General features: G+C 31.6%; 3 protein-coding genes and 1 long non-coding RNA gene across 20 annotated transcripts in view; 3 read left to right on the plus strand and 1 right to left on the minus strand.

The window, feature by feature from the left end:
* Positions 1 to 15,011: 15,011 nt before the first annotated feature.
* LOC143256414 (uncharacterized) lies at positions 15,012 to 30,805 on the plus strand. The gene is made up of 3 exons (XR_013031350.1): positions 15,012 to 15,266; positions 26,841 to 27,039; positions 30,179 to 30,805. It is a non-coding gene; the product is annotated as an uncharacterized LOC143256414 (long non-coding RNA).
* On the plus strand, positions 15,260 to 18,311 carry DNAlig3 (DNA ligase 3). The gene has a single exon (XM_076513605.1). The coding sequence runs from the start codon at positions 15,444 to 15,446 to the stop codon at positions 18,030 to 18,032; it is 2,589 nt and encodes an 862-aa protein (XP_076369720.1). The 5' UTR covers positions 15,260 to 15,443; the 3' UTR covers positions 18,033 to 18,311.
* LOC143256407 (ubiquilin-1-like) lies at positions 25,836 to 95,678 on the minus strand. 2 transcript variants are annotated; one of them, XR_013031344.1, is made up of 13 exons: positions 95,534 to 95,676; positions 90,006 to 90,108; positions 89,450 to 89,499; positions 69,886 to 69,912; positions 66,986 to 67,117; positions 59,842 to 59,967; positions 52,793 to 52,921; positions 52,301 to 52,427; positions 48,825 to 49,305; positions 48,305 to 48,506; positions 46,354 to 46,441; positions 26,906 to 27,011; positions 25,836 to 26,071 (listed from the first exon to the last, which is right to left on the minus strand). XR_013031344.1 is itself a non-coding variant. In XM_076513617.1 (12 exons), the coding sequence occupies exons 1-12, from the start codon at positions 95,633 to 95,635 to the stop codon at positions 45,160 to 45,162; spliced, it is 1,632 nt and encodes a 543-aa protein (XP_076369732.1). In that variant the 5' UTR covers positions 95,636 to 95,678; the 3' UTR covers positions 42,793 to 45,159. The 2 variants fall into 2 exon arrangements, 1 of the variants encoding a protein (XP_076369732.1); XM_076513617.1 differs by lacking the exons at positions 25,836 to 26,071; positions 26,906 to 27,011 and adding an exon at positions 42,793 to 45,224 and having other exon boundaries at positions 95,534 to 95,678.
* A 5,021-nt stretch (positions 95,679 to 100,699) lies between these two features.
* The window catches only part of LOC143256419 (3-hydroxy-3-methylglutaryl-coenzyme A reductase-like), a 51,841-nt gene continuing 8,361 nt past the window's right edge, over positions 100,700 to 144,179 (plus strand). For 4 of the 16 annotated variants that reach the window (XM_076513638.1, XM_076513670.1, XM_076513744.1 and 1 more), the window contains exons 1-19: positions 100,702 to 100,931; positions 104,643 to 104,818; positions 107,155 to 107,269; positions 108,019 to 108,106; positions 108,777 to 108,861; positions 111,419 to 111,524; positions 112,201 to 112,307; positions 115,268 to 115,384; positions 119,979 to 120,133; positions 121,333 to 121,550; positions 123,715 to 123,965; positions 127,819 to 128,013; positions 131,367 to 131,525; positions 132,756 to 132,841; positions 133,527 to 133,598; positions 137,677 to 137,782; positions 141,219 to 141,325; positions 143,494 to 143,557; positions 143,960 to 144,100. In XM_076513638.1, coding sequence (XP_076369753.1) covers positions 104,657 to 104,818; positions 107,155 to 107,269; positions 108,019 to 108,106; positions 108,777 to 108,861; positions 111,419 to 111,524; positions 112,201 to 112,307; positions 115,268 to 115,384; positions 119,979 to 120,133; positions 121,333 to 121,550; positions 123,715 to 123,965; positions 127,819 to 128,013; positions 131,367 to 131,525; positions 132,756 to 132,841; positions 133,527 to 133,598; positions 137,677 to 137,782; positions 141,219 to 141,325; positions 143,494 to 143,557; positions 143,960 to 144,100 — 2,334 coding nt within the window. In that variant the 5' untranslated portion in view covers positions 100,702 to 100,931; positions 104,643 to 104,656. Of the gene's footprint in view, positions 100,932 to 103,707; positions 103,970 to 104,642; positions 104,819 to 107,154; positions 107,270 to 108,018; positions 108,107 to 108,776; positions 108,862 to 111,418; positions 111,525 to 112,200; positions 112,308 to 115,267; positions 115,385 to 119,978; positions 120,134 to 121,332; positions 121,551 to 123,714; positions 123,966 to 127,818; positions 128,014 to 131,366; positions 131,526 to 132,755; positions 132,842 to 133,526; positions 133,599 to 137,676; positions 137,783 to 141,218; positions 141,326 to 143,493; positions 143,558 to 143,959; positions 144,101 to 144,179 lie in introns of those variants that run through there. The other 12 variants (XM_076513655.1, XM_076513687.1, XM_076513734.1 and 9 more) reach the window with 10 other exon arrangements.

Raw genomic sequence — 144,179 nt, forward strand, 5'->3', positions numbered from 1 at the left:
AATAATACCCTTGTATTAAACTTAAAAATACAGTTGAGTATATCAAATAACAAGCTCCTATTCAAGAAATATATTTATATTTTTTATATTATATACGAAAACTGTTTCCCAATTCGTAATGACGAGAAAATCCACTTGTAGAGAAAATTATATATGTAAAAACAGCTGATATACGTAGAGAAAGCACTATGTAGAGGAGCGAACATCGTTTCGACCTTCTTCAGTCATCGTCAGGTTCACAAAGAGAGAAAGAGGTAACTGACTGATAGTTGACCACATGTTTAAAGGCGGTCGTGTAATTGAATGTAGGAATGCAGAGAGTGTGCTTTGATGTTGGATATATTTATTGATATAGGTATAAAGGTGTTCCTTTATATTGGTTTATTTTGGGCTTGAGTTGCTGTATAAGTAAAGCTTCTTTAATTTTGAGTTTGTTTATGCTTGTTTTTTATTTAGTATTTGGGTGGTTTATATGGTTATGTTGTAATTACTTGATTGTTAGTGTTAAAAACGTGTGAAGGTGACTTTTTATGTTCTTTAAACCTGGTTTCCATTTTTCTACTTGTTTCTCCTCTCAAAGTACCTATTCAACAGATTGGTATGTAGATCTTTATCTTCCCGCCCACTTTGACCTTATAGTTAATAATATTGACCACCTCCTGGACCTCAAAATGTCCTTTTTCTCTGCAGGGTGAGTTTTTTGGCGATAGATAGGAAAAACAAGACCTTTTGTTTGACTTTGAAATGTCAATCCTTGAATTTCTTGTCAAAGAAGTGCTTCTGACTGCTTTGAACTGCATTTGAGCTCTGTTGAATTAGTTGACAGGTCTCCTCCAGTCAGTTTCTGAGGTCTAACATGTATTGATGTATGTTACTCAATATTTTCATGTCCACAGCTCTTTCATTATTTGCATTGGACTTCATACACTTTTTTCTGTACAGCAACTCAAAGGGTGAAAATCATGTATTTACTTGTGAAAGTTCTCAGTAAACAAATAATGCTACCTGCAGGTACCTGTCCAATTCACGTGGTCTCTCTTCACAAATCTTCTTCAGCATACTCTTTAATACTCCATTTACTCTTCACTTCTGAGATTGTGTAAATTGATAAAGAGTTGTCTGATGCTGATAAATCTGCACACTTCTTGCATCAGTTCTGAGGTAATCTGGGCTTCTCTGTCATTGAATACTTCTTTTTTTGGAAAGCCCACTCTGCAAAACACTTCCAAGAGGGCTTCTGCTACTTTGTTGGTTTTATCTTCAGCAATGCTATGACTTCTGGGTAATGTGTTACACAATCAACTACTCTCAGCACATACCAGTTGCTCTTGTCAGATACAGGTGTCAGTGGTCTGATCACGTCCACAGTTACCCTGCTGACTAGCTTTTCTATATAAGGCATATTGCCCATGATACCTTGGCTATCTTCCCTCTAGGCATTGTCCTTTTGCAGATATTCTATGATCTGCAGAATCAAGTTATTTATCCAATGATTCTCAGAATATAGAAGTTGCTGATGATTCTGTTTGCCATTCTCTATGCCCCCTACAATCAACTTGTGAGCTAGCTTCATTATTGAGTCCAGTATTCTGGTGGTACAATGATCTGTTTTACTTGACCACTAGAACTGTTTTGATAGGTTCCATACAACACGTTTTTGATCCTCGATTCTTTAAGTCCTCTTCCATTTGATATTGTGCTCCACTTTCTCTAAAATTCTCCCACATTTTCTGCAATGAAAGGTGTTTATTTTGTGCTTTCTCCAGCTTCCATAAACATACATTTGGGGTATCAGTTAGTGATACATTTGCACTTTCTCACAAAGTGCTCTATTTTATAACAAGAATAGCATCTTTTCTCCCTTCTGTCTGTTCACCTCTTGTCACTTTTGGTGGCATCCTGCTTCTGGTTTTGACTTTAACTGGTTATTATTGAATTTGGCAGTTGTACTCTCTCCATGAGCTTCCATGTACTTTTTTGCGAGATTGATCATCCCGTCCACATCTTTTTGTGGTCATTCCTTTAAAAACAGGCCTGGCATGGCCAGGTGGTTAAGGCACTCGACTAGTAATCCGAGGGTCGCGGGTTCGAATCCCCGTCACACCAAACATGCTCGTCTTTTCAGCCGTGGGAGCGTTATAATGTTACGGTCAATCCCACTATTCATATCTCTCCAGGAAAGCATTCATGCCACACTTCCATTCATCAAATTTGGGAAGTTTCAGTCAATAAGCTCTGACTTCATTGCCATTCTTGGGTCCTTCATTTTTTGTTGGGTGATCTACGCAATATCAGTTTGTGCTAATATTCTTTTTGTTTGTAGGCTCTCTTTTTTCTCATTTTCTTCTTTCTTATTTGTATTATTATTCATTTTTCATCTCTTCTTTGTTGAAACTTTTCTCTCTCTATTTATTGTTGTTTACAAACTCGTAGACTGCTGTATTTGAGCTGAAGTCACTCATCTCTTTATCCACTTAATAAAGTTAGTGAACTTTACAACATTGTCGCATTTATAGGGCTATTTCCCCATTACCTCCATTAAATCTAACAAATACCTGAACATACTAAGCCAGCAGGTTATCGAACACTATCACCGAGTTATACCTAAACTGCTAATAATCTCAGACAAGTTGGGAGCAGAGTATCTATATTGTAGTATAATGCAACAGAAAGTCATAGCGTTACAAATAGTATAAGCCACTTCCACTTTGGTGGCTCTACGAATAAAAATTCAAGCAGAAGCTGGATAGATTATTGTAGAGCAGGGGTGTGCAACAGGCGGCCCGCGGGCCACAACCCGGCCCGCCAAGCCATTTAGTGTGGCCCTAGTTGTTGTAATCTAACCATGTGGCCTGATCTGTAATCCAACGCAAATGGAATATTTTTAAAAGCATCGATCCTACGGGATTCCCAGGCTTCGACTCGACAAACTTCTAAAATTATCTTTGCTAGAGAGGAGCAGGCCGAATTCGATTGGTCGGCCTCCTTAGGGCATGAATAGGTGACGTGCACTAGCACTATTGTCTACGACTCAACGTCATGTCCTGAACCTCGCCTTCGCCCGCTGGCGACAATTTTCCCTAACCTCTGCTGTCCGTCATTCATTATTGGTGAAAATTTTATTACCTTTTACAGTTACTACAAGAGATTGAAGGTAAATTGATTATTATTTAGCATATTGTTGTGACTTTACTGAATTTATTAAAATTTTTGCTTTCAGATGCATCTGATTCTATGTACAGTGTGACCTCGTTATTCGCGGGGGTTACGTTCTTTACCCTCCCGCGAATAGCGAAAAACCGCGAATATTGGACGCAGTTTTAAAACGTATATGTATGCGATTATATACTATATGAAATGCTTCCCAAACACTAATGATACTTATACTCATTGATGCAGTAATAATGTAGCAATATTGCATACTGTTATGTATTTCACTAAATTGTACCGTGCGTTACCGGGCTGTGCTTTGCCGTTTGCGTTGTTGGGGAAGCTGAGGCAGTCAGCCAATAGCAGTCCAATCTTGTTTGGTGAAGACGACAATTGATAAAACGGCTTGATTGAGTAAATACAACAGAAATCTCCTCGAAAAGCCCTTTCAGTCTCTGTGACCTACAAAACGCAGTTCGCGCATAACCCGCGAATATGCGGGGCCGTGAATGGCGAACCGCGAATAGGCGAGGTCACACTGTATTTTGCTATTCTCAATTAATTTAAGTACCGGAAGGCTATGATCGGATGCCAATTTAGAAACATGTGTTTCTGTCCATAAGAGGTTCCATGTGTAAATAAATTCTATGTTTTTTTCTACTTTGCTATTTTCGTGAGAATAATTTTTGTTTTGATTTCAGGGCTAGTAAAATGTCAGCAGTTAAGAAACGAAAAATTGATGATGAGGAAGGTTATTCAACAGTGAATGGTGCACAAAATATCTTGTTGTCCCACATAATCAAGGTGTTGTCTGCCTCGTCTGTCAAACTACAATTGCAGTCATGAAATAGTACAATATTAAGCGACATTACGCAACTAAGCACTCCTCCCAGTTTGATGAAATTGTTGGTCAGGCACGAAAGGACAAAATTGAACATTTAAAACATCCATTGAAAAGCAACAAGGTGTTTTACCACTTTCAAGAAAAATTCAGAACTGGTGACAAAACTGAGTTTTAAGCTTTGTGAATGTATGGCAGAAAAGGAAAAGCCTTTCAGTGATGGAGAATTTATTAAAAATTGTTTAACAATATTCACAGAATATGCATGTCCAGAGAAAAAATATTTGGTGGAGCAAACTAGCCTTTCCCGCTTTACTGTCTCACGCAGGACAAAAGATCTTTAAGAGGACATCAAAGAAACTTTGAAAGAGAGATTGAATTCGTGTGAAGCTTTCAGTCTGGCTTTGGATGAAAGCACTGATATCAATGACACATCCCAACTTGTCATTTTCATCAGAGCTGTTACTGCAGGCTTTGATGTTTTCGAAGAGTTTTAGATATGGCAAGCCTTTCCTCCACAACCACAGGACAGGATATTTGTGAACAAGTGCTTAAGGTTGTAGAAAAGTTTGAACTGAATCCTTATAAATTATGTGGTGTTACAACAGATGGTGCTCCTTCCATGACAGGTAGGACAAATGGATTCACCAAGAAATTTCTAACTGCAATTGGAGCACAAGACGTAGTTGTAAGCCATTGCATTATTCACCAAGAGAGCTTGTGCACCAAAGTTCTGGATTTTGCAAAAGTCATGAAAAATGTCGTCCAATGCGTAAATTATATTCGAACACGAGGATTAAATCATCGACAATTTAAAACTTTTTTAGATGAGCTGGACAGTGAGTATTCAGATGTTTTGTACTTCTCTGCTGTACGTTGGCTTAGTAGAGCTGCTACTTTGAAGAGATTCTGGAATCTGCGAGAGGAGATTAAGTTCTTCATGGAGAGCAAACGTCAGAATGTGGACTTCTTGAGCAATGAGAACTGGCTGAATGACTTAGCATTCCTCACAGACATTACACAGCATCTGTCTGATTTAAACTTAAAACTACAAGGGAAAAGTCAACTTGTGAATAAGTTGTTTGAGCATATTTGTGCTTTTGAGAAGAAATTGGAACTTTTCCAGGTTCAGTTGAGAAGAGCCATATTGACCCATTTTACATGTCTTGCAACCAGGAAACTGGAATTTCCTAATCTGGATTGCACCAAATATGGAACCAGTGTACAAAAGCTGCGTGATGAGTTTGCAAACAGATTTCCAGATTTCAGACAAACTGAAATTAGATTGAAATTGTTCGCTCAACCTTTTGATTTGGCAGTGGAAGATAGTCCTGATGATTGTCAAATAGAACTCATTGAACTGCAGGCTGACATGGACACTAAAAGGAAATTCTCTGAAAACAGTTTGCTAGACTTTTACAAACTCTGTGTACGTGAAAAGTTTCCCAATTTGTCCCGTCATGCACAAAGAATTGCCTCCCTTTTTGGTAGCACCTACTGCTGTGAGCAATTTTTCTCCAAAATGAAGCTCATCAAAACCAAATGTAGAAGTCAGCTGACTGAAGAACATTTGACCAGTCAGTTAAGAGTGGCAGTCAAAGCTGATATTGACAAGCTCTGCAAGGACTCTAAATTTCAAGTGTCGCACTAAAATGATCACTCATGCAAAAATATAAAATATTATTGCTTGCATTTTGAGAATTTTTTTTAATTTATTGTGCATGTACACGAATAAGCTTGTTTTTTAAGTGGCCCCGCTTGATTGATGAAGTTGGTTATATGGCCCACCGACGAAAAATGTTGCACACCCCTGTTGTAGAGCAACACTAGGACTTTATTGGATTATAGGCATATTACTATCCATAATACTTCCGACTGCTTTCTGAACATTAACTCAACAGCCACATTACACAGCATTAATGCACTTGAAGTTGTATATAAACTACCTATTAAATATTATAATTTATCTTGGACAAGTGTCCTATTTATTATGTTAGGAACACTATGCTTTAAGATTTCAAATAGCCGGAAATTTTAATTTAGAAGTTAATTAAATGTCAATATGTATCAGATTTATAATATTTGCAGACAAGATTGACACACACAATTTTCTTTCATAACACAGATATATTTTGATATACAAATAACAATAAATTGATAATAACGGTTATTAAAAATAGTTATTTTAACAAAAATATGTTACAAACTCGCCTTCTATCTGGTCTGGCACTGAATATTTTATAGAAGGCCCTAGGTCCACGACGAGCGAATTAATTTTACGTTGATATACACTTAACTTGCCGAGAATGATAGTTAGCCCTATTCTTGTTTGGCTTAACGCGGTTTATAAGCTTACTTTTCACACAAGAAGATAAATCCCTAATGACCCCGTAGAAATACTAATGTTCAAAGTTAGTTCTCTAAAGTTTTAAAATCTATAAGAGTTCCTGGTAAAACATCTAAAGTTTTCCTATTAATAACCGTTTATCACAATTATAGTTTCTGAGGCTGATACTGAACTGACTGTAGCAAACTAACAATATTAAACTGTGTCTTGGCGCTCGATTTATAATTTTTTTAGGAGACGTTCTCGAAATATCACTTGGCAACAATACATTGAATTACTAGTATCACATACACACCTAATACACTATTTATTCTTACACTCGAGAATCTTCTACAAATTTAGAGAATAGGCAGGACTTTCGCAATACAAGTTACATACTGAAATCAGCAGCAAACAAATATACATTAGTAAATCCGTTTCACCACTCTCCTTAGAGAATTAAAAATTGGCGCCAAACAGTTTTTAACTGAGATAAATATATATATATACATTGAATACAATACATTACCAACTAATTATAAACATAAAACTAATAACTTTATGATCATAAAATTACATACCACGTGAACGTGCTTAAACACAAATGCTCTCTTTTTGACTTAACATAATCAATAATCACACGACTGAAATGACTGAAAGGTTCTTCGAAAGGTGAAATAGATTTAAAAGGAGCAACTATAATTTTCTTGTTAGGTCTTCTGACAAGTATGACAAGTTTTACAAAACTGAGAAACATCTTGCCTAATTTTGGGTCAAAATAACTGTCTCATAACTCTCTCACCCGTCTTGTTGACACGTAAATAGCACACAGTTGAGAGTTCATGGGCCATTTTTCAATACTTCAAAAAGATAAACGTTTGGATCAACGATTTGACAAACTACAGCCCAGTCCTCTGAAGCTGTTTCATTTGGTGGCCTTTGTTTTCTCACGAGCAAACCATTTCTAAAAAAAAAAATTAAACATTTGGAACTTTCTGCAGGTCATTCTTTGGGAGTGCATATTCAAATAATCGAGAGATCTGTTAATCATTTTGTTGTCATCGATCAATTTGCTTTTAGCAAACATAACTTCCCCAGCTAAATTAGATCTCTCATGTTCAGTATTATCACTCACCAATGAACTGTTAGTTGAACAACTATTCACATGATGGGGATCAAAAAAATGTCTGAGACAAATCTACAATATTCTCCTCTGTATATATGTCTATGATTTGTTTTTGGCTTAAAATCTCGCTTGAGCTCAAGTCGCAGTATACGAGCAAAACACGTCTGAATTCTCCTAAACAACAACTTTATCCGTGGACGAAACAGTGATCGACTTGCTAACCATTAGGCAACAACTTTTCCCTCAGCCAAATCATTTTCCAACAATAATGATACACCCTTAATTGGCAGAGTAGATCTTACTCCAACCACAGCTGGTTCCGAAATTAGTTCTCATGTTCAATAAATGTTATGAAGAGAAGTATTAACAAAACCGCCCTCAATAACCTGAGTGATAACAGATTTACTAGTGACAGAACTCGAATCTAAAGGCAATATTCCTTCTAATAACAATGACTGAGTTACTACAGTATGGGTATGGGATTAGCAATGCCATTTGTCAAAGACACAGAACCAACAAACACAAAAGGTCGTAACTACATCAGCCTTTTTATCAGTGGTCAAACCAACAACGTTAGGTGATCTAGTGAAACTACGTCCACACTGAGACGCAAACGTACTGGGTTTTTGCCTTCTTTTCTTTTTGTTTTTCAAACTCCAACATTTAGTCATAACATAACCAAGTTTTTTGGGTTTTTTTTTTATATAGAAATGGCAGACAGGCTTTGATGATTTTGGTGAAGTGTTATCCTGAATGTCAAAAGATTTTCAACTAGAGGAGATGGATATTTTACATGAATACTCAACTTTAGTGGATTGGATAAGTACCAGTTTTTGCTGAGATGCTGAATTTCTTTCTTAAAAAGGTGGTTTTATATTTTGGAGCGTAATCATCGGAAGGCGCTGCCGTTTCTGTAGTGTTTCAACTTTTTTTCCATTTAAATAAATTTGAGGTATTTACTTGTTCAATGTTTAAATTTTTTAATTAGATATAATTTCTTAATTTGGCGAAATTGTTGCCAGTATGCCATCGATTAAATTAAACCTCTTTTTCGTGGGCGAATTCTAGAAAACTTTGACTATCTTGTTTACAATAACCTCGAAACTTTTGGCGATAAGCTTGTGGTACTAGCTTTTATGCTTTGAGAACAGCTGCTTTAACCTTATAATAATCTGTACAATCTTCTAAAGACAGAGTAGCACAAGCTTCTTGTGCTTTATCAGTGTTGGCAACTTTCTCCAGATATTGAAAATGTTTATCAACGTCATTTTAATTAAATGATGGTACTTTAATATATTGATAATTTATAAAATGAACGAAATGTAAAAATTAGAAACGTATTAAATTAGACAAGAAAAATGAAAGAAATTAAAAACAAACTACATAACACAAGCACATCTCATAATTGAAACTTATAATTTTACTGAGCTTGAAGGTGACACGATGCCATGTCTACACAAAACTTCTTTTTTGTGGTGATCACAAGATTGGTTAAATCGATCAAGCCTGAAAACAGTGCTAGGGTAGAGAAAATAAGAGAAGATATAAAGGTTTATAATAAAAAACTACTTTTGATACTCATTTAAGAGGTTTTAGAAATTATGTATGTGAAATTTGAAAACTTTAAAGTAAAAATAAAGTATTTTTTGTCTTAATATGAAACTGATCTTGCTTTCGGATTTGTCAGAATATTTATGGAGACTGTTTTAATCTGAGTTTATTCAAAAATCTGGTTTTTGTGCACACAAGATTTGTAATATCTTCTAGAAGCTTGTCAATTTTTTGAAAAATACACGTACAACATGCTAGCATAAAACTTCTCTTTCTTGCATTGAAATAAGTCTCAATCATTATATCTAAAAAATAGAATGACTCCAATTTTGATGGGGTAAATGTTAACATGGGCTACAAGTCAGGAATGCAGGTTTTAGCATGTGATGATATCCCCCCACACTTGTCATCTACTTTCTAAATCACAGCTTAAAGCTTGCTACTGAAGCATATTTTGTACATTTCAGAAAACCTTTTGTTGTTTTCATCTTGACATTGCATGCAAAATTATTTATGTCTGCATTTATTTCATATTTGCCAAAATCAAACAGTTAGTTTTTCATGCATTTTATTGACATTCACAGACAATACATATATCTAATATATTTAACATTTACAAAGAGAAATACTGGTTAAAGCTCTGTTAGCCCATCAGTGGCACAGCGGTGGTCTGCAGCTTCACATCACTAAAAAACAGGTTTTGATACTCATTGATGGGCAGAGCACCAATAGCACATTGTGTAGCTTTGTGCTTATTTCAAAACAAACAAACAAGCTCTATTAATAAAGTATTAATCACTTTTTATTTTCAAAATTAGGACAAGTGTGTTCCACCTGAGGACAAGTAAAATAAAAATGTATTTGTCCTCCTTGACAAGTACTCATCTTTCAATATTTCACAACCTGATAGGGATGACATAAAAAGAAGTGTATACACTTTTACCCTAAAGTGGAAACATTCTTAAGATACACTACAATCTGTTAAAAGTAGGGTACAGATAGCCCATTGTGTAGCTTTATGGTTAATTACAAACAAACAAACTCTGCACTCAGTGGTCTTGCATTATACTTATCATCATCTTCAGACACCTGAGTTTGGTGTTTTTTACATAAAGTATTTTAAAACTGAAATAACCTCATTCAATGTTAATTTTAGATTACCAGTTATCACCTATAGTTGTTCATGCTCTACTACACTAATTATGATAAAATTACATTCAGTATTAAAATATGGCCTTTGTATTTTCTTGTGTTAACTATATCTGACATATATATGGATTCTTGCATTTAAAATTCCTGTGTGAGATGTTGAATTTCATATTTTCATGGTAATAGTGTCCATTAACATTCTGCTGTATGTTGTCATAAAGTAGGTCAGTGATTTCTACTCAGTTTGTGACAATGTCCTTTCAGATGTCAGAGAGGCCCATAAAACAACACCTTTCTACCACAGAAACAAAAGCCACCTAAGATAGGGGGAAATCCAGATTATTTTATGGATTTAACATTAAGTTTAATGAGTTGGTGCAATGAACATAAAAAATTAAATGCAATATATATATTAGCTGCATATTTTTTGTTAGGTTCCACTAAAGTATATTCTTTTACACCAGTGGTTCCTAACCTTTTTTATGCCCCACACCCCTAAAAAATTTTAATATGTTCTCGCACCCCTCACAGTGATTATTTATATAAGAATAAAGGTGAAGGTGGCCAAAATAAATATTATCTCGTACCCCCTGGAACGCTATCTCACACCCTTTGGGAGTGCGAGCACCCCTGGTTGAGAACCACTGTTTTACACAAATACACAGCTTCCTTATTGTTCCTATACAGTCATCCATTATGAAGACATCTGAACTGTGAATTATTGATGACCGTATGCTTTTGCAAGTTATCCTTAATATGTATTACTTAGTTGAAAAAACTGGTTTTGAAATGCATCAGATATAAACTTTTGGATAAACTTTGCCTTGGAAAGATCTTACATCCATGTTGGTTTAGACATTGTTGATATGCATAGTTAATATTATTATAACAAATCACAGTAAATTAGAAAATCTTGTTTATTTAACTGTTATGTAATTCAATAGTTATTAATTGATGATTGTTATATTATTGCATCATTTTACTAGATCCTTCTGAGTTTTCTCGTTGCTTTAATTAAGTATTGTTGCATCATATTATCTAGTACTGTGTGATATGTACCAGACATGTGTTAGAATATAAATACATGTTGAAAATGTATTTCGAGAGATAGACTGGTTTGGGTAGTTGTGAGTTTGCCATAAAGAGTGCCTAGTAGCTATTTTTAGACAATTTATCACAGACTGTATTCTAATAACAGGGTAAAGAAGAAATAATTTGCCTTGTTAGTTGTGTTCTAATTTAATGAACTAGTCTGTGTGGACTTTAATGAAAGAAACAGACAATAGTTTAAAGTTCTGGATATATCTGTGATAACCATTTGTTACTGTGGTATTTTAAAATGAAATTATCACAGACTGTATTGTAATAACACTGAAGGAGAAAATTCTGTCTCTTGTAATTAATGATCGATTTTGAACTAATTAGATCTTGAAGTCAAAATAACAAGCAATTCCAAATATAAAACTATGTGAAAAAGACTATTAATATTGTTATGTACAGTAGGTATATTTTTTACTATTTAGCACCTGTTTAATTAATAATATTTTAGTTTTAATAAATGTTCTGATGGTGAATAATAAAAGTCTTGCATTTTATTTAGAGAGGTTTTCCAAAACTATGCAAATATGTTTTATATCTGGCATTTTATTATAATTGTCTGTATGTTTTAAATTTGTAGAGGTTTGAACAAATTATACCCTTGCAATAGTTTCTTTAATATCATGTTGAATGATTAGAAGTTCAAAATAAATTACGTGATTTCTCTTTATAAAACGAAACTAACAGAATACTTCTTAATATGTCCAATTCTAAGTCATTTAATTTTTATCATAACTTGTTACACTTGGTAATGTAAACTTGTGTTAAATTAGAGAGCACCTTCTCATTATGTGCAATGTGTTTGCCTGAGTAATTGGTTCGAGAAATAGTTGATATAGTATTTCAGAAATTTTTTGTAATGAATGCTGTGAAGTGTCCCATGACAGAAATTTCACACCAGAAGAGTTCCGTAGATTGAAAAAGTTGGAAACTACTGAGGTAACCCTCTGTTTGCTGCATCTAAAATTTAGACCTTTATTAATCAAATCACCACATAGTGTAAATAGTGGCGGGTAGTTCTTAATCCCTTCAAATCTCAGAAAATCAATTTCTACAGAAGTATAGACAATTAATTTGAAAACTTTACAGATTCAAACTTAAAATACACTATGAAGCTGTAAAATTCTCAAAAATAATAAAATTTCTAGGGGTAACAGTTAACAGAAGCTAACCTGAACTAATCACATTACTAAAGCTTACCAACAGACCAGCAAAAGAATAAATTAACTCCAGAAAATAGGAGAAGATATTTTAGGATCCAAACTACTCAAAAGTAATAACATACATCCACTCTCCGAATATGTAAACATGATCACATACTCAATGCCCAACAAACAATTTGAAAAAGTAGAAAGTCAAGTCACCAATTTAGAGTCATTGAAATAACACAGAAACCCCATCCATATCCCAAATCAATTAACACGATCTAAACTACGAAAACCGTTTGCTCAATTTAGCTGTTAATTTTTACAATTAAATCAACCATAACGCACTAACTTATGAATTTCCAACCCTACCTGCCATACGTTTCAACTACTAACTATATATTACTTTGTATATCCAAATCACTAACAAATAACATAATATACTAACTACATGATACCTTAAAACCATGCATTCATGTCTAGTACGTACACTTTTCATCACAGATCACTCAGACGTTGGTCAAGTAGAATACTCTGCGCCTGATCGGCAAAGGTGGGGTGTTCTCGGGGCAGTCTTACTTCTTCCCACATATAAATTAATTGGATTAGATTTAATGATCCCATGTTTCTCGGTTAGCTTGGAGGACTCTTTAGCCAACAAGGAGTGTTTTGTACTTGACCGTAGAGGATTTAAACATATTGGAAGATTTAAACATAAACTTCTCAGTATTTTTGGAAGCTACTTTCTTGATTTTTGCTTGTTGCGAACCATTGATGGAACAGTGGTAACTTTTCGAATTTATTATGCTAAAATCAGGAATTCGATTTTCCTCAGAGGATACAGCAGATAGCTAGATGCGGCTTTGCTATTCCTAAAATAACACTAACACACTTAACATTCATTGCTGAGGCGGCAAATTGCAAACTTTTATATATATATATATATATTTCATACAGCATTTCATTATATACAATCATGGGCGGAATAAAAATAGATTGATATTTTTTAATATCCCACGTTATTTTCGAAATTTCAACTTCTGAATTTATTTTATATTTGAAATTTCAAGAAACATAAACCGAAATAGCTATATTTACTATGCCATGCTTAGAAGACGAAAAAAAATTTGGTTGTCAACTCTTATAAAATACCCTGTACCTCAGAGTGTGAAGTTTAAATCCTTTTTTTTTTTCTCTGCAGTAACTGGGCACAAACCACGGATGCCTAAAGAACCTATAAAAAATTTGCAATTCTGTTATTTATTCATAAGTCTTAAACCTTCACGATGAATATATTTGGTTAAAAACACAGAGTCCTACTTCTTTACTTCTTCATCTATTTCGCTACAAGTTTAATTTCGTAAGGCTTGGCAGTGGAGGAGGGGAGGAGCAGAGGCCGCAATGTTATTTGTGTTTACACACTTCACAGTTTCGACGTGTGAATCTACATTCTCAATTTCTTCTGCATTAAAGAAGAAAAAAATGATGAAAGGCTAGACAATGAAGCTAATCTTCCTTGAAATGGTTAAAAATAATGTCAGATATTATTTCGTTGTGTCAGAAGGAGATAAAAATCACATCCTTCCCAATAATGGGTTTGTGTTCAATTTAAAGGTTTTAGTTTCGCCATTAATAATAAAGTTTATGAAACAATTACAATATACACAGAAAATTACAGTCACGGATACTCTAGCTCAAATATATCAATATTATATCCCTAGCCAACATTAGTAAGAAGCAATAATGAGATGAAATTTCTCACAATATAATAACTCTAAATAAAATAAAACTGACATAATGGTTATAACAACTTGACTTAAAATTCCTAGAATATGTAACATTGAATTTCAACCATACATAGTTCTATATTTTTAATTCATAACTTAGTTATATACTAACACGGAATTAAAATCTTACGCCGGAGAATAATAAGACTTTTATGATGCTTATTGTTTAAGGCGTGCGACTCGTAATCTGAGGGTTGCAGGTGCGCATCCCGTCGCGCCAAACATGCTCGCCCTTTCAGCCGTGGGGGCGTTATAATGTGACGGTCAATCCGTCAATTCGTTGGTAAAAGAGTATCCCAAGAGTTGGCGGTGGGTGGTGATGACTGGCTGCCTTCCCTCTAGTCTTACACTGCTAAATTAGAGACGGCTAGCACAGATAGCCCTCGAATAGCTTTGTGCGAAATTCAAAAAACAAACAAACAAACAAGCTTATTGTTTTTGTGCGCTTCTTTCGTCTTTCTTCCTCGTCTTTTCTTATATAATTATCATAAAGTAGGCCCGGCATGGTAAAGTGGTTAAGGCACTCGACTCGTAATTGGAGGGTTTCGGATTCGAATCCCTGTCACACCAAACATGGGGGCATTATGTTACGGTCAAACCCACTATTCATTGGTAAAATAGTAGCCCAAGAGTTGGTGATGGGTGGTGATGACTAGCTGCCTTTCTTCTAATCTTACATTGCTAAATTAGGGAAGTCTAGCGCAAATAGCCCTCGAGTAGCTTAGCGCGAAATTCAAAATAATCATAAAGTAAAATTTATTTTTGAGGGGAATATGTATTTTTTAAACTTACAAAATTGCTTAATAATTTGAACAATGAAATTAGCTCTTTTTTTTCTCTCCCATCATTTAAGCATAGTCATAATTTGTTTTGAACAGAGAAAATATTTATATTTTATTCTTGTTATTGATTTTGTGACCTACAGTGTGTCAGCAATAAGTTTCTCGGTCTACTGCCTTGAAATTCGTGTTTCCTTATTATTATTTATTCTAAATCAGATGTGTTAGGTTGTAGAGATGAATGCTTATGTAAGATACAACACATGGAATAACCGGAAGTAGGCTTAACTGATTATTTTAAATTTTTGACGAAGGTGAATGATTAATAATATTATTTAGGCCTAATAATAGTAATATTACAACTACAAATTTGCTAATTACTTTGGTTTTCAATTACAAATTTGTTGCAGGGTGAAACCTGCCTAATGTGATAAAATATACGTGTTAAAGGGAATTGTCTGTAAGTTTTATATTTTTTTGAAACAAGAATTATGACAGAAAATAGGTATTGTGTAGATTATGCCAAAAGAGGAACTGCTAATTGCAGAAAGTGTAAACAAAAGATTGAAAAAGAGGTGTTAAGGATTGGAAAAATTGTACCAAATCCATTTACAGATGGAGAGGGCGAGATGAAACAGTGGTTCCACGTACCCTGTATTTTTGAACAATTTCAGCGAGCACGTGCATCTACAAAAAAAATTGAAGATCCCGAAGACTTGGAAGGTTGGATGTACTTAAAAAATGAGGATAAAGAAGTCGTTTTGAATTTCATTAAAGCTGCACCACAAAAGAACTTTCAAAAAGTAACTAAGAAATATACAGTTCAAAATAATAAAAAAGAACAATCAAAAACTGTAAATAAAGAGTTCGTTAGTCCAAGCACATCAAAAGTAAATAATTTGGAAAGGCAAAGCTCAACAAACGATGACAGCTTTAGGGAATTCTGTCGACTTTGTGCTAAACTTGCTGAAGAATCAAGTTATAATGAGAAAACAAAAATAATGGCTAATTTTTTTCGAAATGGTAGCTCAGGAAATGGATTTTCAGGTGATTTACATTTGTGGGTCAGAATGTTATTACCGGGTGTTATTAAACGAGTGTATAACCTTCAGAGTAAACAGTTAGTGAAACTTTTTTCCCAGATTTTTGGCACTAGTCAGGAAGAAATGATAACTGATTTAGAGAAAGGAGATGTTGCTGAAACCATCAAGATGTTTTTTGAACAGTCAGAAATAGATTATAATGTAAAAAAGAGCTGTTTGACCTTGCAACAGGTGGATATGTTTTTAAACAGTTTGTCATTAGAAACAAGAGAAGAGAATCAATCACATATTCTGAAGAAAATTGCTATTAGAAGTACTGGAAATGATTTAAAAATGATTATTAGACTGATCAAACGTGATCTGAGAATTAATACAGGTGCTAAACATGTATTAGATGCTCTCCATCCAACTGCATATGAAGCATTTCAAGCCTCTAGAAACCTGCAAGATGTAGTAGAGAAGATTAATGAGACAAAGAGAGCAGGAAATCTGAAAAAGTCATTGAGCATTCAAGTATCATTAATGACACCTGTGCTGCCCATGTTAGCTGAACCTTGCAATTCTGTGGAATATGCCTTCAAGAAATTTCCAAATGGAATGTATGCTGAAGTAAAGTATGATGGCGAAAGAGTACAGATTCACAAACAGGGAGACAAATTTAATTATTTTAGTCGAAGTTTGAAACCTGTGGTGTCTCACAAAATTTCACATCTGAAAGATTACATACCTAAAGCTTTTCCTCAAGCTAGTGATTTGATACTTGATAGTGAAATACTACTTGTGGACACTCAAACTGGGAAGCCACTTCCATTTGGAACATTAGGAGTTCATAAAAAAGCTGCTTTCAAGGATGCAAATGTGTGTTTGTTTGTCTTTGACTGCATTCATTATAATGGAGAAAATCTAATGGAGCGTCCTTTATCCGAGAGACGCAACATTCTTTCTCAAAACATGATAGAGATTAAAAATCACATCATATTTTCAGAAATGAAGTTTGTGACAGAAAAAGAAGTACTAAAAAATATGATTCAGTCTGCTATTAATCAGGGTTTAGAAGGGCTAGTTCTGAAAGGCACAAATAGCACATATGAACCAGGAAAGCGACATTGGCTAAAAGTTAAAAAAGACTATCTAGGAGATGGAGCAATGGCAGATTCAGCTGATCTTGTTGTTGTTGGGGCATATTTTGGAACTGGTAATAAAGGTGGGATGATGTCAGTATTTCTAATGGGATGTCATGATCCTGTCAGTAACAAATGGTGTACTGTTACAAAAGTGCATGGTGGTCATGATGATGCTACTTTTGAAAAACTCCAAATTGAGCTGGACATGAAAAAAATTAGCAAAGATCCAAGTAAAGTTCCTGCTTGGCTGAAAGTGAATAAAACTCTTATTCCTGATTTTGTTGCTAATGATCCTAAAACCTCACCAGTATGGGAAATTGTTGGGGCAGAATTCACCAAAGCAGAAATCCATACAGCCAATGGAATCTCCATTCGTTTTCCAAGAGTTGCAAAAATCCGAGATGACAAAACATGGAAAGAAGCCACAAATTTACAGGAATTAAAACAATTATTTAAAAAGTCAAAACAAGTTACTAGTGAAATTCAAGATATGTTCAAAAGCAAACATTTTTATCAAGATATATCTGATGAAGCAAAACCAAAATTATACAAAAATATCAATGAGAGTGTAACTCCTAAGAAGAGAGAGCAAGAAAAAGGAAAAGAAGATGAGCCATCTGCAAAGAGATTAAAGTGTTTATTTCCTGACGTCTTCAGTGGAGTTAAGTTATATTTACCAAAATCCATTGAAGAGTATGACTATCTTTGTCGTATCTTTATAGCTTACGATGGTGATTTAGTAGAACATTATAATATTGAAGGGGCAACACACATTGTTAGTGACAATAAAGTAATACTACCTGATATTAGTGCAGTAATTGTTAATGTTAATTGGTTATGGGATAGCATTAAATTGCAGAAACAAGTTCCTGTAAAAGCCTATGTTGGGGAAAAGAACAGTGATAAATGCTGAACTCTGTATGATACATTGTACAGTTTTATTCTTATAAAAACACTAAACTGTGTAAGCATCTGTCTCCATGATTTCAATATTGACTGAAAATGACAGAGTTACTGTAATGACTTTCTTGTTACATGCATGTTCACTTAATGTATACATGTATATATAAATGAAGAGCTGAATTGGAAAGTTCTTTGTGAAAAATTATTATAAAAATTATTTTTACAGAAAAATCTATGTAATTTAAGTCAGTGGTGCTTGCAAATAAATTAACATACTTAATCTCACAAATTTCTCACTTGTTTTTATACTGTTTATACTAGTTGGGTTTGTGAATTGAATCATACTGAATAATTTTACAATTGGTGATAGCAGTGCAAAACCTTGCATCCTTGATGTGAAGTAAATCAGTTGAACAGAAAACAGTGCTCATTCAACATTCATGAGATGTATAAAAATGGGTAAGGAATGCAATAGTAAAGTAAAATACTTTAATCCTTTCCAGAATTGGAGGGTATCACTGATATACCTTGATTGTTGCAGTGGAAAGCTGATTGTTGAATGTTTTGAATATATACATGTGAAATCTGTACTGCAAATTGGGGAAGGTTCTGACTTTAAATATGCATAATAATTTCATTTAAAAACATGGTTCTAGTGGACTTTAAAAGTAGTTCATAATATATAGAAAATTGTTTCCTTTTTATTAGCATTCAACTCTACATTTATTTTCAGATTTATGATTATGCCTATTATAGCATTAGTATAAAGGAACTGGCTAAAGAAAATTGGATGAAATCATTTGCTGTTAATGTAAAATACATAGTGATCCAGCAGTATTTTATGTGATAAGCTGCAATATTGATGAGATTTTTACAAATATTTTGTGTGTGACTCTTATCATTAAGGATCTTGTATAGTCAGTACAGTCATAAACTTACAATAAATTTAGTGCTTCAAAAGTTAGTGTATTTGAAATATGATGGGATGTATATGGACTCCATCAGCAAGATTAAAAAAAATATCTTAGTATCTAATTGACATTTCACATTATGTATTAAAGTAACATTTAGACTAATGAGATGTTTCCTTTAACTGTTGTACACATACTTCGTCTGTCAAATCCACTATTGAACAGTATGACTGGTTCTCTTAGCTCATTATATTTATGTACTTGTATATGATAATATTAAATATCAGAAAGTTTACTCTACACTCGCATGTAATTAAGAAATTATAATTTATGTGATGTTATTCTGAGATGTCACACTCAGATGTGAAGTGCTTCCTTAGCTAAAGTTATTTCCAGTTTCATTTAAGCACCTGACACATGTGGGAAATACAGCAGAATTTAAAGAGGAGCTTAAGATCTTATGTGTAAGGGATGCATCAACTAACAGTAACTTGAAGGAAAGAGTACTGTTAGAGTTAGAAGTATTGGATTTAGTTATAATCACCCTATTTTACTGAACAACAGATTCCAGCCTTTGATTTGGGTGTAGGAAAACAAAAAGGTCAGAGAAGGATGTGGATGATAAGGAGGTTATAGGTAATTTCTTAATAAAGAATGTAGATAGAATAGTGTGAGGAGTAAATAAGAGAAAGAATATTTAGATTATGCTACTTAGTGGCTCAGGTTGAGGATACAACAGACAGAACAAGAGATATATTAATGGTTGCTACCAATGATGGAGTTTTTGTTGTACAGATAGTGGCTAATGATGTAGGGAAAGGTAGGTCAGAAGAGTTAATTTGTTGGATTTTTGGTTGAAGAGGTAAAACAAATTCATTATGTGGTCAGGACTTTGCATTATTTCACCAAATGGAGAGAACCTGCCCATTAATAGCAATCAGTATAATATTACTGTGAAATAATTCTTACATATTTTCTCACCTTGAACCTTGGATTGCAATAAAGAGATTCACAATTTACTGAGAAGAGCAAAAAAAATATTTGTGTATTTATGTAGGATTAAGAAGTGCACTGTAAGTAATATAACAGTGTACAAAGTTTGTGATTTTAATGGTTTTAACAGCAGAGACACATCAGCATTGAGTAAACATAGTACTCTTTGAGGCTATTTAAAGAGAAAGAGTTCAGATATTTATGTGAAAAACTACACACTGGTTCTCAGCATGCCATCCTGAATTCTGAACTAATAGCTATAAAAAGAAAATACTCTATTGCAAAGGTGTTAATCCACAGCAAAGTCACATTCACTTACTTCATAAGAGCTTGTGATAATAAAAGTGTGTAAAATAATGTTAGGTATTTCATTTGTGAAGGAAATTACTGAAATAGTTAAATGATAAGTTAAACATTGCCAAATACCAGGAAATGTTATTTAATAATTTCTATAGTTGAAGACTGCTACAGAATATTATTGATTTTACATACATTTTACATTGGTCACTCTGAAGTTGATCATTATTACAAACTTTGCTTGTACATATAATTTCTGCTAGTGTCCTACTAGCTAGCCAAGTATTCTGACTCACCATATTTACTATCATGTCTATTAATTAATGCAGTTATTTCTGATGTGGAATTTATGGTTCAATTAAAGCTATTACATTATTTATGATTCATAGACAAAGGCTGTCCTAGATTGCTTCTGGTGTTTTTATGACAAAACAACTTGTGCTTGTAACTTCAAGTATTTACATTAGTCTCCACCGCATGTTTAATATGGTCTAAATATACTATTTCTTTAACTCTGTATTGCTTAAAATAATTAGAAATAAAAGGAACTGTTTATTCAAAATATCATTCATTCATCCTTTTGCTATTCTAACAATTGTGAATTACGCTGGTGATGTTTCAGTATTCAAAAATGTGTATTTTTAAATTTATCATCTATTCACCTTGTTTTTTAATGTTACCTGCTGCAGTAAAACTCATTTAACCAATCATTCATTCCAGTTTCTTAAATTAAAAAAATATATTTTTAAATATATTAATAATGCAGTTATTACAGTGATGAGTGAGCAAAAATAGCTGTCACTGCCATATTTCACTGTCCTCATTTCATTTCATGTTGTGGATGTATACAGTTTAAATGTAGAAGAAGTACCAGTGATAACAGGAAAATTACTTTCACCGTCATAGGATAAAAAAACCTATCCAAGATGTTATGCTTTCAATGTTAGTGCTGTCAACTGAGGACTGGAAAACTGACTACATAAATAAAAGTAAATTGGATCAACTTTAGGATTATCATGTACAGTCATCAAAATGTATACAGTCACATAAATTCTTCATGTTGAGTTAATCATCCTTTACTGCATTTCAGGGAGACTGGTATGATTATCCAAACAGAGGTTATGTTAGTTAATACATTTGAGAAAATCAACTCTTTGTCCAAATACCATCTTTGGTACAATCTATATGATGTCAGGCTTTTTGTTCAAACCAGCTATTGTATGTTTCGATAGAAGTTGATTGTTGTATTAGGCCAAAAAGCTAATGAAAAGATATAATTCAAGATCTACTAGTTGAAGGAGCTGAAGTTGTTGCCACATCAGCCAGTATAAGACTTGCATTTGCCCTCTCATCTGTGTAACAGGATACAAATAGTTCTAAATCTGGTAAGTCTCAGTTAAAAAAGAAGCTTCATCCTTCACATTTTAGGCATATTCTTAAAGGTTTCTTCTGCTACAATGGTGTTCAACCATGGAAAACTGATCTAAACAGCCCTACTGTCTAATAGGGAACCATGAGGATTGTATCACAACACCTTGTGGTTTTGGCAGCATTGTAGCTGTCATCTGCTGAATCTTGAGGTCCATCATGGAATACTGAGATTCTTTCAAAGGTGGTGGATTTATCTTTTATTCTATCAGCTACCAATAAAACTAACTCAAACCCTGTCATCACAGAAATAGATTCAGTCAGAAATAAAATGTTCCTTGAAACAATACCATGCCATAAGTATTTGTTTGGCAAACCTTTCATGTATTTATATATAATGATCTCTTTACTGTATAACCTCTTCAGATTGATTGCATAAGTATAAACTTGATAACTATTGTGTACCAGTCCATAAGTTTCTCCTCATTGAAGTGCTCTAGCATGTTGAACATTGAATAGTCCAAACTGAGCATTAAGCATTGAACAATCAAATCCAGCTATTCAGGAGTCAGGAGACAGTTTGTCTGAAACATTTAATAAAGTGGCTGACAATTCTCTTTTACCATCTCTTTATACACTGGCAGCTTAATCTGCATTACCGTTATTGTTAACAGTGAAACAGAGCAGTAGCTGTTGCTAGTGTTAATATTATTGTAAAATTGAGTAACAATCAGTGCTTCAGATAAGCCATCCATTTCATTCTGATGGACACCCTTCTGTTGTCCCTGTGTGAAGTCAACTGCAGAATTCTCTATTCATATTCTTTTTATGCTTCCCACATCCATCTTAGTTGCTGGATTTATCAGTATGCCTCATTGATCTGAAGGCTCTCAACTGAATAAAGTATCTAATCTATAAGATGGGGTCATCTTTAGGGCCAACTCCTTGTCGTTATGAGCATTTCTGATTGGACACCTGTCCCACTAAATACAAACTGGTATAAATAGAAGGTATGTTGATGATATGTTTTTATTCTGTAGAAGCTCTAATCACATCAAACAGTTTTTAGATAATTTAAATTCAAAACACCCTAACATTAATTTTACTTGTGAAACTTAAAAAAATGATAATTTGCCTTTTCTTGATATCCAAATCAATAGATTAAATAACCAAAGCATCCATTTATTGTAAAAATACACATATAGGCTTACATTCTCAATTCAACAGTTTTGTTTCTTTAAACATAACCTTATTCTCAGCCTCCTCAATAGAGCATATACCATCTGTTTCAACTACCTCACTTTTCATATAGAAATCACCATCTTAAAGAACATTTTAATAAACAACAGCTAGCCCATGTATTTTATTACTGAATATTCAGTTAAAGAAAGTTTACCTTTAAGTGAACTCCCAAATGAGAATTTTTAAAATAATGTATTGTTCAATCTTTATAGTGCTTCTTTGAGTCTAATGTGGAAGTAAAAATAAGATGAAAGCCAAAATTAGTAAAGTACTATACTTACAACTAGGACTTTTCTGTTCAATAAAGTATTTGCTCTGTATGTTTTGTGCAAAATGATTATACCATATAACTTAATGTCTCTCATGTAATTTTATACAAATAGATTCTCATAATCAAAAACTTTTTAATTCATATAGCTTGGCAAGTTACATTTTTCAGTGCAAATCCTTCATAAGTACCAGGCCACAAAATCCAAGTTGGTTCAACCAAATGTTAAGACTAATTATCATGTTACATTATTTTACCATCTTGAACAAACAATTCTTGAAATATTTTCAACACGTTACTCTTAAAATACCAGTGTTGTGTGTTTTTTTTTAAAATAAAAGTCTTAACTACATTTCAGAGAGTTGTGGAATGGAAACATCTAAGTTGAACACTCAACCTTTTATGTCACCACAAGGAAGTTTTGAGTAAAGTTTTAAATAACATACATAGGCACATTTTAAATATCTGTGGTCCAATATATTGTAAGCCATTTCTAAATAATAAAAATAATAATAAATGTTACACCTTTTATTTTTTTTAATGGAATAAATCAATTATACATTATGTTCAATCATGAAGAAGTATTTCCTCAGTTATCTTTTTTATTCAATTACAGCATATAAACACAATCACTTAACTACACTCTTATAGTATTATTTATATCAGTTATTTCTGAGTATATACAATTTTCAATGACCAAGAAAGTTGTTAATTTCATGTCATTCTAGTTGCCTTTGTTCCTTGCCATTCTATTTGGTTTGCTTATGCTCTGTCATGAGAGTATGGCTGTAATGGTGCATACCATTGCAAGAAAGTTGACAGCACTGTCCTTTAATGGTAGGTGAGGTGGTATCTCTAAGTTATAACCTCTTCTACGTTTGAATGAGAAAGAGCTAGTCACATGGGCAGTGGTAGTTACTCTGGGTAAGCCCAATGTTCACTGTAGGTAGATGATCTACATTTAATGAATTTAACAAAAGTTACCTAATTCAGTACAACTGAACATCTCATGTCCACAACAGAAAGTACATGTATTGTGTTTGTGTTTGAGTTAAGTCTGGTAAAATAAAATGTTTATTTGCATATTACAATGTTTCCAATATGTTTATTCTCACAAATTCAGGTACTCAGAGAGTTAGTACTACTTTGTAATAAATATCTTGTTGAACCATCTGCTCTTCATTAAGCAGACCTATCTTTGATCTAAGTTTATCTGAATACCAAACCTATAATTAGAGAAGTAAATGTTTTAATTAAGTAAGGCATTACTGAACATTGGCATACAGAGCTTGTTCCCTGAATCCCCAGTTAGTGATTGAAAAATTAAAACAGAAAACCATGATCAATATCATACCAAAACATAAAAAATCCCCATCCATATGGGCATGAGTTTTGAAACTTTTAAGAACCTAGCAATGTCTGTGGTTACTAGTAATATTATTTGCATATAATTAAAAACTGTATAAAGTTAAAACACTATGAAAGTAGAAATTCAATGTTATGTGCTTCTAAAAGTGATCAATTCCCATTAGAACTTTAATCCCCATATCCTTGATTACTCTAACATAAAAACTGCATATGTTTTTTTGAGCTTTCAGACATTTTTTTTTCTAGAATAACAAACTTATTCTTCATTCTAGGATCTTAGTTTCAAATTAAATTGTTAGACAGATAAATGGATGTTTTGAAGTTCAGAACAATTTCTTTGAAGTCCAATTAACACTGCATGTCATATAGAATAAATGGAAAAATAAAGAGAAGTATGTAAAACAAAAATATTTTGAAAACAAATTAGATTTTTTATGTCATTCACAAGCAGATTTGCACTAAATACTGCTACACGAAGCTTTTTAATGCAAATGTTGATTATATAGAGCTAATTTTAGCTATTTAAAACTGTAAGTTACAAGAATTAAACTTATACAGTCTTACATTGACATTCATCTCAAATTAGAATGCCATCACTATGCTACTTGCCTCTAGCAAGACAAATGTAAGCTAAAATGATTTTTGGTAACTTCAGTACAAAAAATAATCCTAATAATGATTTGTAGTACAAGAAATCCATTTTTACAGGACTGCATAATTATTGAAAATAAATATATGGTTGCTTTGATATGAATTGGATGGGAAAGCATAATACTTAAACTTACTCCACCAGTTTTGTTGTGACCTTCGTGAGATTTCGTCAGCTTATGAATCTAGAGCTAGTCCTAAATACACATTAAGCTGACAATGAAAAACAATTTCTTTAATAAATGTATAATAACAAAACTATATATATTAAAAATTTCAATTTATGGTGTCAGTGAAAGTAAGAATAGAGTATACCTTACAGAACATATAAACACTAGCTGTTTGTTTCAAATAATATAGATTTAATGTTCACTGAAAAACCTAACATCAACATAACTTGGTACAAACATTTTTCATCATCCTCCCCAAAAAATGACTTACAGCAATGAAACCCAATGAAATAAACTGCTTTGACACAGTAACTTTAGAGGAGTGTAGTATCAGATATAAATTGCTATGACACACATCACATTTCAGGTGTTCATTGAGTCAAATAGCAGGACATTACAAAGAGTGCAACCAATAACTAAGGTTTGTGAATGTACAAATTAATAAGAAATTAACTGAACACTGAAATTTTACAACAAATGGCTATAATATCATTTCTGTAATTAAAATACAATTTTAAATGTGATATAAAGGAAACAAAATGCTAAACACATGATGAGGTGTATTAATACAACTCTCACATTAATTACTCTCTGCTGTTTAATAAAACATATGAAGTAAGTAACAGGAAATAATAAATAAAATTAAATCTTCTGTTTTTTGTTTGTTATACACAAAACTGTACAAATGGCTGTCTTGTGTTCTGCCCCCCACAGATATTGAAACCTGGTTTCTAGCATTAAATCCACAAACATATCGCTGTGCCACTGGGAGGGTATAAATCATCTGAAAAAGTAAAAAAAATAAATGTTATAAGCCTTGAGAAAGTTCAATAATAATAAGACTTGGAAAGAAAAGTTATAACAATCACAAATATGGCAAATAGAATAATTAGCAAAAACTAATGTAACTTGACTATTGATACTATATAAGAAAAAAATCTGTTAACTATACATAATAAGAGCTTATACTAACAGTGGGTAAAACTAGTGATAACCAACACACAAAAACAGTTTACTGTTATCTTAAACAATATCCAGAGGTATTAAAATTCCAACTTTAAAATAAAAAAAAAAATATTCTGTAAAACCATTTAAATCCATAATCATAGCAAGAAAACTGTAGAACTGAATTAACTTTATGTTTAAAATATGGTAGGAGAAACCTCAGTTGACAAAAATATGAGTGAGTTTGAAAGTTCTGTGCTAGAAGTGTTGTAATGTTGAACAGATTATATTGTAACTAGATAAAGCTAGCAGTGTTGTAATGTTGAGCAGATTATATTGTAACTAGATAAAGCTAGAAGTGTTGTAATGTTGAGCAGATTATATTGTAACTAGATAAAGCTAGCAGTGTTGTAATGTTGAGCAGATTATATTGTAACTAGATAAAGCTAGCAGTGTAAGTTCATGGTCATGGCGCATTATTACTCATCTGAATTTATAATTTCATTCTGAGTACTTGTTGTTGATTTGTTTTCTAACAGAACATTATTGACATGTACAGTGCACAAACTTGGCCATTGCACTAATAACAATTATTGTTACTTCTCTAGTTGTAGGTTTCATATGCAGTCACTGATGCAGAAATGATGATTTGTCACTTGATAATGTGCCTTACCTGTAACAGCATCGCAGAATGAACCTTTGTGTCAGAATCCTACACATATGGGCCATGTAGAAGGTTTTTTTTTTGTGGATCCAATAATAGCCCTATCAAATTGAACCTGAAAGTTCAACCAAAATATAGAAATAGTAAGTACATCAACAATTCAGCAGATAACAAATTAGCTAAAAAAGTGAAGAAACTTTACCTGTAATGGAACTACCATTATTCATTACAATATTCCATTTGATGGCTACTGCTTTTTTTGCTTGAACAATCTAGTTAAGTTGTCCTTTCTGTTGATGTACTGTTTCTATGTAAGAAGCATCTACAAGTTTTTTGGCAGGTGAAAGAGAAACTTTGAGTACTGTGCTAAAGGGGTTTTGTTTTTCAGAACAAGTGGACAAGTACATCTGCTTACTGTATTCTAAACAGAAAATGGGTTATTTTATGGGTTTGTAAAAGTTCATTAAGTAATTACAAAATCAAACATTCTTAAGGAAGATGGTTGTGGCCTATATACTTCTGTTTTACACCCAAGTAGAAAATTCAAATAAAACAAAGATATAGTACAAAAAAATATCAAGAAAAACAAATTTGTAGCCATCAGATATAATAATGCCAACACAAACTTCAAACTATTGGCTACTAAGTGTTTGGTTCCATTTTGATTTTAAATTCAGGATTCCAAACCTCCTCTTTCTGTTATTAAATCTGAGCATACTCCATCTCTAAAAAGTTTCACCAACAGTTTTAGTATCTTATTTATAATCTAGTTTCTTCTTATTGATGCTGATTAGATTATCCCAAAACAAGTGTGTGTCTTACGTTTTTTTCCACATTTTCCGTTGTTTTTGTTGAACTGCTGGCTGCCTCTTCACATAAGCCCCTATCACTCAAGTCTTCTTTCAGTTTGGAAATATTAACTTTTAATTTTTCTCTCTTACTTGTCATACACTTGTCTCTTCCTCTTACATCTTAACTATATTTTTATGCTTCAATTTCTTTAATTGTCTTTACATCATGATTCTGTTACCTTTCTTTTTTACCACCTACATAATTTTTTGTTGTTCTTGTTCTCTCTGGGATGCTAGTCTAGGATATTTTTATCCTCTGCCTGATCTTTCGTATAATTATATCAGGTAAGTATTTCTCCAATATACAGGGTGGCCCGTAAGTCTCTACCCATCTATATGCTATTATGTTATATTCACTTACGCATGTATTATAAATTTGTTTCTTTTTTTTCAGAGAAATATGACCGATGTAAGCCCATTTACACTTGAAGGGCGTATTGTGCATAATATTATGCAGCGAGAATGAGGGACAGCACACAGATACATAAGATATATGGATGGGTAGGGACTTACGGGCTACCCTGTAGAACAGCCTAACTTATTCCCTAGCCACAGTGCACATTCTTGCCTAGCTGGCCACCTGTCTGACAAGTCTTACATCCCACAAACCTGTGCAACTTTGCACCAAACAACAGCTTCTTTAAATAATATCATTTGATACACAACATATTTTAGGTGAAGATTATTCCTGCTTGAGGTAGATAGACTCTCCCATCAAGTGATGCCCCACTAAGGTACCACTATTCTCCAACTAGTAGGTGACACGTTCCATGAATTTTCGATTTTTTATGCCATATTTTACGAGAAAGAGCAAATCTTCGGTTTGGTTTGAATTTTGCGCAAAGCTACACGAGGGCTATCTGCACTAGCCGTCCCTAATTTAGCAGTGTAAGATTGGAGGAAAAGCAGTTAATTATCACCACCCACTGCCAACTCTTGGGCTACTCTTTTACCAACGAAGAGTAGGAATGATCGTCATATTATTAGCCCCCCAACGGCTGAAAGGGCGAGAATGTTTGGTGCGACGGGGAATCGAACCCGCGACCCTCAGATTATGAGTCATGCGCCTTAACCAGCTGGTCATGCCAGGCTTTAGAAAACAACCTAGAATTATAGTAACATGATGCAATGATACAACAATATTCAATTCACAACAGTTGAAGTACACAATATTAATTCATAAAGTTACATTAATCTGCGAAATACTGCTACTTTTAAAAATAACTATGTTTAACACTTGTACTTACTTAAACTATCTAAATAATAACACTTGCATCAAACTTAAATTGAAACAGTTGTATATATGCAGTAAGAAACAAAAGAATACTCAATAATAGTATGACCCATGGCATGAAAGATCAATTACACAGCGAAACATTGTTATTGTAGAAATTAAACAACATAAACATAATAATATGTGTATACTTAAAACTAGTCGTGTTATCAGATTCATCATATTGATTTTTAATGTTATGAATTAGTTATCGAAATCTATAAATGTTCTGGCCAACATCTGAAGTTCCCATTTAATATGCGTTAATCACAGTTATAGCTTTTAAGATTTATGATATACCAGTTGTAGCAAATCAGCAATATATACTGTCTCTTAATGTGTCATGTTGATTTATAAGCGTCAGACAAGATTCTAGAAGTTTCAGCTAAAACAATACTGATGATCACTAGCGTTTACATGCACGCATAGTAAGTATACTGTTCATTCTTACACTCGAGAATGTATTACAACTTTAGTGAATAGGTGGGAATTTAGTAATATACATTTAACAGTGTAAGCTATGCTAGTGTTATTTTATACATTTCTCCGTGTTTTAGGTATGCTAGTGTTCTGTTATGTATTTTTTAGTCTTTTATACATGTTTTAGGGTTTCATACATTATAGTGTACTTTCAAATGTTTTGGTCTTCATATATATTTTAATATTTTATACATGCTGATGTTCCTTAAAATATGTCTGTTATTTTAAATACGTTCCAGTTTTACTATATATGCTAATGTTATTTTAAATATTTTCCAGTCTCTTATATATATTATAGTTTTTATATATTTTCTGTCTTTCACACATACTAGTATTACTTTAGAAAATGGTTAGTCTTCTACACATCCGTTTTTTATTTTTGTTTAAGTCTTTTCATACACGTATTTTTATATGTTTGATTATTCTAATACCGTTTTCAATATGCCTTGACCTTGTTTTATCTACGCTATTGTTTTTTACATATTAGTTGTATACACATGGGTGTTTTCTTAAGAGTTTCAGTCTTCTTTCATATACGCTGATGTTCTTTTATTTTTTTTTGTCTCTTATCAGTTTTCAGTGTTTTATATACGATACTATTTGTTTATGCATTTTGCAGTTATCCTTTATGTACATATTTCAGTCTTTAATACATGAATCAATTTCTTTTTGTTTCAGTGTTCTTCTAAACACGTTTCATTTTATTTTCTCCCACTTACATCTGCTGCCGTTCTTGCAAGTGCGCCTAGTCGTATTTTATCTATTGTAGTATCCTTTTATAAATATTTCAGAACTTTTGTGTGTTTCACTGCTTTTTAATTTCAATATATTTCAGTTTTCCTTTGTATGTTTCTCAGTATTTTATACATATTAACATTTTATATATATATATACACTTGTATCTTTGTTTCAGCGTTTTTTTATATATTGTCGTATTATTTTGTTACTCCATCTTTTATATAAGGTAACGTTCTAAATATTTCTAAGACTTAGTTCATCAATGCTAGTGTTTATTTATACATACTTCAGTTTTTTCCACATGCCAGCATTATTTCATATATTTTCGGTATTTTATAAACATTTCAGTATTTTTTTTATACACGCCACTGCTTAGATGTCTTTTTATATATGTTTTTTATATTTTTAGTGTTTTATATATTTGTGCTACTGTTCTTTGCGATAGGCTCACGTTTTCATTTATGTATGCTAGTGTTATTTATTTTATATATATTTCTCAGTCTTTTATACGTTATTACTCTTTTATATACGTTTCAGGATTTTATACTAGCTAGTGTTCTTTTTTTATATTTTACACTTTATACATGTTTCAGTATTATCTTAAAGGTTTACCAATCTTTTATATATGCTAATATTCTTTTCAATATACCTAAACCTGAATTTCTTTTTGGTAGTGTCCTCTGATATATTTTTGTACTATCTCGAAAAACAAACAAACAAACTCCACAAGTCAGAAAAGTAAAGGCCACAAAACAATTTGTATTTTTTTTTTATTAATCCTCCTCAGTCATGCCAACTGTTGACGGATCTGGTACTATATCAACTAGAACCAGTGGTCCTGTGTTGAGTAGTAGCAGTTTCAAAATGTATTCTACACTTTTTGCCACATTTTACTACCTGACAGCTCAGACAGTAAAAAAAAAAACTACTTTTTTTTTTAGTTATCAGTTATTCAATTGAATGACTATCACAATCATACACGAGATTTCATATTACTTCTGAGGACGCAGTACGGAAGGGTCGCAATGCACTTTTAGTCAGTGGTCTTTAGACTAAGTGAATGTTTAAGCTATTGCACAAATGATGACTAAACAAATTAACAAATACGTAAAGCTTTATATTATCCCTCAAGCTGGAAAGAAGGGTGACGATGCCTTTTCATTTATTAACCCTTTGACTACTTGACTATCCTAATTGTTCGTTATTAAGTTTATTGGCCAGAAGGCTGTTGGCTGTGTCTTGCGGCGCTATATATCTCATTTTTAAAGTTAGCACACGATTCCTCACCTGGCTTCCTGTAAAACCCAGACAAGGACTCTCAACTATTACCCCTTATACAAACGCTCGATTAAGTCAAAACAGTGTTCCTGTTTACCAGAATAAGGACTCAGTCAAATTACAGAATACAAGACATTATACCTTTATCTTATTACCTTCCTTGGTTCAAATTCGTTTGTATGCTTTGTTACCCTGTGCTTTTTGAATTAGGTTTGAAAACTTGTTTGTTTTTCTGTTTGACTGGTGCTACCACATTACAATTTATTCTCTGAATACATAGTTGAAACATTATGTTCTATGTGTTACTTGCACAATTCTTCATCACTGCTATCGATTTCCTGGGCTATCCGCACTTACTGCTTTTGACAAAGGATTTAGATAAATCGTCTAAACATCAGTAGGAGGTAATGTCAGCAATTTGGAATGGCTACGACGGACTTGTTCTTTATTCCTCCGACAATGGCATAAGTTTAGCTGCCACATTATTAAGCATGTTGACAAAAAGAAACAGTTATGGGCAGTTCTAACATGGAATACCCATATATTTTCCGTTATCTAGTTTTTAATTTTAGTGATTCATATTTAAGGCATACAAAGTATAGATGTTATAGCTATATATACTTTGCAAGAAGCTGGATGCACAGTGTCATACTGCAGAAAGTTCACGACTCGACAGTTTTTATAATCTAAACAGTCTGCACAAAAACTAACCACACTGGATCACGACGAGTTCTAATATTTCTTATGCACTGATCATTGATATCCTTCTAAATTTAAAGAGAATAAACTTGGTTGTTTGCTGATATTTACTAAATGTATTAGTATTAGGCCTAAGATATAGTCCAATTGTTTAACGACATAACGCATGAATTATAAAGTTGTTACGTTTACATTTGCTAAAACTTTAATCGGATGATTAAATCCAAATATTAACGTTTTTCTCAAAACAGGAAACCCGAAACATCAGCTACAGCATTCTAAATATATTTATAGTTTCCGAGCTAAAATAATTACGTGTACGTGGATATACGAGTAATCAATGCGTTAAAATGACTCAGTGACAGTTTACAGGAATAGTTATATTTTTATATTTATAAAATACTGGTCTTGTTTGGCAATTAAATGGTTAAAGCATTAGTACTTACAGCATTGCCAAATTACCAGTAGTTCACCCATTAAAAATAGGATGGAGTATTGTATTAGGTGAGCTTGCCTTGAAGTTTTGAGGTGTTGATATTAATATTCATACTTTTATTGTCTGAAAGAAAATACTTTGAACACAATGTGAATTTGTTTGTAGGTATGTCATTCACAACGACTGTCTAGTGTGTTTGGATTGCAGTTCAACTGGAGAGCCAGGTTTTGAGTGCACCTTGCACATGTATAACAAAAGTAGGAAAGTGTTGCTTCCATGCTACATGGAAACAGCAAAAAAGGATGACATATGGACATATGTCATGACCTCTATTTTGTTCAACCAACAACATAATCAAATGGCATTATTATACGATTCAGTTCTAAACATTTCAATGCTAGGCTCACCGTTATTTCACTAATTTGTTTTTATGTTCAATATGGCAGAATAAACAAAGCAGTCCCATGTGTACAAATAATTGAGTATCTACATATTATAGTAGTCTAATGTTAATATATTATTGGCTGGAAAATCCTGTTTCACCTTGTACTAAAGCTAGCTTCAAGGGGCAATGACATTATTTATACCAGAATTATAAAATTAAAACCCTATAACCCAAGAAGAAAGGTCCACCTTTCGAAAGCTCTCGGATTATAAGGTTTTTATTTCATCTCTATCATTCTTGAACCTACCTGTTAACACCATAAATAAACTAGAATTATAATGTTCTTTTTAGCTTGTGTAAAACACAGTAAAAACAACTCAAATTTTCAATACCCCTACATCCTTTTCAGTACCTTATAAAAGGTTTGGGCGTAATATACCAAGCAATTTCTCTTGTATGCTAGTAAGAAAATAATAAGAAAAATGACAAATATGCCACTTTGTGTGGATTTTCTTTTCCTTGTAAAGCCTAACATGATTTTTGGGATACTTTTTATAAGTGTTCAGTATTAGCAGTCAATAGTAAAGGCTTTAAGGTGTTGTTTGAATTAAATCTTTACTGTTCAAGGTGCTTTTTGCCTGCATGTTCTATTATTGTTTTGTGCAATTCCTTGCAATCCTCATTATGAATCACAACCGTTGTTCATGATACAAAGTCAAAAATTATAATTAATAAAAAATCCAAGAAGTCATATCAACTCAGTAATCATACAGTATAATATACAGTAATCATCAAATTAAAAACAATAACAAAACAGATGAATAACAAAGACCGTCACACAGAAAGAGTTATAAAGGTGCACTCTTGGGCTACTCTTTTACCAACGAATAGTGGAATGGACCGTCACATTATAACACTCCCACGGCTGAAAGGGCGAGCATGTTTGGTGCGACAGGGATTCGAACCCGCGACCCTCGAATTACGAGTCGAACGCCTTAATACGCTTGGCCATGCCGGGCCCAACTGAGACATCATTAACATGTATAAAGTTTTGTCAGTTGCATAAATACTCGATCGCCTTGATATCTTGAATATTAATTTAGATACTTTTTTTGTTTACAGCTACCGAAGTTGTTTTGGCAAATACGATGTTAGCTTAATGTAAAATCACAAATGATCGTTAATATAACAACTTGTACTTCCATCCAGCTATCAGAAAATTAGGCTTATGTACAAAATATGGAAGTAATGTGTGCTAAAAACTGAATTCACTAGTAAGCAGTAGGTTTTTCCCTTTAGTATTTTCCCCCTAAAAAAGTGTGCGTTGCAGAAGAATAGAATAATATCAGTGTTATAAATGCTACGAAACACTCCATAATAGCAGTTAATGTTCAAATAACTTCAGCAGTTACTTGTATCATAGAGAAATAGATCGAACACAGCGACCATTTATTTTCCTCAGCTCAAATCTACATACCAATCGCTACTTTGCATTATGAAAGAGTCCAGACATATTCACAGAGGAAGTGTTACTTTTGTTACTTAAGGTACGTTTACAAAAATGTTCTATATTCTTATAACATTTGTTTACGGTTCTCTCAAGTGTTTTCAGTCATTGAAAACTGGAAAGCTATGACCAAATTCTTCAAATTATTTTCTTTTAACAGTAACAATGTATCTATAAGGATTTGAGCTAGCTGTTTGCAGATACTGCACGATATTATTTTGAAATCATATAAGAGTTAAATATGCTTCCTGGTTAAATGCATTATCCTGCTGAAAAAAATTATAGTAATTGAAAAACACTACTACAGTTTCTTCAAGTTCATTTATGCACCTTTGAAATCAAGAGCATTTATATACGGAGATATTATATGGATTTCATTAGTAACTATAATACAATTTGACCTACAATACCTGCTTGCCAACAAACCAAATTTATTCATTACTTCAATGCTGGGTTTAAATGTTCCTCAACACTCCCAAAAGTCTCAAATATTTGTCAAGAAAAATGGTGCCAAGTAATCTTGAGGATGAGTAAATGTTCAAGTATTCTTGCCATTCCAAAATATTCTCAATAATAGAGTTTGGTATAAAATCCTCATGGCAAAAACACGATTCAGCACCTTTCCCCGGGATAACCACCGAACGTTAGAATGGTACAGAAGTACCTCGAATTCAGAGCCCATTTTATTACACAGCTCTTTGAAGATGTGGTGCTTCAGGGCACTATTTCGCACAAAGTTCACACATTCCACTACAATGTTTAATACTTCTGCCAGTTTTGAAGGCAAGGTTTTTGTTGCCAACGCATGCCTGTGCAGAACACAGTGCGTTACAATGATATGTGGTGCATCGGCTTTCACCAGCGCACCAAAACCAGAGTTTCGTCCCAGCATGACTGGAGCTCCGTCCGAACAAATTGCAGAAAACATATCCCAAGAAACATCGTTGTCTCTGAAGAAGTCACTCACAAGTTTCTTCACGTTGGCTGCCTTAGTTGTTGTTGGTAAGAGGCTTACAAAATAAAAAATCTTCTTTTATCTCGTTCTTCACATAGCGCACGAATATAAGCTGGCTTAAATTGGAAATGTCGGTGGTCTCGTTTAGTTGAAGGCTAGATTTTGCTGGGCTTGAAATCAGATCTGCAACTACTTGAGCCAAGATGTCATCACTCATGTCATCTATTCTGCTGCTGATGGTGTCATTTGAATGAGGAATTTGGGATAACTTATTTTCAATAGGTTTTCCCAGCATGATATTCGCCATCTTCAACGCAGCTGGTTTTACAAGTGCTTCACCAATGGTGTGTGGTTTGCCCTGCTTTGTGATCAAGTATGCAACTTCGTACAATGCTGCGAGGATCAGTTTGTCGATGGGTACAAAGCCGTGAACAGGCAAAGTAGCCTTTTCATCAAACCTGGCTCTTTTACGTTGAATTCAGCAAGCGTTGTGTTCTTGTATTTCCCATCTCCATGCAGCTTTAGGGAGTATTCTTTTAGTTTTGCCGGTGCTAGACTAGAATTGCTCAACTTAGCATTGCAAATCATGCATTGAGGACGCTGACTCCCATCATGTTCCGTTATACACGTGATCCATATTGTACGTATTCGTCCGACCACTTTCTGTTTTTGCTTGACGTAGTTAGTATGAAGGAATTGAAAGATTGGGAAAAAAAAATCACAAATGATGCACGATTACTACAGTCACAAGTTGATTGCTAAGTGCACAAAGTTCCCTGCAGCACAGATATTAAGGCCAAATGATGTGACGTGATCAGCCGCACCCAATGATGGCCAAGTGGAGCATGATGTCACGAATCATACGAGTGGAGTGAACGGAATGCACACACACACAGTGTGTGTGTCTTGACCTCCGCCGAATTCCTGAGACTAACTCACCAAACCCCTGGGGTTTGATTGAACCCAGGTTAAGAATCAGTGAGTTACATAAAGGCCTGCACCCAACTAAATTGTTTAATAACTTTGCTATTACTTTATTTATAAAGCATTAAATTACATGAATATTTTAAGTAATGCATCCAGTGTTTAGGGAGTTTTATAAATTAAGAAAATTGTAAGTATTTTACTCCAAATTGTGAGAAAGTTATTAATAACACAAGTTACAGGCATCCATTTTCAGCCAAAACAGGCTTGACAACATTATCCCACAGACCAAACAGCCAAAACTGAATATGTATAAGATAATGCCCATTTGTTTCAAAACTTTACAGAAATTACATTTGTGCAGTTGTCACTAATTTAAATTTGAGCTGATAGCCTAAAAGAAAGATAAATAGCACCATCCACTACCAACTCCTGTCTGATAGAATAATGAAATTTGACTAATTTATTTGACAACAGATCACAAACCATGAATTTTCAGTTTCATAGCCTAAGAATGCTAACCACAAGGCAATGCATAATACAAAGATAGTTTTATTCACAATGTAGGGATGATTCTTAAATGTTACTCTAACATTACAAATGCCCAGACAATCATAATTCAATGCCCAGTTACATGATTGGAATTGCTCTCTTTGCAATTATGCAAGTACAGATGAACTACATTATGCAAATCACAATAATACCAAAATTCTGAATTTCCAATAAGAAGTTTAAGAAAGGTAAAACTTCATATCAAACATATTTTTTTTTAGTAGTTACTCTCAGACAAAAGTAATATAAATAAAATTTCATGAATATACAAGTAAAGATTCACAAGAACTAGGTGCGATAACTATTCTTAATTTTGAGCTTTGAAGGGACACCCATTGCCAGCTCTTGGGCTACTCTGATTGAATAGAGATTTTACTATCATTTTTACATAAAACCCATGGCACCAAAGTGCTGAGCATAATTTTGAGATAAATGGATTCACACCAGGAGCCTTTTCATTCACATTTCTGTGCACTGACCACTGGACATGCCAAAGATGCTATATAATTTCCAGATATATGCATCAAACAATTATTCCAGTAACATTTATTCTTTTATTTAAAAAAAAACAACCCTCTATGTCAGTAATTAGATCATCATCTTAATGTAGTACTTTATGTAATATATACAAAAATATTATGAATATTAAATTAGCTACACTGTTTGAATGTTTTTATGTGATGTATTGTTTCATTATGATTAGAATTAGAATTCTTTGAACTAACTAATAATGCAAACATTTGACACACCAAACAACCATTTAACTAAGTTACAGATCTGCCAATTTTGCTGATTCAGTTGAAAAAATGTTAGTGTCTAATTATTTAGCTAAGAAGAGTTTTTTCAATAATTTTGTCAATGATCCAAATACATTCACTGCAATATCATCAATTAGAAAAATATCTAATTGCAAGAAAACAGATTTTTTAATAAACAGGTGTTAATTTTGTCTTTTTTTTTCTTACCAGAACATGAATTTCAGTGAAGAAGATTACTTTTTATTTCTTTAATATTAACAGAAACTAATGTCAAAATGTATACTATATCTTTTATAACCTTGTGTAGGTAGTATTATATCTTGAACTGTTTTGAACACAGCTGTAGTTTAATATACTGGTATTGCATTGGCTATTACAAAAAGTGTTGAAGTTCAGAATCATATGGATAAAATGTTCAAGACACATAGTAATGTCATGCAGCCAAAAACAAACTAAAGCTTACAATACCTAGTGTGGTTTAACAGGAATGGGTTTTCAACCATCTGTACAATCATTCCATTAAACAAAACTTGCCCACCTGTTGTATGGTAGATCTCCCATATTTCCTCACCTTACAAACCAAATTTCAAAGAAATCTCTTTAAACCCTTATCATTTTACAACAGACCAAACGTACCCTAAAATTCTTCATTTTCTTTTCACCAGTAAAAACAAAATAAACATTTCTTGTTCATTGCTTTCTTTCAAATTTGGTAAATAGCTGACATATATCTTCCTCTAGCTTGATAGCAAATTTGTAGTAGTCCAAGTATTCTCATAAACATGGGGATATATAAGGAAAAGTTACACTAAAATTTTGTAAATCTTTACATTCACCTGGAGAGAAATGAATTAACACTGAAATTTCTACCACACATTATGGGTACTTTTAAAAGTGAACCTTTAATATATAAAAAATCAGATGCAAAATCTATATGTCATAAGCCCAGAACTACAATCACATAAAAATGTTTGCATGATTTTTATATACTACCAACGAACACATTTAAAACAAATAAAAACATTTTCCTATACATGACTGTTTTCATTTCTGGAATATAGCTAGCATATTTTATCTACTCTATAAAACTATACAAAACATGATGTCTACTGAAAAACAACTTGACTGGTAAAGGTGGAGACAAAAATACAGCAGCTGAAAGATGCAAGTTATTGAAGTATTGAAGAAACTCAGATGCAATTATAGTATCTCCCAATTTAAGAGTTGCTTGATACTGATTATTCAAAATTATACCCAAGTGAAAAATTTACATCCTTTGTGGTTAATTTTTGTCTAATGTACAACAATGGTAATATCTAATTAAAACCAATACAACAGTTAAAAAAGGAGTGGCCAAAAAGCAATTAAAAAATAAAATAAAAATTACAACTAAAAGATGTAAAATCAAAGTCTGCAGCCATAATGAAAAACATTGATGATTAACACTTTAGGCAAACTATTGTGATTAAGCACTTCAAAATTTTATGAAATTTGAGAGTATGCATATCTACTACAAGAAATCACAGGAGATGCTGCTTTTTTGTCATTGGAAAATAAACAGAAGCTATCAGCCAAAGGTTTTTTTTTGCAATTCATCTCTATATTCCAATTTATTTTAGCCTCAGCATTTGTAACAGCTGATACTTGAATGTTTATTAAGTATGTTTGCATTGGATAGTTATGCAAAGTAACACAAGAGCTACCTGCATTGGTTATTCCTTATTTTAAACTAGTCTACAATACCCACTGCAAATTCTTAGGATGTTTTAATGGAACAATGAGATTTGACTCAACTTTTGTAGCATGCTTATAGCCTCAAACTGCAAAATACAGTGCATTTTTGCAACATCCAGTCCATAAAAAATGGATTTAGATTCATAGTCCAGCATATTAACCACCAGTTTATGCCCAGCTTGTATTTCAAAAATGAGAAATATATATTATAAATAAAAATATTTCATACACAAAAATGATTTAACTTATTTCTTCATGAGAAAAAGGTATTCTTTGTAATGAACTTTTGATTAACCATGTGCTAGTCTTCTGAGTGTACCCTGTCAAATAAAAATTAATTCAAAAATATTTAAATAAACTATTATTTTAGATACAAAAAACCCTAAAACTCAAAATTTTCTTCTTTATTAATCAATAAATGAACACTAAATATCACAATTTGTTTTGTTTTTTAACCACCTAAACTAAATGTACCAAATTAGCACACACTAGCCAAATACTAAAGCTACTAAGAACAATAAACATGTATGTTCTTCCAAGAGTCAACGCTGATGTTTACAAAATGCCTATGGACAATGAAGACAAATGCAGGTTAAAAATTACTGACCACAACATAATCTGCATTGTGAAAAATACAAGTAAGATTGCTCATAAGAACAAAATCCATCAAAAAATGATAAATTATATGCAAAACTACAAATAAATTGATGTAATAACAGCTTACAAAATAACAATAAAAAGAATTAAGCAAATAAGTGTGGCTGACTATTGCCCCTGAACACTCAGAAATCATGGAAGATTCTATACATTTTTTTTAAAACAAACTAAAATATTACAAACTAATATACGTTTTCATCTACTTTTAGTGAAAATATAGCTCGAGTTATTTCTAAGTTATCTAACATAAACTCCAAGAAATACAAAAGTATAATCATATGATTTCTAGGTAACAGAATAGTATTAATCACATTATTTAATGAATACATAAAAGTTTTGGGCTTTTGAAAAATAAACTACCCTTTTTTCATTTGAATCAAGGTAGATTATTTTTAATATATGAGTACATCTGAGCAGTTTGGGGGACTTCATAATTTCAAAATAAAACATAACTGAGCTGATAATAATACTTGTGAACAACATTCTATCTTAATAAATGGCCTAATATTTTTCTTAGATAAATAAAAGTAGGAAAACTAGTAAAACTTAGCATTTAGTTTTACATTATGAATTTATTTACTTCTGTGAATAACACCCCTTACTGTTAGTCTGATACAAACTATTAACTTAAAGTTAATACCTTTAACTGCTAACACTAACCACAACTGTTACTGGTAATAGCATCAATATAATTTAACTTGTTCAGATTCTCATACATACAGTGTATATGAATCTAACAATTGAAACTACTGATAGTGTGAATCTAACAACTGAAACTACTGATAGTGTGAATCTAACAACTGAAAATATTGACAATATGAATCTAACAACCGAATCTATTGATAATATGAATCTAACTAAAATTATTGATAATACTGAATATTCATGTTAAACATGTTTTTTTACTTACAATCTTGACATTTTAAAGAAATATGCATGAACATATGACATAGCCAACTCTGTGCACTGCTCAAGACAAAGATCAAACACATTTAATATTGTGACACTTAAATTAGTATAAAAAGCAACTAATATTACTATAATGGATAAAGAATGTATATATGTATCTATGAAGGTGACTGAAATAATAAATACAATATTGTACCATTTAATATATGGTACCAGAAACAAAAATCTGTAAAAAAATTCCCACTTTAGATATTCACAATTCAGACAATTCAAAAGATATGTACAGTATGTGCAACAACCATTTCTTTATCATAAAATAAATTTTTGAATAACAGTTCTCTTTTCATTACAATAACACAACTTTCACTAAGATTGTACATGAGGGTTTGATTATATGTTCATTGCTGTAATTTTTAAATGTAGTATGAAAAAAATGGAGTTCTTAAAAAACTGTTCTTTCTTTCAATAAAGAGTACCACTTTTAATATATATAAACATTAGTTTTATCAGCACAATACAAACAATTGTACTGTGCAGTTTTCACAGAAAAACCCTTGTTTAGAAAATGTTTATTTTTCCAAATGAGTTATGAATACTACAATTAGTAATTACTACTATAAATGGCTGCCCTTAAGGAAAGTGTTCCCGATAACTAGTTTAAACCTAGTTTTTAATCATAATTGACTGAAGTATCTATAATAGCATTATTATTTTGTAAAGAGTTTGACCACATTTTATTTATCATGCTGAAAATAAAATAACCTTTTTAAACAATTTTAGTAATACAAGTTACCTGTATAAAACTTCAAAACAAGAATTTTTATTAATCTACTTGTGTCATATAACAATCAAGAATTTATTACATTTCTTAATCAGCTAAGCTCTTTCTAAATTTTATTCTAGTTAATTAACACCAGAAATTACATCAAATGTCTTTCTGCATAACTTATTCTCACATTCAAGTATGTTTATTTTCTTTTTTTCTTTCAATTCAAACAAATAACTGTGAAGGTTTATTTGCTTATGAATTGTATGCTGCTCTTCTGCTGCATTTTATATTACAATTACCATTATCAGAAAACACCAAACTGCCAAATATGAACTGTTTTTCAAACTTAAAAAAATTGGCTTAAATTACCAAAAGAAGAAAAAGAAGAAGTGGCTTTCTGTGAGCTTTTGTGTTTCTTCATGAGTGTTAACAAGTATTAGGTATGCACATAAAGAATGTAAGCACTAGGCCTACACCAGGTATTATATAAGAAAAACAAGTTACAGCAAAGAGTAACATGACAGTTGAAACAAATTTGATTTTTCCTACTAACATAGACATCATTAAAAAAAGTCATTTCTTGAGTGTAGCATTTTTCAGGAAGTGGTAGATTTAAAGTATGTTTACATGGTATAGAATCAAGTTACAACAAAACTTTACTTTATAGGACAAGCACTTGACATAATTAAAGCATTTGATTGGAAATATTTAAATGAAGTATTTAATGCTGAGAAACAATTTTCTAACAGACAAGTATTTTAGTATACACAGCTCCATCAAAATATGAATTGACATTTGCAAAAATCAAAGTTTATAATGCATCAACTGGCAAAAAATGTCAACTATCATACGTGTATTGCTTTCATCATTTCCTGCTGGATTACCAGAAGTTAACAGATTTAATACAAGATGTCATTTGCAGTAGCAATATGAAATCATTATTTGCATTTTTCAACTAACATTTGTCCAGAAGTTTCAAACTAATCACAACTTATGAAAGTACACTTTTATTCCCACTTCATTACTACATACAGAAGATGCAAATATAATAGCTGTTCACTTCAAATAGTCTCAACCATAAGCAATACCAGAAAAAAAAGAAGAAAAAGAAGCAAATTCTTATAATTGAAATGTTGCAAGTTTCCTATGCAGGTTAGACATACATTAAATCAGTAAAATTATCAGTAACAGATTTTTTCATTTTGAACAACCAAAATTATCTACACTCCACTGTATAATTTATACATATTTTCACGCTACACAAATTCACAGTACTACTTATACATATATTTAATCTCTTTCTCATGATTTTTGACAAAAGCCCATGAAATTGTGCAGGTGGGGGATCTTGAATCCACAAAATATAACCTAAAAATACTTTTTGAAAGAGTTGTGAAAGTGAAAGGGGTCCAAAAGTATTAGGTAGAATAAAGGAGTTTTTCTTCTTAGATTTTGGGTAAAGCCACACAACAGCTATCTGCATTTCCTATTTTTGAAGTGACAGACTAGATAGAAGGCAGATATCCAACACCATCCTCCAACAATTCTTTGGCTACTTTTGACAAAGCAAATAGTGGGATGTAATAAACACTCTTAGAATGCACCCATAAACTCATCCAAACTATGAATTGGATTTCTCTCCCTTCCCCTGTCAGTAATGTGATGTGAACCACAAAACATCAGCTCCACAGACTGTTATGCTCACCACAACCTGCACTCTGTTCAAAGGGCTTTTTAAGTTCTCAGATTTGACTAATCTGATTTACTTAATATTAAGATGTAAATTGGTTGTTTAAAACAATAATCTAAATATTTTTGGAATTTCTTAAACTTGAGCTTGTATATGGGTTTAAATGAGTTTGAGGAAGGCTCTTAGGACTAGATCTATGAATTTACATTAGCATGGACACATAAGAGATTACTAAAAATAAGCATCTATGTTTAGAATTTTGAAACTTTTGTTCGGGAGAATGAGAAGAAAATATTTGGCTTTCAGCTGTAGCTGGAGATTTAACTGAAAATTGTGTCAAGGTATTTCTGACAGATAAAGTAGATCAATCTTTTAACAGATTGGTCCTGCCTGTTCCAGCATAATTGAAAATTAACAGAAACATGTAAGAGGTCAATCAAAATTTTTTAAACAGTTGTTATTCCTGAAAACTTTCACCATGTAAGAATAAAACATGAAACCAATTATACAAAAGAAAAACAATACAATGTAGGATGGCAGAATATTTTTGTCTTTTTCACATTTGACATAATTTAATTTACAATAATACAGCACAATTTAATTTAGACTTAAAATAGCTAAGACTTAACACATTAGTTCTCAAACTTAAGTTTTAAAAGAAAAAAATACAATTAAAAATGTACTTTGTTTCAATAATATGCTTTAGGATTACAATTAAATTTTGGAATTACAGAAATGTGTTATTGTTTATGTTAATATATCTTTTAACACAATGTCTGATGAAATACTAATTGCTAGTTTTAAGTTTTTTTTACATTCCAATTTGTATATTTTTTCTATATATATTAATCTACAAAATTTCTGGCTGTAAATGTCATATACTTTATTAACTTCATAACAATCACTCTTCATTTATAAACTTTTAAATATTTTTCTTTTATGCAGTTTTAAAGTACATAAAGAAGCCAAAAGAAGTAAATTTTCACAGAGATAACATAACTCGATATATACTTTATATTCTTAACCTCACAATAATAACTTCTTCTGCACAGTATCCTCAATGAATTTATTATTTAAAAACTTGTACAAATACTGATTTCGAGTTTTCAATGGTAAATAAATTATCCTTTATTATTGGGTTTATTAGGAATTGGCTTTGCAGTATATTATGCTTGCTCTTGGGATATAATAAAAAATCTTAGTACCAATATCAATTAGTGATGAATGGTTACAATATTAAGAAACATACAGTAGTTTTGTTTATCAACAAATTTAATCATACACTAATGGTATCAAAAAACTGTCCATAATCTTACTTATACTTTAGAAAATATTGGTTAATTCCTTCTTTATAGTTTGTTACTTAGTTGGTGATTTTAGTAACAGAATTGCAAGTAAATTGATCAAGAGCTGATGAACCTTTGATAGAAAAAATCCAGAGAAAGAGCAGTGAATAATTTTATCAGTAAAGAAAATACTAAAAGTATTCCTTACTTGCAAATAAAGAAGAATTAAAAAAATACAAAGGAAAAGAAAATTACCCAATGTTCATCTGCTTATTTCAGACAGGAGTAAATTAGTTATTATCTAGACCAATTTGTACAATATTATATTTCTGAACAAGCTATGTATTTTTTCAAGAATGTTCACTGAAGATCAGTTGTCTTGCTATTGCTGGGACTGTAGAAGCCTTTCAACTGCAGCATTGACATCACCAAAAGTAGCAATTAAAGCTAATACAAAAATATATCTTTGAAATATTTTAAATCAAAACATATATTATGAAAATGATTATAGAATTATAGTATAATTTGTACCTAGAATACTTTTAATTACTAATAACATTTATGCTATTGATATATTTCTTATAAGAATTTGAGAAACATCACACACATTACTTATGACTATAAAAACACTACTCTGGATTATCATTCTTGAAATATACAGACAGGGTGTTCAGAAAGTCACTGTGCACTTATATATTTATTAACAGAGAAAACTGCACATTGACTTTCCGAACACCCTGTAGCTTTACTTTCTATGAATGACATCTAACAATTTATGATACTTTTGAAATGTATATTTTTTGTAGAAATATTAATAAAATTAAAAAAACTATATCAATAAAAAATTGTTCATATCAAAGTACTATCTGCATTAGTCCATTATTTCAAAACTGAGGATTGGTTTATATAATAAGAATGGCAAGGATCAGAGAAAGTGTGATGAACATATTTGGTAAATATCAAAGATTTTCCAGAAAGCCAAAAGCACACCAATATACAAGCATATTTCAAAAAACTGGTAAAAGTTTACAATTAAACTGTACTGCAGGTTTTGTTCAGCTTCAGTTTAACAGTTATAAGAATCTTCTCTTTAATAACTTCATTCATATCAGTTAAATGTTGAACAAACTAAGAAATTTATAATATAAATAAGTGTTATTACTATACATAAGACAGCAGTTGCATTAGATTAAAAAGAAGTTGTATTCAATAGTATGTAATCTATCCACAGATATGGAGGTCTTAGAGCAGACATATATCACATAAAACAGAAATGATGGCTGAAAAACTTAAATATTTCACTTTCAAATTAAGAAAGAAATCAAAATTTATATTTTAAAATATGAATTATAAACAACAATTTGATGTAAAGTTTATTTACATATATCAATAATAAGTATGTTTAAATAACTTTTTAATGTAGCTGTTAAAGTAGTGACACACACATCCACATTGACTCTCACACTCAGTTTGGTGACTCTCGCACATACAGTTAAGCTAAAATTGCTACAATATTGATGAACGTTAATCATATAGTTGCTGTGAATTAAACTTTCAGAGGTTTAAAATATCTTACCTTGTAAATTTGCATCACGGTTTACAAATCCCATGGCTGTTAGTTGTTCAAGTTGTGTTCTATATCTTTCTTCTGGGGGTAGCTGTGTCTAAACATAGAAATGTGAGCTCGAAGATACATGCAATAACACAATAAATAATTATGAAAACAAATGAACAACACACATGCAGGAATTATAAACATGAAGTATTAACAATTAGATGGTAATTTTAGTGATACAAAATATTGTAACAAAAAATATGAAAAAATTGTTCACGTCAAGAGAATTTGTGCAGATCAAATATGGTTGTAAGTGTTGCACTGGCTTTCTAAGGTCAATATGTTATTTCACCATATTTGATGGGATGTTTCACTGGAAGACATATCCCAGTACAATGTGCCATGTTTGTAAAAAAAACAATTATCCTGTACTTGTCAAAAGTTAGAATGGTATTAATTTTGTGTAGAGAAGTGATACTGCTGGCTGAGATGCAGTCAGTCTTCTATTGACCCTCTCATGTTTCACTTCAGATGTGAACTGATAAAAAGATAGATCTGAAACAAAACATAAATCTAAAATGCTGTATTTACATATCTCTCTTTTTAAACTTGATATGGACAAATGAAATGGAATGTGCAAAAACACAACAAAAACAAACATATGAAGTTCACGTGATTTTACCATATGTATCTTACTATTTATAAGATAACATTCACACCTGTATTTACAACCAGAATGTTGATAAGACCTGCATTTCAAGTGTCATTTATTATAAAAAGAAAAACACACCTCAAGAGATGTAATATCACTTTTAAAGAGTAGTGGTTTCCCACTTTGACCATTGTTATCAACAAGATCAGTTTCACATACTTTAATCTTACAAATGATTTATACTGAAACATGGAGTCTTGCCAAAATTTTTCACAAATATCCCTGACTAGCCAAAACTTTAATTTGTACAAACTTATTCTGTGATATGTCAGTACTGAAAACCATGAGTAAAATCAAATTTTTTTACTGCAAGTCATAGTTTATATTTTACAGCCTTTATACTAGTGTGACATTTTTTGTCTTATTTATGACAACTAATCAGTGGAATCTATCAATACATGACTGATGTAGTTTATTCTCACATGACAGCAGTGTGGCATTACCACAGTAATTACCTTTTACATCCTTATTATCCATCATTTCCATAATTATTTCCAGTACTGTCTATATTGCTAAATGTATAAAAACTTTGAAATATTGTAAATTTATAACCAGGTATATATGCTTAAAACTGCTTTTTTCCTTTAATTAATTTTTGGAATTGTTAAAGTTTCAAAAAATGTTGTACTTCCAATGGATGGGACCAATGATGACATGCTGTGGGACAAAGCAATGATTCAGGGAAGCAAATATAATGAATCAAACGGTAGCAACAATTCTAGTGATGGTGAAGATGAATTATTAGCTAAGTGTATTACCATGCATAAACTTTTTAATGAATTTTGTAAAATTGACATGTAAAAGAAATTTCAATGAAAAGATTTCCAGAAATGTTTAATACACTGCTACTTGTTTACTGTATTTACAAATCATTCAATATATTTTGTACAAGTGTTGTATTAAAAAAAACAAGACAATGTCACCTTTCAAAATTGTTTGCAAATTATATTTGAGGAGTGCATTATAAGCAGGCAAATAAAAACGGTTTTCACATTCTAACAAAAATACAATTTAAAACACAACCTTTATGTACTTTAGTGTATGTAAGTACAATACAACTAAAACTCTTTGAACAAAACATTTTTTCTTTCTCCACTGAAATACACAAAAGTAAATTAAGACTACAGAATAGGAGCTGGGTCTGTAATATACACTGATACTCATTTTATATTCACTAACAAAGTTTCACCTTTAATGATTTGTAAATAATGAAAGAAACTGAAACTAGGCTTAGTTTAGTGCATTTCATTAAAGCCTTACATTGTTTCCACCTTGGGCCATGGCTGATACCATCTGAGACATGAACTGGCTGAATGGATCATGGCCAGTATTCCCTGTTACATTAGTTCCACTGCTACTGGTGGTACTTGTTGTGTTACTAGTGGTCACACCAGTACTGGTAGTTGTAAGATTTGGTGAAGAAATAGTGGTACTGATATTTGAAGGCTGACTTCCTGGAAAACTAAATTGTTATAAAACAAGATACATTTAATTCGAGGATTTGTGCAAAAGTAAGAGATGTTTAAAGTGAAGATATAATTGGTTATGAATAATTTATGTTTGTTTCTTTTATAACTGGTAGTAGTTCTGATTACTGTAGGGAAAAAAACAGACTGAAGATTAATTGTATTTTTGTTTTAACTGTTAACAAGTGTACAGTGAAATAGTTAAAATAAAATTAATATATTTTAACAGCAATGATAGTTTTAATAATAGTAGAACAAGAATTATGTTACTTTGTAGCATAACTATTTGTGATAACTGTAGAATGGAAGCTCACACACTGAAAGCTCCTGGGGCAACTTGTCGTAGTTGTTCCATGCCTTGTTGGATCTGCATTATAGCTCTCATGGCTTGTGGGTTAGTGATGAGTGACTGAATTTCTGGGTTCTGCATTTGCTGAAGAAATACAGGCATCATATTTCGGATCTGCTCTTGAAGCTGGGGATTGCCTGAAAGAAGGGGATTGTTGGCTACAATTTGTCGTGCCATTTCAGGATTAGCAGACAGGGCTTGGAGTGTTGATTGCATGTACGGGGCACTCATCATATTCTGCATTAGTTGTGGGTTTTCCACTAACTGTTGCATCAAACTCTGCATACCAGGAGAACCAAAGAAAGAACCTCCTGGAGTGTTCTGTCCTAAAGATGAAGTGTTTGTGCTACTAGTGGCAGTGCTGGCTGTGCTGCTTCCACTGGAACCCCAAGGATTAGGTAAAGGGTCCCTATTCTCTGTTCCTTGTTGCCCAGAATTATTTTGGTCTAAACATAAAAGGAAATTAATAAAGTACAATAAATTTATATGAAAAACCTTTTTTCTCTACAAATAAAAGCAATTTACAAACCCAGCACAGTGCTTTTCAGTTGTTGACAATTCTCTTCATAATTCATTAAAAGTAATTCAGAAATTTTCCTTTTTACAAAGAAGAACAAATACCGTCATAAGGTAATTTTAAACCATCAAGACAAAATGTACATCTTTTTAGATGTCAAAATGTTTACATTTTACTGTTCTTTAACAAAACATATAAACGTAGTTGTTAACACAAAAAAGGTTTTTTTCCTGAAAAGTACATTTAATTTTTTTTTCTATCAACACACTCAGACTATAATTAATTACTGGATTTTGATGGAAATTATGACAAACACAGATATTTTTGTTTGCTATGAATATACTTTCTTCAGTGCATACCTAAACAATATGAGCTTATTAGAAATAAGTTTGGTAATTATATTCTTAATTTGGTATACTATAAAGACAAAAACGAAAGGTCTGTAGAATCTTTTGAGATAACATTTTTAGCAATAGCATTTGGCTTAAAAAATAAGAAAATGTTACTGAGTAATTATAACTGTAGTTTATAATTAAGATTCATCTTTTTATAAAAGAAACTATAATTATAAATTATAATTACATGATTTAACAACTGAAATTTAATCTATATAGTTAAAGCTATCTAATGGTAATGGATGTTATACTGCAGGTCAGTTCATTTACTGTTACAGCAACATCTCACAGTAAGATTTCACTTCAACAGCAGGAAATGTAAGCCAATTACAACTATGAGAGAAATAGTTATTTCACAAAAAGATCTAATTAAAGCACTGCAATTGATTAGTTAGTTATTCCCAGAATCAGTTAATGCAGTGTATGATGAAAAACAGTGTAATTTCTATTAAGAAATTATTGAAATTTAAATTACTTTAGTCTTTTTTCTTCTAAAGAAAGATATCAAATTTAAATTCACTAAAGATTTCATTCTGACTTAGGAACTCAGTACCAGACCAGTACAGTAAAGAATACAGTGACAAAATCCAATTATCCCAATGCTTTCCATATTCTGATGGATTTTCAGTTTCCTTCCTATTTTCATATCGCATCTGGACCTTATCATCATGTCAGATTGGTTATATTTTGATATCGGTACTGAACAAATTTACGAATATTTTCACTTCTATAGTGGAGTAACATACCTCTACAATGTTGAAATACATGTACAATATAAAATGATACAAATATACAGATATATATGCATATCAATATTTGAATACTAGTAATCTTATAAGATAGATCTAGAAACATTTAGAGGTATTTCTAAATCTTAGGTTTACAACAAATCAAGATTTTGCAACTCAACATTCAATCTTCAAACATAGCAAATTTAAGTTGTATAGTACAGTGAAAACGTGCTCAATTTCAGTTTCTCTCTCTCTGCGTATATATATTTTCAGTTCTGAGCTCAAAGATGGAATTATGAGAAAGGATGAACTCTTTAATAAAATTGTACAACATTTTTAAGACTAAAGGTTTAGACTGGACAAAGATGCACAACTGAGTGGTAAAATAACATCAGAGGTGTACAGAAACAATATATTTTTGGGTGCTTGATTTTGATTAAAATAATTTAAACATGCAATGAAATATTTGTATACATTATGTTTTGTTTTATTATTTCATACAATTAAGTGAATATTGGCAAGTATTATAGTCTGATATAGGTACAGTTATTAGAGGATAGTTAATGTGGATGCATTAGAACATTTTAATATACATTAAACAGTTATTTCATGTTTACACAAACTTCTGTCAAGCAAATTTTATGGATGAAATTCATAGATTTATATATTTGCATATATTTTCTAACATGAAATATAACCATTTCCTACACAAACTTTGCACATTTGTATTAAATATTTAAAGCTTTGTAGTTGGTAAAAGCTAAAATACAATTAGATAACTTTTCAGTATATATGTGGGAATGGAATACTTCTGAAAACATTTAGTGAAATTATAATATATTGGTAGTACATGTAACATGTAATGATGTGTTTTAATTCCTTTTTCTACTATCTGTATCACCTATTGTTCCAAAGTTATAATTATCTTCATGATAACTAAATGTTTTTGGGTTCTTTTTAGATGTTATGTAATGAGGCTTCCCAAAGAAAAACACAAGTACAGCCAATTCTCACTGTTCTTGAAAAGTACACAGCCTACAATGATCACAATAGGAAGAAACAAGAAGTCCAATCAACATCAGGATTACAGCTAGAATCTCATGGAAAGGCACTTTGCATTCTCTATGGCTTATTTGCTTATTACTAACAGTAACCTTGCTTGGAAAATGGTCGCACAAGAGATCCAACAGCTTGCAGAACATACGGTTTCATACAAGAATCATCTGAAAAACTCCAAAACCAAATGAAAGCAAAGCTTTGAATTATCCAGCGTGAACCACTGGTATTCATACTGCACTCAAGGCACACAACTTCAAAATACTTTCCAGTACCTACTGACAGCATATATTCTATTATCTTGATTTTAACAGAATTAAATGACAATGAATTCCACTCTTGAAAGAGCACTGTGTTTGAATTATTAAATATCATCTTAATTTCATTCAGTTAATTATAAAGCTTTCCTAATGCTGTTTTACTTGGAACTTCTGTTAATAAATATTTTCAACAAATAAAAAAATTACAGATTCACCTTAAACATAAAGATAAGGATAGGTTAATATCACTACTGATCCACATAAAGTTAAAGCTATATTACAATTCTGAATCTAGGGTCACAGTGCTAGTGTTATACTGAAACAATATCTATGCATTTCTAAAAAACTATAAAGCTTCAAAAGTGGTAGAGAAATTGTTTACCAGCTGAATAATTTTCTCATATTATAATTTTATTTCATTACTGGGGATGGAAAAAAATATTGAATAAACTAAATAAAGTTATTAATGCAAGCCATTTTACTCTCAATGTTGTTATTCATCAAGGCAGCAAATGGGTTTCCTCCAAGCTGCTCTTGAGCAGCACTGAGCATTGGTTCTTGCAAATCGGTATACATCCGTCTGAGGGCATTATAGCCACCAGGTATGCTCTGCAAAATTGAGAACTTTATTAGCATTCATACATATTATTCACAGATAACATATTATAAACTGTTTTGGACTTAAGTTGCTAACTAAATTCTGCTATAAACATTAGGTCACCTTACAATTTACTTGTTATGAAATGAGTCTTTTTTTCACCCAGCAAGTACATATAGTGCCACAGACAAGTTTTCTGGATATAGTAAATTTTTAAAAGTATATTTTATTACTTCAAAAAGAGTAAATAAATGCTTGTTAATTTCAGTGTTATCATTAACTATTTAACTTAATCACAGAATATACTCTGGCAAAAAATATGAATTACAGATAAAAAAAACAAACAAACTGGCAAATGGTAAACCACTCTTTTTACCTCTATATTGCTGAGTGCTCTATCCTGACTCCTCATTAGTTCCTGTAACATAGCAGGGTTTCTCACAACTTCCATTGTCTGTCGCAGCAAATCAGGATTGTTCAGCATGTGACTAATTTCTGGGTTTCTCTTCATGAAATAATAAAAATAAGAAATTAACATGTGATTTATATGTGTATCATACATTTTCTATGAAGGAACAAGTACCAGTTTTTTAAATTTGCAACTGCTCATAAGGAGAAAACAAATGCATAAACACTGAAAATTCAGTGGTAACTTGTTGAACTAGTGATGCCATGAAGACAAACATGATTGCATCTATTACATGCATTTTTCAAATCAATCACTAAGTCACTATTAAACATTTAATAGCTTACATGAATATATGTACAAAAACAAACAAATGCCTGTTTGGGTCATTTCAGAACTGTACTTGTTTCCATAATCATAAAAATGAAAACCAGAAAGAATATCATTAAGACATGTTTTTATCTTGTACATAAATCAAAATAAGTCATTAATATCAGAAAAAACATGAGAATTATCTTATATTAGATAATATGGGAAGGTAATATTCCTATTAAATTTTTAATATGCAAGTAATTTTCTCTAAGTAAATATACATTAATAATCTTTAGAGCTATAAACTGTAAACAGGAATATCACACCAAATTTTCTATGCACATTTAACATGATTATTTAAAAATAAAATGAAACGAGCATAACTAATTATACAATTAGACATCAAGTCATTTTAGAAGCATCAGTTTCTGAAATGACTTTTTCATGTAAGCGTGAATTTTTTAAAATGAAACCTACATGTAAAACTTCTTTCATTTATAAAATCATGTAAAGTATATACAAGAATTTAAAAATAAAATGTAATCTAATAGCATTAACATTAAAAAAAAAAAAGGATGGCAACTAAGTAAAACTTATAAGTTTTAGTTCTATTCTCAAACTACATCAAACATGAAATTCTGCATTCAATGCCAAAATGTTATTTTAACATAAATGCAATTTAATAATGACATCCATTTTGCAAGGGAAGGATATTAAAAATTAATTTTTTTAAGGTTTCCTATACATACTCTAATAACCAGAAAATCATAAGTAACTACACTGATACCATAGAATCCCACTATAATTTATTATGCTTATTAACTACAATTTATTTAGATTTTAAAAAATATGAAACTTTGAGCACACTAAAAACACAACCTAACTCATTCAAATCTTGGATCAAAAGAACATTGTAGCATTTTCAAAGATTAAAATGGCAGGGAAACTGTTATGGGGAATTTCCAAGCTGTTGACTGGTTATTCACATGTCAAATATTATTGACGAAAGTGTATATATATATATATAAAGGACCATTTTAGGAAATTGAAAGTGTTGAACAGTGCCACTGTGTATGACTCAGTACACAATCCACATCTCAGCAAAATAAAAAGATACAAGGTTCTAATTATATATTCTAGCTTAAAAATATTAGTAATTTGAGTTCCTTATTTGTACAAAACTACAGACTTAGTATTCTGACATCAAAAACATCCAATTTTAAACAGCATTCCATTGACCACACCACGTGACTCATGAAAACTATATAGAATATTAGAATGTTTTTTTTAGTATTTACTTTTAAATTAAAAAAGTAACACATATATAATATTAAAGATTAAATTAGAATCTATAATTTGATTCCAAACCTAGACATGAATTCATAAAACAGCAGTTCAATAAATTTTTAATGCAAGTAAACAAACACGATGTGATGGCTTATGAAATCGGACCCATTGCAAAAGGTTTAATATTTTATGTGTCCCTTGTTTGCTTGAATAACTGCAGACATTCTTTTAGGCATTGTTGCAACATGTTTAATCAATGTCCATTGTGATTTTACTCATGTCTCTAACACACTCCCATAAAGTTTCTTTGGAAGCAACTGTTGATTTGTCAAGTTTTTGATCTATCAAATCCTAGATCTGTTTCAAGTGAGTTGAATTTAGGAACCTGTAAGGGCCATTGTAGCATTAAAATGACTCCAGCAGCTTCTTTCCTAGAAAAGTAATTTCTGCATCAGTTACATGAGCATTTGTGATTATTATCTTCTTGAAAGTAGAATCCTTTACCACTGGGTATACCATAATGGACCAGTATCTGATGGTACTTGTACTGGTCATATTCCATCAATTTTCCAAACATCTTCAGCCACCTGAATAGAAAAACGTCTCCAAACCATCACACTGCTTCATCCGTGCTTCATAATAAGTGCAAGGCATTGAGGCAAGTATCTTTCATTATTCTTCTGCCAGACATTCAACATATGCTTAGAATCAAATATTTCAAATTTAGACTCATCCATCATAACACCATTTTCTAATCATCAACAGTCCAGTTTTTTGTTCTGCTTAGGAAATTTCAGTATTTTGACAGTATCTTAAGTTACCAAATATACTCTATTCTCAATGAATATTCTTGATACTGTACATTTAGACACTTTTCTGTCATTTGGTACATAGTCATTTATTTCATGCTTGAAATAAGTGGCTATCATTCTTCTGTCCCAAAAGCTAGACAAATGAAGATCCTTAACATAAATATTATTAAGTTTAGATGTTCTGCCTCTTCCTTTCCAATTTTCAAATTTTCCTGTCTCAGTTTCATGATCTAGGGGGATACTTGACAGTATTTAAGGAGCACTTCAAGTCCACACCAATCTGTAAGAGTCCAACCAGCATTACATAATGCTTTTTACATGAACTCTTTACTCCACTGAGGAACCTCTATATTTTGGGCCCACACATAATAACAAAACTTAATATATAGTATTAAACACTGCTTGTATTAAGGTTTATTTGTGGAGTGCTGTTAAACTGATCTCTTCTAGCATATACCAATACTACATGCTAGCTCCTTTCTATAATTAATACATGTATGGAGTACCACAAATTATTTCAGATCCAACATTTGATCAATATGTGCATTCAAGCAGAATCTTGATGACATACCCTAGACATAAGTTTCTGGGAATTCTAAAGAATGAGAAGCATTTTCACCCTGGCTCATTTAGTTCTCAACAGGGATCAGTGAAGCATTACCACAGTGGTGAAGTTTACATTCCGTAATGGTGTAGAATAATAAGTCCCATAAAATAAACAGATACACAAAATATTCTCTTGTCCTAACATTTTTGCACAGTTCTGTATAAAAGAAAGAAAAAGTTTATATTGTACTCATTCTATCTGCTATTTACTTAAAATATTACTTTTTTTTTTTTATTTATTAAGTATCCATGATAGCAATAACTAATGAAGTACTCTTTTAACAGTGTTAGCAGTGAAAATATCATATAACAAAAGAGTTCCACATAAGATAGATACATGCTTTCACTCAAATCATGTATTCCTCATGTATTGAAAGTTGTTTTGAATGTATTTTGGGATTTTAGGTTTATATATATATACACGTATCAAAATTGTACAAATTATAGCTTACAAAGCGATGTAAGGAAAATTTAAGTTTGGTCAAAATGAAGAAACTGCTTATATGTACTAGTTCTACCCAATATTTATACAAAATATTAATTTGTGTTTATCAAGGCTCCAGAATACCAATAACCAGTAAAGTATTTTTCTTCTAGCGTCAACAATAAAAAACACTATTTTAGCCTTTCAACAATCACATGAAGTCGAATTAGGAAATCAAATTACCGACATCAACATGACAGAAAATACGAGAAGAACCTCCTATAGTTTCTATTTGCTGAGATATCTCTATATTTACTGAATCAAACACAGTAGTCCTGCCCATATCTTTCCATTTTTGTAAGCAAAAGTTCAGGTTGCCCCTAGATAGGCTATCTCAGCCTCTCTGAAGTACTCACGCAGCAAACTCTTTCTTTTCAGGCTTAATTTCAAGTGGTAAGATATGACTTTAGTGAGCTTGAAATTTCAATTTTTTGGTTTCATATAATTTTATTTCAAAATGTATATATAAAAACTAGAAAAAAAGTTTCACATTCTCCACATGCAAAATTTTAAAAAAGGCTTAGCAACCTACAGCAAGCAGTAAACAGGCACAAACTTCATGACCACAAGAAATAACTATCTACTAAACTTCTTTATTTACAGTTCTATGTTTTAATTAAAAATACGTTTAAAAATTTATTTTTAAATACTAATAATGTATATACATATATATAAAAAACTATAACTGAAAGATGACTATTTTACAAAACACCATTACTTGTCCACTAAAACACAGACAAGACAGGGCATTTTGTAAAGGTCAGTTTTATACTCTTGGATATGGTAATGTGAGTGCACATGTACTGCATCATTGTAACTTCTGCAATATTACCCAGTAATGGCTGACAGGTAAATATAATAAAAATAATAAATATATATAAATCTGTAACACTGAGATTGAAGCTATTTAGACAAAATACTTGTTTTTTTGTTATATTTTTTTTGTAATTATTCTAGAATGAAAGAGCATAATTTATATTTATTTCCTAACTTTTATGGTGGTTACAAGACTGATCAAACCAACTGAACCTTTTCAGAGATTTGATAGAGAAAATAACAGATAAAATATACAAAGATTTTCTTTAAAAAGTTTAAAAATTATTTGAAGGTCATAAAGATTTCACATGTAAAATTTGAAAAATTTCTGATGCATGAAAGTATTTTTAATCTTAAAATCAAAATTACCTTGTATGTTGCATAGTCAACATTCAAAAATAAAATACACAAGAAAAAAAATAAGAAATCTTAAAACATAATAAAAAGATATACTTTCCATATGAAAGTGTTGTAATTTTACTGATAATCTGCACAATTTTGTGTAGATACACTTAATAATATAAAAGCTATATCATGAAAATTATAACAAGTTCTATAGTTCAAATGGATATCATGTTTTCATATATCAACCAAATAATAACATAGTAAAATTTTCCTAGATGTCTTACAAAAAATAATATTGAGTATCTATAGCAGAAAAAGAATCTTTCTATTAATGAAGCTTTGCTGCTCTTTGCTTCATCTTCTGAAAACAAATCTTCTGCCTCTGCCCTAGAAGAAGACACAACAACAATCACCCACAAATACCATCCACAGAAACCAGTATTGCTGGGTTTACTCATAAGGAGCTTAACCTACTCACAGGTGAAGAAACCTCTCTGCATGATCAATACCAATATGGGAGAGTTGTTTCTGGCCCTCTATAAACCAGCACTGCAACCAATTCCACATTGGTCAGAAGTAAGACCCAACATTTTTGGAAATATCTCCTTTTGTACACTTATTTCTGTCTATGACATGTGAATAACTGATTTAAAGCTCATAATGTCCTCCTAGTAACTTTATTTGTTGTTTTCATGTGTCATGTAATTGTCTCTTTCTTTTGAAACAGGACTTTAAGAACATATGTTGAATTTTTAGTGTGCTCAAAATTTCATATTTTGTTCGACTAAAATACAACTTAGACATTAAATTTGATAAATTAAAGCGGAATTCTATAGTATCAATATAATTTATGGTTTTACAGGTATTTCAATATGTATATATAACCTAATAAAATTATTTTGTTTTACATCCGCCATGCACAAAATTTGACAATGTTTAGCAGCCTACGATGAGCAAAAGCAACAGAGATTGTTGTACACTATACTGGTTTATTTACTGTTCTATGTTTTATGAAAAATAATTTAAGAATTTATTTGTAATCATAATTATGTATATAATATTGTATTACACTTGAAATGTAACTATATTTTATAAAATACTATTACCAGTCCACTGAAACACAGCCAAGACAATTCACTGTAGCTTCTTGTGATGTTAGCCAGTAACAGTGTGCAGGCCAATATAACAAAAATAATAAGCATATATAAATGTATAATATTATGATATTTTAAGGTATTTAGACTAAACATTTGCACTTTTAATTTATAATCTGTGGCTATTCTATTAAATGAATATTAAATGAAAGTTGTTTGGAAATAATATAAAATTAAGTGAATCTTAATAATTCTTTTTTATATTTTCAACTTTTTGCTCTGTATCAGAGGTTTACCTTTAAAAACTATTATGACAAAATTTGTTTTTTTACACATGTATGAACAGGTTTAAAACATAGAGAAAGAAAAACTAAATGTGTGGATAATTGTAATGCAGTACATATCTCTTAAGCCATGTGATGTTGTTCTATGATAGTTTAAATCTAGCTGTTTCTTCCAAGACTAAGCTCAACTCATTTGACTTGTGCTGGAAAAACTTTGAACAAAAAGAAAAACTGCAAGTGGGTGTTTGAATGCAATGTGAACCCTATTCAAAGAAATTACTTATGACAGTAAAATCATGAGTAAACCTTAAACTGTGCTGCCACACTGTCTCTTTGTTTATTATTTAGTACAATGCTACATTATATGCTATTTGTGCTCTGTACACCACCAAGAATCAAACCCTGGAATTTAGTCTTACATAAGCCTATGACTTAGCAGTAGACCATACTGTGTCAATTCCAGCCCAAGGAATGCCATGTTAGCTTTCAGATGTTAAACTGTAAAGGTAAAAAGAACTAAAATGATCTATGACAAAATAAAATCAAACTGAGAATATAATACGTAAATATGCTGTACAAAATCTTAATCTCAATTCAACAACCTGATATTTTGTGTACACAAGCTTTATAATGTTTAACAACAACATGCAAAGTCTTGTAAACATATGCATACATTATCAAACAAATTGAATATGCAATATATACAACTATGCTGTGTATGAGTGCAATAAAAGTAATAACATAGTTAAATGCTTGGAGAAACAAAATAAAAAAATAACATTAAAAAAAAAATTGAATTGAACTTATATTATTAGTTATGTGTAGAAATTTTAACTAAATAAATAGATCACCCAATTCTTCAAATCAGAATGGATAACAGAAATAATCTTGGTATGCAATATTTTCCAAGTTTAAAACTTGGATTAATTAATATGACTAAAACAAGTATTTTCTATAATGACAACATACAAATACTAACTTCCATAAGTTGTTGCATCTGTGGATTACTTGTAATTAATTGTCTCATATACTCAGGATTATTCATCATTGATTGTACCATAGGGTTCTCCATAAGCTGACGCATCATATCAGGATTGCTAAGAAACTGAAATATAAACAAACATATGGAGTTAATCTGTTCTCAGTACTAAAACAAAAACTAATAGCACAACATCTATGAATACAGACAAAAGTGTATAGGTGTTTGTATATTCACACAAACACTTTTAGCTTCTCACATACTTTGCTTTAACACTTTCAACATTGAAAAATGTGATTACTTGAGTAGGGAAACACTTTTATAATTTTATTCACCTTATAGCATTTACATTTCATTTGTGTAACCACTGTAACCTCCTAAATGAATAACAAATTTTTTTAAAAGTATATACAAATACTAACTTCCACAAATTGTTATATCTGTGGAGTATTTGTAATTAACTGTCTCATAGTTGCAAGTTACCTAAATGAATAACAAAAGGTTTTTTTCAAAGTACATATATATACAATGCTGGCCAAAATCTTAAGGCCAATGAACATAAAGAAAAAAATATACATTTTGCATTGTTAGACTCAACCACTTATTTGAGTAGAGCTTTTAAAGATGAAAATAAGAAAAGAGAAAATAAAAATAAAAAACTTTTTTAGCATTCAACAGGGAAGATGTGAACACTATGAAATTAGCCTAAATACTAGCTGGTCAAAAGTTTAAGACCATACTGAAAAGAAGCATTAATTGGTAAACAAATAATGAAATTTAGTCATTTGTGTTCATGCATTAATGTTGTCAACATCTCCCACTAACATCTCCTGTGTTACATTGGGTAAAAAACATGGCAAAGGCTAAAAAATTGACAGAGTTTGAACGTGGCAGAATTGTCGAACTGCAAAAGCAAGGTCTCTCTCAACATGCCATCGCTGGTGAGATTGAGCATAGTAACACTACTGTTGCAAACTTCTTAAAAGACCCTGAGGGGTATGAAACAAGAATTTCAAGTGAACGGCCCAAGAAAATTTCGCCAGTGTTGAGCAGGAGGATTCAACAGGTTGTCCATCAAGACACCAGCCAATCATCAAACCAGATTTAGGCCCCTACGAATGAATAATGCAGTTCAAGAACAATAAGACGACATCTACGAGAGAAAGGCTTTGAAAATCGTAAACATCTTCAAAGACCACACCTTCCACACCACGAAACAGATCGGTTAAGCTTTGCTGAGAAGTACCAAAGATGGGATGTAGAAAAGTGGAAGAAGGTTTTATTCTCTGATGAGAAAAAAATTAACCTGGATGGTCCAGATGGCTTCCAATATTACTGGCACGATAAGGATATCCCACCCGGAGACATTTTCTACACGACACAGTGGAGGAGGTTCCATCATGATCTGGGGTGCTTTCTCCTTCCATGGAACAATGGAGCTTCAGGTTATATAGGAGCATCAAACAGCAGCATGTTGGAGAGAGCATCCTTATTGGCTGAAGCCCCTTGCTTGTGTGGAAATGACTGGATCTTTCAGCAGGACAATGCTACAATCCACAATGCCCACAGAACAAAGGACTTTTTCATGGCAAATAATGTGATTCTTTTGGACCATCCAGCATGTTTGCCCAAACTGAACCCCATTGAAAATGTTTGGGGGTGGATGGCAAGGGAAGTCTATAGAAATGGACGTCAATTCCAAACAGTGCATGATCTTCGTGAAGCCATCTTCACCACTTGGAATAACATCCAGCCAGCTTTCTGCAAACGTTTATATCAACCATGCCAAAGTGAATGTTTGAAATTATTTGCAATTACGGCCGTGCAACTCACTACTGAGACCTCTTGTTGGGCATTTCCTACCCTGTTTAGGACTTCTTTTTTGTATGGTCTTAAACTTTTGACCAGCTAGTATTTAGACTAATTTCATAGTGTTCACATTTTCCCTATTAAATGCTAAAAGGGTTTTTAATTTTTATTTTCATCTTTCGAAGCTCTATTCAAATAACTGCTCCAGTCTAACAATGCAAAATGCATATTTTTGCTTTATGTTCATAGGCCTTAAGATTTTGGCCAGAAGTGAATATGTACCTTTTTTATATTCTCTACCATATCACTGACTCTAGCTATTATCATCATCATACAATGCAATGAAATGATTAAAACTAAGAAACAGATAAAAAAAAAGTACACACCTTTTAATTTTTCTCCAAGGTGTCCTCAAGACATATTATACTGTGTCTGGGTGACATATGCAACTCTAAGACAATTTTATTCATCACACAATATTGTAAGCCTTGAAAAGATACGATATATATATCTAAACCTTTTAATTATGCATTTTAAAATATAACTAACATATCATTAACTAACAATAATAGTTAGACCTAAATATAATTTAAACTGTATCTAACTACAACATATTTAGGAAAGAAACAACATTAAGTGCTATAACTGATCAACAGCAAACAATACTACAGTCAGTTCCATGTCCTACATGATGACAAGTAGACACCAATTTCAAAATAACCATTGAGCTCTTTCTAGTGACTATGAACATGAACATGTAAGACCTACATTTATGCTGTAAAGAATAAACAAATCTTTCAAAGGTAGGCATGGCAACTGTCAGAGGAAGAAATAATTTATTATTTAACTGGATTCAGAGAACTTTAACATGAGCAAGTCAACAGATTGTGCAAGTTTCATTTGTCTAGACATATCTCTACTCAACTAACTACCATTATATTATCGAAGATTATCAGAAAGCCAAAGTAGAAAGTTTTCATAACTTATTAGTCACATGACAATACGTTTAAGGTTTTGAGTATTTTTTTAAATGTTCATTATGAAATAAAGAACTTACAACTTAGATAAAATAAAATTTCAAATTGTAACATACATATTATTAATTTCATTCACATTGTGATTTGTGCAGAAAAATGTTTAAAGGGGTAGCTGTTACAAAAGGGTTAACACATTAAGTGAATCCAGTAAGTACTGCTCAGATACCATTACAATGATGCATTTCCTTTTTGGTTTACAACTTCTATTACTGTGCATGTAATATTTAACATTTGCTCAGTTATTATTCCAAAGCCCTTAGCAATAAATAAAATGAAATTTTGTAATCATATTATCATAGCCAATCCTTTCATAATGGGCTCAGTATAATATACATGAGTTTGTATGCACATTTGCACATGTTAATTATTTGTATGATAACTTTTGATAAAGAACATATACCTTCACAAAATTTTGTACACTTTTAGTAAAGATTATGAGTTTCTTGTACACAAAAAATAGGATTTTTTATTTAATGAAGTATTTTTACTAATGATTTGTTCATGAAAATATATCAAGCTTGTTTTGTTACTAGTCCAAGTGCAAAGTGATTTTGTTATGATTACAAAACTACTCTTTGTCTTAAAAATCTTAAATATTATTTGTGTCATTTTTAAATCCTCCTAAATACATTTCAAACATTTGTTTTCAGTATTACTTTATATTTTGTCTGTTATTTTCTCTACCCTAACTAGTTGAGGTCTGTCAATTTGTAACCATTATAAAAAGAAAAAAGGAATATAAACTGTTTTGTGCAAGAGAATGACTTCAAATTATAACATAAAAACACAATTGTTTAGTCTAAGTAGCTGAAGCTCAAGTCTCATGATATTAGATATTTATCTTATATTTATTATTTTTTTATTATATTGACCTTCCAGTCATGCCTGCCTAACATTATATAACTTGCACTGACAAGGTGCATGTGCATGTTACCACATCCAATAATATGAAACTGTCTTATAGTCTTTACAAAGTGATCCTGTCTTTGATGTGTTTTAGTGGACTAGTATTTTATAAAATACAGTCACATTTCAATTATTATACATTATATATATGTATAAAAATTACTACTATTTAGATACAAGTTATTTAAGTTATTTTTCTAAAATACAGAACAATATATTAAGAAGCAAACAATTATCTCTTCTAGCTATGACTTTTGAACTCAGTTGCTGCTTTTGCACATAGAGGCTATGAAATAAAATTTTTCTTTACCTTTTATACACATACATACACACACACACAGTTGAATTACAAAAAAACAAACAAACCATAAATTACTGTACTGATACCACAGAATTCTGCTGTAATTTATCAAGCTTAGTAACTCAGTTGTATTTAGGTCTAAAGTAATATTAAACTTCGAGCAGACTAAATACACAACCTACCTCCTTGAAATCACAGTTCAAAAGAATATGGTAGTGTTTTTACAGATTAAAATGGCTGAGAGAGCCGCTAGGGGGACATTCTAAGCTATTGATTGGTTATTCACATGTCACATATTGAAATGTGTATTTAAAGGACTGTTTCCAAAAATAGAAAGAGGCATACTGAGACTAAGTTTTATTCAGTACACAAGCCATATCTTGGCAAAATAAAAGGATATGATATTCTTATTTTATTTTCTAGCTTGCAATTATTGGTAATTTGAGCTCCTAATTTGTACAAAACTAGAGATGTAGTATTTTAACATAACAAATATCTAATATTAACCAGTGCTGCATTCAACATCCCATGTGACTCAGAAAAAGTAGATACTTAGAACTGTTCTTTTAATATTTACTTTTAAATTAACAAACTCATATATAAGATTAGAGTTTAAAGTACAATCTATAATTTGATAAGAAATGCACTGAGATAAATTCATAAAACAGTAGCTCAATAAAATTTTGAATGCATGCCAACAAATTATATATGGCCTTTGACCCTTCATGAAAGGGTTGAGCAGCTTCAACAACAAAGAAATATGAAATGAGTTAAACACATTTCTGGAGTAAAATATTAAAACTTCACTTACACTACTTTGAATGACACACTTTGTTTTTGATATATGTAACAACTTTTTGCAATAAGCTCCAGGTCATTTCATGGATAACACTGGATGTCATGACACTACATGTACAATAATACATGTAGTAGTCTCATATTTAAAATCTTTTTGAATATCATACACAAGGTTATTTATTAAGAGATTTGCAATTCAACTCATCATATTTCACAAACAGTATAGCAAAGGAAGGTGAAATCAGATGCAGGTGTTAAGGGTATTATATCGATGCAGATGTCACAGTTGTTACACTACTATTAGGAGTTGTACTGTGTTCTTTTTATTTTGGATAATTTCAATGAATACAAACTGATCTATCAGTTTCATTGCTGCTCTTTCATTCTGTATCAAAAAGACAAATGGAAAGTGGAATAAAGCAGCTCTCAAGGAATATCAGAGAATGGTATTACAATAAAATTTTAAAATGCAGGTTGAATTTGTGATATAGGCAAACCACCAACACCTACTGAAACTACCAGTGAAGTCAGTCATACCATACCAGAAGAAACTGGCACAAGTAATTGTGTCACCCAGTGTATGGCTTTACCAATTTCAACAATTAAGTCTTTTCAGTCATGAACTGCATAATACCACAACCAGTATGATTCCCATGAGGTAGCAACAATGTGTACTAAACACTACAAAGTTGAGCATAAAAGTTTAAATAAAAGTTCAGTTTCCTAAATTGCAAATAGAAATTCAGCTTTCATGCAGGGTGATGTCTTTTTCATGTTGGTAACCAGCTGAAAACATCCTACAGGATCACTTTCAAAATTGAATCATTCCCAGTCACTTTTCTTGTAAAAGGTCACCTTTTTAACTGGACTTAACACTTGCCATTTCTAGTTGTGAGGGTATTTGAAGTCATGTGTGCACTATGGAAAGCCTTGCAAATTCAAGACCTCAAGGACACAACTGTCTGGAATTGGCATGCATAATAGATAAGATGCACATTGCTGTAGTATAAATTATCAAATAGATGTAAAGAATTTTAAATGATACAGAACCATGTGTTGAACAGTTCGTTTGATTAATCAAACTTTATGTCAAAGTAGTACCCCTGATGGCCTATGATAACAATGGCATTTGCATCCATTTGATACCATTAACATTGTAATTTCATCTTTCTATGCCATACTGTTGATGAGATATGGATACACCAAATTGTGAAACTTTATTTATAATCACCCTGCATATTTATTTATGTCTATTAATACACGAAGTAATGAAGTTTTACTAAATGTCTATCAGTTTCTTTGCCTTCCACTCAATGATATGTTTTTGTAACAGAGGGTAACTTATTTTAAAATCATCTAAAACAAGGCAATTTTTAATTTTAAATTTATTTATTATCTCTTAGATCCTACTTTACAGTAAGTCACTATAAGATGTATGATTTATTAGACATAACAATACTTCAAAATAAATTATTTACATAATGCCTACTAAAACACAATTATAACAGTATTTCACTTAAGAACTATGATGTATTGTACATAGGAGACACATTAGTATTAAAAAGTGTATATAGACACGTTTAAGGTATGAATCTCAGCAATGTCCTTATAAAATATTTTTAAATAAAAAATCTGATGTAGTCATCACATATAATTTGTTTAAGATAATAGCTAGAGCCAACGATAAAATACCATATACATAAAAAAATCTTCTGATTTGTTGGGTCAGCAGGCAGCTTACTCTTGATGTATCAAACCTTCAATGAAAAAGTGTGGCAATGATAAAACCCAATGCAGTATTAACAAACCAAATGACCATAACATCATTAAAAATTATTGACAAAAAATATTTTGACCAAGAAATAAAAAATTCAATAGGCTCTAGGTCAACATATCTGTAAATGAAGGTACACATTTTAGCCACATCTGAAAAAAAATCTTAATATCATTGACACTACATAAATAATCTTTTCAATCCCACAGAACTTTTTTTACAGGGTGACTTAGTTTATGATAAAGGAACAACTTGTTGAAGGTGTCCTCATAGTATCCAGAAATATCAAACACCAAAATCTTGTATTTCATAAATACAAATCACTGGATATAATATCACACTTGTTGCAGGAGTTAATTTTATTTGCAACCGAGTTCAAGACAAAAGTTTGAAATAAGATAAATTTTACTTAAAAAAGTATTTCTTTTATTTCAAAATGTGTTTCTTCAAAATTTAACCAAAACAATATTTGTGAAACTCAGTATCAATTCCTGAAGAAATTCTGTGATATAACATTACCTCCTGTTGCATTCTTTGTTGCAAGTCCATGAAATTTGCAGATCCCAGACCCAAACCAGCAAGTCCTGGTAACCCTCCAATGTTTCCAAGCCCAAATGGTGTAGAGGAAATGTCAGCACTATTCTGATGACCCTACAAAATATTTTACACTTCAAACTTCAATAAACATAATACACACTAAAATCTTGCTTAGAACGTACTTTAAAGTAGGTGTGATGCTGTTATGTAAATAATTTTATCTTGATTTACAAAAATTCTCACAATACAAGTGTTTATATTTCAGAAAATTTGAAAAAATCTCTTAAACAGAATACGGAAACAAGAATTTAGTTGCAAATGAATATTTATTAAAAACTTTCTTCAAGACAAAAAAAAAACACAACAAAAAACTTAATGAAGCAGTTGCACAGTGTTTTTCCAAACTTTTAAACATGTAATACATACTGATACACAAGGAAATAATTAGTTCATTGTCAGAGAAAAATATTACAAGATATACAAAACAAAATAAACAATATATTTCAGTTCATATAAAATGTTAATGTTCATTTAACCCTATCACCACAGGTTTTCCTATGGTTAAGGGTCAAAGAGCATGCCATCACATTTGTGGACTTGTATTCAAAACTTTATTGAATTATTATTTTGTGAATGTGTCAATAAATCTGGTATCAAGTTTTATAATTCAAATTTTAGTATCACATATTAGTTAATTTCTTAATTTAAAACTAAATATATATATAAAAAAAGATCTAAATATCAATTTTTGTGTATCACACAGGATGCTGAATACAACATTGGTTCAAACTACATGACTGTACGTTTGTGATGTCCAAATAGAAAGTCTTTAGTTTCTTACAAATTATAAACTCAAATTACTGATATTGATAATCTACAATACAAAATAAGAACCTCCTGTCTTTTTATTTGCTGAAATATATCAACATTTAGTGAATCAATCAGAGTGGCCCAGCCCACCTCTACACTTTTGGAAATACTTGCTTACATGCACCTGCTTCACTCTATAGTGTGTTTACATCCAATCAAAAGTTTGTATTTTGCCCTTTGTGGTTTTCTCAGCCTCTTGAAAGTGTGAATTTCCCAAGATTATTTCTTTTGCTCCAATCTTAGAAAAAATGCAGTTCAGTTAGTAAGCCTAAAAAATTATTTTTTCGTTATGTTCATTTGCCTTACGATTTTGGCCAGCAGTGTATGTTAATCATGATTAAATTTAAAACAAAGTTTTCAGGTAATGAAAATAAAAGAACTACCTTTATTGTAATCTTAAAATTCATGTTTGTTTTAATTACATAGCATAAGATAAAATGTTTCTAAGTCATTTTTACAGTGACTTAGAATGCAGGTGCATGTTTTAGAGCTCCCATAAGTTGACTTGAATGTTATACTAAATAACAGAATCAAATTATGAGGCAATCAAAATATTATTTAGATAAGTTTTGCTAGAAGAATTGTTTTATCAGGGTTTTAAATACATGTGGGCTGAGGATTCTTCTACAGCAGGTGTCTGTAACTTATTGGTGATAAATGTAAAAAATAGATAGGGTAGCACACAATCTACTTGTCTTAAAATAATATATATTGAAAACTAGTCAAAGGTATGTACAAAACTCTTTACACTATGGGAAATCACAGTTTTATCTAACAACTAATTAATTCTCTTTTCTTGTTAAAAGTCCCCACAGGCTGATTCACTTACTTTAGAATACAACTGACAAGAATTATTTTTCTATACTTGTGTATATATATACACACACACACACACACACTGATCAATCCTAACATTACCATAATTGTATCCTGAAGTACAAATAACTGTTTCTTTTTTGTCAAATTCCACACAGATGAGTTTAGTTGCTTCAGAACACCCTTTTACAAGACAAATTATGCTCCTTATCTCTATCAAACTGTGAAACTTGCATTAGAATATCACTCATTATGGCTAATCACTCACATTTTCCAACCGATCTTTTATCTAATTGACTTGCTCTCATTTGGTCGTCTGTATTTATACATTGTTCACTGAAGCCTTGAACTTACTATAAACTAAGTAACATTATAATTGCACAATACTTACTTAAGGTAACAAAAATTCTGGTAACTTGGCATCAACAAAACTACAACTGACATATGACTCTTACCAATCTCTGTGATAAAACTTTTCATAACTATTGCTTTTATAATTATTACTTAGAACTATCTTTTTATCAAAAGTCAATAATCATTAAATATTATATAACCTTATAATATTGTTAAATAATAATGCCTACACTAAACAGTACTGTATATCCAAAATATTATGTATTTAAAAAGAAATAGAACCTTAGTTGCCTGCAATAATCTGGTCTTATTCAGAAAATGTTACATATTTCTAACATCATAAAATACCTTTACTATCATCACAGTTTCAGATAAAAGGAAATTACTATGTGTGCTCTTAATTCTAAGAGCTAAATCCACTGATGTATTTACTCAGAAACTCACACATTTACATGTATTTGTATAGTGTATGTATGTGTATTACATAGGGACAGAGATAAACTATACAGAAACATTGCTATTAAAAGATTGATGCATGAAATGTTATAGATGATTAGCAATTATAAAACAACACAATTTCCTCTTAACTGTAACTTAAAACAGATTCCCATTTACGAAAACATTAGTTTTGGTGCTTTCCTCCAAACTACTTACTTCCATTACCACAAATATTTTTAATATCCAGATACTGTTAAATAAACACTAGGTGACAAAGCAGTTTTAGCTGTTCTATTTACAGTTACTTAGATTAATATTACTGATACAAATTAGATTAAATATAGCTCTACCTCACATAGGTTAATTCACAGAAGTTTACAAAATGACTTTATAATGCAACATACCTCTGTCCCTGGTTGTCTCTCCTGATGCTGAAAGAAATGCATACAATAAATTATATATCCCACATAAAATATTTCACAGAATCTTAATGATAAGTTTGACAATCTTACAATTAATACAACACATTCAACCCATACAAGCAAAACAATATGTACTTTTTCAATCACAGCATTACTTTAAAATGACATTTTCTTCTTTTGTTTTATATTGATTTCTTTTTTTAAAATAATTTTTGAAGTACTGTTAATTTTGTATGATATACCTCTTCTGAAGATCACCATTTCCTCACTGGCAAAAGTTAACTTTCCTATAGTTTATTTATATTTCCAACAGGCACTTACCTCCTTTCACATATATAACTATTTTCATTCAGTACTACACTCCCACATACCCCACAATTATTATGGTTCAGCTGTGTCTCATATGGGAATCATCATGTGAAAACTATCCATCACCAGAAGTGCCACATACCCTCATGACATGACTCCCTCTATTCAGTTTTAGGTGCAAAAGAAAGTACCAGTTTTCAGCATGGAGGACGGATGGGAAGTGTGAATGGAGGTAAGTACCTATCAGAAATATATTTTAAGTACAGGAAAATTACAACTTTCATTATGGTACATTATATTCTCTCATATATATGACTGGAACCCCACAATGAAGTGGTGAAGGCACCAGTGCAAAGGGTAAAAAGAGCACCCTTAGAAAATGTCCAAAGAAGACTCTAGACCGATGATTCTCTTAATAGAGGCACAGCACCACTTCTGTACCAGATATACTCTTTATCCACTGTGAAAATAAGTGTCTCAGACACTGGAAATAAAGTGAAGGATTACAATCAAAAGGAAGAGAAGACAGTTAATTGGATGATTTAGTGTTTTATGGCACAAAACAGCTAGGCTATCTGTGCCAAACAATGGTAAAAAGTTAAAGGTAAATTTAGTAAAATTCATAAAAGGAAATTAAGGTAAAACAAAACGAAGTTTAAAGAAAAACAACACATAAATACCATAAAACCAATGTTTACATCTAGTCTACAATGGTAAGAGAAAAACTACACTAATTCAAGTTGTAAAGGACTTTCTGTAGCGTAACTGTAATTATCATAACTCGCCAGGAAGACTAACAGGTAAGTACAAAAACCACCATCAATCATCTTAAGTTGGCCTTTCCAGTCCTGGTTTCCAGTTATTTGACGTTATGGCCATTTTCAAAAGTTCCCAGTAGGTTCCACATCCAAGAGCACATAAACAAGACTGCACTGTGTTCACAACAACTACATCAATCTCACATCCAAGAATTCTCTGGTCTACTCTTGCTCAAAAATTGGTATTTTGAATAGATCATATGATAATATGGATATAGTCTTGGTTTTCATACATGCACACACTACTTCTAATTCAATGAGATTGCAGTTACAAGTAATTCTAATTTTTAATTCATCAATGCTTTTTTAGCTTTTAGTGTAAATCAGCAATGGTATAAAGGCCTTTATTTTCTTCAGGTTAAATTTCAGCAATCATAGGGTTATTTTCAGAGAATTAATTATATATATATAGGTTTGGCACACTTTTACTACTTTCAGAAAAATTATTTCTCAGGCAAATAAAAGGAATATGGATTTTGAATGATGTGCTAATTAATTTTTATTTCCATTTTGCTACATTTACATATAACTTGGGTAACTTAATCTTTCTTTGATAATTGCCTTGGTTCTCTATGACCAAGTAAATGCAGCAACTTCCTTGTGCCAAAAACTATTAATCTTGGCACCAGAGCTGCCCACTGAAGATATTCATCTCATCCAAAACACTTAAGGGCTCTCGATCTCTTACTGCTTCTTCCAAAGATTATTTTTTGCTTATGACAGTGTGGCAAAAACAACAGTCTTTCTCCACGACTGGCTCTCTTGTTTCAAAATGACAACAGGTGGCAGAGTCAAATAATAAGAAATTGACCCTATATCTTAGAATATTTTCTGGTATGAAAATTGAAACTGGTAATCTTTAAGATCAGCTTAAATCATGCCAGGAAAAACTCAGTAAATCCATGGAATTTTTTTCCAGTCCTTTTTACTGTGTTAAAAGAGGCAACTGATAGTCTTAGAACCAGTGCACATACTCAGAAATCCAATAATTTAACAGGCAATTCTGAATACAAAACAACTGTATGGAATGCACTTAGTCTTATCTGGGAAAAGGCAATGGAGAAACTGTCCAAGAAAGATGTAGAGACTGATGACAAGTGTTTTTCTCATTTGAATGTGGTGAGCTTAGACATTTCCAGCTCTTAAAGACTTGTGCAATCGCTCTGACTTGGAGACAATTCTTGGTTTTCTTGTTGCCCAGCACTATAAACAGTTCTCATGGTGATGAAATGAGAAATGCAGCTGATGTGTTTGTTGAAGTGTTTCTTTTGCTTTGTGTTTCAAAAGGGGGTCATCTTGTTCTACATAAATATGGGAGATGAACATATGAGTAATAGTCCACACTGATGCAATGACAGCTGGAACAGATTTCAGGCAGAAGGAGACAAGGAGGAATAAGTCAGTCAAATAAAAAGCTGAAACACGTGGTAAGCATTAAACCAGAAAGGTCAAGAATGGAAGAATGTTTCCATTACACGAAAAAGCTAAAATGGAAACCATAGTAGGAAGGTGTGCAGGCAATGTAACAACAAAGAGCATGTATATATATGTTCAACACTTTTCTGAGCTATATGGAGCCAACATGGTTGTTTATAATAATGCAACTTTATGATACATCTTGCACAAAATGCAAGAAATAACTCTATCTGTATTTCCTTAGGATAACTGATTTGGGTACACTGACCAGCTTAGTTGGAAATCTGTTTTGAACTAGAATGAGTTATATGAAGATTATCAGAAAAAAACAAAAAAAACAGAAACAATCATATGCAATAATACAGCCTTGCAAACTCAACCTAAACAATATCACAGAGGTTATGTGCCACAAGGTAATTCAGTCTTGCAAAGAGTTTAAAAAGCTTCATATGAAAGATCATACTGTTTCTATTAATCCCAGGTATAACTGTATTTTACTTGGGAATGAATTAGCCCTTGTGCAAAATATTTTCATGTTAATCTTCCAGTACAGCTGATTTATCAGAAATTTAATACAGCTTCTAGTTTTTTTTTAATTATCCTGAACAGTCCAAATTTTTAGGAATATACAGGATATCTAATTTAGGCAATGAGATAAATAATGGTTGTGTAAGTAATGCCATATGCAAAAATGTAATACATTTTGAGGTTATTCGTTTTATTCATTGTTGAATTATATGTTGTAAATAACTGCTTTTGTTTCAGATATTTTTTTTCTCACTCTTATAGTTCACTATACAGTTTTACTCTTACTGTTCTATATATTTGTTCAAATACATCTAATTTTCTTACAAGTTACATGACAGATGCTATAATGTGCCCGATTTGCCATGTGCCCCTGGAACCTCAAAAATTAACAATGACCTCAATTTATACTTATGTGGATCATACATTTAGGTTCTAGTTTTGTTCATGGTTTATATGCCTTCTCCATTCATTGTTTAAACATATTGAATAATTTATATGTTTAGTACATTTTTGGTTTGTACAATAACACAATAATTTGTAAGCACAATGAAAAAACTTGATATATGCTCTATGTTTCATAACATAACATAATGTTTAGGAATAACAAGAGACCCATTGGTCTATCTTGGCTGTCACATCCTCTAAGCCAAACTAAAAGTATTAACAAAATTTAAAGCCAGCTTTTATCGTTGATATCTAGCTATCAGGCTTTCTTTTTAAACTCACTCAAATTTAATGCCTCCACAACATTTGATGACAACCCATTCAACAGGCTGACCATCTATTTGAAAAATAAAATTGTATTAGCTTAAGACAACTTCTATCTTGCCCAAATCTATACTTATATCCCCTAGTTTTCAGTTTTTAAGTACAGAAAATGTTGATACATCAATATTATCAATTAATTTGATAATCTTGAACACTTCAATCAAATCCCATTTAATTCTTTTTTCAAGATAAAACAATTTTAAGGATCTTAATTTCTCCTCATATGACAACCTCTCCATCCCACGTACCATTTTAGTAACCTTTCTTTGAACCCTTTCCAACAATTTAATGCCTTTCCTGAGGTAAGGAGCCAAAGACTGAACATAATACTCCATATGTGGCTTAACCAATAACCTATATAATGAAATTATAACCTCTTTATATTGTATTCAATATTTATGTAAATACAAACAATTAGACAAAGAGAATGAAAACAACAGGTCCAGAAGGGCCATAGTTAGAAAGACCTGGGTGTTTAATCCAAATGGATGAAAGACCCTAGGGAAGCCAGTCTCCAAAGTCCTTCATCATGATATAAACTCAAGGCAAATGACAGATCAACCTGATGTAAATAGGTGTTGAATGGTATATCTAATAACCAAAGGCCAAGAACAGGATCCTCTTGAACAGTTGGTGCAAGAAACATCTATATAAGAGACTAGAGTGCAACATGACCATGACATCAATATCTTTTTCTTTCATAACACTCTTAAGGTCATTCCCATCCAAAATATACTCATAATTCAAATTATGACAGCCTACATGCAATATTTTGCATTTATTGTAATTAAAACTAATCTGCCATTTATTTGCCCAACTGAATAATTGATCTAAATAATTTTGTAAAGCACAACATCCTCTCCACAGCCAGCAACACTCAAGACCTTGATATTATCAGCAAGTCTAAGTAACTTATTGAACATTCCTTAAGTATGTCACTAATGTAAAACAAAAAAGAGCAATGCAAAAGAGCAAGACTAAGCCCTGAGGTACACCACTTGCAGCATTAATCCAGTGTGACTGAACTCTATTTATAATCCTCTGCTTTCTTCTATCAAGTAACTCTTCTAACCAATTAGTTACCTTATCTCCCATACTTGCAAAGATAAGTTTCTTTACAACCCTTTTATGTGGCACTTTGTCAAACGCTTCTCGAAAATCCAGATACACCATACCTACACCCTTACCCTCACCCACATATACAGTGGCATTGAAATGGAATGATTGATTGATTTAGTGTTTTACGGCACAAAGCAGCTAGGCTATCTGCTCCAAACGTCCAGTAAAAAAGTAAAAATAAATTAAATGTAGTAAAATACATAAAAGGAAATGAAGGTAAAACAAAACATCATTGAAAAACAGAAAAAGCATAAAACCAATGTTGACACCTAGTCTATAATGTTAAGAGAGAAAGCAGAGTAAGAGAAGTTGTGAAGGACTTTCTATAGCAAAATGGTAATGATCATAACCCGCCAGGAAGACTAACAGGTAAGTACGTGAACCACTGTCATTCACCTGAAGTTGGCCTTTCCAGTCCTGGTTCTGGGTTATGTTGTCATAACAGCCATAATCAAAAGGTAAAACAAGAAAAGTGTTAAAAGACATATAGCAAAATTGTAATAAAAATTAGCCAAATGTCCTGTTAAAAGGTAAAAGTAAAGTAAATGTAGTAAAATTCGTAAAAGGAAACAAAGGTAAAAACAAAACAGCAATTAAAAATAGAAAATGGCATAAAACCAATGTTGACATCCAGTCTACAAACTTGTAAAGGACTTCCTGTAGTGGAATGGTAATGATCATAACCCACCAGGAAGACTAACAGGCAAGTATAAGAACCACCATCAGTCACCTGAAGTTGGTCTTTCCAGTCCTGGTTCCGGGTTATGTGTCATTATAGCCAGTACTAAAAGGTAAAGTAATAAAAGTGTTAAAAGACATCCAGCAAAATTATAATAACAACTCGCCAGGACGACTAACAGGTAGTTCAAACAGCAGCGTTAGTCACCTGAAGTTGGCCTTTCCAGTCCTGGTGTCGAGTTATTTAATGTTCTGGCCATTTTCCAATGTCAAATTGAACTAGAGAGATTGAGATTTTGAAAAGGGAACCACAATTAAAAAGGTGTGATGAATATATATCAAACTCTTATATGATATTAAAAAGATTAATGGCCATTAAAAAACTAAAAACTTTATCAAGGTGGACAGTGTCACCATCATCAATAACACTGTCCAATATTACAGACAAACCCTGGGACAGAACTTGTTTAAAATAGTGCCATCGTTGAGAGTCGTAACGATGGCAAGAAAGTAAAATGTGGCTTACAGTGATTTGAGTGTTACACAAACTACACACTGGTGCATCAGTTCCAGATAAAAGAAAACAATGAATTAAAAAACTGTGACCAATGCGTAGACTAGTTAGAACAACTTCCTCCTTCTGAACCTTATGGAAGCTAGATGAACAAAGCCCAATATAGGGTTTTATTTGAAAAAGCTTGTTGTCACATTGCTCACTCAAAGAGGACTGCCAGCTGGCACGGAGCCGAGCCTTGAATACAGGACCATAGTCCATGTACGGAATAGGCACAGTGGTGATAGTGCCAGAACAGATAGATTTAGCTGCCTTGTCTGCAAGCATATTCCCGTGAATATCAATGTGACCTGGTATCCAGAAAAACTGGATAGAAGTAGATGTTAATGAGAAATGGGCCAGTCGGTTTTGAATATCAGCGAGAACAGGGTGTGAGCCAACGTGAAGTGATTCCAAGGCCAGCAGAAAACTAAGGGAGTCAGTATAAATAGTGCAGTCGGAATGCTGCTCAGCTTCAATATGATCCAGGGCAAGAGATATGGCGTACAGTTCAGCAGTGAACACAAAAGCTGTAGAGGGGATTCTGCGCGCAACCACCAAACCACAACAAACCATGGCAGAGCCCACAGAATTACTTGATTTGGAACCATCCATATAAATTGGAATGGAGAAATGGAATGAAGTCTGGCGAAGAGAAGTATTCTCCTTCATCATGATATAAACTCAAGGCAAATGACAGATCAACCTGATATAAATTGGTGTTCAATGGTATATCTAAAAACCAAAGGCCAGGAACAGGATCCTTTTGAACAAATGGTGCAAGAAACATCTATATAAAAGACTACAGTGCAACAGGACCAAGTGGACAACCACTAGGAGTAGGAATGGAGAGAGTGACAGTGGATGTGAAGGGAACACAAGATCAGCACTGAAGTGTTAGAAGTCTTGCCCTCAACAAAGAGGGAAATGATCCTGTGTGAAAAGCAGTAAACGAAAAGCAGAAGTAATCTGGGTACAATCCAACCACCTAGATAATATCCTGAGGAGATTCTCACAAATGGGAAAATAGACATAGAGAATGAAAACAACAGGTCCAGAAGGGCCACACTTAGAAAGACCTGAGTGTTTAAACCAAATGGATGAAAGACCCTAGGGAAGTTAGAGTCCCCCAAAACAAAATAACTTTCCATATAGGAAGAGAATAAGAAACATAAAGTCTAATGGCATGATATGCTACAGGCAAAAAAAGGACAGGTTGAATTCAGTTGAGATAAAACTGAAAAAACATTCAAAATTACCAAATACTGAATGGGTGCAAGAAAGGATGGCGATACTAGGAAAAGCCTTGCTTGCCAACTGAGTAGAAATAAGAAGAAATGAAGGTAGGAGTAGAGGAAACATCTAAGAATGGAGTAACACAAGGAAATAGTCCAAGAAAGGAAACATCAGTCCTGGGCTGTGCATACAGCAAGGGAAGACTTACACAATCCCCAGAAATTAAGATGGTCTGATGCTGAGTATATATATGTATGAAAAGAGAGAGAGAAGGAATTACGTAAAACAAAGGGGGTACACTAAGAAAAATGTATATGAAGGTGTCTACCACACTGACCATGGCCAACCACAAACCAGAATAAAAAGGCCATAAACGTGGTAAGAGGGAAGTGAAAAGGAACGTGAATGGGAGTGAGGAAAGAAACTAAGTGGAGAAAAGAAAACAGTTAACAGACAACATGGTTAACTAGAGAAATAAAGTACCCAACAAACTGGACATACATGATAATAACTGATATGAAGAGTGTCAAACTAGACTACCAGTAGAGGGAAAATGAAAAACACCACAGAATATATCTGAGCAATGAAAGAAGACCAGATTGAAAAACAAATGCTCACAAGGAGAAGGAAGAAGTACAGCAATAAAAAAAATATCCTAATCCCACAAGTCTTGATAGCAACAAAACAGAGTATGAAGGAATAATGCAGAAGTGGAACAGGCCAAACACAGAAGAGAACAAATGCTTACAGAATCTACCACAAGGAAAGAAGTGCTTCAGGTAAAAAACAAAATTAGGAAAGAGAATACAGAAGGGTAAAGCAAAAAATAAAAACACTGCAGAAATGGAGAACTACAAGTGAAATAAAATGTAAGAAACACGAGCCCCAATCTGGTCAGACAGATATCAAACATAGAGATATGAGAAAAAGAAAAGCAGTAAGTATACAAATGAGAACAAAATGAGGCATGGATGTGAGAAAGAGCTATTAGACAAAGAAAACAGAATGAAGCTTAACAACAAATCAGGAAAAATGACATGATACACCAACAGCAAACAACAAGGTGAGAAAATGAAAATAACAGCATAAAATCAAAGGATAAAAACAGAAACATACCTGAGAAAGAAATCCAGAAAGAGACTGAAAGATTAAGATTGTCTCATAAATGGTACAGAATTATTCAAAACAAATCAGGTGAAAAAGGTTGCCTAAAAAGTCATTTCAACTATTGAAAAAGAAATGTGACTGATATGATGGTAGTAAGAGACCCACTGAGCATGTACTAATCCATAATACCAATAAGCTCAGTCCCATGGACCAACCTCATAACCATTTTGTGCATATTACACATTTCAACCTGCAACTTGTATGTCTATCTTCACAAAATTTGTTAGGCTCTTAACAAACATTACATGCCACTTGCATGCAAAAACTCTGTTTTTTTTTCACGAGGTATATTCACTGAAGATTTGTTTTTGTATATATCAGTTTTTTTAACAAGCCTGAGTGCAAAATGAAATTTAAATTAACTCTCCAAATATAAGCTCAGTCAATCTGACAGACCATGCGACCTCTTTGTACCCATTTAAAGTCTTTAAAGATTTGACACTACTACTACTACTACTAACTTTTAATATAATATACATATCTTCACTAAATTTGGCAGATGTTCAGTAAACATTACAAGTCTTCACATTGAAAATAATTTTTTTTAACTAATCCAATCTTTTTTATACTTAATCTGATCTTAACTAACCAAGAAAGATCCTTATTTTTACATTTTAGTTGCTTTTATAATTATGCATAAATAATACACATGAAAAACAAATAAAATACTTACCAAATCTTCTTTTTATTTTGCTCTCAGTTGTCAAAGAGTTCACCCTAATTTTTATACTACTCATAGTATTGCAATTAATAATTTTTATTTAATATAATAATGTTTCAAATAGTACAAGAAAAGCACACAAATTCCCTTACATCTCAAAATTTTCTGACTTTCGAACTCCACGACAACAATCACTACAAATTCATTGAAGCTAGCTGTAACTTTCTCATGGGAAAGCTGTTCCCACTCTGAGCAAAACTGATATTCAACTATTCAGAACACAATGCTATGCAACACATCATTTGAGATGTAAATCTTCAGTTTGTAATGGTTACAGGTAATATATAATTAAATATAAGAGTGAACTATAACTAATTATGGATGAGAGGATGTGATAGGTGGGTGTGGCAGGAGGGGTCTGATTTTCTATTAAATAGCTCTGTAACTAAATAAAGTTAAAGGCTATAATAAATGTGATTTATCTGAAAAAAATGAAAGTTTATATAGAATAATTTACATTTAATTTCATACCTTTTTAAGGTATAGTGGATAAAATAGGGATGATAACATGCTAAGAGAAAATGTTTCACGTGTATCAGCCTGAAGGAAATTCAGGATTTTTAAAAATATTGCCTTGCAGATTTAACAGCTTATATACTATCAAAATATGAATTATTTTGAATTATATAAACCTATGAGTTTATGCTGTTAAAATTGGTATAACTGAAACAAAAAATTTCTTCAACAACATTTTGAATTTTAGAACCTAAAACTTTGTATCATGCACAGTAAAAAATACCAGGGTGGATAGGGTTAACCAAGATTTCCTAATCCTATGTGTATAGGATGAGAATCAAAGTGCATATGCAAGACACTAAAAATTTGTATCTTGTTGCATAACAAATACCCGAGTGGACAAGGTTAAATTCAAATTACTTCTCTGCATCTCAAATTTCCTTTGTGTAGTCTCTAGAACTTCCTAAATACAATTCAAATATTTTTTTTCTTTTCCAGTAATACTTTATATTTTATCTATTACTTTCTCTACACTCAAGGTTGACCAATTTGACTGGTCTCATAACCACCAAAAAATCAAATTACCCTTTTTTTCCTTTCTAAAATGATTTCAAATAGTAACATGAAACAACATTTATCTCAAGTAGCTTTAAACCCATAACAGTATACATCTATTTATAATTAAATTTTAGTATTTTATTAACAATGGAATCATGTCTAACTGCCATATTATTATTTATTTTACTTAATCTATTCTTAACCCTCTCGTAACTGTCAAGGGTTAAAAGCCATGTTATCAAGATTGTTGACTTTCATTCAGAATTTTACTTACCTACTATTTTATGAACTTATGTCAATATGTTTGGTATCAAATTTAAGTATTATACATTAGTTTACCTTTTCCACACGAGTCACAAGTCAAAGACCATGTCATCACATTTGTTGAATAAAATTCTGAATACTACTATTTCATGAATTTATCTCCTTAAGTAATATTATGAGTTAATTTCCCAATTCAAAAGTAATTATTAAGTACTGAAAGAACTTTGTGAGTCACATGGTCTGTTGAATAGAGATGTTTGTGATGTCAAAATAATACGTTTGAAGCTGTAGACGCAAAAAGACATGAGGTTTTTATTTTTCTGAGATATGACTTACATAATGAGTCAAACAGAGATCCTGTTTACCTCTTTCCATTTTTGGAAATGATCTCTTATATACACTTATATCAATACATAAGTTTTGAATAACCAATGAAAAGCTTAAAATCTACCCCTTATGGTATTCTCAGCCATTTTAATCTGTTAAAAAGCTACCACATTCTTTCAAACTAAGATTTCAAGGAGGTAGGTTGTGTCTTCAATCAGCTCCAAGTTTCATAATTTTTAGTTAATAAGCTTGGTTAATTTTACTGGAATTCTATGGAATTGATATAGTAATTTATAATTTTTTGATTATTCAACTGTATTTACATATAAAACTTAAGAAAAATATATTGTTTCATATCTTCTATGTGCTAAATTTTAAAAGGCTTTGCAATCTATGTCCAGCAACCAAGATCAATGGTTGTAGTTAGAAGAGATGATTGTTTGCTTCACTTCTGTTTATTTTTCAATATTTTAAGAAAAATAATTTAATAACTTATTTCTAAATAGTTATAATTTATATACATATATTTTGTACAGTATTCAAAATGTGACAGTATTTTACAAAATATTAGTCTACTAAAACATACCCAAGATGGAGACACTTTGTATAGACTAAAGGTCAGTTTTATGTTATTGGATATGGGCGCTAATGTACCCATGCACCATGCCAATGTAAGTTATGTAATGTTAACTAGGTACCACAGATACACTGGTATAATAAAAAATAATATATAACGTCATAAAGCTTAAGCTACTTAGACTAAACATTTGTATATTCATGTAATAATATGTAGTCATTCTAGTATGAAGAAAAGCATAATTTATATTTATTTCTTAATTTTTTATGATGATTATGTGGTGGGTCAAATTGACATATCCAACATAGCTAAGGTAGGTAAAATAACAAACAAAATATAAAGTCTTACTGAAAGTAAATACTAGGTTTTAGAGATTAAACAAATAATATTTGAGATTTCCAGGACAAAGAATTGATTTTCCAATCATGATATCAAATCAGTTTGCACTTGAACTAGTGAAGGAACAAACTTGATATTTTCACAAACAAATCTTTCATAAAAATACTTAATTAAAAATATACAATTTTTGTGTAAAAAAAAACTTGTAATATTTACTAAAAGCGTACCAGCTTTTGTGAAGATGTACATAATGCATCTAAAGTTACAGTATAAAAACTTAAAAAGTGTGTAAATGTGTATATAAAGTTGTGTATATTATACTGAGCCCATTGCAAAAAGGTTAATTAGCCTAAAGAGATCTCTATTTTTAAATTTTAGTTACTTAATTAGTAATAAATAAAGAATAAACAGGAGAAACAAGAAACAAAGCACTTATCCGTCTCTTTTTTTTTTTTTCTTCTTGCAGTTAACTGTTGATGACACTCAACCCTACTTTTCTAATGGCAGTAAATTATATTTATTTAGTTAAATAATGCACCAAAGAGTAAAGAATATAACATGCAAAAAGCAGATAATTTCCTCTAACTATTGCAATTTTTTCTGGCTTTTTAACATTCTAACAAGAGCTGTTACAAATTCATCCAAGCATCTAATTATTTCCTGTGAGAACAGAGCTTGTACTAATAGTCATTGATATATTTTCATTCAAAAAACAAGTAATGTCATATGCCATTTGATAAATGAAAACATTCACTTTCTATTGGTTATAGATAAAATAGTATTAAATATAAGAGAATTATTAACAAATCCTGAAAGAGAGGATGTGACAAAATGAATCTAATTTTCTGTTTGATGGCTCTGTAACCAAGCAAAAATTTATGATTTATGTTAAATTTCACACTAATTGGAGGGGTAGTAAATAATACAACGAGGGGGATGCCTTGAGAAAATGTGTCACCTTTCTCACACTATAGGAAATACAGTATTTTTTAATATTGCCTTATAAAATTAAGAACTTAAAATTTTTATACTATTAAAATATGAATTACTAACTACAATTCTATGCTGTAGTAAAAATAGACTGATAATTTTTTTAATATAAATAGCTAAAACCTCATGATATTGCACAGGCAGAGAGGTTTAAGATTAAAAAAAACCTATAAATTAAATGCTTTCAAAAGGTAAACCTTTTTTCTTCAGGGGCAAACTGAAAATAATGGCATAATCAAATAAGTGATATATAAGGGGAGTTAAGTGACAACACAAAGGTCATCTGGTCTTCCACTTTTTGAAAGAACTCAACTTTTATCATGATGTTTTGAACCTACATACATTTTTTTACATCATAAATTAAGTTTAAAAATACTTTACTTCGTCTGAAAAATCTTAAATTTTGATTATATATCTACTAAAATCTCCTAAACAAATATATTTTTTCTTTAAAAAAAACTTTATATTTTATCCGTAGTTTCACTTTTGTATCTCTGTATGGGTTTGGTTGATCTACCCAACCTCATAACCAACATAAAAATCAGAAGATTGATTAAAAAACATTTTGTTGTTCTAGACTGATCATGAACAACAGCCCCAAACCATTATTCCTCCTCTGCAAAACCTTACAGTTGGCACTATGCACTCAGGCAGGTAGCATTCTCCTGGCATCTGCCAAACTCAGATTCATCCATCAGATTGCCAGGTAGTGAAGTGTGATTCATCACTCCAGAGAACATGTTTCAACTGCTCCAAAGCCCAACAGCAGTGTGCTTTACACTACTCCAGCCGACTTCGGAATTGCGCATGGTGATCTTAGGCTCATGTGCAGATGCTGGGCCATGGAAACTCATTTCATGAAGCTCCCAACGAACAGTTCTTGTGCTAATGTTGCTTCCAGTGGTAGTTTGGAACTCGTTAGTAAGTGTTGCAACTGTGGACAGACGATATTTACGAGCTATGCCCTTCAGTACTCAGTGGTCCCGTTCTGTGAGTTATGTGGCCTACTGCTTCATGGCTAAGTTGTTGTTGTTCTTAGACATTTCCACTTCACAATAACAACACTTACAGTTGACTGGGGCAGCTCTGACATTTGGAAAGGTGGCTTCCTATGACAGTGCTATGTTGAGCTCTTCAGTAGGACCCATTCTGCTGCCAATATTTGTCCATGGAGATTGCATGGCTGTATGGGTGTGACTGAACCAGCCAAACCTATTAATTAGAAGGGGTGTCCACATACTTCTGGCTATGCAGTATATTTACTACTTTATTGACCTTTCAACCACATCTAACTAATATTACATAAACTGCACATAGCACATGCAACTTTATTTATAAAACTAGCCTTTAACAAGTATGACTGTCTTGTGCTTTGTTTTAGTGGACCAGTATTTCATAGAAAACAACTACATTTCAATTGTAATAGATCAGATATGTATAAATATTATTTCTATTTACAAAAAAGTTAAATAATATAAATTCAGTTGTTTTTCTTAAAATATAGAACAGTAAATAAAGATATATAGAGAGCTGATTTTTTTCTTCTGACATTTGCATTAGCTTACCATAATTTGCTAAGCCTTGCTGAACTTTGCACATTGAATATGCAAAACAAATAACTTTTTAAGTTTGATATAAGGATTTTGAAATAATGAAAAACATACCTTACTATACCAATACCATAGAATTCTACCATAATTAATGAGACCTACTAACTAAGCTGTATTTGGCTCTAAAAAATATCATTTTTCATGCAATATTTCATTTTACCTTTTCATTGCTACTCTACAATGAAAAAGACAGATTTCCCACAAACACATTTTGGAAAGACTAAGAAAACTGTATGGGGGAAAATTGCAAGCTTTCAATTAGTCATAAAAACTTCATTAAGCAAAGTAGGTGTCCATAAATAAGCATTTCCATAGATGGAAGATGTGGGAGGACTAAGTTGTTTGATTTACTAAACATTATTTCAGAAAATAGAAAATGGATTATTTTTTATGTCCTAGCTTGTCAATATTCGTCATATGACTTAATATTTTGCAAGAATTTATAGACTTTGTAATGTGGACATCACAAACACCTAATGTGAACCACTGCTGCATTTACTATACCATATAACACACAAAAATCAATATTTCAGAATTTGTTTTAATATTTACTTTTCAATTGAGACATTACCTGTGTATAATTAAAATTTAAAGTACAACAGAAATTTGATACCAACTTTATTAACATACATCCACAAATAGATGTTCAAACAATTTTCAATACAAGTTTACAAACATAATGATGTGCCCTCTTATTCCTACCCATAGCAATGGGGTTCCACAATGGCTTCAACAATCCTGACATTCAATGAGTATCTAAAAACCATAGATGAAATAATATTTAAGTATGAATAGTGTTATACACTCAGAACCAAATGTAAATCACTATTCTTTGAGAATTCACAATAAAAATTAAAACTTTTGAAGCAAAAGCTAAAGAAAACAAAACTCAAATTTACATTAATACAAATCTCATGATATTAGATAGAGACAAAAACACTTTACGCATGCCTGTTTAATACAATGATAAGGAGTAAAAAGTAAAGCTGACTCGTCCAAATACGTAGGAGAGATGGTATAAAAGGAGGTATGGAACCCCCCTACTGATGGAGGGCTTTATCCCTTGATTACATTATCTTGCAGTAGCATAGTTCATGTTAGTTAACGTGAGATTAGGTGGTAGTTTCTCAAGACTAGTGGTATGCAAATCTCCGAGACAGACACAGATTGAAGATGGCTATAATGTATAAGGGTGCGATATAAAAAAAAAAGAAGACTTTTTTAAAGGCTAGTTTCAGTATCATTGTATTACAAGCATTTTTATTTTGAAATAAATTTGGTGTTTTTTTTTTTTTTACACAAATACACATATGTTTGTGTATATTCAGTTTAGAAGTTAATTTCTTAAATTGACAATGCATTTCTAATAACACTCACTCAACTGCATACTATTACTGAACTGCCAAAGTCTCTTCATTTACCTGCCTGTATACTGGTCTTATTTCTTCTTACCTGCTCCAGTCTTTTAAACCCCATTTAACTGCACCTGATGTGACATTCTCCACCTATGTTAATGCACCCTATACCTTGGTACTGTATCTGGCACTCAGATAATGTTATCATTTTGTTTCAAAATTGACTCAATCCCAATCTCTTAACACCTGCTCTTAGAGGGGAAGAATATGGGTAAAGACATTTTCAACTTCAGAGAATATTAACTCACAAAACATACTTACCTTTTCTTAAAATTGTAGCTTAAATCCAGCATATAAAGGAATTCCAGGTGTTCACAAACCTTACCAGCATTCTGACTGAATGGAGGAAGCTCTTTAACATAACATTGGCAGAATCTATTCTGGGTATCAAGACACTCAAAAACTGTACAAGTCAAGGAAAGTGGAAAGGCCAATGACAACAATATTGAATGTAAACAGGCAATATAAATCCATAGTTCTCAATGGCTCTGAAATAACTCACAGAAGGTGGCAGCTGGTAGATGAATGCTCTTCAACAAAGCATTTCTACACAACAAGTCCAAACAACATACCAGCCATAAAACTAAAAAAAGGCTAGAAGCTGACAAGCATACAAATGTCCAAACTCATCATCAAATTAATGTGGTGATCACTGAAAGGCTTTGAGAAAATTTGGAGGGATTATAAATATCTCAGACCCATAGAGAGGGGCAGAAGAATCCTAAAAATATGAGATCTGTCCAAGTTGATTACAGGCTCCATTCTGACATTTTCAAGTGGGTCTGGTCTTTATGAGTCTATATATGCATCCCTATGGAAGTGGTAAGTCAAAGCATGTTGTTCTGACAAATATGGCAGACAAGGTATAACTATCCATTCACATAATTGAGAGGTAAACCTCCCTGCAATATCAGGTAATAGAGGAAGAACTAAATGTTTTCCTTCAGGTCTTTCTGCTGTCAATGAAGACCTAGATTCAAAGACAGCTGGGGGAAAATCCAAAGCATTATACATTAACTGATTAACTGAAGAAAACAAGCTGTAAGGGGCTCATCCAAAATTGGCCTCACGTTAAACTAGTAAAGCAAGGTGCTGTAAAACGCAAATCTTAATTCTCTCTAGAATTTTAAGGATCATCAGCAAAAACAGCACCAAAACCACTAAGAGAAATACCCCTGGACCAAATATAATATCTATCTCCCTGTGAACCAGATCACAGACAGTCTTAATTGAAAGTGACACCTTCTCAACTGTTGAGTGACATGAGATATAAAAGGTAGTATAGGGGAGGTCTACTTAGCATCCATGCCTGAAACAGCAACTTACAAATTCATGCCATCTATCAGCATGTCTCAACATTTGCAATACAGAGAAGTCCATTCTTGAATAGTTTATCAAGAAAAAGTGATAAAATTATCTGAATAAGGCACTTAAATACACTACCAGGATAGAGGGCACATTGATGAAGATGGAGAGTGTCACAAGATAAATATCACCAAATGCAATTAAGTGAGATATAAATGAATGGAGCAAGCAAGAAAAAGTCAGATCAGTGTTAAAAAGGGCAAAGGAATAAACCCTGGCAATTGAACAACAGCTGTGATGAGAAACACCCCTGCTTTTCAACAAAGCATTCTAATAGGAATTCTATTTTGTAAATATAGATCCATAAATGAAAATGTACATTTTACTACTACTTATTGTTGAAAAGCCAAATCTTTTAAAATATTCATTCTAAACCTTTACATATACCTGTTCCACACAAATTATAAAATTAAATCCTTTCTTGAAATGTTTAGTGAAATGAGTTTATAAAGGAAAATACTTCGATTCTGAATAATCACTCATTAAATACAATTAACCCTCTTTCCCAAGTCATCCTCTACTGTATTCATGAATAGTTTTGTGACATACATTGAAAATTTAATTACACTACTTTCTGTTCATTTCATACCATTCAGTGTAACACAAAACCATAGCTAATAACCCATTTTATAGTATATATATTTTAACTTCTAAATTTAAAAAAATCCTGGATTTCATCTAGTGTGAGAAATGACATTTTTTCCTCAGGCATGCCCTCTTATCCAACATATTATCGTCTTCTAATAAGTATTCAATTCAGCATATATTACTCGATGTGCTAACATCATTGTTCTGACAAAGCATAATTTTTACAGCTGTCAATTATGTTTTGTTATAGAGCCATCAAAAAAGAAAATTAGACCTCTCTCACCACACTCACCTGTCATATTCCCTATTTCAGGATTTGCTAATGGTTCTCTCTTTTGTATTTTCAAGAGGGCTGGTATGGGTCTTGGAACTTCAACTTAAAAAAGTACAAAACAATGTTTCAACCATAAGAAGGTCAAAATGTTGTTCTGTACTTTATTTTAATTAAAGTTTTAATGCTCATAATAGCCATCTTGAGAATACATTTTTACTTCAAGTGGATTTATCGTCACCATAAATTAGGTTATTTCTTACGTTTAAAACTATATCATTTATAACAAATAGAAAGCCTACATTTTCATCGATCAAATCAGGTATTATACTACACTGTTTTCTGTACGGAGAATTGTCAGTTTCTCTTTCAGTACAAGCTTCATTTCAATGGGAAACATATTGATTAGACTGGATGAACTTGTAAAGGCCCTTGTCATACTGTGAGAAAGCCAGAAAAACTGATAGTTTAGGGACATTTTCTACACTTTGCATGTTATTATCCTATGTAGCTTGATGTGTTATTTAATTAAATAAAAATTATCTAGTGCAGTACTACCATCATACTACTACCAAAAAAAAGTAGGGTTAAATGTTATCGACGATCGATATATATATAAAAAAAAAAATCCAGGAAAGTACTTTATTCTTTATTTATTATTATAAAGTAGCTAAAACTTAAAACCAGAAAACTCTAAGTTATTTAAATTTAGATTAGGTAAAATATATATTAATAAAACTTTTTCATGCAGTGCACACATGAGCATCTCTGAGTTGCTTGTGGGTAATTTAATATGACAGCATAACGTGAGCTGCAAATTCCCCATGTGATTTACAACTTATAATGGCACAAACAATAGTTAAACAATATTAAAATTCAGTAAAACAATAAAAATTAAGCATAAATGTATATCATTACAAGTTTAAAGCTACTTCAGACAAAGAAATGTAGTTTCATGTTACAGTTTAAAGACATTCTAGAAAGAAAAAAAAGTAATTTACATTTATGTATTTTTTTGTGGTAACAAAGCCAGTCAAGTCAACCAACCTCATATAGTGTTAACGCAGAGAAAATAACATGTAAAATATAGATTATTACTAAAAACATACATTTGAAATGTATTCAGGAAATTTTTGAGATTACTGATATGAAGACAAATGTTTATTAAAAATACTTCACCCAAATAATCTGATTTTTTCTGCATGTTAGAGACTTGTAATGCTTACTGAAATGCCAAATTGTGAAGATACACATACTATATTAAAAATCAGTAGTCTTGAAACTATAACAAGTACAAAGTAGTTATGCGGTCAGTCAAATTGAAGATCACGTTTACCTCAGTTTACTAAGTTTGTACATATAAACATAAGTTTTTAATCCTGTCTTTGCCTATAATTTCCTGTATAAATAAGTTTTGAATTAAGGATGTACAAGTTTTATCAAAATACTATCAGAGTATAATTTTAAACTTACTCTTGTAGCAGATCTTACAACGAGATGAATAGTCAGTCCATCCTTTATATCTAATTTAGGGAGAAAAAGATCATTTGAGAAATGTTTATTAAAAATCAAAAACAAAACTTATTTTCCTCTTTATGTCAATGATAATTGCAAGGATTAATTATGTTTGACAACAATTACACACCTAAATTTGTAAAAATGAAAACATTTTACAACTTCAAAATGCATAGTTTCATCAGGTAGAGAGCAGGATTTTGTAAAAGGGAAAACAGTGTTTATCAGTGTTCCATCAGCCTATTTACCAAATAGATATCATTTCACCACATTTACTATATACTTAAAATCACTAACTTGCTATTATGTTCCTGACAGAATGACAATATATCAGAACTTGCATGAGCTTGTAAGCAATTTTGGTACTATCAATTTTATGTAAACTATGAACACAAACATCTGAAATGCATGCCTAAACTTGTGCTTACCAATATAGGAATTATAATTATCTCTAATATTGTGCATTTCCTGAAAAGAATATCAGGATTATTAATAATCAAAGTAAAGTACTTACTGTGAGATCCTAATGTTTCATGATCTTTTAATATTTTTCCAGCAAAGATGAGACATACTTGATCCAAAGGTGTGCTGAAGTGCTGAGATACTTTTTTTCTCAACTAAATAAAAAGAGGTAAACACTTATAACACAATTCCTAAAAAACAACCACATTTCTTCAAAAATTCTATCTCATTCACACACAATGTAACAAGAAGATACTGAAGTAGTGTACTTTTAAGTTACAATGTGGGACTTAAAAACAGAAACCTTGAAATCAAACATTGTCAAATTGCATGTTTCTGTATGACACATATAACTTAAATACAAAGTAATATAAATTTCTCACATTATTAAGAATACGATTTTTGCTAAATCATGTTTACTTCATGTTTTACCAATTACTGTTTTATTTTATTTGAATGATTAATGTCATTAACTTTGAAATAATATATGTTAGTGAAATTAAATAATTATATTCAAATGAAACAAAATAAATAAAGAAAATCACAAGGAAAGACTGCATTAAAAACAGCAAATCCCAACCTCTGATTATTTATAACTATACATTTTCAAGCCATAAACAAAGCACAATAACATGAAACAAAACATGCTGCATATATATATATATATATATATATATATATATGTATATATAACTCTAAACAATTTTAGTGGCAGGTTACTGCAAAATTTAATTTCCAGCTTCACAGGTAGAAAAATCCTTTGTCTGATGCAAGTTATAAATGCTTCATCAAGCCTAGAAAAAAAGCTTTCACATACAACCTAAAATTAGAGCAGGTAAGTACAGAAATTTTGGAAGAAATGAGCTTGGGGTACAGTTAACTTGAGACCATAGTCTGTCAAACATCTCTTTACAATGTGATCTTTTTTTACTCTAATGACATTAACCTACCAGCATTTCAAATAAACCAGGTTTTGTTTTATTACCCACACTGCCACAATCTTAGTCTACTACTGACTAATCAGGAAACAGAATTTCTGGTACTAATATATTTATGAATGTGAATTCATTAGGTTTTAAAAAATGTTATTTTACTGTAGCTTCAAACACACTGTTGGTATACAGGATTTACAGAAACACCTAAGGTGAAGTTTTTATGGACAACTTGTATAACAGTAAAATTCAAATCCCTATGTATTATTTCCCTTGATTTCAAACTCAGAAGAAATTTGTTTAAATTAGGTTATGTATGTTCAATTTTACCTTTCTATATTTCATGCTTTCTTTATTGAAATAATTTTACTTGCATTAGATATGATTAATTTCATTAGAGGTTGCCCCAAGGTAGTCTCACAGTATGAAAGCTCAACAAAACTAATTAACCCCAAAAAAGTCACTGGGTAAACTTTGTTTTCTAGTTCTACAGTATTTAGCCCAAGTTTTCTGCTGTGTATTTCTGCCATCTAAAACTAACATATATTCCAGCTTGTAACTACTAGTAATTTGAGTTTCTAATTTATACGAAACTATAGATTAAGTATTTTGAAATCTGACAAACATCTAATTTGAATCAGTGCTTCATTCAATATACCATGTGATTCACAAAAATTGATATTTGTGTTCCTTTAATATTTACTTTTAAATTAAAAGAATATTTCTTTCAGTATGGGACCATACTAACCTCATAAAACTCATTATATATATATATATATATATATATATATATATATGTTTATTTATTAATTTTATTACATTGACCTTTCAGTCATGCCTAGCCAACAATACAGAAGTTACAATGACATGGCACATGTGCACTCATGTCACTGTATCCAAGAACAACTGTATCCAAACTAACCTTTAGTTTTTACAAAGTGAATATTGTGGGTGTCGTTTAGTGGATAAATGTTTGGTAAAATGCATATTTCAATTTTTATACATTGTATATGTATATAGATTATTACCATTTATAAATAAGTTCTTAAACTTACACTAAAAACTCAACTTACCAGATTGAAGGTTTATTTTGAAAGAAATAGAGGATGCCATTGTATTTGAAAATGGCTGAGAAAACCATTAACAGGACATTTTTAGTTTCCACTTGGTTATTCATGTCATATATAGAAGGCATAAATGAGGGGCTGTTTCCAAAATTGGAAAGAACTGATGTTTGATTCACTAAATATAGTGATAGCTTAGCAAATAGGAAAGATAAGGGTTTCATTTTGCATTCTAGCTTGTCAATACCCATAGTTTATGTTTATAATTCATGCAAAAGTACAAACTTTGTAAATTTGACATCACAAACGTTTAATTTTAACCAGTATTACATTCAACATACTAGGTGATGCACATAAATAAATGTTTAGGTATATTTAATATTTACTTTTAAATTAAGAAATAAAATAATGTATTATAAGAAAATTTGAATTATAATCTACAGTTTGATATCAAACATAAGGAGAGAAATTCATAAAATAGTAGTTCAATACAATTTGGAATACAAGCCAATAAACATGATGACATGATTTTTCAACCAAGGGTTAACTTGGGTATAATACTTAAATTTGAATTGGTTTCTGTTTGATAAGGTATGGAAATTATTTTAAGCCATTTACATGTTAGTTAAAAAGTCAACTAATTTATATATATTTAAGGTGGATAATTGAATTTAAAAAAATAACTTCTCACACCACATTATCATTACAATGAATTTGTTCAACCTTGATTCTACAAGTTCAAAATATTCAAGACAAGATTTTAGATGTAAGTACTAAGCTGTTATTTGTATTTTATATTGTTATAAAATATATTAAAATGGAAAAATTATAAATTTACCATAAGTATTTTTAAATGAAATACATAAACATGATATTTGTGATTAATCATAACATGAGCACAGCTGTGTAATTCAACATTAAAGGGCTTGTAACTGGATTTGAGGTTAATGCAAAGTTGTTTTGCATAACATTACCACAGTCCAAGAGCATCAAAGTTCAACTGTGAATGAAAAAAATCAAATAGCTTAGGTTATAAAAGCACATATTATGGAATTGTCTCGTACAAGGTGCAAAGATTTTAGAATGACAAAAGAAAAAAGGAGTAGATTAATCTCGCATTTCTCTGTGGCATTTACAAGGTCAGTCAAGGCTACCTGAACTGCAGAGTTAGGGTAAAGAAAATAACAGATAAGAAAGTGTAACTTAAAAAAACAAAACAAACTTGCTATTTATGTTGGAAGTTGTAGAGGTTATGCAAATGATGTATGAAAATTTTCATGCTAATTAACACAATAACTCCACAAATTCACAGACAAATCTGTAGGAAGAATACTTAATTAAAAATTCAGATTTTTTGTGTATAAAAGACTTGTAATATTTGCTGAAAACTTCCAAAATTTTGTGAAGACACTTATACTATATTAACAATTATAGTATGGAGATTCTCATAGCTATAAGGTAGTGACAAGACTGATGTAATCTACAAACTCCATACAGAAAGAGTTAAACAAGTATAAAGTGTTCACAACCACTCTGGAAAACACAAACACAACATGTAAGTAATTTTGTACACTGCAGATCAAGCATATTCTGTAGCATTAACTAATTAAACTGACCTATATCTCACAGTTTACTATATGTGTAATGGTGGTTGGTTGGTCAGCTTATTTTTGCCTCCTGATCATACATTACATTTGCAATAAACTCTTAATTAATGCAGCAAGCAGTATGAGAAACATCAATTATTGTGGCCTTGAATTGTTCAGTTCTACTGCAAGGTTTTAATCTTCTGTATATCATTAAAAAAGAAAAACCATATAAATTACAATAATTTCTCCTACAATGAAAACAAACTGGGTAACATCCATCCAGCCCATAATGGAAAGGTTAAACAGGTACTATCTGTGAATAGCATGATGAAGTTTTCTGAAACATTTTACATTTATAATACTATTACTAATAGTAATGCTAGGGGTTTTTGATGATTTTTAAATATTGTAAATAAAAAATTTCATACACCATTGGATTTCACAGTCAAATATTAATAGTTTTATTACATTGAAACTTCAATGGTTAATAAATAACGAAAGGCAAAGAAATCATTCCTGTAAACCGATTTTTCATACCACTCAACCTGTCAACTGGAATAGTTTCAAAAAGTGATAGTGATTAACATCAAATTATCACTTTACCTGGTAATCTGAGGCTGTGTGAAACCAGTATCAAGGCAAGATAAAATTCAGTCCCAATAATTTCAAACTCATACTTATGGATTCAGAATTATGTGGACAAATAAAATGAAAATTATTACCAAAAAATAATAAAAATGATATAATAACTTACCAATACACCTATTATAATATAGGAGATTTTGTAACCACATTATAAACTTGAAATACTGTAATTGACAGATAGGTACCTGTTAGTCTCAACCTGTTACACATCATGCCGTGTAACTGATAAACCATTCATATTTTTATCATACAACTGTAGTTGGACTCATTCTTTCCCTCCAGCCACATCCGACAATATGACATATAGCAAACTACTGTCAGTACAACATCCTGCTTGTTAATGCCTGATGATGTGACATAAAGCAAGTTTTGCCAAGCCAATGTTTAGTCTGTTTACAAACCCCATTCACCATTTTCTGAGCTGTCAGTTCTGTTTTGACAGACATAGCTATGAATTAATTTAGGCATTATATAAAAGATATCAAAAAGTTTATTTTATGGTTTGTTTCTACAAATTCATTGGCTAAAAATAATTATGATTGGTTTCAAACAAAATATTTCTGGACCAAATAAAATTACCAAGTCAAAGTAGAGCAGGAAGAAAGATATTGCTTGATGTATCACTGATCTTTAATGGTCCACCCAATTTGAACCAATACCCTGTTTTACTTTTAACATTTAGCCATTGGTTACTGAGGGATGACAGAATAAAGGTTTAGCAATTATCATGACTTTTTCAAAAAATGATTTACAACAGTTGCTTTGAAATAAAATAGTATGTGTTATTATTGGTACTGTAAACAACTTCCATTCACTGTTTAGTGTACAATAATTTGAGTTTTTTTTATGGGAGATTTACATAATCTCAAGTGTGAGTTTGCATTCATAAACTTCCACAGAAAGAACTATAAAGTCATACTAATAACACTACTAATACTTTCGCTACTCAAACAGCTTTCAAGCCGTCTCCAAGTTTCAGTACTAGTAGGTGCATCATACAGTTACTCAGTTAACTCGTTGCAACTAACAGTTGTTGGTAATTTTGCCTAAAACAAAGATTTAACATACGAGTAGTATTAGCATTTTTTAAAAATAAATCTTTAAAAACGTCCGTGGTATGTTGAAAACAAAATCTTGCTACTCCTTACTCTTATTAATAGTGTTAACTAAGCCTAAAACAGCAAAAATAAATGTTATGATAAATAATATAAGACTATAAAACAAATTCAAGTTCAACTAAGCCTATTTCTTGTAATGGATAATGGCATTTAACATTTTGCAGAAAACTTATCTTAATAGTTTTGTAAAGTTTATAATCTTATATACAACAAGTAAGTGTAAATTATTCACATTTTTAATGCTAGCATTATCTTCTATATCGACAGTCTTCTTTTCTTTAGCAGTTTTAATCACCAAACTAATTTTTTTCACCGTTAACTCTTCTTCCGCCATAGCGATGAAATTACAAGTTCTTAGTATTAGAAGAAGACTACTAGAGGGCGATTATTCGTAAAGAAAATTATTTTTATTAAAATTGTACATGTATATAAATATATAATTTCTATTTAATAATAAAAATAGTAATTCTCAGCTAGCAAATATTACTTTTAGGAATATAAACGCTTATTTCATACAAATTAAAACACATAATTTTTATGATTTTACTAAAGTTTTGTTAGTTTCATTGCAGACATTATAGTTTTAACCCTTTCGAAAATGATTGAAAAAGCTGTAAATACATGTAGAAAATCTACTTAGAAATAGTAATACCTCTGTCTTGTTTTTCGTATAAAACTATACCAGAAGCATTAAGGCAGAATATGATATTGCATTTTTTAAAAAATTAACTTAATTATTTCTTCTCCATCAATGAAAGTTGCAATTTAAAGACCTAAGAAATACAAGGTTAAAAATAACAGTGTTGCTTTAATCCACATGGGTCTTAATTGACTATGCTATATAAGACATAGTGGAAATATAATAATTTTGAACAGTTTTCTGGCATTATCAGTGACCAAAAATGGATCGTCCTTTTCCCCTGACATACGTGTCACATCTCTGCTGCAATACATAGTATAAGTCTCCCAGAGTTATTCGCTACGATGGACAAAACGGAGATAATCCATTTTGTAGTTTTGCGCTAAACAACTGAATATAATATAGAGTATAAAGATTTACTATAAACGTATATACTAAATAATGAGTTACACCTTGGGACTATATATTTGCTGTTACTACTGTTTCAAGCAATGCAGGAAGTTTTACTTAATCTCCTTCCAATTATTATTGAAATAATATAATACAATATCTACGAGTAAGGTACACTAATAAATGACGTGATGTTTTTCTGGTGACTTTATATATACTCAGGCTTGGTATGGCTAGGTGGTTAAGGCACTTGACTCGTAATTTGAGGGTCTCATCAAACATGCTCACACTTTCAGCTGTGAGGGCATTATAATGTGACAGTCAATCCCACTATTCGTTGGTAAAAAGAGTAGCCCAAGAGTTGGCGGTAGATGATGATGACTAGGTGTCTTCCTTCTAGTTTTACACTGCAAAATTAGGGACAGCTTGCACAGGTAGCCCTCGTATAGCTTTGCGCGAAATTCAGAAACAAACAAACAATCATATGTACTAAACCATGATGACGAGAAAACCTAGAAAAAAAAATATGTAAAAACGGCTGGTATGGATAGAGAATTCTCTAAGTAGAGGAGCGAACAAAGTTTCGACCTTCTTCGGTCATCGTCAGGTTCACAAAGAAAGAAAGAGATAACTGACCGATAGCTGACCATATGTTTAAAGACGATTGTGTACTTGAGTGTAGGAATGTAGAAGGCGTGTTTAGATGTTGGATTATATTTATTAATATAGGTATTAAGGTGTTCCTTTGTATTGGTTTATTTTGGACTTGAGTTGTTGAATAAGTTAGGCTTCCTTAATTTTGCGTTTGTTTATGTTTGTTTCTTTATTTAGTATTTGGGTGTTTTCTATTGTTCTGTTGTGTTTATTTGATTTGCAGTGTTCGAGAATGTGTGAAAGTGACTTTTTGTCTTCTTTTAATCTGGTTTTCATTTTTCCACCCTTAGCAGCCGTTTTTACATATATTTTAATCATATACACTCTCATTGTGCTAAGCAAAATAAGTTAACAGCGTATAGTGGGCAGATAGAACAAATAGCAGGCCACACTTTTTACAAGCGTTCATAACACAGTAAAAGCAGAAAGCTGTATACTTTGGAGAAATTTTATGAGTTTGTTTTAAAGAAGAGAAATTTTAGTTTGACTTAGCCGTTGAGTATTAACTACTTCTGAAATGTTCGATAGAAGTGGGCGTGTGTTTCTTTATAGCACATTGAGCTATCTACTGAGTCCAGTTTAAAGATATTATAAGTTAAAGTTAGTTGTGTCATATATACTAATGCGTATTAGAAGTGATATTTCGCGATGACAAGAAACATATTTGAAGTAAAAATGTATCTCAAGACAGCTGGTATGGGTATTAAAACTTTTATTAAAATAAAGTGGAGAACAACGTTTCGACCTTCTTAGGTCATCTTAAGGTCGAAATAGTATCCACATTGCTGTGGGAATACACCGTCTATCAGTCTTAATCTCCGTTCGCCAGTCTCACATGAAGAAATTCATAAACAACACAATGTTACAAAATTTTTACTTTTCCTTGTTCTTGGACAGAAAGTGTCATTTCTCAATTGCTTGTGCCTAAAGTAAATGGAAAGGATCTATTTTTTCTTCAAACTTTGCTTTTGTGACCTGGGTAATGAAATTTTCAAATCTGTCCATTTTCCAGAACATTCCAGGTAAATTCAGTGCTGAATAATTGATAAAGAACTTTCTCGAACGTACAAGAATTTTCAAGAAATTTCTAGAATGTTGTAGAAGCCTCAAAGCTGTACTGCTCCATAACGGGAATAAGTATTCGTCTCTTCCCCTGGCTCATTCGGTGCACCTCAAAGAGGAATATAACAGCGTCAAGACCTTGATGAGTAATTTACATCGGGGACTTCAAAGTGGTGGCATTCCTGATGGATCTCCAAGGAGGCTTTACCAAGTTTCCCTGTTATATTTGCCCTTGGGACAGCAAAGACACTGCAGAGCATGACAACAGAAAGCGCTGGCCACAACGGACCAAGTTCTCTGTGGGGAGGCACAATGTCAAGTGTGAACCACTAGTAGGCCTCCAGAATGTGTTGTTCCTACCATGGTACATAGAACTGGGTCTTATGAAACAATTTGTCACAGCTTTTGATAAGGAGTCTGCAGCCTTCAAGTACCTTCGAGACTTCTTCCCTAAGCTGTCTGAGGCAAAGGTCAAAGCTGATGTCTTCGTTGGACCACAAATAAAGAAGATCCTGGAGTGTACAGAATTTGTCTCAGTGGTTCGAGGCTTCTTGGGCAATCACAAGGCCGAAAATTATGTGGAACTGGTTGAGGATCTGGAGAAGAACTACGGCGAAATGGGCTGCAGGATGTCTCTGAAAGTCCATATCCTTGACGCTCATCTTGATAAATCCAAGGACAACATGGGAGCATACTCAGAGGAGCAAGGCGAGCGCTTCCTCCAAGATATACCAGACTTTGGACGCCGCGATCAAGGAGTGTATAACGTAAACATGATGAGAGACTATATTTGGGGGCTGATATGTGAAAGTAATTTACATTACAGTCGCAAATCTCGAGAAACTATTCACTTCTAAATATTTTTGTATAACTTTAGTATAAATACATGCAAATCTTGATTCATATGTTGTTTTATTTAAACCTTATGTAACTGAAAATGTGCAAATTTGCCCGTTTTTACACAGAAAATAGGTTAATTTCTAAATTTCATTACTCAGGTCACAAAAGCAAAGTTTGAAGGAAATAATGACCATTTTTTTGTACTTTTATAACATAAGCAATTAAAAAATAGCACATACTATCCAGGAACAAAATTTGTGTTATATAGTGTATTCAATAGAAATAGAAATTAGAAGAGCGAGATGCGGGTGCTCAAGCCCTTAATGTCCCTCATCCATATTCCCCTTCACTGCGTGCAAACAGCTGTAGGAAGGTGATTGTTCATTAAAGTAAAGAAGAGAAAGGAAAATAATTATCATAAGGTACCACTACTTACCTCCGATTATGGTGGTAAGCCACTAATTAAGTAACCCATTAGACAAATTATAGTAATATAAAGGGTCCCAATCAGTTATCTAATTTAAATCCATTCTAACTACCAATTGTCAGACCCAAAACAAGCCTTTACGTGGAATAAGGTGTTCATCTGCATAAAGTAGTCCAAGTTGTTTAAATAATATTATTACCATCTGGGCCCGGCATGGCCAAGCGTGTTAAGGCGTACGACTCGTAATCTGAGGGTCATGGGTTCGCATCCCGGTCGCGACAAACATGCTCGCCCTTTCAGCCGTGGGGGCGTTGGTAAAAGAGTAACCACAGAGGTGGCGGTGAGTGGTGATGACTAACTGCCTTCCATCTAGTCTTACACTGCTAAATTAGGGACGGCTAGCGCAGATAGCCCTCGAGTAGCTTTGTGCAAAATTCAAAAACAAACTTATTACCATCTAAAAATAATTTTCAGTAAAATTTCTTCATATTTATTTAATACATTCATATTTATTACAGAATATTTTTAATAATTTTATGTAGGGTTTCATTATTGTGTCAATATTTCAACATTAACAATAAAATATTGTAAATTATAACAATTTTTACAAAAGTTGAATAATTATGAAGTTATAATCCTTATAACATAAGAGTACATTACTATTAAAAGAGGGTAAATCGTGTATTGGAAAAAAAAATCTCTTACCTAAAATATTTTGATTGATACCACTATCAATTATTTTAATTTCTAAATCTATATAATTTGCTTCTACATTAGATACTCAAGTATTTTCAATTTCCAATTCTACTAGATGAATTATGTTAATAACATTATTTATTTGAGGATTATTTATACTAATGAAATCATCTATACATCTGTCAAAAATGTTCTGGTTAATGTATTTTTCAATAAACCTGTTCTCATAAAAATAAATATATAAATTTGTAATATAAGTAGAATAGTTAGGTCTCATTGGAACTCCTCTTGCTTGTTTAAATACCTAGATATTGAAATGTATACGATTATTATAAATGCGGAAACTTGTATCGTTTATATATGTAAAGCTAAAGTTGTTTCTTTCAATACGTTTCTGTTTCCATTGCTGGACCACATTTTCATTACTCTTATCATGTTTTAGAATCAGTTAATGAGGCAAATATAAACACTTAAGCATGCATGTTATGTATATTTCGACACGTTTGTTCAAAAACTGTGTGAGCTGAAATACTCATACACATACATGTGTTCAGTGCAGAACATATATCTGCTAATCATGATTCGCTACAGTAATAGTTCCCCGAAAGACTAATAGTAAAGGTATCACGAAGTCTCGCCTTGAAACCTACTTTTCTAATCATTAAAAGACGGAAACGTTTGCTTGATTTCCTTTCACGTTGCTTCCTGCAAAGCGTGCATGGGTTCCATGATACGCATTGGTAACGCCTGCAAAGTTTGCTTGCTATGCATGCGTGGTATATCTAGTTGACACTCGAGTCACCAAATATCTATGAAAAACAACGTTGAGTTTAAATGTTAATTACTGATAGATAGGCTGAATCCTAGTTTAATATATTTGTTTAAAAAAAGAGAGAAGAAAATAAGATAAACTTTCTTGCGGTAAGTGTTCTTGTTTACCTCTTTGTTTATGAACATTTTCTTTGGTTTTAAGCCACTTCTGGTTTACAAATTATTTTATTTGGATATAGAATAATTTCGCACATTTTAGACCATACGATTTGAAAACACACTAAAACGGAACAAAAATACATTCATGTTAATAACTGAGTTTTTAACATGTTAATATCACATAAGCCTTGAAGAGCTTAAGATTTATTGGTTTTGTTTGTTTTGAATTTCGCGCAAAGCTACACGAGGGCTAGCTGCACTATCCGTTCCCAATTTAGCAGTGTAAGACTAGAGGGAAGGCAACTAGTCATCACCACCCACCGCCAACTCTTCGGCTACCAACAAATAGTGGGATTGACCGTCACATTGTAACGCCCCCACGGCTGAAAGGATGAGCATGTTGGTGTGACAGGGATTTGAGCCCGCGACTCTCAGATTACGATTCTTGTGCCTCAACCACCTAACCATGCCGAGCCTAATATTTATTGAAAATTTAAAACAATGTGTTGATTATGTTATATGTGTAATGTAAGAACAATGCAAAACTGTGAGTTCGGTAAGGGAATATATTATTTACAGTGTAATGAAAATTCTTGTCTTTGCAGTACAAAAATATATATAAAAGTTTACCAAGCTAGAAAATATTAGTAAATCATAAATTTAATTTTGTTTTTGCAGGTAATTAAATTGTTATGTATTTGTTTACGGATAAACAAATAAATGTTTTAAAAAACCTCCAATTTCTTTTTTTATTCAGTGCAACTTTTCGCTAGCTCCGAATAGAATCCTACAACAGTTCAGATTGTCATGTGTAAAGCTACCAGAATGACATTACATCTTTGAATAATCATGTAATATAAATAAACAATAGCTAAGTGAGGAAAACAAACTTGTAATAAATGTAAACGCATCCCTATATATCCCTAATGTTTGTTTTTCATAAAGAAAACTATTTTTCTACAATTTCTATTCTTTTCATTGTCAATGATAATAACATCTGGAAATTGAAAAGAATGCTTATGTGTAACCACGTATTCCATTATATAAGATGGAGTTTTCAAATTATCTTTCAGTCTTATTGAAAGCTGTTGGTTAATTTCTTTGAGGTAAAAACTATTACTGACAAACAACAGAAACTAATCAATTTTTTTGATGCTTTTCTTTCTGATAGCAAAGGAAATTTTACACTGAAATCCAATTACACTCTTTAATATTTCTAACCACATTTTCTGTAAGACATGAGAAACGAAAAAATTATTTCATAGAAACATATGAATAGGATCTGGAACTGTAGTTATTCTGATATCATTAAAGTTAATTGTTTTATCAATCGGTTCAATGTAAAAACGTTTTTTTAGGTCAGGACTAATCACAGAAACACAAGACTTTAAATCATTTAACTTACTGATAAAAGTTTCTAATTTTGCTTGCAAAAGAAAGTTTTGTGACATAAAAGCATATATACAAACCAAGATTCTTCCAATCTTATAACTGTAAGATTTGTGTGGAAACAACAAGGCGTAACGGTTTGTTTATTTTATATCAAAGCCACATTGGGCTATGTGCTGTGTTCACCATGAAGAATTGAATTCGGGTCTTTAGTGTTGTAAATCAATCGACTTATCGTTGTACAATCAAGGGATGGGATATAACAAAGCATTCGGATTATGAATATTCGGTAGGCCCATTCATTTGAAGATCGAGAAAAATTAAACAATTCAAGAAGCGGTACTTCTTTAACTGTTACATAAAATTTTTAAATTTACGTTCTTCCGTAGAATTCAAGAAAGCGAATCGAATTATTTAAAATAATGTCTGGAATTGTAGGACTTGAATTTTTGTTTATTTGTTTTCGGATTTCGCGCAAAGCTACATGAAAGTTATCTGCGTTAGCCGTCCCTTGTTTAGCAATGTAAGATTAGAGAGAAGGCAGCTAGTTATCACCACCCACCGCCAACTCTTGGGCTATTCTTTTATCAACGAATAGTGGGATTGACCGCACAATATAACGCCCCTACGGCTGAAAGGGCGAGCATGTTTGACGAAGATTTGAAGATTACGAGTGGAGTGCCTTAACCACCCGGCCATACCGGGCCTTGAATCTTTGTTGAAAAACATTTTGCTTGAATACCCGTTCGATAAAAAGCACTCATGAATTTTTTATGTGCATTATTTTAGATATAACCAACACTAGTTGCTTCATTTTCTTCCCTAGGTTTATGTTTACTAACGCTATCAATAATGGGAGACAATTTTTTTCTGTATTACACCAATGATGTACACATTTAAAGTCATACAATCTATCATGCATGATTACCAATGACTTGCCCCCCGCTAGTACAGCGGTATGTCTCCGGAGTTACAACGCTAAAATCAGGGGTTCGATTCCCCTCGGTGGACTGAGCAGATAGCCCTTTGTGGCTTTGCTATACGAAAAACACACAAATACACACACACCAATGACTTAGCGGCAAATCTCCAAACTTACGACGCTAAAAATTCGGTAGCATTAACTTTAAAAAATAAAGTTGAAGTTAAAAACGCCAAATTTCTTGTATTATTGTATATATATCTTCTTTGTAGTCTGGTTGAATCAGTTAGTTTAGATTGTTAGTAATGCTCTAACTCTTTTCTCGTAATTCTATGCGAAAATTTATCCTGACCAGTGCTCAAATAGTTCTTGGATCTGTCTTATTGCAATTGAATAACGCAAAATTAACTCTGCATTATTATAAAATGTCAGTTCTTAGTGTGTGTTTTCTTATAGGAAAGCCACAATGGGTTGTGTCCAATGAAAGAAATCAAATCCCTGATTTCGCGTTGTATATCCGAAGACTTAACGCTGTCCCACCAGGGAACAGTGTCACTTCTACTGAAAGTTTTATTGCTAATTTATGCTGATACTGAGATCACTCAATATTTGAGTAGAATCGTTCTCACTTGTGTTTTTGTGCGATACATTCTCCTCTTGAATAAGTACTAGTTCATTTAGTTTGTATGAATGACCATAAATCAAGGAAGGTCATGAGGTGACTAAAATTATTTTCAGTTATTATGAGCTAGTCTAGCTAGGACAGTTTAGGTTTCACTGACTGTTAACACATTTAATTAAACCTATTCATGAAATAATCTCATGTGTTCTATTGAAATATTCCTGTGTATTTTTATGTCTTAATTCTAAGAGAATAAATAACTAAACATCATTAATTCTGGTATCTTTGATTACTGCATCATACTTGATCTCTACAATAGTCATACTTCTCTTATTGATGTAAATTGACAACTATTAAGACTGTCCAAAAACCATCCTTAATTTTTATAATTATTTTTTTCTTTCCGGTGACAAACATCACCCAACATCATGGGCTTGATAATATTAATATACGGAAAAATATGTATGTTATTTGCTTCAAACTAAACAGACAAATACAAGTTTGACACCTCTATTTTTTTCATAAATTATACCATTCGACTCTAAAATAATGCTCTAAATTCCTGCTATTCACTTATCACAGTGTATTAAACATTGCACTGAAGGAAAATTTAGCAAATATTTACGTCACGAAAGAATACAGTTTAACTTTACGCTATTAGAAAATAACACTTATATGAAACAATTTTGTATTCTTTGAGAAGTTCATATTTTTGAGCTAAAGATTTAAGAACACGTTGTAAGCTTATCTTCGGTGTTTTTCCTTTCAGGTTACTATCGTATAATGCTGCCTGACCTTTTTTATAATCATGGACACATATGTGCTTCTCATCCTTGGGAAGTAATAGTAGCTTTTACAACCTTCACTATTTGCATGCTGTCTGTGGGACCTAAAATTGAAGATAGTAAAATATATGGTTGGAATTATCAGTGTTCTGTCACTGAGGTAACTTGTGTATATTATTCTGAATTGATTCGTATTTATATGAACATAGCGTAGCCGATATTAAAGTATCTTATATCCAAGAAAACAAAGTAAATGCATTATAGTTATGAACTAATATATATTCATTATGAAATATATTTATTACTTTAAGTTAGTGAAAACATTAAATAAATAACATTTAAATAATGAATAAAGAACACACTTTGGCACATACTTTACAATTAGGATTAGAGAAAACAGTTAAGATAAAAGATATATCGAGAATGTCATATGTTTATTTAACTGAAATACTTAGAATTGAAACAATTCTATGCAAAATTATACACGTTTTTTTTAAGATGAACACTTATATAATTCTCGTGCATTTGTATATACAAGATACATTGCCAAATTAATGTGTCCACCTAGCAAGATTATTATTGTTGTTAGTCTTATTTTTTACCAACAGTAAACAGTAGAAATCATAGTGGTTCATATGCTAATTATTGATGACTGTTCTGAGAGTAAGGCAACTGAATAGGTTTGAAAACTTTCTATGTCCTAATTCAATTATTTCTGCAAATAAGATTTATTTTGTTTCTTAATTTCGCGCAAAGCTACTCGAGGGCTATCTGCGCTAGCCGTCCCTAATTTAGCAATGTAAGACTAGAGGGAAAGCTGCTAGTCATCACCACCCACCGCCAACTGTTGGGCTACTCTTTTACCAACGAATAGTGGGATTGACCGTCACATTATAACGTCCCCACGGCTGAAAAAGCAAGTATGTTTGGTGCGAAGGGGATGCGAACCCACGACCCTCAGATTACAAGTTGCACGCCTTAACCCACCTGGCCATGCCGGGCCTGCAAATAGGAACGCACAACTTTAGTGTTGTTTAGGAGAAAACATTTAGAGATAAACTTTATTATGCTTATGATTTTCAAACAGTTCAAGTTTCTTGATTTCAGTGTAATGATGTAAGTGAATCTTCCGATGTTAGATCTTTTGGTTTTTTGAGATGAAAAATAACATTTAGATGAGTCTGCAAAATTGGTAGTGGTCTTGAACTTTTCTCAATGTTGCATTTCAACCCTCATGAAAAAGGTCTCTTAGATGACAATTTTCAACAATCTACCATGTTTGTATCGTGTATACTTGGTTTGATGGCATCAGTTATTTTCTGCACAATCATTTGGTGAACTGATATTTTCGGGATAAACTTGATTTTTGCAATTTCTCACCAAAGTCGGCTGTTACATTTAAATAATACATCTTCTTTTATATTATTTACTCTACGCCACACAAAGTTAAAGTAGTTGTAATTCATATTAGCGCATACCAGAACAACACTCTGCATGTTTTTCTATTTAGCTTAGGAAAGTTGACATTTCATGTTCACTCAGGAAGTTAAATGGTTGTATCCTAGTTACCTTTGAATACAGGTCGTTCTCTTTTAGTTTCAGTAACTTCTCCCATGGAAAACGTGTTCATAGCAAGGTGTAAAATGAGTAATAGTGACCTAAATAATGCACGCACTTTTGGAGAGATAACCCTATTATATATTTTATATAGTAGTTAGCATATTTTTCTATTAGGAAATATCAATCTCAGAAGAGAATAGCTGTCTCTGTTTTAAAACTGTCTTTTTTTTTTCGCCAAACAACTTTATTTCCACTCTTATCTATAATTCGGTTTTAGGAGACTCAATATCATAAGTCTTTACTCGAGAACACCTGAAGTTTTATAAATGTAGCCAGTGGGTGTATGTTGTATTATTCTAATAGCTAATTGGAGTACTCTTCCGTTAGATGGGTGAAATTAAAACTCGTTTGTAACAAAGGATAGCAAATTTTGCTCCTGTATTTTTTCTTAACATAATAAACGCTAAAGGTGCAATAACAATACATAAATGTATTAATACTGAAAAGAAAGACATACTGTTTTCAGTTATTCTATCAATGTGAAACTAGATGGGGGTTAACTCCCTTATATCATTCTGTATCGTTGTGTCAAGTTTGGTGCTAATTAATGAAGAAGATATAGAAACGTTTAAGGAATACCTATGAAATAATAGGTATACTACTATGTATTGTTTTCGCGGATTATTTTTAAGATTTCAAAATAATTTTTCAGCTTTCATTTCTTATTTGATGTGCAATATTGTATTAAAATTCTCAGTGTTTATTATTTTGTTAAATAAACTTTTAAGTTGTTTAAAGTTCATGAAAATATCTCATAACCATTTTAAGATTTTCTAAAATATCAATATAATAGTTTTTTCATAAAATATTACAGTTCTCTTTATACCTTGACTGGTTATAACTTAATATATAATTTTAACATATACTGTTGATCAGGCACTGAACAAAGACATTGATATTGTCATCATGACGATAACTCGATGTATGGCAGTTTTGTTTATATATCATCAGTTTCGTAAGCTGCACAAATGGGGTTCAAAGTACCTAATTGGTAAGTTTACAAAAAAGGCTTTAAATTTGTTTTTCTTGCATCCATTTCTAAAAAAAAAATGTTAGGATTAAGATTTGATTTGAATACATTGTATAATGAGATTAATTATACTTTATAAGAATGATTTTCTAGATCCTGCGTTACACTTAGAATTTCTCAGGAACTGCCGTAAACCGAATATATATGTACTATTTACAGAACTAACATGTGTAAAGCGCTCAGTTCAAGTGAATCACACTTGACCTGAATGCTTTATACATGTTAATAACACAAATTTTTGAAAAGTATTTTAAAATACGAGCAGCTCATCAGCTAAATAGAAAACATATGAATATAATGGCCTATCCAGATAAAAATTTAACTAATGTATTTAAGTAATATGCGTGTGCGTGTTTTATTGTAACAAAACCATATAAGGCTGTCTGCTGAGCCCAACGCGGGGAATCGAACTCCTCATTTTACCGTTGTAAATCCGTAGACTCCGCTGTACTAACGAGTGGCAAGTAATATATAGAATACTTTTTCCGAATATTTTATTTTCTTGTAACTTGATGTACCTTCAGTTTTTAAATGTTACTTTTAGTGTTTTGTATTAATTTGTTTTTTAATGATATTCTTCTTGGAATTATTCGTGAAATAACTGATTTCAGTTCAATTAGAAAGTTAAGAGTGATTGTAAGGAGTTTTTCATTATATTGTGAAACTACATAGAAATTTGAACCATTAACTGGATTTAAATATTTTAACAGGTATTACAGGCCTCTTTACTGTGTTTTCATGCTTTATATTTAGCACCAGTGTCTGGAAGTATTTTGAGGGGAATTTTTCGAAACTGAAGTAAGTATATGTAATTTTGAGTTGAGAAAGAACTGCTACGATTGTGGTTGTATATAAAACAGTACATAAACTTCTGATGCAAGACAAAATGTAATTTACACGTAGTCGATTCAAGTGATTGAAGCATTCTGTTTTCAAACTGCAGGTCCCTGTTGTTTAGGTAATTAATTTCCTGATTTGAATAAATATTGATAGTATTAGATATGATCACATGAATATAATTTTTCACATTGTGTTTATAATAAAGATATGTGTACGTTTTCACAAAGTATATTTATAAGGTTTTGTGGTTTATATTAAACCTGGTAAAAACCCTCCTTCAACGCGGGTCTCATTTGAAATATTTTGGTAGAAACCGAGAACATTCTGGCTATATTTATGGATTTTTCATCTAATAGTCATTAATATTCCTTAACCTAGATGGAGAATGTTGTGGGTTTAAGCAATTACACGCACCCACATAAGTGATGCTTGAGGGTAGACAATATATTTGATGGACAGTCTCTGACTACCGTTTTGGGGAATTCTACTTCTGTTGATTTATTATAATGCTTAAATTATATTTGTGTTATAGAAAATGTAGTCTGTTAAATGTTTTCATATTGATCTTAATGTTAGAATCATAATGTTTAATGTTACTGAGACACAGCGTGTTTTGGTCTACTTTTAGTGAAGCTATACCTTTCTTCCTGCTTCTCATCGACTTGCCTAAAGCGGGTTTGTTAACTCAGTTCACACTCAGCTCATCATCCAAAGTGAGTTTTATGTGTAAGCAACAAAATAGTACCGGTTTATAATTATTGAAGTGTAATTATGAACAAGAATGTTCATGCATTGTTCTTTTAGCTTACTTGTCAACTGACTATTTCCCTCTAACTTACCAAGGATAAATTTCTGAAGAGGACAAACTCTAATTTCAAGGAATAATAAAGCTACACAAGAGGATATATGTACTTTGCTCAGAACTGGTATCGAAACTCGGTTGCTAGCATTGTAAGTCTTGTAATGTTTGTTACATTAAATTTTGATAATGTACTATCTTTGAAGTAACTAAAACATAGTTCAGTGGCAAAGCAGTATGTCTGCGGACTTATAATGCTATAAACAGAGTTTCAATACTCGTGGTTATCTATACAATGAGCTTTGGGCTTAAACCTAAAGAAAAAAGCAACTAGACACAATATTAGCTTTTAATTGAAATACGTAAAAAAGAGCCATATTAATATCTTTTGATCTTTTGATGTAAAAATGAAATGCAATAGATGTGTTGTTGTAAACTCAGCTAACTTGAAATATAATTTATTATTTTCTAACATGATATGTGACCCCTTTCCCCAGTGGCTCACGGTTAGTCGAGCCCTCAGACTAAAAACCGCGTTTCATACTCGTGGCTGGCGCTTAACAAATAATTCACTGTGTAACTTTGTGTGACAGCGCTAAGTTTTCGGATATACTGCCTCAGTAGATACAACACACATTTCGATGTAGCTTTGCTATAAGAAAACACACATATAAAGCACAGGTGGAACAACAATAAGGATTTACAACGAAGAGTCTAACATCATATGTGTTCTAAAAATGATAAAAAAGTATATCTGAAGGTTTCTGTTATTCTATTTACGTTAATACTTTATATTAGAGATCAACAACGTTTTCTTATAATGCACACGCCGAAAACCACACTATCTAATTCCTAAGCAAAAAATTGACCATTTAAATTACTGGTTACGATATATTATACGCATACGTGCTAATAGTAAACTAAAAAAGGTCGTTAACATTTCTGCGATAACAATTAAAATTTCTAAAACACTAACATTTTCGTCTGCTACCTATCTAAGCACGTCAGTGGGGCTAGCGCTTAGTTGGATCTTATTATTTTGACACAGATACAGTGAAGAGAAAGAAAAAAATGTTTCTTTAGAACGAACACAGAATTACAGTATTTAGTTAGCAACCAGCAAATAAGGCTGCGATTTGTCATTCAATCTTTTACTAATCAAAACCCGTATTTATATGTTTTACCCATATACATTCGTGCATTTTTGTCATCACACAATGAAAAGTGTACAAGCTGGTCAAAATATAATACTGTTCAAAGGAATAACCTATACAAAGAAAATGCTACACAACTGTATTAAAGGAAAGTCTTGTCGCTCAAAACTTCGCTTCTCAGCTGATCATGGTCTCCAACGTATTATATATTTGGCATTTCGAAGCCATCTCTTGTATAACATTTTTAAAAAGCTTCTACAGTAGGTATTTAAGCAAGAAAGACTTATAAATACAGAAAACCAGCCACTAAAGTTTATTTTGTCATTAATAATGTAGATTATGAAGTTGAATGTAGAGCAGATTTTTTAGTCTGGTTATCCTAATTCCTTTACAGACTTGAATTTTTATAATCGGCAATGCTAAAGCTACCAGATTAATGGTATTTTTTTTCAATAATTTACTGTAGTTTTCGAAGAATAGGTTATTGCAGAGCAAACACGGATTAAACAAAATTAACCTGTAGAGTTAATTACGTTGAAAGCTGCCTTACTGGAATCAAATTTGGCAAACAATTTGTCTAACAGTGAGAAGTTCAGTTTAATTTAGTTATATCTTATAGTTTTATTTTATGGTGTATACTGTCAAATATCCAAGTTGCAGGTTCCAGAAATATAATACAAAGAATTTTTCTGAACCCAGGCAACAAAGGAAATAGAAGTATACAAGTGTAGAAAAGAACAAAATACGTTTTACATTCACAGTAGAATGGCCGTGTACTTTACTGACAGACCGGGTTTTAATTTTCTGAATAACACTTGGCCGCTGTGGCAGAAATATTTCCAAAAGTGTGTATATGGTTAGCACTCGACAAAGTAAGAAAAGATAATATATTTTTATGTGAAATCAAACTACATGCATTATATTTGACAATTTACACGTTATTATTTCACTTACCTTTTCAGTTTGACAATAATGTGAGTTGAAATTTAAGTTAAGTATTTATAGTATTTTAGTCTAGTTTTATTTCTATGTCATGGTTTTGATATAAATAAATAAATGTTTGAACCTTTGTGCAATGTCAATAGGAAAGGTTAATTATAACCTTATTGTCCTTTCTTGTTCGCCTACATAAACATGTGTTTTAAAAATTTGACTAAAAACTTCGAATTTTGGAATAATTAAAATCTTTTATAGCAGAATAAATTTGCAACTTATTAATTTCCAAAGTAAAACTTAAAAGTTTGAGGCAGTAGCAAGTTAATTGTATTATATATGTTTGTGAAACTTTTCACGTATTGACTGACACTTATTGTTTAGGAGGAAGTGTCTGAAAATATTGCTAAAGGTATGGCAGTTTTGGGACCAGCAATAACACTCGACACTTTAGTTGAGACACTTTTAATAAGATTTGGAACATTGTCAGGTAAACTGCCTTTTTGGGCACCATGATTTTACGAAGGATGTTATGTAAAATTTTTGTGTTCTTTTATCATTAATAGCTTTTCGAAGTAACATATGATAAATTTATAATTACTACTTTTTTACGTAGAGGTTTAGCATTTATTTGAGAAGTTTGTGTGATAATTTTTAGTATTAATTAAAAACTCCTTGGTCTCCTGAAGAAAAACTGGAAACTATTCGGAAGCGATCGAGTTTTTAGTCTAGTTTGAAAATGATTATATTTGAAATATAAGACATTATTTGGATAACTTTTAGCAATTTTGTATTAAATTATTAACCTATGTTGCTTGTTTGATATCAATTTTCAGCATGTATATAAAGAACCACATATCATTTATGATTTATCTCTATGTTTTTTAAGAGCATATTTAAAATATATACCACATTCCACAATACAATAATATGAAAAAGGATAAAAATATATAATTTAAAGTTCTATTTGCATGTTTTGAAAGTTAAACGTGAGCTGATATTACATTACATGGTAGTTTCTTGTGTTTTGGTATGAATATTTGAGCCAGGTATAATATATGAAAGCAATAGCTTCATAATGTCGTAAGAAGTGTATTTTATTTCAATACATGTTGAAGTTGATTATTTATAGCTTACGGAATTGGTTGTGTTTGTTTTTCTAATAGGTGTGAGAAAACTGGAGGAAATTTCTTGTTTTGCTGTTCTCTCTGTTCTTGTTAATTACATTGTTTTTATGACATTTTTTCCTGCATGTCTATCTCTAGTGTTAGAGGTGAGGAAAAGTAAATCGTAAGTTGTTTACCGTTAATATAGTATGAAATATCTGAATTTAATTAATACTGTTTTATTGAAAATTGTAATTTCTGTTTTATTCTAAAAACTGATAATTTTAGCACACGGTATAAGTTACTAATTTTAACAGTTTCTTTTAACATAATACATGTATATATATTTATTTGGTGACGTTTCAGGCAGAGCACATAAAAAATTTTACTCTTTGAACTTCATACGAGGGAAATAATTATATCAATAATTATAGAAATTAAATAATAGCAAAGTCTAAATTATATCATTTCTTGAAAAAATTCAGCCTTTTTATCTCTGTAATCTTCACAATTCTTCAATCTAGAAAACAATAACTGCATTAAAATGTATATTATTATTTATTTTGCATAATGGTGGCATTTAGTTTTATTACAAACTGAAATGCTCATTTGACATAACATTTAAACATGAAATTAACTTATCAGAAAATATTACATATAAAATTTTATGTACGCATAATTAAAACAGCGCAATAACAAATTCTTTTCATAAGATAATATCCTAAACTTATGAAAATATTAACAAACAGCAGGTCTGGTAATATTTTTAAAATAATTAAATTGTATAAATATTTTCAGGTTCATATTTGTTGTATTTGTTTCCTGGGAATAACACATTGCAATTAAAAGACAGTTTCTATTTAGGATTTACGAATGTGCTACTTCGAAAATATCATTTTCAAATTAATCATTACGATTGTCAGATTAAATAAATGTGTTAACATTATATTTACTTAAAATTTCTCAATAAGACCTTTTTTTTTGTAATTACTACAACGTTAAGTATATTATATTAAAACTATTTTAAATACTCAAATCAGCAAGTCGCATGACAATCACAACGAAATGGAACAGAATGTATAAGAACTACTTTTTGATGCTGTTTAGTGTGATACCACCCAACACTGAGCACTTTTGGGAATAGTATGCAACATACTTTTCGAATATACGATATTCGTACACTCAAATCATAAAAATATATGGATTAGAATTTCATGTACTTAACAGCCCTAAAAAAAAGAATATGGATCAATTTGAAGAAACAAAAACAGACAGAAAAAGACCTACAACAAGCCGTATCCAAGCCATGGTCAACATAGTTCAATTTTCAGAACTGTCCTCGTTGCCCCAGATAACAGTATATGACATAAAAAGAAGAATATCTATCTTGAAAAGTGGCATAAGTCACGTGAACATATCTGTTCAATTGTCGTACACTTCAAGCAGCTGGAGAAAACAAGGGCATTCATGCTGTTCTTTACGTAAATATATCAGTGAAGTCGCTGGAAGCAGCATCTTTGGGTTTCTATGCTATAAGACTACTAAAGCTGTCCTGGAAGACCGTCATCCTCGTGCATTAGATGGATTACGAAAGAAGATAATTGCGCTTTGGATATTACTTCTGACGACATAGCTTGTGTAATGGAAACTACGTTGCAAGGTTATTTATTGTCAAAAGTGTGGATTTCGAGAGAAGCGACATTAACGGTTTTAGTGAGGCTCTAAAACAATTTTAATAAAACGCAATCAACCGCATGGGAAAAACAAGAAACAAACGGTATGGCTAGGTAGATAAGGCACTGAAGTCGTAATCCGAAGGTTGCGAATTCGAATCTACGTCACACAAAAATACTATTTTGGCCATGGGGGAACGTTATAATGTGACAGTCAATCCCACTATTCGTTGGTAAAAGAGTAGCCCAAGAATTGGCGGTGGATGGTATTAACTAGTTGCCTTCCCTGTAGTCTTACACTGCAGAATTAGGGACGATAAGTGCAGATAGCTTTCGTGTAGTTTTGCGCGAAATTCAAGACAAACAAAAGAAAAAGTTTGGTTTGTTTTGAATTTCGGTTAGGTTAGGTTAGGTTAGGTTAGGTTAGGTTAGGTTAGGTTAGGTTAGGCACCTTTAAAGTATTTTCAGTATCTTAGAAGTTTGATTTAGTTTATTTTGGTATATTGTGTAAGGAACTGAGCTTCATCATTGAATTGAAATTTGCTGATAATATTGACCGCCCTGGTATACTTTTATCAAACTTATTTACAATAAACACAGAAACAGCGGTTATTCAAATCTATTAGTACTGGGATGTTACGAAATTGTTATTATTTTTACAGTTGCGTGTTAAATTTTATGTAGTATTGGATAAAGGGAAACTTAAACATCCAATTACATTGGATACTGAGAGAAATATACTCTGAGTTATTTCAATAATAACTAAAATATTAATGTCCTTGAACTCATTTTAATGATATTAACAACAACAAACATGATTTTAAATACAAATAGTATAAATATTTCAAGCTTGAGCCTTGAATCTTAATAGAAACCTTACCAGATACTCATTAGCAAGCTCCATAAACGTTAATAAGGTCACTTGTTTTAAGAAATAGAAAGTTTCAAGGGTTTAGATCCACATTTTCTCAGTTATAGATAATTCCAGTATGTTAAAGAGATATGAAATCATTTGCAAATATGGAAATGTCTAGGATAAAATACAGCTATACTTAAATGTTTAATAAAATATATTTTACAAAAAAGTAAAACATTAATAATGTAAAATTTTTTCGTCTCCTAAAAAAAGTAATAATTGATAATTAAGTCTTATGAACTCAAAGCTTCAAAAATATGAGTTAAAGTCATTAGTATTTGTTTTTAATGAAATCTTCATGGGGTTATTTCTATCATACTCTGATGGAAAATGTTCTATAAGAGTTTATTTTACTTAAAATAGTCATTTTTATACCCTGTGTTTTACGGAATCGCAGAAATTATCCAGTAATCATTTAGTGTATAATTGAATGTAAATTTTATTTTTTAATATCGCAATAATGATTTATGTGTATCTTACGTTGTAACGACATATCTAGTAACTAAACAATTTATATTTGTGATTAATTTTTTTACAGCTGAATAGAAGTAGTAATGAAAATCGTCCTGGTTGGCAAGTGAATCACTTTAGAAAGATTTTACGAAAGGAAAAACAAAAGTCTAATCCTGTTCTTCAACGTGTTAAACTTATCATGGTGAGTGTGGACAGCCGTGATAATAAAGTTTGCATTGGTATAACAGTTTAATTACTACACATGTAAAATTACATGGTTGCTTTATGAACTAGCATTACAATGACTCTAATATTTCTAGCATTATCACGTATACATGCACAATGTAGTTAATAACTCCATTATCTATCCACTAATCTTAGTTTTAGCGCGAACATATATGATCGGCTGTTTGCGCTATGTTTATCGCAGTGGTTTTACGACTAATAATATCTGAGACATTCACGAGTGTAAAACTGATATTGAGGTAATAATGTTAGTAGCAACATTATCTGTAACATTCACGAGTGTAAAACTAATACTGAGAAATATAGTTAGTAACAACAATATATGCGACATTCACGAGTGTAAAACTAATATTGAGGTAATATTAGTATCAACATCTGTAAAATTCGTGAGTGTAAAACTAATATTGAAGCAATATTAAGCTAATATTGAGGTAATAATGTTAATAACATAGTAGAATCGTGGAAATTTGTGATACCGATATGTGTAGCTTTTGTCTTTGCACACTTATGTTAATAACGATAGTTTCAATATATGTGTGACGGTAAAAATTAGTGATATTCAGGTTGTCACTTCTCGTCATATTCTATTTGATGGCCATACATTTGGGCAATATCCTTGTAATGTGGTTTCCATTGTAGAAAGCTTCATCGAAAGGATGACATATTTGCAACAATGCCACTTGTCTCTGCTTAATTTCGCTCTTTCGTTTGGTGTGTGAGGATGATAGTTTTTCAGCGTTCATTTTAGCAGTTCTGATGCACATAAATCTTTGAGCGCTACATAAATACCTATTTCGTCATTCAGCTGCTGAATATATCATAGAAGCAACTTATGTTCCTATTTCAGATGGACATCCTTTTTTATTATAACGCATAGTGCTGCATTAGTTATTCGTTAGAAAACGCCATACTTTTTTGTATTTGTTGTTGTGCTATAACTTTTTACAAGTTTCTTTCAGGATGCTGCTGGTGTTCCACGGTGGTTCATATTCCTTTACTTTCCGAAACTATTAAATAAAATAGCTATTGCCTCCTTAAAAATTCTAAAAGTGGAATTTGAGCATACATTTATTTTAATACCCACGTTTGTTCATATGCATATGATACATATTATTGAATGTGTATTGCCTAAGATTTACTACTTCTTTAAATTTGTAGAAGATTTTCGAGACTAAAATTAAATAATACTTGTTTTACGAAAACGCTAGCATGTTTTAAAACATTGTTGAACGTTCGAGAGAGTCACGTAATAAGTATATAAAACCGTCACGTTAAAAGACAGTTATTGTTATTGGTAAACTGGTATAAGTCTTGGAATCTATCGTGATTAACGCTTGTTAATTAACTTTTAAATTCAAATTCAAATTTCCGGCTATTTTAAATCGTATTACGTGACATACATAATATAATAAGTCTGAAAGCCGTCCGAGATAAATTATAACAGTATATGAAGAGCTATTCATACCTTTCTCAGAGGCGATCAGTCTATGGTTGCATTGGACTAGATATAAACAACGTGGGTTAAAGTGTTCGACTCGTAATCTGAGGGTCGCGGGTTCGAATCCCTGTCACAACAAACATGTTCGCCTTCTCAGCCGTGGAGGCGTTATAGTGTGACGATCAATCCCACCATTCGTTGGTAAAACAGTAGCCCAAGAGTTGGCTGTGGGTGGTGATGACTAGTCTTATACTGCTAAATTAGGGACGGCGAGCGCCGTTATCTCTCGTATAGCTTTGCGCGAAATTCAAAACAAACAAACAATCTTCTAGAAAGTTTTGGCTGCATCTAAAATTTTTACAAATTAGGCCACTACAAGAAAATACCAAACACTGGAACATAACAACACCCTAGCGAGCACCAATAAATTAAAAATAGAAGTCTTCAGACATCAACTACAAAACACATTCAAAACACATAATGACTCAGACATGAACAACTATTTCTACAACAAAGTAAACATCTATGTAATAAATAACGTAGAATTATACAAACCGTATTTTCCAATCAATATTATTACCAATAACACCAATGACACTTAAGACCATAATACTCTATTCGTCTCCAAAATAGTCACACTAAGTGAACTCAAACAAGCAATCAAGAATTCAAAAAACAAATCACCAAGAAATGATGGCATACAAATGACGGCCTCAAGAAAGGCACTCCAAAATTATTTGACCATCTATTAGCTATCTTTAATTTATCTTTCTACTCTGGATGCATCCCAGTTTAATGTTCGACAAAGAAGATAAACCAGCTAATAAGCCAAATAGTTATCGACCAGTTGTGTAGGTAAAATTCTTGAACGAATAATAAGTAATAGACTCTCTATATTTTTGGAGATTACTTCAAAATTACCTGCGGAATAAAACGGATTTAGAAAATTTAGACAAACGACAGATAATTTAGTTGGATTAACAGAAACGATAATAAATAGCTTTAATAAAAAGGAATGCACTGTCGCTTGCTTCCTCGATATCGAGAAAGCATTCGACACTGTATGGCACAATGGTCTTCGGTTCCGTATGTATGAAATTGGACTACCACGAGGAATTATTTGCTGGTTATCTAACTTTTTGGAAAATTGAAAATGTAGAATAAACGTAGAAGGAACTTTCTCGGAGTTCTTCACTCCAGAACCTGGCGTCCCTCAAGGAGGGGTGGTTAGTCTTATTCTCTTCATCATGTATATGAGTAACATGTCAATTAAAAACCCAAACCATGGATAGGTGCCACAGTTTGCTGATGATGTAGCAATTTGGAAAAGTGCCCCAACACCAGAAATAGCAGCCACTAACATAGAACCACAAATAAACAGAATAAGTGAATACTACCAAAAATACAGAATCAAAATAAACACAGCTAAGACACAATTAGTGATATTTTTAAATCAACAAAACATCAAAAAGTACAACTGCAGATATACACGAACGGAGCGCTTCTCCAGACTGCTACATCTGCAAAATTTTTAGGACTAACATGCGATTCTAAATTTACCTGGACAAAACATGTAAATAACATAAAAAATTAAATTTGGCAAAGAATAAACTATGCAAGGAGTATAACTGGTAAAAATTATGGAACAACACCTGAAAACGCCCTTAAAATATACAAAACATATATAAGACCTGTAGTAGACTATGCAACTCCTGCATGGATTAACGTAAGTAAAAAAACAACTGCAAACCAAACTACAATCATTACAAAATACATTGATCACGACAGCATATAGATAACCCAAAACCACCTCCTCAAAGTTTATGCATAAATACTCTAATACACGAACAGTACCAGATAAACTTCTACATAGTACAATAAAATATTTCGATAAAAATTGGAGAATAAATAAGCTGTTATGCAAACTAGACAGGTATTAGATATATGATGAAGAGAATCCTAAACACCTCTCCCTGATTAATCTATACATTAGATAATTAAGTTAAAATTAAGTTTATTAAAAATCAATAAAAATAGCAATAAAAACAGGCCACCTATGATGTAGACTTAGATAATCTGAAAGTACAATATTCATGGACATTGCCCTGAAAAGGGCCTGAGTAATGTTCATCACTCTGGCCCTCATGTATTAACTTTAAATATACTAACAAGTTCACTCTAACAATGAAAAAGAAGGAGGAAGAGGTCTAGTGTACCTGACCCTCTCGGGTATAGAAAATTTATATACCCAAACAACTATAGAGAGACTTTATATCGGAATTGGTTGTTATGTGACTTACTGATTTGCATATCAAAAATAATAGTATTTTATTTTCAGTACATTTATAACAGTAATTAATTTCATCATATCCTAAACATTGATATTGTTATGATTTGATAAAGATATACTTTTTATATTAATAAATAGTCTTTAAGTTGTTTTGCAAAATAATTTATTTTGTTTCTACCTTTATACTTGCACATCCTCCTTAAACAATTTAGAACCCTCTGTTGTTCGATCCAATAAAACCTTGTGAAACATTAGGATATCTAAATTGATTTTTATACCTGAAATATGCTGCGACCTACAATCAGTTTTTTAAACACAAACTAATTCAATTATTGTTTACTAGCACTGATTTGGAATATTCCATACAAGCTCTTTGTATAAAACGTTTAAAGTATTATATTGTCATTTTATCAGTTGAACAGGGCTACCTTGGTGAAAATATTTTTCTTACTTTCAAGTTTTTAATTTAAAAAAATTGGATATCCTTCTGGTTTTGTAGATATTATACATGAAGATAATGATTAAAAGCTTTAAAATTACAGGGAGAATAATAAAAATTAAAAGGAATACTTGAAATGTTTGTTTTATAAAAAAATACTTCAGAATCGAATTTGCCATTATTGTTGTGTATCTTTTCATTCGACTGAAAAAATTAAACTAAACTTTCATTGTTGCTGTTGTAGTAAAAATGTTTAAAAGAAATAATAACAATCTATTTAGATTAAAGGGTTTTTTGAATGTTAATACACGAAAAATCATTTTAATTTCCATGTCGCTATAGGAACCAGGAATAGTTATATATTTTTTATCTAAATTCTTCAGTCAGCTGGTCTTCTTCTAGTTCACTCTGGCAGTTACTGGCTCGAAATGGTAGCAGAAGATCCTGGTATTGAACATCGTGATAGAAAAAATGACCATTGGCTTTCTGACCGTAGTTTTCTAGATAATAACTCCATTTTAGAGAAGTTATTTTATAGGTGAATTTTACTTTACTTTGTAAATTACGGTGTTAGAGCTAAAGCACAAGATGTAAAATATTTATTTTTAATACGAATATGTTATTCACTTATAACATATTAGATCTTGCTTTTCTTTCAACCGCATTTGAATCCAGTTTCACGAGATTATCTTCGTTCATATAGGTTTTATTTTCTAGTCCAAGTAAAGTTAATTTGTTTTTCTAAAAACTCGAACTGGATGTCTATTAATAAAGCATAAAACCTGCATGTTACATTTGCTGGGCGAAAATAATTAATTAATACATTTTCAATACTATGAATTCAAATTCAAACAGCACCTTAAGATATGAGTTCAAAACCAAGCACAGCAACGACAGAAATATTTATAAACATGTATATAAATCTTTCTATCAGTTTAACCAAACATACCAAAGATGATAACATTTACGAGCTTTGACACAGATTAAATCTGTGTATGTAATCAAGTAGATCATCGATAGAAATATTTATAAACGTTTACATAAATATATCTTTCTAACAAAGCAGATCAATGATAGACAGATGTATGGGCCCTTTTGTGACATTTATTAGAGAATATTCGTTACTTGCTTCGCAAAAATTTTTAACATGAAGTGAAGATTATTTATAAACATGCAAGAAAATCAACAATGAAAACATTTACAAACATATACACATATCTGTCTGTTCGTTTAGCCAAGCAGAACAACAGTAGAAATATTTATAAACAACATATACACATATCTATCTTTATATCTAACCAAACAGAGAAAAGACATGAATGTTTTTAAACATGTATTCAGATCTATCTATCTAACAAAGCACAACAACATTGGAAATATTTATAAAAACATACATAGATCGAAATAACTATTTGTGTATCTCTAAATATATTTATCGAGATATTTTTGCACCGTGTTAATTACTTTTGTTAGATTTTTTGTGATCTTCAGTTTGATGAGTTATTGAAAACAATAGGTATGTATCTTAATTATGATAATAATATCTTCTTGATCTGCAGTAATTTACACTAAAGGTTGTTTAACTAATCTGAATATTTTGTATTTTATTATGCATTTAAGTATAATAAATAATTGATGAAATTCATATATATATATATAGGTACCAAGTTGAACATTTGATATGTTATTAATTTTATTTTAGTAAGATTTTTTCTTAATTAAACATTTCGTTCACAGTTGGTCTCCTGTTAACTCTGAACAGCTATTTACGCTTGTTCTAGCTTCTGCTCTCGCCGTGAAGTATATATTTTTTGAAAATAAGGAAGAGTTGGAGAAGTTCTTTTCAGCAACTGACGTTATGTCCCAATCACAATCGAATTGCTTGGAGATGACAAACACAAACAATATGAATGACGTATTACCTCGAACTGCCGGACTCAGTCATTATAGGCAAGGTAAATAAAATAGCACACATGGTTTCGTACTATCAACAGTTGCCCTCATTGTGTATGAGACAATCAACTCCATGACATAATCTTTCAACTAAAAATAAATCGAAAATATTACATGATCTTTACACTATCAATTCATGAATCAAATTTATTATCATCTCCATTAGATACATTTTACTCTGGGTTTGGAAAGGATCAAAATGTATCTTGGTAATGACGAAAACTTGATGCTATAAAATAGATGTAACATCTTGCCAACAATGACAATACCAGCCACATACTAAATGGCCAAATGACACTGTGATTTTAAAAAAATCACAGGGTTGAAACTTTCGCTGGAAATATTATACCTTCTCAACGCAAGAGATAATTCTTAATTACATTAGTAACTTCTACTATATCAACTGTGCCAAATCACAACTTCAGCAGAATTTTACTATTAACCTTTCATGAAAAAATACAGCTTTTTACTGTATATGAATTTATTGTTTATGACAGACAAGATGCTTAAGGTGATCTAAATACACTGAAACAATACTTTCATTGGTAAGAATTTGTATATATCCTTTTTACAAATATACATATAATGATTTTTTTGTAGGTAAGTGCAAAACTCAACGATGAGCTATCTGTGCTCTGCCCACCACAGGTATCAAAATTCAGTTTCTAGCTTTATAAACCACTTTAAGAATGGAGTGGATTCATTGTACCTGGACAAAATATTTCATTTTACACATAATATTTTACAGTTTTATCTTAGACGAGTTTTACGATGTGTCTAGATTTAACTACATCAAAACTATATTTTAACGACAATCTTACTGGCCTTAGGATATTTTAAAAAATCTGCTGTTATCCTTTGTTGGAATGATATGATAACTAAAATTTTACTCCATAATAAATATGCTTAATAATTGTTGCAGAATAACGACACTTTTTTTCCTAAATCTTTAAGGATTGAACTTTCTTGGACATGAGATTATGTGGAGGCAGACTTAATAGATCAAAATACATATGATAACTGAATGGACCTCACATAATAATTGTATGCTAACTCACATGTTCCAACAAATATTGAGAAATACAATACCGTAGAATAAAAGAAGTTTGGAGGTGTGTTTGCTACCTGATCGTTCAGAAAAAAAACAATTGTATATTATCAGTCTGGATCTGTTTAATAAATATGGTGACCATTGAGTCTGTATTTACGTTAGTCCATCGATTGATTGAAAAAAGAAAGACGAATATTTTAATGTATGTGGACTCTGTCCATATAATCTCAATATAAGAAAATCATCGTATTTGTGTGAGGACAATATTGTATATAATATGCTTATTATCGTTGTCGACATGTGTGCAAGAAAATTTAGTCCTCAAAGATTTATGATTAAACATTTTATTAATAAAATGTAAGTTGTGGTCTCTTTTAAGTAATAGATAACAGCAAATTTATTAAAATTATGAGGTACTGATTTTGACTCTACTAAAACAGGTCACATTAATAGATTTACATAGATTATAATTAAAATTTTAGTATTATACATTTGAATTTTATTAATTTACAAATTAAAAAATCCTAAATATTGATTTTTATGTGTCACACAGTATGTTGAATATAATTGATTCATATTAAATGCTTACTTATGATGTCCAAAAATAAAAAATCAAATCAACAACTTGTTACAAATTAGGAACTCAATTATTGTTTGCTGAGTATTGCTAGATTTAGTAAAATATTATTGAGCTAGGAGAATACTATTTTTTAGAACTAAGTCTGATAAAACATAGTGGAATTTATATTGAAATTTATGAACTTTTTGGTTATTTATTTTGTTTTACGTTCTTTACCATCGAAATTTGATAATTCCTAATAAATTATAGCAAAACACAAACCTTACCATAGCTAGTAATAATAATACAAGGAACACGACCTTTGAAACATCTTGACATAGCTTGTATTTATTGCAAGGAAAATGTAACTTCAAGTGTGCATCTATATCAAAACACAAAGTTCGTAACTTGAAAATATAATCGTTTCAATACTTCTTTATTTACTATTCTAAGTTTCAAGAAGAATAACTGTAATTTAAGAACTTATTTGTAAATAAGATGATTAACTTTCATAATTAATTACTATTATTATAACTTTATATATATATCTAACCAGCTAGCTTGCATTTCCAAAACTGTATGTCAACTTCGCATGGTGTACCATCAATTGTCAGTGTTCCAGCCTCCCCATTTTCTGTTACTTCTGTTTCTTTTACTGTGGGTGACGACGACGAAGAGAAGCACTTTTTAGACAAAGAAGTCCAAACAATTATCAATGAGAATATTCCAGCAGAAGATGACATCATGATAAGCCTATCAAGGAAACCTCGACCAGTCAAGAAGTGCTTTGAATTATTGAATTCCATGGTACGTAACCAGTCAATGTAAGATCAAAACCTCGTGAAATCTGTCCTTAATTAGAAATCTAACAAACCATGTATTTATTAATCAACATGTAAAATGCTCTTTTCATTTTTTGCCTCAGTCAGGAATACCATAGAAAATTTAAATAATGTAATAATGAAAATTTCAAATAGGACCTTATATTTAGAATATACACAATCTACTCGAAACTAAGGCAAGGGATAGCTTATCAGGGATATTACTGTGAAGCCAACAACGATTTTGAAAGATTTGCAATATGACGGTTTCCACTGAAAGCTGGCGTGTGAATGGGCAAGTGGTAGGCAAGTAGCCAATAATGAAAAGAATCACCTTAATTTCGTATGAAAAAAAAAGCAGGTAAATGATACTTCAGATACGTGACAAAAGATTTTGTGTTCAGACGAGACAAAATTGAATTTTTATGTCTAAATTCAAAGCGTTATATCTAGTACAGCGCATCATCCAATTAACACCATCCTTATTCTGAAGAATGGTGGTAGCGGCATCATGTTATAGGAAGAGGATGCTTCTCATTATTTTAGCAGGTATAGATTTATTTAGAAAAATTTACAGCAGTAATTGTTGTTGAATGTGCTTCCAGTAAGAACCGAATTAGGGGACTGAGAACTCATGCAGTCGGCAAATTTCAATTTATCTATTTCCTTGTAGATTTTCTTGAGATTCAAACCCTTTAACACAGTTAAGTTTGATCGTTAGAGTTTTGAAAAACACCATCATTAAAAACTGTTTACATTATTTGTATTTCATCAAAATGAAATACTTTTGAAACTGTTCTATTCTGACTTATTTTTCTGTGCAATGAGTAGAAGTATTTGTATGTCTGTTTTAATTGGATATTTCTTGGTACTGTTGCTGAGCAGCTTTGTAGATATATTCGATTTTAGGTTCACAGTACGGCTATTTCTAAAATCTTTAAATTATATACATTTGAATGCGAACTCATCCATTCCAACCTATTTAAATCAATGTTTTTGAATCCATTACACACATGAATGACATTTTAACAAAACAGTAAAAGCCACAAAAAGAAAGAAAAACAATAAATAAGGTGAGGTTTAAAGAGGAACAGAGTGTTGTAACTCTTCGCTACATTATATATTTTTTTAAATGCTCTTTGAGCTACTTTTAATTCTTTATATATAACAAATGTCTTTAGTGACTAAATTTATGCTCAGCTAAGAGTTAAACAATTTTCATTTTTTAAAGTTAAGCACAAAGCTATAAATTAACTTTTTACAATAAACAATATTATTCATTAATCTACAAAGTACAATAATAAATTAAATGCTTAAAACAGGCCCGGCATGGTGATGTGGGTTAAGGCTTCGACTCGTAAGTAGAGGGTGGCGGTTTCGAATCCCCGTCGCACCAAACATGCTCGCCCTTTTTGTCCTTGTATTATTATTATATCATAAGCATGATAAAGTTTTTCTCTAAATGTTTTCTCCTAAACAACACTAAAGTTGTGCGTTCCTAGTTGCAGGCCCGGCATGGCCAGGTGGGTTAAGGCGTGCAACTTGTAATCTGAGGGTCGTGGGTTCGCATCCCCTTCGCAACAAACATACTCACCTTTTCAGCCGTGAGGACGTTATAATGTGACGGTCAATCCCACTCTTAGTTGGTAAAAGAGTAGCCCAAAAGTTGGTGGTGTGTGGTGATGATTAGTCGCCTTCCCTATAGTGTCACACTGCTAAATTAGGGGCAGATAGCCCTCTTGTAGCTTTGCGCGATATTTAAAGAAAAACAAGTTTTTATCAAAATATCTTACAGTGGTAGAACATTTTTTTGCCTGAAATATACATAAGAGATTCTCATCTTTTTGCACAAGGAATAGCTATCATGTTGATTTTTTTTTACTCTCCGCAAGCTTTGAATGAAACTCCCACCCCTTCACTCATTAACTTATACTACAACAGATAAGATATAATCATTCTCAAACTATAGCCATTCACAATACATCTTTAATACACAGTAATTCACATGAGCATTAGCATTTGAACAAATCTTCATTCTTGATGAGGGAAAAGAAATACGCTGGAAGTGGGGAAGAAAGGTGAGATGCTGTTTAGAGAGGTGAATATCTATCTGAAGTTAACAATTTCCTAAAAAAGTAGGTTTCTGTATGAAATAAAGTTTCAGGTTAATTTCAGATAAGCGCTCACATCTATTCAAAACAAAGGTGTAGCTTTGCGTGAAATTCAAAACAAATCAAACAAACATTTTGAAAGTGATGGAAGGATCAGCATTACAAAGATATGGTGGCCCGGGTCGCGGGATCGAATCCCCATCACAACAAACATGTTCTTCCGTTTGTTGGTAAAAGAGCTAGTCATCACCACCCAAGAATTGGCGGTGAGTGATGATGACTAGTTGCCTTCCTTCTAGTCTTATACTACTGAATTAGGGACGGCTAGCGAGAAATTCAAACAAAAACAAACTGTTGGATTAAAAAAAATACTATTTGTTTTTCTTAAATTTTCCTCTCACCAAATTCCTTAGAGAGTTTCTATTAAATGTTTATACCCAATATTACAGCAAAACTTGTTTGGTTTTATATTAATTTGTACAGAGGATGAAAAATATCAGAGAATGATTTTTAAAAACAACTGCAGCAGGAACATAGCTCATCTTATGCAAATTCTGAGGTTTTGACCAATACTGGTCAGACTCAGTGTTTGCTAGGTCTGCATGCACGTCTTCTCCACTTACTATATGTCATTGGAAACTTGTTTATCAATAAAACAATTGATACATCTCGAGTTTCAGTAAGGTTCTCTTTTCTAATCTAAACAAGTAGTTTTCCTGCCCCACCACAAGAATTAATAAGGTCTTCCTGCGTGTAACAATAAAAAACTGACACAAAGCACCTGATGCAATACAATTGCCTTTTATCGGCTTTCTTTGTCATTTACGCTTTTCAGTATTTACTGTTCCGGTTAAATTTTTAAAACTATTTTGTCTCAGAAACAATGTAGAAAGTAAAGCCAGTACTTGTAGGCTTTATGACTTTTTCACCTACTTATTATAGCTAGTAATAATAATACAAGGAACACAGCATTAAGAAAACCTTAACATAACTAGTAATAATAATACGAGAAACACAGTATTAAGAAAACCTTAACACAGCTAGTAATAATAATATAAGAAACATGACCTTTAAAACATCTTGACATAGCAAGTAATAATAATACAAGAAACATGAGTAAGATCATAACCTCATGAAATCTGTCCTCAACAATGACCGCTAGGGAAGGTATTTTACTATTCGAAAAGTATGTCAGACAATCTGTGGTATCGATTAGATAAAAATCCGTTTTACCACAAAAAACAGACCAGAAACTGCTAACCCATATGAATATCTGTATAGGGTAAACAATTATTTAGATATTTCTCTGAGCTCTAAACCACTAACAAGTTCTGCTAAGGTTACATCCTTTCTCAAACTTTTGCTCCAAAATTTGCTTTATAAAGTTCCTCCTGGTGTAAAACAGACATCTGATAGTTATTACAACTTTCTGTTGAAAGGTTACTTAATGTTGTGAAACTTGTTCTTAACGCTAAAAATCAACATATGTTTACGTATGTTGATATTCAGTGTAAAGAAGTATGTATGTGTAGTTTTGCTTATAGTTCCAATTTAAACTAAGGAATAAACACATTGAAGTCATTCAATTTTTAGTATAATCATTGACAAAAAACAACAACAAAAAAGTGTTGATAAAGTTATTTTGAAAAAGGTGGTGATAAAATTATTTTAAATATGAAATCTGTGTTTATTGTATCTTAAAGAAAATAATTTGTACATTTCAATTAGGAAGGATCGGAAAAACTGAGTGACGAAGAAATACTCTTGTTATTAGAGAATGAATACATTGCTGCCTACAAACTAGAGTCTCTTCTCGACAATCCTGAAAGAGGTGTAGCAATCCGCCGTCGATTTGTAACTAAAGTTTCTAACTGTTATGATCAATTGAGAAGCCTACCCTACAAAAATTATGATTATTCTCTGGTATGATAAAAAAGACTTTCTCTGATCTTTATGCCATTTTGTTTATTAGTAATATTTGTTGATACGTGTTTCATCAACTTCTTATTCTTATGGTGAGAATTTACTGAAGTAAGCAGAATACTTTCCAAACAAGTATCTGTTATAATTTCCTAACATTTGCAATGATTCTCAGACATAGGATGACATTTAATAATCAAAATTTATACGTAAAACAGACACTGAAATAACATCTTAAACAACCGTTTTACCACAAAAACAGACTAGAAGCTGCTAATCCATATGAATATATGTATAAATATATATATAAGCGCCTCACTTATCTAATGCTGAGTGATGATTGACCAAACAAACAAACAAATATGCATTATTAAATTATAATGGAGGTAAGAAAGCAAATATATATATATATATGTAACATTACTGAGTTAGAAGGAGTGTACAGAAGCCATGTAGGTTAGAGATTTATATATTTTTTACAATACAGAGCGTTAAACGGTATTATAGTAATGAAAAAAATTTAATCTGGAAAATAAACATCCAAATTAAGAGTAATCTTAGTTTCCTTTATTTAACTAATCTAAGAAAGTTGAAAGAGAGGATTTAAATTATTAAAATGTACTTATATCTTTGCGTTTTATCCTTACCATAATGATTGTTTAAAAAGCTCGAATTGTTTCATTTAAAGTTTGTTATGATTATATTTTTAAATCTGTTTTAAACAGTTTTATTTTTCATTCTTTTTATTGTTGCACCTCTATTAAACTAAACTAAAAATCGTGGCAGGTATTTCGATTTAATACTTAGCATCTCAAAAAGAGATGCAAAGCAATCGAGGGCGCTCAGAAAAGACCTTCTCTTCGCCCTACACGCGAAGTTAAATTTAACTAGGCTAGTGATTAAGAGTTTAACCTACAAGATTTAAAGTTCACGAGATTATGCTGTAAGCTGGTAGCAAAGGTCCGTTGGTGATCCGCGGGAGGTTAAACATTGACTTAAAGAAACAACAACAAGAGAGTAGGGATCTATAAATCCTTATACCCAGTAATTTAGCTGTGGGAGGAAAACAGGAGTACCTCGAGAAAAACCCACTTTCACTAACCAGATGCCGAAAAATATATCTGGTTAGTGCCTGAGCTGTAAACAAAAAAGATAATTAGACATAATAATCAATACTAAATCGAGATAGAAGACACTAGTAAATAGGATTGAGTGAATCAATGGGAGAAATGTGCGTTTGCCAAAAAGATGAGGTAGCTGATGAATCGGTGAACTGGGCTGAAAGCGAGTTACGGTTTACTGCTTTTTTATAAAATTTAGTGGCTAGTTGACATAAACGTGTTTTAGTAGGTGGTATGTCGTATATTTTATCTAGGTAACAATGAAGAGTGTAGCATGGCAAACAGAAGGCAGTCTTGATCACCGTGTATTGTAATGATTGTAATTTTTTAAAGAGAGAGTCGGGCATGTTACAGAATAGCATGCAACCATACTCAAACAGGGGGCTAATGTATATTTTGTATATAAACATAATGGTGTGAGGGGTACAACCTTTGTTTATACCGCTGATCCCTCGAAGGAAGGAGAAGCGTTGATTGGTAGGTTAATATGGGTTGACCAGGTAAGATTAGAATTAAAATGGATACCTAGAAATTTAATAGATTTGGAGAAGGGAATCACAGTATCATGAATTTTAATTTGCACCTTGGGCGTTCTTTTCTTTTTCTTTTTAAAGCATTTATAAAATAAAATGGCTTGAGATTTGTGAGGATTTAGTGCTTCCCGTCATTTGTCGCATCAATGCGTGATGGCGTTGATGGTAGTAAAGGCAGAGAAAGGAATGTCATTTACAAAGAGAATATATAATAAAGGGCTGAGCACGGACCTTTGGGGGACTCCCGCTAATAAGGGAAACAAGTGAGAGAGTTCATTATTAACTTTAACTCTGGCGAAATGGTTATTTAAAACGCTAGCTATCCAACAGATAAAGGTATACGGAATGTTCATGAAAAATAGCTTATAAAGAAGAGCGTTATGCCACACAGAATCAAAGGCTCGCCTGACATCAAGAAATACGCCCACGGTTACATGGTTCCGGTTAAAGGCTTGGAATATGTCTAACGAGGTGGTCAGCAGTTTGACGTTTTCGCTGGGGGCGTTCTGAATATCTGATAGCAGGCAAATAGTCTCAGCGAAGAAAATAAGTCTATTAGTTATAATTTTCTCTAATAATTTGCCTAGGGTGTTGATAAGGTTAATAGGTCTGTAGTTAAAAGGATCAGACAAGTAAGATGAAGACTTCGGGATGACAGTTATGGTGACTGTTTTCCAATAATTAGGATGACAGCCATACTAAAAGGAATAATTATAAATTGAAAGTAGATGATTTAGACAGTTTAAGAGTAGATGTTTAATGGCGCATTTATTTATGCCATCTTCTCTCTGAACTAAAGTTGGGAGTTAATAATTCGTGATGTTAGGATATGAAATTATTTATTTTGAGGAAGTGAGTGCTGTCAGAAGTGGGAAGGTTAGATGTAGTGAAGGATTTCTTGAGGACTTCAGCAAAAATGGTGCATTTATCTTTGTCAGTAGGGGCCGCTTGGTTGTTATATACTAAATTATGAGAGTTAAGGTTTAGTGATGTTTTAGAAACAAATTTAAATTTCTTCCAGAATTCTTTACGGTGGTTGCGAGAATTGTCTATTGAGGCGCAGAAGTTTTCCCAACTAATTAATTGTTGTTCTTTTATTATTTGTTTAATGGTATTATTTGATTGATTGATTAATGTTTTAAGATGTTGATTGCGTGTGGAGATAAAAAGTTTACGTAGACGACGTCTTTCAATAATATGACTATGGATCTCATGTGTTAAGGTCCAATGGTATAACGGCAGAGTACGGGCCTGAGAGGAAGTTACAGAATGGAGAGCATCAGTAATAGATTTAGTAAATTTACGAACAAGATCGTCTAGGAATTGGGGACCAGGATTAAGGGAAGAACATAGAAGGGAGTATTAGACAGAATCGAGTTAAAAGCATCCCATTTGGAATTAGAAAAGTTAAGGGTAGGGAAAAGCGAGTAGAATTATCAAAAAGGCGAAAGGAAACAAAAAGGTAATCACCACCAATGTGATCGTTACCTTGAAAGTAAGAAAAATGAGGCAGAAGATTAGGATGTACCTCTGCTACAAAACACTTTTAATCTATATATTTAACCATTTAATTTTACAGAAGGCTTCATTTTCCTTTTCATAATATCAAGGACAGAATCTTCTCATTTAAATTTGTTTACATCAGTATATTCGATTAATAACAACATACACATTAAGATTAACCTATTTTGTACTATTTCAGGTTATGGGAGCATGTTGCGAAAATGTAGTTGGGTATATGCCTATTCCAGTTGGGGTTGCTGGTCCTCTAGTATTAGATGGAAAACACTACCAAGTTCCAATGGCAACGACGGAAGGATGCTTAGTTGCTAGCGCTAACAGAGGCTGTAGAGCAATCTTAGTATGTGTCATTTTAACGTGTATATTTTTAAGCTAGAAAAGTCTATCTTATAAATCAAAATCATTGTATTTGAAAATTTTCATACACATACAAAAAATTAACAAGTGATGCAAATCTTTTTTTAAAATAAAAATATCTGATTTACAGACTTAAATATTCACACTGTTTTCGACTGGAATTCCACCTATTTAGCCTTCTTATTGGCATGAAGTACTTTTGCGTAATCGTTTTCTTGAAATTTCTGGAAAGTTTATAACAGCAATTAACAAAATCGAACGAACACTTTGTCTTTGAATGGATCGGCTTCTTTTTTAACTTTTCTATTTATATAATCATCCCATGATATAGTTTCTATGGTATGTGATCCCAAATATTATTCATAAACAGTGAATATCTGCATGCCAGTTGGAAATTCAGTGTCGTTTAGGTTTAGTGAGTACGTTTTATCAATAGGTGTACTGATTGCTACGTTTCTTTCTTTTTGGAGTTTCGGGCCGAACTTCTTGTAATGGTTTGCGTGCCGGAATGTGGATCCTAGGGTGTAAGATTTGTGTACCCTTCCGGCAAAACTTTGTGCTCCACAGTCGGTAATAAATGCTGTTGAGTAATTAACTTCTTTAGAATCTATCATTTCAAAGTAAGGATGGCTAACGAAGATACCCTTGGCACTCCAAAAAAATTGAAAAAGGACCAAAGTTACATTGGAATGGTATTCAAATATAAGACTAACTTTTGTTTATGTGTAAATAAAGTTAAGAAAATTTTAGCTTATGATCACTAAACTCGCTTAAAAGCATAGAAGATCCCAAGGTAATGTTGAAAGTAACAATTAGCTGAAGTTGATTTTTTTTTATTACCTGGTTTGACTAAGTTACTCTTTGAGTAAATAAACACATTTGTTTTTCATTTGAACTGTCCTGTTAGCTAAGAAGTTGCCAAAAAATATCAAAGTACGTATTGAAATAACAGTTGCTAATTTTACTATTCTAATTTTAACGGCTTGATCTTATTTAATTTTGTGAAATGTTGTATATAGTAGGATTTATTAAATATGTGCAAAATGTTAATTGTTAAATATGAATTCTTTCTCGAAAAACAAACGAACTTAAATGAAAATCATAGAGATTAATTTTTAATATATTTTGAAGATTATTTTTGTCACGATATAATAAACCATGTTTTTGTTTGTTGTTTTAACCTAGCTCATTAGCTTTTTTCTCTGTTCAACAGTTATCTGGTGGGGTTAGTAGTAGTGTTGTGTCTAATGGTATGACTAGGGCGCCAGTTGTTCGACTTCGAACAGCATGTCAAGCTGCGTAAGTACAAGTGTTATTAAACTTGAGATATTGATAAATATTTGAAAATTACATTAGATAAAAATTCTTTATTAAAAACAATTGTAGATTAACGCACTTTTATAGTTTTATTTATTATAACTTGTTGTTTTCTAATCATTGAAATATTTTTATGAAACAATTTTAATCATGTACAACATTTGTTTTGATTAAGTATTAAATATCTTAATTTACATGATGTTCTTGTTTTTATTCTAAAAAGAAAATCAATCATTAAACACTTTTTGAGGATTCTTCAGAGGAAAATAGTGTCTGAAAGATATATTGGGTTATATTAATCTACATCTGGAAAATTTACATGGCTTGATTTATGGTTTATTTCGTCTTCTGTTCGAACTTAGACTAGATTTAAAGAATAGCGCTCCCAGTCTTTATTACTACGTGGAAGCAAGAGAAATTTTTATTCCAGCCTTTGCTTTTACAGCAGATGAATGTTATTTTCTTGTTTCTTCCGTTAAACTAACCGATCTAGAAATTTTCAACATTTTAACTATCACTGGAAATTGGTGAATACAACACAATGTACATTAATTAATTATTATGAACAACACATGGCTTCCAAACGTTATATATATATCATTATGGTGATTACAATTTATTACTATTTTATATCACATTTTTTTTGTAATTCTTGTTCATTCATTAGAGCTGTAATGAAATGGTTACAAAAAAAGGAGAACTTCGAAAATTTGAAAACTGCTTTTGACTCTACGAGCCGGTAGGTTACTTTCCTAGAACCGCTATAACTATTTAAATTTATGTAATGATGTTAATTTATTCTTTTTAATGTTCAGTTAAATAGTAAATATTTTACTTATTCAAAGCTATCTTTTGTACATCTTTAAAATATGTTTATATGATGAGACTCATCATCAGGATATTTGTATAATATTTAAAAATAATATGAAGATGGAATGAGTTTAATATTTTTCGATTAAACAGTTACTGAAAAGAATAAAAAAGTTATTAATACAGCTTCTTGTCTCCAAATTTGAGCTGTAATATAGAATAAAACAACCTTCACAGGAATGTAAAATTTTAGAAGGAGTTCTAACTATTTTCAGACTAGTGAGCACATTGTTAAATATACATTTAGGGTAACTTGCAAAGAAAAATGAATAAAATGTTCAAAATATTTGTACCAAGCTCCTAACCTGTAAGCAACGCTTTTGTCGATTTTTGTTTTATAATTTTTATGCCCTTCCCAAAGCATAGCTTCATACTTGTTAAAAAGGAATCATCTTTTATGTTTCTCATGTGATTTTCCTTCTTTTGTTCTAGTTTAATTTGAAACAGTGTAGTTTTCATCCTTTCATTACCTCGCTATGTAACTAGAACAACTTTAATTATAAACTAGCTCAAGGCAAAGTTTAAACACCATTTAACACAGCTGATTATAATCTGTATTCGTAAATGTTTATTGAATAAAGTGGTGGGAAAATTAATTTAAGATTGTTGTAGGAAATTTAGAAGACTTGAAAACAAACCACTGCTCTGAGATGTCTTATAGTCTCGTTAAACATTCTTTTCCAATTGATAACCTTTTAACCAGTTGGAGGTCAGTAAGACAAAGTTTTGTCTGACTGGATAAAAGAAAACTATTTTTTCGATGAGTATTTAATAATTGACACTGATAGTAGAAACAAATTCAAAGATCAAAATTCCAGGAAATTGAGTTACGTTCACTATATTTTTAGCAATTTAGTGACTTTTTCTAGAAACTGATAATGACTATAAAGGATAAATGTTGGTACTTAATTTGTTGTATTAGAAAAGCTGAAATACCTACTTAATTTCATAATTAAGTTTTTGTAAAATGAACATAAAAACTTTATCAATTTGAGAGTAACATGATGGCTGTATTTCACAATAATTAGTCAAATATACGTTATAAACATGCAGTCTGAATGTTGTACTAGGAAAGTAATACGAAATAGTCCATTTCGAGGTTACATAAATTAGCTACGTTATAGCAAAATATAATGTTAAACCCTATAGCTAGCGCAACGTGCTATATGTAGAGTTTGAATAATTTAATTACTAAACAATATATAACTATTATGACTATCAAAAGTACACTGTGTAAATTACATGATTATTGGAATAAAAACTACATCGGTAAAACTGATATCAAAAGTTAAAGTTTCTTTCTATTTGTTTGAATTTTAGCACAAAGCTACACAAAAGCTATTTGTGCATCTAAAGCAGTTTTGTAGAGTTGTTAAGTCCGCAGAAGTTTTTTCTTCATTAATCTAACTTCATAATGGAAGTATAAAAATAAATAAGTAATAATCTTAGATCAAAATATGTTAATACTTTTATATAACAATAAAATGCACAACTAATTACAATATTCAGATTATAACAAACTACCCGGAAGAATACTAATGAGAAATTTGTCAAATAACAAGAGAGTAAATACTCACATGAAATATTACTGTAACTTCTCTCACATTAAATATCCCTGTTAGACCTCTCACTCACCAAATCGCCATGATCAGTGTAAATATTATAAAAATATGACAGGAAATCAAAATAGATCTTATTTTTAAGCGCTTTAAAAATGTGCAAAATGTGCTCGAACACCACCATGTCAAAATCTTAGCACGTACAGAATATACCATACATTTTGACAAACACGTACAAAAGTGGAACGCTTGTTACGATGTAAACTCAAACAAGGTAAATAACCAACCAAAACTCCCGTCTGTTTCTCTTTATCCAATAAAAGACAACCCAAACTGTCTCCAACGAAATAAACTTCAAATCCCAGAAATCCTGTACATTATAACACTGAAAAAACAGATGAGCTATAGTGCAAATACATGAGGAACATAACCCTGTCGGATGTTTGAACAAGTGAAATAATTTAACATGTAGTTACCATATGATACTAAAGAAGATAGTCTAAATTACAATACTGATGACTGACAAATGAATCAAAACAGCTATTCTAGAAAGACGACCAATCAGTATCAGATACAGTCTCTCTTCAAAACTGATGTGGTACGTGAGGATGAAGGTTATTCTGCAATGCACAAAATATCCTCCTCAAATAAACACTCGGAAATAAAGTAAAATCCAAACCAACAATATATGTCAAATACAAACCATTCGTGGGAGAACAGACACCTGAAGGTAATCCAGATATAAGGGTAATCCAGCCTGAGGGTAACGCGGAATAAAGTTGACGGAAACGTTTAGTAACAAACTCCTTAGGTAGCCTAATATTATTAGAGGAAACCAACTCAATAACAGCTTATTCCAGGAGAAAACGAGGTGTACCTCCATAAAGTAAATGTCGAAGTCGAGTGATTCCCGCAGCAACAAATTTGGAAGAAAAAAACGTCTCCTCACAATTATTCACAAGATTAGGATTGAGAAGTAAAGGTTGTTCTAAAATATCAAAAATATTGTCAGTTCACAGACGATGAAACCTACCTGAAAAAGTTTCCACCCTTAATAAATCTCAGCAATATAAGGAGAGATAAAAGTTACCATATGATAACAAACTACCCAGAAGACTAATGAGAAATTTGTCAAACAACAAGACAGTATATGCTCACATAAAATATTATTGCAACTTCTCTCACAGTAAATATCCCTGTAGACCCTTCAGTCACCAAGGATGAGTAGACCCTAGTATTTTCAATGTAAACTACACTATATGGAAAACGAGAAAAAGCATATAATGGAAAGGCGATAACTAGGTACAATTAGTAAGTTTTCAGTCTATAAGTATATTTATGAAGCCTAATATATACAAAATTAAGCCCACCCTTGAGAATTGGTTTAATTAGCACCTCACAACGAACACTGTGAACACTAATATTCCATAGAAACATAAAAAGATTATATGTAATAAAACAAGAAGATATGATAACGGATTTCACAAAAGCATTAAATCTTTGAAACTAGATTGTTAATATGCCAGTTTTTAAGATACATCACAACATAATCAAGATGAAACTGTATACCAAAAACCTTACTCTTATCATAATTTACCAGAATACCATAAAGTTAACACATTTGTGTAACTGAGTTAATATACCTAAAGGTAATGGAAAACCAGAAATATCATTATGTTGAATGATAATGTCATAAAAAGGTTCCACACAAACAATGATCAACAAAGCCAACAGAGGTCACCCCTCGAGTAATGCTAATAAAGTTAGTAAAATATCCATTATATTTTGAAACACTAGAAACTTCAGAATAACAGACAGCAATCCATCTGAAGGTGTTATCCCAAACCCACATCTCTTAAACAACAATAACAAGTCACTATATTCAACACAATTAAAAGTCATCATTTGATGCTCTTCAAAGTGTTTGCCGACAAGCACTGCTAGAACTGGACAGAGCATTGCGTAGCTTTGTGCTTAATTCCAAATAATCATTCAATCAACCATCACTTGATCAATATCGGGCAGTATCTCTTCCCGTTGTGTTTAGTCGAAATAGTCCATGAATAACTTTAAACTGAGGCATACACTAACTTCGTCCCTACAAGGAAAATACCCAATCTGGTAGTTTAAAATGACTACCTATAACCCGAGACAATCTAGTTGCTAACATTTTAGACAAAATCTTATAGTTACAGTTCAGAAGCTATAAATATCTCCTCTTTTTGGAAGCAAAATAAGTACACCACGCTTCATAGTATCAAGTGATACACACCATAATAAATCCTCTTGCATTTGGGGTCCCACTGGTTTCAAATTCTCCCCTCCTCTTTTTAACCTAAAGCAACCATAGGTACGTAGATTATTAAATAAATGTGTTTTCCCATTTAGATTTGCTCGGCTTAAGAAGTTACAAGTTAAAATTGCTGGGCGCTATCTCTTTATTCGTTTCATTGCTGTTACTGGTGATGCTATGGGAATGAACATGCTTTCCAAGGTAGGTTTTTAAAAACAGATTTCTTTAATTGTTCCTCTTCCACAACCCAATTCAATGGGCTGTTCTTAAATGTTGTAAGTTACCTATATTCTTTTCTATTTAATGTGTCTATGATAATGTGAAATCCATGCCAACCTTTTCTCATGCCGAATGAAAAAGACAAGACATAAGAAATGAATTGAATCAGTTATTTTCTCAATACCACACAAACCTAATAGTTACTAATCCCCCACATTACTTCACTCTACTTAAACAAAAGCCTAATATTATAAAAAACAAGACACTAGGATATTTTAGAACTTGTATGTGAAACATCACACACAAACAGAATGGAACCATAAAGATTACCGAGGAAATAATTTCCTTAGGTTAAATTATGCAAGGGAATACCTATTCAACAGCTAGTTAGATCTCGTATTATCATCATTTAATTAAAAAAACACCAAAACTTAGTTAGAACGTATAGGATTGATATGCCTTTGGCTTAAAATTTTATAGTGGTAGTACAAGGGATGTATTCATACTTGGATTCAATTCTAAGTAACTTGGACTTTTCTCTCATCAAGAGATAGAAAAGATATATTTGAATGCATTCAGCTTTATTTTCATGCCCGAATGATATTAAAGAGGCAAACTCAGTATTCCAAACCTTAAACTTGGTCTGATATTAACATGGAAGATTCACAGTATCAGAACCTGACTATATCTGTATTCAGACTCGAGAAATCCCAGCTTTATTTGTTGATCATTTTTTGATGTAGCCAATAAAATTTACCTCTGTGTATATAATATTAAATCCATAGACTTAAACTAAACAGATTATTGCTATGGAACTGGCAAGGTATTAGTTGGGAACTAGATCAAACGACTCATAAAGAAGTGTTCCACCGAGGAAATCAGAACGGTCTTTTGCGCGTAGTATGAAACAAAGATAACAGAAAATGGTGAAATACACATAATAAAACTTCCTATACTAACAATAGTATGAGACAGCAGATACGATAAACCTACTTAATAATGATTTGCTCAGGGAAACTTTAGGGTTATCTTTCGAAGCGCAGGATGAGTAGACCCTAGTATTTTTAATGTAAACTCTACACTATATGGAAAAAAAGAAAAAGCATCTAATGGAAAGGCGAGAACTAGGTACAATTAGTAAGTATTTGAAACTCTTTGCATTGCCCAAAAGGAGAGATAAGGTGTGGGTGTTAACACTTTTACCAAAATATAGCAGAGAACAACGTTTCCACCTTCTTAGGTCTTCTTCAGGTTAACAAAATAAATGGGTTTCTGGTCATCCCGAATAAAATGAATTAATTACTTTCAGCAATTATACTATATCATAGATACCATATTACATAAATATCCATAGTCCAATTCCAGTCTACTTAACAAAGGTTAACGGTTCGTATATGAATCAATTTTGGACCTGAAGTTAATTTTTTTCATTTATCATAAAAAAATAACGATACATTAGTCTTTTTCCATTTAATACTGTTCTCAAATTGTTATCGTTCTAATTTCAATTAACGAACATTCTAATGTCACCAGAACAGTTGTTGTATTTTTGTGATTGTGTGATCGTCTGTCAAAGTATTGACGACAGTTACGTCGCAAGTTTGCCGTTTAATTTTTAGTATTATAAATGTCGATTTTCAGATTATCGAAAAACTTCAATACTGTAAACTTCACAAAATTTCTAACTTTGTATTTGTCGATAAAAATACCTCACAAGATTCATTGTACTTTAAGTACCAATAGTTACAGTACTAATTTACCAGTGGATGATGTCTGCCACTATAAAGCGTGTTAACTAAGGCCATGTTGCATCATATAATTACTTCACCAACATTATAGTTTTAATCTCAATTCAAATATTTGAATATTTGAGTGGCACAGGCACATTGTTTAGTGTTTTACGTATTTTTGGCATAACGATCAAGAAGTTTTTGGCAAAATATTTTATCTTTATAATTAATATATTGTATCCACAGTAAAAAAGGTAATGTTATTTAAGATAATCAACATTATTTATAACACAAGAGGATACAAATAAATATTTGGTTTCTCAGGCTCATTAAATCAAATGATGTTTTTTAACATCGAACTCTAAAATAGACACGCGTGTTTTGGATTTAGATTAGCTGAATTCTAATTCTAAGACTGTTGTCATTCAATTCTGTCAGTGGCTTCCTATTATAGCATGTTCAAAACATCTGTGTGTGTGCAAATCTGACCAAAGGTCAGAAAGAGTTTTAACTACATCATGTTCTACGAGACAGTTCCTTTATCTTGTCTCAACATGATGCTGATCAAGTTCACCAATGGAAAATATATGCGCCAGTCTACTAAAATATGTTAATACCGTGTTGTCTTCTTACACATGATTGCTACTGTTTTGTTTCGATTATTATTTCAAATTTTTATGCATAGAATAATCATATTTTTAGCCTACTTCAGTTCACAATAAGATGGGATAATATTTTGTATGGAACAGAAAGAAAAGTCTAGCTCAGACCATGTCCACTGTAGGACTTTTCATAACGTAAAAGTTCGGAAGTCTAAGTTCTTCATATCTTAGTTTTAGTGATTCTGAACTTAGGAACTTTCTATTTCTTCTTCCTCCTAGAAAACTCAGTCTCTTTGACATTTAAAGCCAAGATATGATGTCCTTGTTTTGCTCATCATTTTCCAGATGGCGAAAAACAGGTGTTGTGATTGTTCTCCTTTGCTTAAATGGAATGGATCGACTAATATTTAAAAACTTTTCTTATAAAACGGGTCTGTAATGAGGATTTGTAAATGTTTCGGTGATGATTTCTCTATCCTGATCTTTAATTTTAACAGTTCTTAATAGTGATACTTGCAAATAATAAATAATACCAGGTTTCACAATATCTGAGTAAATATCGAGTTAAAATTGTTTCATTTTTGCAGTGCATTTGGTTAATGATAGCAATGCTCTGGTTAGATCTGCCGATCACTGATTAACTTCTATCATTCCATGTTAGATACCCAGTGAAATGTATTAAGTTTATTAGAGATTCAGCTTCCTCTTTATATTTCTTTGTAATTCGATGATCTCTAAACTTTCATGAGCCGTCAATCCCACAAGTCAAAAGAAGTGTTTGTCCTGTTGATCTGTAAATGAGCAAGGCATTGACCGAGCACTGATACGTGTCCACTGGTGCTGATTACTTAACAATAAATCATATGATGTCACCCCTATCCTAGCAATTTTCGTTGGTCAAATAGCGTTCTAACTACCGATATTAGTGTTAACGTTAATGTCAAAAGTTCACTGATTTATGATATTATTTTGATGCCATCTGATATCGTTTTATAAAATTGAATTTTCTTCACTCTAATATTCAAGTAATTAAAATCAGACATAAGTGTATAAAAGTATTTGTCCTGGTGATCTGTGAATTAACAGGGTACTGAACGAGCACTGAAAACACTTCAGGAAACCTTTTCTGATCTAGAGATCTTAAGTCTCAGTGGAAACTTTTGTTCCGACAAGAAGTCTTCTGCAGTAAACTGGTAGGTAATATTCGTTTTTGTCTTTTTATAAATTAATATAAAATTAGATTCCCAGAACTTTTGTACGGTTTAATACTTTTTATTTCATTATATTCTATTTTAACACGTTCTTTAATTTAAAACTATTCTTGTCTATGCTTTCCGTTTGGGAAAATAGTCGATGATACTTGTTCAGTTGACAATATTTACAGGAAATCAAGAGTTGAATTCGAATTACAATTTCAAGAATGTTTATTTCCCAGAGGGACAGCTGTAAATCTACAGATTCACAACAACAGAATCAGAGGTTCGATTTTTCTCACTGAACACAGCAGATAGTCCGATGTGGCCTTGCTATAAAACACATACACACAGTATTTTAAGTATAAAAAATAGTTTGACGAAATTTTCCCTAATTTTCACTTAAACTAAAAGTTTTCTAAAAGTTTGTTTGTTGTAAAGGAAAACGTTACATTTTGTCAACAACGGGTATCAAAACCCAAGTGTTTGCGTTGCAAACCCACAAACTTACAACTGAGCCACCAATAAAGCAATTATCGACGCTCTGTCCACCACGGTGAATCAAGACTTGGATTTTAATATTGTAAGTGAATAACTTGAGACCGACCCGTTGAAGGACTGCATAACAGTGAATTAGTCTTTTACCTTGTACATAAATTTGTATCTTAACATTGCATACTATTGAATTGTTGAAATAAAATAATGCTGTTGTTTCAGTTATAAAAATGTGATATTAGGTTGAGGAATAATTCGTGAGCGTTTTTAAATAATTTCATTCAAGCATTACATGCAAGACTATACAATACTTCAATGCATGAACACATTACACCCAAAACATTTATTATGATACTTTATTTCATGTAATACCTAGGTATAAAGTATGCATTGTTTTAAACGAAATTGCAAGAAATTAAATGCGAAAAGCAGATGGTGTCGAAAATGCTCGATTTTGTCCACTTGACATTCCATTTAATGAGCTGAAAATGAAAGCAAAAATTAAAGACAAATGAAAATCAAACACACCATCTATTAGAGCAAAAAATTATCTACCAAATGACATGAAATACTTTGCGAAAGCGTTTCATTTATGAATATATTTTTTTAACTTGAAAAAACGCTCACGAATTATTCCTCAACCCAATAGAATAAAGTCATCCTAACATCCACCTTGTCTTAAATAAAATTGAATAAACTATATTTTGAAATCATAATTTAAATTTTCTTTAGATAAGGTTTTAAATAATTTACTTTCTATAAAATAAATATTTTATTGTCACGAAACATTTTTTCTTTATTCTAATAAATTTAATTCAAGAGTTCCGAATCTTTATAAAATAACCTATAGAATTTTGCAATATATTTTTAGTAAGCTTCATGCTAATAATCATTGCAATTCAATGAATAAAACAGGAATTAGTATGTTAAAAACGTAAATTATTAATATTTTGGTGCCCTTTTATCATTACGACGATTCTCTTATAAATGGTTGTCTTTTATTAAGTTTGATGGCTTTTGGAGTAGCTTCCTTTACTCAAAACTCACTGTATGAATTTAACAACAAGCACGTGGTATTATCTCGAAAAAACATATTCCAGTAAGCATTTCCATAGGTGTAGTGGATATTGTTTACACAGACTACTAAAGTTTCAATAACTGTTTATTGCTTATTTTCTTGAAGTTCAGTCGTAAAACCGTCCTAATCCTATTTGGTCTAAGTACTACCACAAAGACCAATTTTTATATATGAATGGTTTCAATGGCATCAAGTGAAATTCAGTCTCTTAGAATTATAATTACCTTGATTTTATTTTCTCAACACCAATCTTGGAATTAATATGCAAGACTGAGTTTTAATTTGTTGAAATGAAAAAAATATTAAAATAATAGTAATTAATTGACGTTTTCATGTAAATGCATCCTTAATAAACGCTAAAGAGAAAATAAATAAATAGTTAAAAAGAATTAAATTTATTTTAAGGTATTTCCATTAAACATTAGCGCTTGTAAAGGGTTGGAGTAATTTATTCTAATTTACTCATTTAATTTGATAAAAATGTACATGATTTGACAAAAATAGAAAAGCTAGGCAAAATCTCGACAGTAAGAAACATAATACGGTTTTGTCAAAGTGTAATTCAAAGTTTAACCAAGTTTTGATTACTTTCTAGGATTCTGAGTAGAGGAAAGTCAGTGGTCTGTGAAGCTGAAGTTTCAAAACAAGTTGTGGAAGAGGTACGTTACACCATGTTTTAATTTTGAATTATTAATATCGCCTATAGTTGATAATTTTTGCTGACAACACAATATGTTACTGTAATGTAAATTTGTGCTTTAAACATAATCGTGTTTGAGGAAAGTAACTAATTTGTGTTTTGTATTTTCAACACTTGCTAAGTACAAGTAACTGTAATTAATTGACGTTTTCATGTAAATGCATCCTTAATAAATGAATGCAATATGCATATTTTTCATATATTAAACTAATTTTTTTTTCTAAGAGAGTAATGATCAGTTTTCAACACTTTCATTTTACTGAATCACAAAATGTATTGAAACTAAGATTAGTATTAATTCATGACATTAATATGAAACACCTCTAATTAAAGCACTAAAACATAAATTTCATTACCACAGGTTTTGAAGACAACTGTACAAGCTCTTATTGACGTAAATATAAGCAAAAATTTAGTTGGCTCAGCTCTTGCAGGAAGTATTGGTGGTTTCAATGCTCAAGCTGCTAATATTGTGACAGCGATTTTCATAGCTACTGGTCAGGTGAGTTAAGAAACTAGTCATCATGTTAAAGCTTAGTTGTAAAGACTTTGCATTTTGAGATTAATGCATAAATTGTGCA

This window comes from Tachypleus tridentatus, chromosome 1, assembly GCF_004210375.1.
Source record: "Tachypleus tridentatus isolate NWPU-2018 chromosome 1, ASM421037v1, whole genome shotgun sequence".
Lineage (NCBI taxonomy): Eukaryota > Metazoa > Arthropoda > Merostomata > Xiphosura > Limulidae > Tachypleus > Tachypleus tridentatus.

Excerpts from the sequence above, each read along its gene's own strand:
- DNAlig3 (XM_076513605.1), top strand. The coding sequence starts at position 15,444 with ATGACAGAAAATAGGTATTGTGTAGATTATGCCAAAAGAGGAACTGCT.
- LOC143256407 (XM_076513617.1), bottom strand. The coding sequence starts at position 95,635 with ATGGCGGAAGAAGAGTTAACGGTGAAAAAAATTAGTTTGGTGATTAAA. Across the intron at positions 69,913-89,449 it reads TTGTAAGATCTGCTACAAGA|CATCAGGAGAGACAACCAGG; the intron begins GTAAGTTTAAAA and ends CATTTCTTTCAG. Across the intron at positions 48,507-48,824 it reads GCCCCAGGAGCTTTCAGTGT|TTTTCCAGGAAGTCAGCCTT; the intron begins GTGAGCTTCCAT and ends ATAACAATTTAG.